Raw genomic sequence first — 144179 nt, 5'->3', positions numbered from 1 at the left:
CTTATTTTTTCACCCACTTTTCTTTCTTCTTATTTACATTCCATTTGTTCTAATAACTTCCCCTGTACATTCCTTGGCGTTACTGTCTGTTAGATCTCATTAACATTGTGTCAAAACACGAAAAAACGAGCCCTTAGGTATACACTTCTTTCCCTTATTGATTGATTGATATGTGGGGTTTAACGTCCCAAAACCACTATTTGATTATGAGAGACGCCGTAGTGGAGGGCTCCGGAAATTTAGACCACCTGGGGTTCTTTAACGTGCATCCAAATCTGAGCACACGGGACTACAACATTTCCGCCTCCACCGGAAATGCAGCCGCCGCAGCCGGGATTCGAACACCCACGCCCTGCGGGTCAGCAGCCGAGCACCTTAGCCACTAGACCACCGCGGCGGGGCTTCTTTCCCTTATATATATATATATATATATATATATATATATATATATATATATATATATATATATATATATATATATATATATATATATATATATATATATATATATATATATATATATATATATATATATATATACATATATACATATATATATATATATATATATATATATATATATATATATATATATATAAATATATATATATATATATATATATATATATATATATATATATATATATATAACCGAGTGTAACTTGCTGCCAACCTTTTCTCAATAACAAACTGAAGGATGTCCTTGTGTTGCACGCTTACCATCGTCGTCGTCGCCACTTATTAAGATGGAGCACAAGAAGAAACGGACGGTGGCGCCCTCTCTGGCTGAAATTACCAGCTAATTCCCTTCGTCGCTCGCTCCTCAAACTGCGCGAGCGTGGAGGGGAAGACTATGACAATGATGGGCGATGACGATGCCGCGAAAATTTCAAGCGAAACGCCTCGCGAGACTCTGCGCAAGTCTGCAAATCGCCGGGGCACGAAGCCGAACAAAGGAGCACGCCGCCAGGCTACTAACCGGGATTTCCACAGATTAGCCGTGGAGCCTTCAATGATTCTAAATGTTGTTGTTGTTGTTGTTCTCCTATTGTTAGTGGCGTATACCCACTGTGGGGGATTGGCCAAGAATCGAGTGGCTTTAAAATTTACTGTTCAGATTTAGAATGATGGAGGTATAACAGAAAGATTACCGATTGCCTATAGGCAAGCGTGGTGCTTAATGTAATGCATACAAATATTTACATAAACAAATTTATTCTTAGAATAGAGCAATAATCTGATTTTATACGTATATAATTATGTGAACATGTTAAGATAATGAAACTGGTTAATTAGTCAACCTATTAGTTTCATCAATATAGTCCCGGACGGCCGCGCATACTGTGCCATTACAGAAACCAGAAATGGAAGCTCCAAAAGACAAAATGACAGGCAGAGATAAGACCATACCAATGCCACGCAAAGGTACTTCTAATAGGGTTTTTCGTAATGTGTTAAACCGCCTGCAGGTCAAAAAGAAATGGTCTATCGTTTCCAGTTCATCACAGAATGCGCACAGTGGCGAAGGCGCCTGAGCAGACCTGTGTTTATAGAAATTTAGATTTGGTACCCGGCTACGCAGCCTTGTGATAGCTACTTATTGTTTTCGACTGCGGCAAAAGTCTCTTCGCCAGGGATATAATAAATGGCGATATTCTGTAGAGTTTGTTAGTGCTGAACCTTTAAAGACAAGCGTACGTCTGCGGAATCGAGCAGCAGTCACATAAGCGGATGATGGACAGAGCGGTAGAATTGGTTCGCTGATTGACGACTTAGCTAAGGAATCGGCTATTTCATTCAGAAACAAACCTTTATGTCCAGGCACCCAAACTAATCGCACTTTTCTTAAATGCGCAGGTACTAGTGCACGGAACGCCTTTGTTACGTGATTATCAGCACCAACAGAAAGTGCCGCACAAAGAGATAGGGAATCTGTTATTACGACAGCTGATGAAATTGCTGTATCTAACTTGCGTAAGGCGAGCACCACTGCCAGAAACTCAGCCACAAAAACGGGTATGAAATCGGGTAGTCGAAGGGAATAAATCCAATTTAAAATCGGGCTGAAAATACCAACCCCTGACTTTTCGTCGTATTGCGATGCGTCTGTAGCAATAATAACGTTCGTTGTAATACGGCGCAGGTGATCTTGGAGTAAACCATCCAAAATATTATGGAGAAGTAATTTGGCATTATTAGGAAAAATGTCGTCGAATTGAATTTCCACCGGGGCTGAATTATAACGACTCGGCATGATGTCGCATATACGTACGTTTAGAAGCTCCAGTAAATTTTGCACAAATATAATTTGTGACGTGTGAAATTGCGGCCATCTAGCAGCAAAAAATGATTTCGGGGTGGAAATAAAGGCTGTTTCTGAATGTCGTAATGGTGATTCATAAATTCTTAAGAATGTCTGAACAGACAGAAGGCGAATTCGACAAGAAAGCGGAGGGACCTCCGATTCGAGATATAACACATTGTTGGCGACTGTTTTGGGAAGGCCAAGGCATAAGCGCAAAGCTTCTCTTTCCAGAAGAATTAGAGGCCGCAACTTGTAAGTTGGAACTCCAGAGAAAAGCGCACAACCAAATTCCAAAATGGGACGAACGTACATGCGATATATCAATAATGTGTCTCTTCTCATACCTATGCGGTCGTTACTTAGCCTACGTAATATGCCAATGGCCCGCACACCTTTTCCGGCGATATATTCGATATGAGATCGCCAGTTAAGCGATGTGTGATAAATTACTCCAAGGTATTTAACAGATTCCACCCGTGGTATATCCTCATGATGGTAAGACAGAGATGTTCACAGGGTATTGCAGCGGGAAAACAAGGAGGGCACATTTACTCGGATTAAGTAAAAAGCTGTTGCCATCGAGCCAGCTCTCCAATATATTAAGGTAAGTCTGCAGCCGTTCATATAAGGTCTGAATGTTATCTGCCATTGCAAAAAATGCGATATCGTCTGCATAAACATAAGTTGTTATATCCTGTTTACGTGGGATGGTGCTCATTAGTAAATTAAATAGCACCGGGGAAAGCACCGAGCCTTGCGGTACTCCCCTCGTTTGGGTATGAGTAGATGATGAAAACCCATCTTTAAAACAATAAAATTTCCTCTCTGCGAGAAAATTGTGAACCCACGCTACTATGTATGATGGAAAATCAAGGTATTCTAATCGATCTATCAAAATACAGTGCTCCACGGTATCATATGCTTTAGCGATGTCTAAGGTAACTAAAGCAGCATATTTTTTATGTAGCCGAGCTAATTGAAGCCTACTTTCTAAGTCAACGTAGGCATCCAAAATTGAACAACCAGCCCTGAACCCAATTTGACAGGGACTTAGAATAGACCTCATGGTAATAAGTTCAATAATTCGTATATTGATGATTCTCTCAACCAATTTCACTAAGTTTGATGTCAGTGCGATCGGCCTTATGTTATCCAACGTGTATGCATCATTTTCATTTTTTAGCAACAATACAATTTTGGCAAGTTTCCATTCTGGAGGTATCCATGCATTCCCCAAAAAGTAATTCACTAGTTCTAGCAAAAGATTAGGCGATTCCTGGAGTAAACATTTCAACATAGAGTTCGTAATCCCATCTGGTCCGGGAGCCATCCTCGGTAAGCATAATACTGTCTGATTCAATTCAGCTAAAGAAACTTCTGGAAATTCACGCAAGTTTACCAGAACGGACTGAATAGCCAAAAAATTCGCAGTGAAGCGGCGTTCTTAACCTTGCGCTATGTCTTCTAGAGAGGTGTTCATTTCTACTGGCGTCAAGACACATGACTGCAACGTTAAAGGTGCTGGTAGTACTTTTCTTGTCTGAAGATAAGCGAACAAAGCACGCTTATTTTTTTATTTAGAAAGATAATCAAAATGTCTACTCTCGTATTCTTCTTTCGCGCGGTTCACTGTACGCTTAAATACGCCAGCAAGGAATTGATAGTCTTTCCAGTTTGTTGGGATCTGATTAAGAAGAAGTTTTTTCCAAGCGGCTTTTCGTCATCTATAATCGCGCGTACACTCATCGTTCCACCAACGAGAGGAGGATCGTTTATTGGATGGAATAGAAAATTCAGAATTTTTTCTAGATCCCTCCAGCATTGAACCTATCGTAGATGCAATCTCCTTAGTACTGGCATTTCCAAGCTTGGAAATGGCAGAACGGAGGCAGGCTTGAAATTTGCTATGGTTGATGTATGTGCGTTTTGGCTGATTTAAAGTTATTGTTGGACAAGTAATGTCAAAAACTACAGGAAGATGGTCACTGTTAGTTGCCGAATCCAGAACAGCCCATGACAAAATCTTGATTGCATTGGAGCAAAACGCTAAATCCAATACTGAGCTAGTTTGATCTCTGACAAATGTTACATGACCTTTATTCAGACAGGAGAGGTTGTGATCAATAGTCCATTCCCACAGTCGCCTACCACAAGAATCTGTCCTTATACCCCAAGACCAATGATGTGAATTAAAGTCTCCTGTGAGTACAATTTCCTTTCTACATGCTACCAAAACGCTGTCAAGATAACGCGTGCTTTGCACACCGGAGGGGAAGTAACAATTTACGATTAAAAAAAGGTGGTATCCGGGGAGACACAAGTCTAATGCTAATAATTCGCAATCCAAGTCTAACATTCTGAAAGAAATTTTCACCCTATGGCATAATTTACTTGATACAAGGATCATTAAACCACCACCACGTGATGGGCGATCTAATCGAAAAGAACGAAAACCTGCAAGATGGAAATTTTTATCTGGTGTAAGCCAAGTTTCTTGGAGAATTATAATATCAAGATTAAAATTATTGCAAAAGTAATGTAAGTCGGTAGAGGCTGAGAATATAGAACGGCAGTTCCACTGCAGTACCCTCAACTGACCTATGGTGTTGAGCGCACCACAGAGGCGCATGTCGCGCCCTTGTTAGCATCTTCACGTGAAATAGCTGATTCATTCCGTTTAGATTTGGACTTGAGATCGGTGAAGATAGGGGATCTGGTACGTTTATTAGTTCGTATATCGAGTTCCATATCTGTATCAGTACTTCTAAATTCTAAATGAAGTATTCTAAATGATCCTATTATTTTGCAAGCACGCGGGTAGTGAGCACGCACCAATAATTTGCCCAAGTGTGAAAGAATGACAGCTTACCGCGATAGTTGTGGAGTAAGAGATGCGATTCTCAAGTGAAAAGGAGATAAAAGTGAGCCCCGTGACTGTCTACATCATAGTGCGACACCTCAACAGTAGCTCACTAGGAATGGTGGTAAGGAGGAATTAAAAGGATAGGATTAAAGGTATAGAGATAGAGAGGGGAAGGAGGGAGCGTGGCGCAGGGACAGCGACACCCAGAATCAAGGAGAAGATTGAAAAGATGGACACGGTCGCAGGAGTCCGAGGACGGGGCACCACTCTGCGAGAGCTCTTGTTAGGAGATGGCGTAGGGCGAGCCAGTCAGCCAGAGCTGCGCAGTCATCGGAGGTCGCGGGGTCACAACCAGTCGGAAGGAAATACAGCGAGCGAGTTCAGTTATGGAGCAAGCATCTTGCATTAGCACACCTGAAGCACGCATTTAGTCGTCAATGTAGACTATGCTATAGTAAGGCGCTCCGCTCGCTAACGTGAAGAATGTGGCCGTTTTCGTGAAGGTTTTCCCGTTTCTTCATGGTGGCATTGCGGAAAAGTTCTCCAAAATGATAAATTTATATCCAGCTCGAAGAACTAACACGCCGACGACAGCTACTCGCATCCACACAGCTATCAAAGCAATGCTGCTCTGTTGTCTGCTAAGACTGACAACGTTGCACACCCGCCGCACCACAAGTGCATGGCGCTGTGCGCGGCTTTTCGAGCGAATTCAAACGTATAGGGTGTATTAACACGCAGGGTGGCAGAAATAGGTTCAAGTAGGGGAAGATAGAAGAACAGCTAAGGGAGGAGAAGCTGATGGCTCATAGGTTTGTAGAAACACATCTTAGGGACATGGAACAACCTCCTAGCAATCCAAACTACGCATGGGAATATTGTAATAAAACAGAAGGCAGCAGAAAGGGGGGGGGGGGGTATTGGCGCACTCATTCATAAATGTACAGACTGGCGAAGGGCCAAGTAGGAGTGCAGAGAACATTTATGGCTAAAAGAGAAAGTGGCAGGGCAGATGACGTTCCTGCGATTTGTATACGTGTGGACAGGGGCAAAAGCCGGATAGGAAGTCCAAGAAATTGGGCAGTGCATAGAAAATGACCTTGATGAACTAGGACAAGAGTGCGAGGTAATTATAATAAGAGATATGCATACTCACAGAGAATATATGAATGAATATACTGACCGAACAGGCAGAATGCTAATGAATATGTGTGAAAGGCATGATTTAATCATTTGCAACAGTACCGAGAAGCGCGAATGGCATGGGAAGCATGAGTCTACGATAGATTACGCAATGATTTCACATATATAAGATGCATGATCGACTAAGTGTGACGAACGTAGATGAATATGGGTCTAGAAGCTTAGGTCGTGATCACAAACGTATCAAGCTGAGTTTTGGAACAGGAATGAAAATGTGAAGGAGGCATTACCACATGGCAATATATTTAGGAAGGCAAATAGAAACAGTGACTAAAGAGATTGGGAAAATAATCACCGAGGATACTAAAACAGAGTGGGCTTTCACAAATCTAACTCGATTCTTTGAGTTAGAGCTTGCTAAGGTACGAGTCCAATCAACAGGGAAAAGGAGACACAAATCCAAGATCTGGTGGGATGAAGAAGTTAAGAGAGCCGCAGTAAGACGTCACGAAGCCTCCAGGGAACACAGGTATGCTAAACAGGGGGGTGAAAGGGAAGATGATGTCTAAAGAAAATGAGATAACTTTTTGAGCTGCAGAAGGGAAGCGTCCGTCTGATCAGTGAAAAGATTAGAAGAAAGGGGGCCCAATGGATGGCGGAAGTGAACAAAAAAAAAAAAATAGAAGGCAGCTGCAAAGTTTTGGAACCATCTAAATTATCTGAGTAATAAAACAAGCATGAAACATAGTTTTATAACCACAGTTCAAGGGGTAAGACTAGAAGGGGATGAGGCAATAGAATATATAAAAACAATGACAGAAAAATTTAAACACCAAGAAAGCGCTGCATGCGTCGTACCAGATGAGGATGGACCAATTAGCTGAGTGGCTTCACTGGGAAAAAGAGTGAGAAAGGGGAGAGAAGAGGGTTCATTATAGCACATCAACAGGCCCTGACGGCATCCCAATCATGCTAATAAAGAAACTAGGACCAAACTTAGCAAACATTAAGAGAGGCAGCGAGCAATGCAACAATGAATGGTGAAGCCCTAAATGAGTGGAAACTATAGGCACGATGAACATGATCCATAAAAGAAAGGGGAAGAAAGCTGACAAAGAACTACTGTCCTATAACAGTGGCATCAGTAGTTTACAAGCTGGTGATGCAGATAGTAAAGCAAGGACTGCAGACATGGGTGGAGAATGAGGGGGTGCTGGGAGAACTACAAAATGGGTTCCGTAAACGGAGGATGGAGGACAATCTGTTTTCATTGATGCAGTGTATTGAAATAGCGGAAAAAGAACACAGGCCCCTGTGGCTGGCATTTCTAGATATCAAGGGAGCTTACGAATTACAAGAAGACTTGTGGGGAATACTGGACACACTAGATGTGGTAGATGGAATAACTAATCTCCTAAAGGATATTTATAAAATGAACAAGACAGTTATAAAATGGGAAGAACTGGTATATGAACCTATAGAGATACAACGCAGGCTTCGACAGGGATGTCCCGTGTGACCTTTGTCATTTATGCTGTATCTACAGGGACTAGAAGCCAAATTAGAGGGGATTCGACTCAGCTTCAGCCTCCCTTTTGCCAAGCAAGGAAAACACGTTGAACAGTCGTTACCAGCATTGATGTATGCAGATGATATTGTTTTAATAGCCGACAAGGAAGATCTGCAGGGATTAAATCATCTGCAGTTAATGAGGGAAATATGTTAAACTTGAACTTCAGTAGGGGAAATCGGCACTTATGATTATTTATGATAACGAAGGCAGTGATCATGAGGAACAGAAAGTTGCACTAGAAATAGTGGATAAGTACAGATATTTGGGCGTATGTATACACAACGGGGCTGAGTACCTAAGGGAATATGCGTGACGACTAAGGGTAACAGGAATACAGCTGTAATGAAAAATAGGACACTGTGGAACTAAAGTAGCTATGACGTTGTGAGAAGAATTTGGAAAGTTGTCATGGTCCCGGGTTTGATGTTCGGCAATGCATTCTTGACATGAGATCAGAGGTTCAAGCAAGATTGGCAATTGAACAACGTGGCATAGGTAGACTTGCTTTGGGAGCACACGGGAATACTACAAATGGGGGTACAGGGTGACATGGGATAGACATCGTTCGAGTGCAGGGAAGCTAGCAGCAAGATAGAAGTTGAGGAGCGATTGAGAAAAATGTGAGAGGAGCGTTCGGCTAGGAAAGTTTTCAGCTACTTGTAGATAAAGAATGTTGACACTAAATGGAGGAAGCAAACTCGAAAATTGGCAAGCAAGTATTTATACAACAGCTGAATAGCAAGCCCAAAGGAAACATCGGTTAAGAAGAAGGTGAAGGAAACAGAGAGGGACATGTGGAAAATTGCAATGCTTACGAAATGATCACTGGGTACCTACCGAGCTTTTAAGCAGGAAATTGCAAAAGAAAGGATCTACTATAGTTCTGGGGGTAGTTCCCTGCTGTTCGAGGCCAGAACGGGAGTATCGCTAGACCAAGACGTACCGAGCGAAACACGAAGGCACAGACATGTTATGTAGTGCGTGTGGAGAGGAGGAGAAAACGGCTGAACATCTGCTAATGTTCTGTAAATGGCTCCACCCTATAGTGCAAGATAATGGCGTGAAATTTTTCAAAGCATCGGGGTTTAGGAACAGTGAAGACAAATTAGACTTTAAACCCCTCCATATCAATCCATCCATCCACCCATCCCGAAAAAATGGAGCGTAGAGCACATGTTTGTTGCGAGTACCACTCCTGCCAGACTCGGAATGCACAAGCGGTGCGATAGAGCACTGAATGTAAATAGAAAACTACACTGCACGAGTCTATCCAGTGACTAAAAAACACGCAACATCTAGTCATGTGACAAAAATCACGTAACTAGTCACATGACTGAACTCACGAGGTGTCATACCATCTAGTCTTGCGACTAAGATCCCGTAACTTCAATTCACGTGATTGAGGTCGCGTCTTATGAAGACTAGCCACATGACTAAAATCACATAACGTAAAGAAACTAGCCACGTGACTCAAGATAAAGTAACATGTAGCCACGTCACTCAAATCTCAGAAATCCCACTTGACTTGTCACGTGACTAAAATCTATTAACACACGTAGTTAGTCACATGGCAAAAATCACGTATGATGCCTAACGGTTACAGTTGCGTTACTGAAATCACGTAACATCAAAACGTGCACTGACATTGCAGATCATACGGGCCTCTCATTTCGCCTCCATCAAGATAGGACCACCGTGGCCGGAATGAAATTCCTACCTTCGGGTCAGCATACGAGCCGCGTGACCACTTTACCACTGATGCCATCTGTCTGGTGCTTGGGATGTGATGCTTGAAAGAGTAAAAAAAGCAGTATACGACAATGTCGTGCCCATGACCCTGTACAAGTACTTCACAATATTGTCCCTGTATAGTCACAATGAGCTTTAAGACGTTCTGTATTTCAGTCCAGCCCCTTACGGGAAGCGGACTAGACAACATAACTTATTCAAAAACCTTAGTGCGTGTGTGTAGCTTCCGCCTCCAGGGAGGAGCAGGCAAACGGTCTGTCATTTCTCTTGTTGATTTATAAAACTGAGCGCCAGGGAATACTAGTCAGACATTCTTCAATCTTGCTATGGAAAGCATGCAATTCATAATGCTTACGATCCTCAATCAAAGAGGCTGTACTTAAACGGCTGCAATTACAGTTACTCTAAGGAATCTACATCTGAGGAATGGTTTGATCACTATAGGCGGAGACGCACTCTGCAGGACAAGAAAACGTCATTTAGTAGTTAGCTCACGGTAAATGGTTGTGAGCTGAAAGCGACTACGACTACTTGAATGAATAACCTTTTTATATTGAACTCACGAATGTGCAAGCCTATACGCTTATTTCATAGCTACGGCTGTATTGAAAAACACAATGATCCGTCTCTCGGCACTGTTGAACGTTTGTCCATCAGATCTCAGTCTGGCGTTGATATTTAGGGCAGGCCAGCGTCATTCCACAGGTCCATAACGTCACTGCCTGCGGTCTTGAGCGTGATCCGCTCTTTCATCCTGGCAACCTGTTCCGGCGAGAAGTGGTTCTTCCAGTCACCCACGATGCCTTTCCTCACGAAGTCTCCTTTAACTGGCTTCTGCAACATGCTCCCCATGGTTTCCACCAACGACCTCAATCCTGCAGGCAGTGCCTCCAAAGGTACGCTGGCCAGATCCTTGGTCCAGTTACCCAGCTCCGCGTTGATCTTCTTCATGGAGTCGACGCTTATCGAAGTGAGTACCTTCTCGAGAACGTCCGGGTTCTCCCTCAGTTTGTCGCCGTACTCTTTGCCCAGAAAGTCGGCAACTTTGAGAACCCAGCCACGAGTGTCCTTCTTGAGGTCCTCGTAAGTGACGAAAAGCACGTTGCTGTCACCGCGATGCTCGTACCAGGACAAGAGGTGGTCGAAGTAGTCGCCAAAGTCAACCTTGCCTTCGACGAACATGTCGAAGAACTGGTCGAACGTGCCGTCCTCAAAGAGGTACAGCGGCATGTTCCTTGTGTGGTAGTAGAAGGACACGCAGCAGTCGTACGGGTTGCGGGTGATGTAGATGTACTTTGCCTTCTCCGAGTAAGGCTGCATGTGAAATGGCAGGTGGGTCTTGATGGCTCCCGGTCGCGGCATCGACTGCGCACCCTCGGCTCCCAGGAGCTCCAAGAACGGAGACATGCTCATAAACTCCTGGAGGTTGGCTGGGCCCACACCATTTCGGTATATGGCATACACGATGTGCTGCATCCATGTCGTGCCACATTTCGGGTAGCTGACGACGAACATGTCCCCGTCCATCGGCTTGTAAGATAACGCGGAGCGCATATTCCGATCCGTGAACGTATTGCTGATGTACAGACCTTCAAAGTCCCTATAGGCATTCCTGTACGCCGGTCCGGGCTTGCAAGCCTGTTGCACAAACACATGAATGTATAATGTTAGGTAACATCATAGTATATTAGTTTCAAACATTTGAATCACTAGAACTGTGGACAATATCATAGAATTCGCTAAAGAACTAAGTGCATTCGCTAGCATAATATAGGATTGCGGATGTTGTAGGTTGCTGGTGGACCCTGTCTTGCAAGCTTTGCTGGCAATTGCTCCACCCGCTTTCCTCATTTCTGATTGCACTGAACTTCGTTTGTAAAGCGGAGTGCGGGCATGCTCTTAGAAGGTCGCGAGCAGCGCGACGAAAGCCTGCATAAGCCGGGGGCCTCGGAACTATTCCGCATGCAGTGTTGCACCAAGTCCCTTGATTGATATGTGGGGTTTAACGTCCCCAAACCACCATATGATTATGAGAGACGCCGTAGTGGAGGGCTCCGGGAATTTAGACCACCTGGGGTTCTTTAACGTGCACCCAAATCTGAGCACACGGGCCTACAACATTTCCGCCTCCATCGGAAATGCAACCGCCGCAGTTGCACCAAGTCCCTATACCAGCGCACCACACATCAACATAATTGTCACTTATCGCCACACATTCGAGGTCTGTAGTGTTTAGAAACGTCAAGAGTGAACGCACTTTTCTGCTGTATGTGCCTCATACCAGAACAATAAATGTTGAAAAAGATTGACTGCGAACATCGTTTCACTGAAGTATCGCATGCTAAAGTAAACACTTGTGATGCATGCGACCACATGTTTGGTGCTATGTGGGGGCAGAGTTTCTGACGGCTTGCTAATTCGTTTAGTTAAGTCTTGTCGCTAGATACGAGTAGCCATTGACGGCAACGCTACAGATAATTTACAAGTTTAAAATATACTTACCGAAAGAGCTCAGGTTACAATTAGATTTTATAAACAAGAAAATATATGACTCCTTGTCTCCTGTAAGGGTAACGATAAGATCACACTTCTCGAATATGAGCAAAAGAAGAAACCTTGGTTTGGTAGACATATTAAACACTGCACAATTTTAAGAACCGCGGAAGCACAGCTGTGACTAGTGCTATGCAGCAAGTTAATAACCACCTTCTTGTATCAGAAAATGATTGCCCCTTTTTGTTGTCTACGCCTGTGGACAACATCGTTCAACATTAGCGATACCAAAATATACATAATCTACGTTCTAATTGTATCTAATTTGAAGCTATAGCGACACGACTTGCCAGGAAGATGGGGATGTCTGCGACTCTTCGACTATCGCCAGTGATGTCGTATTCAAATCGAATATAGTCACTGTTGATAAATACGTATATTTCCCGGATAGTTTAAAAATATCTTTACGCCATCTGCACCCAATTGGGTAAAAACATAATGGTTCAAGTGCAAGACAAGTTACACACAATTTTTGCATGGTGAGAGCTTATATAGCGCAAAAGACAACGTCGAAGAAGCAGAGTTCAATACCTACATGATGCTCGTCTTTATTTTAACAAATCCTGTGAACATCTTCTTATATTTTTATGATGTTTATTTCATATTATAGGGATAAGTTATAAATAGCGTAAATATGTCATATGAATGTAATAACAGTCGTTTATTGTTCAGAAAAGCAATCCACATTCGGTATGTATTTGATTTTGGTTCAATTCCATACTTCCCACACCCATACATGAAGTGTACGATAATTTTAATGCAACAAACAAGCTGTCAGCGTGCCTTCGTCACCATCGGTTTCAGACTTCTAATTTATCCAAACGCGAACATTACGCGCCAGCCAACATTGCCTTTAGCGGCAAGGTTTGCAGCGACATGATGTGATCACCACGAGCCCATACCGGTGGCCGTAAAAAAAAACAAAAAAAAAGAATGGCATCACGTTTTATTTCACGAGTACATCACAGAAAAAACGGCGGGGACAATGATCGAATGAATGAAGAAAAATTTATAGCAGAAAACGTAGTTCAAGAGAGGACTGGGTGGGTGCCTATATTTCCTGACTCCATTGGATTGCGCTGCAATTCGCGCCCGCTCCACGACTCTCGGCTGGTCATCGAGAGCTGGGCCCGACAAAGCCTCCTCCCACCCCTCCCACGTGAGCTGCGTAGTCTGTACGATGTCTCAATTAGACTTGTGCACCCAAACCATGTCAAAAATATCAATGCGGCTGCCACAGAATTTCCACATTGTACTCAGTTGTTCTCAATAATCTATAGAGCGAGAGCAATTCAGTGCAATATATTTTGGCCATTGTGCCGGGCCACTGTACGACATGGTTTGGAGCCTGCGCAGACAGGTCTCCACGGTTTTAGTAGGTCCCTTAGCGGGATGAGGCAGAGTTTGTCTTCGTATAGGCGATAAAGCTGCAGTATATCTGTGATGTAGCCAGCATTGGTGGGTGAATGCAGTGGTCTGTGCGGTCGGTAGACAGATCCTGGGGAAGGAATGCTCGGGCCGAGTTCTGTGCTATATAGCTCGTTTTCGGCTGCCCTCTGGTGGCCTGGCACCCAGGAGAGCTGTTTTTTCGTGGCTCGTGTTCGTGCCTGCTATAGGATGCTGTGAGCTGGAAGTGAAATACGGCCCCTCATGTAGTTCCGGTAGGCTATCGTTACTGGTAGGACAACTGCAGTTTTCTCTACAACAGATGCATCAGAGCATTTTAGTGATAGGTCGTCAACTATCTTACTTTGGTGAATGACTGCTATCATAGAAATTCCTCCCACGGGGTTCGCAGCGTCTACGAAGTAGACTCCCACTGCGTTTCCATAGCATTCATTCAACAATTCAGTCCGAGGTGATCTTTTTCCGTGGTGGTAGTCCGAGTTCATATTCCGGGGCAAATACCGAAGTGACAACAAAGACACACGGGAATTGGCGTTGGCTAACAACATGAGCGCTTACTTCAGGGGTAGAAATATATAGATAAGCTTCCATTAGAAAGAGAAATAACAGAAAGACAGGCAAACGGCAACGCGCTATGCATTTGCGTCTATAATGCGAAGTTAAATAGCATAGATAACCACCTTGTCGGTTAGAACGATGAACGGTGCGCTTACACACGGTCACCCCATTGAATGAATCGCATGTGAACGCTTCGTGGATTTCCCAGCGCAAAGCCCTGTCTATCTTTCTTGTCACGTTTGCACTCGCCATTTTCTCTGGTGAAGCCATGCGAACAAGCTCAAGTTGATACCCTTTGAATCAGTGAGTACTGTATGCTTGCAAAGATGCAAGCATACAGTACTCACTGTATCTGGTAGCCGACCGATATTGTTGAATTTCTCAAAGACTATTTCCCCCTGTCGGATTGTAACATCTTTTCGCTTGCGTACGTTGCCCTGTTACAGGTGATGGTGAGTGATACGAACCTCTTCAAGGGCCTTTTTGCCGGCTTCATCTTCTGTCGGGTTCCACGAGGACGGCATGGCGGGATAGATTTCGACACCGTCACCTACACCTGCGTCATTCGCCGGAGAGAAAAAAAAAGTAAGCGTGCTTTAATATACAAGGCACACTGACTATGCAAAGGCGTATACGGTATAACTCGATATGAATACACGGCGCAACGCGATCAGGTGCACACACGAGTATACATACTCCAAATAAACGTGACAAGTATGGATAACCGAATTCGTTATCGACATCACATTCTTTTACGTATACCTTACCTTATTGGCTGCAAAGATAGAGATACCAATAGCGAACACAGTCATGTGCCATGCATGAAAGCTTTCCGCATATTCTGCGCATGTACGCCGTGCGCGCGCGAGAAAGACAAAAGCGGGCGACTTCCTTCGCAAACAATGATAAGAGACCATTATCGGGCAAGCACTTTATGCGTACGTGACCTGATGCTTACGGAGCAACCATGATTACAAAAGCCACCGTAATCTGTTTCCAGGACACGTCTCGTAATCTACTTTGTATCTGAAAAAAGAATTGATCTGTGAGAGACATTAATATTAGCGATAATAGATCTTTACCCTGCGCTCTATGGATGAACGATTTCTTGCTTATCTCTAGTTGTGAAAATATCAGGGCCCTTCCTGGTAGTCAGACATGCGTATCCGGTATCAGGATAAAAACTGTTCTTTGACTGATACCTACATGGTTATCAAGGCTACCTCGGACCTTGTGCCGGCACGGATTCTTGACTTGTTTTGACTGTCCCGATTCACATTTGAAAAGTTTCTTTTCTCCTCCACGATTGATTTTCCAGCTCGCGTGATTTACGACCGCAACAATACGGACGTCTCCAGGCCTCCTCTACAATTTTCAACGATATTTAATGTCCTTCAAGCTGGCGTTTAAACAAATAAAGGAACTGTCTACCACTCGGAATTTCTTCGTTGTGGCACATACTGAGAAGACCGTTGATCACATCGGCGGCAACGAGCATGCTTTTGCCCCATAAAAAAGGAATGATAATTTTAATTGATGTTGAAAGTCGACAAAAAAAAATGACCGTTAGCATCACTTAACAGCGATGTTTATGGTCAGTCTACTGGTAGGACCAGAAATCATCGCGGGTAGACTTATTTTGCTTGAAAACAGACTTGTGTAGGTTGAAATTGTTTTACACCCTTGAGGCAGCCTTGGTTTGTGCCAGATACTGACTTTTTTTTTTGTTGTTGTTCTTTCTCACGCGTTCAAAGAGGCACTTTGTGGTACTGCCGGCGGTGGATTTGCTGCTCGCTTCGCGTTTGGCGCTCACGGGAAGACGACGAATGATGCTGTAAATGGGGACATGGGACGGACAGGCTTTGAAGTAAGGGAAGCTCAAAGCAAAACGATATTTGAAAAGAGGCTAAGGAAAATAAAGGAGAGTAGATGGGCAGGGAAGGTGTTCAGGTATCTGTGTAGGAAGAGCGTGGACGGTGGAGGAGAAGAACTATAGAAGACTCACCTGTAAATATATGGTTTGCAGTGGGGGTGATATGGCAACAAAAATTAATAAGCGAAGAAAACAGGGAGGCGGAGAGGGTTTATTGGATGACAGCAATGGAAAAGAAGTTGGCTCTCAGTAACTACCGAAAGGGCAAAAACGAAATAAGGAGGGAGATGTCACATTCACGAATTGGGGCTGAATACCTCGGTTACACTGACCGGTGCCTATAATGTTAAATGCACGATCCGTTATAAATGCCTTCTACCAGGAGAATAAAGCACCTTTGTATTCCACCTATAGGAAGTTCTACCGCCAAATCGGGAGGTCGATGATTTCCTTGGAGTCGGACATGGATTTAGAAGTTGACAATATTTCGTTTTTATAGGCGGATGCAAACAAGCCTGCAACTAATGGGTGCGCACTACGTACTGACATCAGGAGCCGGACAGCCAGGAGAACGCCATTAATAGCATGAGCGGAACTATTTCTTTTCTTGTGGAGGCGATCGGTTGCCGCGCTTCGGTCATCTGGGCGGGGCCTGTCCGCACTTGTATGGTAAGTTGTATGGTACTACCGAGTTTCCCATTTCTGAACTTTTTGAGCAAACAAGGCTTCACCACTGCCTTCAATTAGACTCGCTGTGAGCGAATTTCGAGACCTTCTGATGGCGACGAAGGCCTGTACATGCGGCACCACGCATCTGCCGGGGCACCTGACGCACCCACGCGGGAGGCAAATGAAGGCGACGCTCTTTTATCCTCCACTTAGGTGTGGCATGCAGGGCACGTGCGTTGTGGCTGGGCCGGCAGCGCATGTACAGTACCTAATGCTGCAGCGCAGTAAAATGCAAACCAGTAGCTACACACAGAAATTCGCCAAGAAAGATGCCAAGCGCAATATTTGTTCGGTCGTGCAAACGGAGAAAACTTATATCCTGCTCGAATAAGTAAGGGACGTTCCACTCCTGTTCGCAGCCCTTTCATGACCAGCACTGCATCAGTAGCCTCTGAATATAAATCAAGATTGAATGCAAATTGCCCAAATATATAGATTTCTGAGTGATAATGAAAACCAAACAAAAAAGCAAGCGTATTGCTCCAATCTTCGGACATAAACAAAAAGGTGTTTTGCAGCTTTTTCACTCTGCGTGTGATTCGCAAACGTTCCTCATAAAAATCATATTTATAAACCCTGTTATAACAATAATAAACACTATTGCAGTTGTGACTCGACGTCCTGCGACTCACTTTCATGCAGTTCTTCGGAAGCAGAGATCACTAAAACAGGCAGTTAATTATGATGAGAGACAATCCGCTGCAAAGGAGTCCTTTTTGTACAAAAAAAAAAAAAGTTGGGTTTCGCTTTTGACACTGAAATCCTGCGAATGGTTTCATAGGGCGGAGCCATCATGTCGCTCAAAATATATTAACGAAGTGAAAAACAGCGCCTAAGACAGGAGAGTGACGGAAGACTCACTTTATAGTACAGTTCGAAGCATGTTTTAGGCGTTCGGTCACACAAAACCACACAAAAACTGCAGTGAAACTTCTACGCAACTACATATGTACTCTGCTAGATCACTTCACAAGGTTACGTGCACACGTATGATTTTTCGAGCCATCAGTTGCGCTGTCAAGCACGCTTGCCACGCACACCGAAGCGCCCACGTACGTCAGCGGTGCTGTCGTGTGACGTACAAACACTGCTAACAACCCCTTTTTGACGCAAGTACACTTCTTACACGAAGCTGTTTTTCTTTTCGCCAGTGATTGTTACTCAGTTTTCGACATCTCAACCCGCAGAGTTGGACTTGGCAGCAAGCCTACAGCTTCAGACAAGAACCTATGCAAGCAAAGAACGTTTATGCAACCTCGCTGGTGAGCAGCGCAGGAATTTGGGCTTAGTTAATGCAGCTTCGCTTTCACAACAGCGAACACATACGACTACGCAAAGCTAACGACCAGCTGTATACGCAAGGCACGTGCACGTTCCGAGGATTAGGGTTGAGACTGGCATGTTTTTTAGCTTCAGCGTTGATTGCTCGCTACAGAACAGCATGAAATAAAACAGCCATTGTGTAATAACCCGTACCACTCATAACTAACCGCTTTAAATTCTAGCCGAACTTGAACTACGGCGTGATGCATCAAGCCCTGCAGCAGCTGATGACATATTCATCGTCAACAATATATACAAATGGGAAAAGTGTACAAATGATGATATGTAGAAATTATGAAGGTCAAACTCCCGAGGGGACACTAAAGTCAAATAACAGTTTACGTCAGAGTGAAAGCTCAATGTATGACAACATCTAAAACGACAATATAATCAATGGCAGTGCCCTACTTACAGATAATTTAAAGTAAAAGCACAAGAATACATGCGTTGCAGTAGTACATTCTTAAAATGATACCGATGATGTCAGACGAGCCGCCGACAATTATTCACTAATAATCGATCTAGCTGCACTAAATAAAGAACCTTCCGTGCATCAAGAGATGCAATAAATGCTGCTTGTTCGTTTCTATTTGATTCATGAAAAGAAAAAGAACCGCCGGACGTTACTATGGGAAATGACGTAATTCAAAAATTTAATTTTCGCGTCATTACATTGAACAGATCGTGTCATCTAGCGGATCGCAATTGAACCAAAGCACGTCTGCCATCTCGGAGCCAACGGCAGGAAATCGATAAATGGCCGTTGTTGCTGGTGTCTGTGCATTCCTCCATGCTGCTGTGGCTCCCGCTGCTTTCATTCCGTTTACTAGTATCGGCGACAACAAAGTACAGTCAGGCAACGTTGTGCACGGCAACAATGAAATTAGTCGGTCCACCTCTTGAGGCGGGTATTTTGAAGTGCGCTAATACAATGTGTGCCACTAAAACGTAATTTGATTTCAAGATAAGCCCTTCCTTGGTACAAAGTAACACTAAGACGTTTCTGGATCAATATTTTAACAATAAAAGTCGACTCACTAGTTTCCTTTGGTGTCCCTTTAAGCGCCAGCCCAGACAACACTGCGCATAATGACGTCGACGAAGAGGGGCACAAGATGTGCGCAATAAGCAGATAACACATTTTAAGTAGATTCTGCCGCTGAACGCCAGTCAATCGATTAAGAAGAGATAAAGAAATGACCTTCAGAAAAAATGTAACTCTGCTTTGCCGACACCGAGGAAACAGCGAACTTGGTAAAGCACTTGCGTCGACAGGCCTACGCATTTGGATGTTTTGAAAGTCTTTCAGATATGCTTTATCACGCACTGCTCTGTATCAAGCACTGTTTGTGAAGTTTTGAGGTAGTAATGATGCCACCATGGTTTACATAGCCTCAAAGTATCACGTGACAATCGTGTGCAGGCCCGTAGCTTAAACTTTTTTGTTTCTCGGGGAGGGGGCATTTGTCGAAGGCTTTGCCTTGAACAACCTGTATACCTGTTATTTATTCTCGGTGAAACACCCCCTTCACACGAAGCTGCGGAAGGTGGAGGGTTCTACGGGCCCGGTGGTGTGACCATGAAAACTCGCATTTGTTGGGCTGTTTCCCTGTTCGTTTTTAGTGGAAGTTGTGCGCAGTGGGATTTATCCAGTTTATGTGGCACATACGCGCTTATGACGATGATAGCTTTTTCCTCATAAGCCACCCAGATTTGGCATATACCCGGTTCGTTGGGGCAACTGTTGCCTTCGTATTTCGTGAATCAGTTGCGAGTGTTTACCCAATGTCTGTGGCGGATGCCCTTTTTTTTATGATACCCGCAAGCGTTACCGCCGATACTGGACATTAAAGCCTCGATTAGGAACAGCTTCATTGTTAGAAGAACATAAAGAATGGCACTGCGACATTATACGCATAATCATTGCGATCGTGTTAGCCAAATATGTAACGCTTTCCGAGTCACAATAGTAGGCACCATTACTGCTGGTTCTCAGTCAATGAACGAAGCTACAACAAAATACTTCGCTCGCACAAAAAAAAAGCAAAAAAAAGCGTGTGCGCCTTCGCACACTGGCGCCAAAGCTATAGTGTTCGTCATAATCAGTTTACTCCAAGTGCGAGAGCTCTGCTACTCGGCATCTCTCGCCCCATTGGTATGTGTATGTACCTGCGTACGGCTGAGGCCACGCGTTCGATCCCAGCCGCCTCTAGAAGGAATCGAAACGCGAAAGCGCTGACTTTCGCTAATCGCGACCCATTGATAAAAACCACTTAATCAATGAAGTCCCTCTTTTGTAACGAAGGTATATAAGTACATGTAAAAAGAGAAACAAAATGAAAAAAAAAACGCATTCAGAAGAAGCAGAGCTGGGCCTCACAATGTAGAATACACTACGTACCTCTTGCGCGTGCACACACACACACACACACACACACACACACACACACACACACACACACACACACACACACACTCACACACACACACACACACACACACAACACACACACAGTATTATATACTCTCAGTAAACAAAACTGTTCATTTCGACATGTCTTTCAGGTCTCTTCTAATTACTTTGAACGAGGATATTGTGCATATATGCAGTAGGCAGAATTATTCTCACTGCACCAGAAAAAACAATAGCAAATTAAGATAAGAGCAACTAAAACAAAACCGACAATTTAGTTACCAACGTTGTGGGCGATGCACCGGCCTCGTGTACGTGCGTGTGTGAAGCTGATTTACCAGACTGAAGCTCATCAGACAGCAGACCGGTTTCAATGCTCGCAACATGCAATCTGGGCGCAATTTTCTTCCTGGCGACGCCGTGTCCTTTCATGCCAGCAACATCAATTTGCCTCGCAGTATGTATACATACACGGCCAGTGCGCGGACTTCCTTGTAGACGTTTCCCCACCTGCGATTACATGCTCCACGCGCCACAGCGTCTATTTTTTTTTTTTAGCACGCCATAGGCACACGCTAGATACCTCGAGGTCTCGTCGCCGTTTTCTCGTAGAAAGAAATGACGCCGGCAGCAGGATACCTCCAACAACCCGAGGCGAAGATTCCGCAACGGGTCAGTGTTACGACAAACACACGCATGATCCTTTTCGCTGCTCACATATTTTCTTACCGCAAGTTCAACACTGACAGACCGCATGCGGCGATAAAGAAACCTTGTATCTGTACGGTTGAAATATAAGCAACGCGGAGGACGTCCAGGAGAGCAGGTTTAGCCCCAAGTATACCGGCATGATGGGCAAATCCTTCAAAGCCTCCGTTGCACGTACACACAGGTATTTTCGCACAAATGCGCACACGCGCGTGAGTTCACATAAGGCGAATTGCAGGTGGAAACTGCAAGTTGCACGTAAGTCGCATTACTTTTAGAAAAATGTTTGTACGCGTAGCCGTAAGTGCACCATTTAGCCATTTTGTGGAGCGTCGTTGAGCCGCTAATAAATAGTTCTAGTAATGACACGCTCACCTTTTTCTAGTAAAGGAATGTCAAGCATTGTTATTGCACACACTCGCCTGAAGCATTCACCTGTTACTCAGCGTAATATGAAGACTTGCTGCATAGAAGTACCGCTCAGAAGCGATGCGCTAATTCCAGCTACGGTTCGAGTGTACGGTGAGCCCAGTCGGCGTCGATTGTCAACGATACTTTATCACGCGCCGCAAGTAATCGGAACGCCCTACTTTCTCGACAACATCGCCTTAATGGACAGGGATTGTCCAGCAAATAACGCGTAAGCATCATTTCATCAGCCCCAAACAACACAAACGCGCGAACGATGGCTGAGAGCAGTGTTCGAACATTACTGGAAGCAGGAACAGGCCGCAACACAGGGATTAAAGACTGTGGCGTTGTCCCTTGCAGCTTTACGACCGTGCACTCGCGGTTGGCGTCAAAATATTGCCGGCCACGAAATCATGAAAATATCGGAAAATTTCTTTACTACAACTATGATACTTGAAGACGTGTAGCGTAACGGGCGATATACCGCAAGACAGTGAGCTGGTGTGCATTGTACCTTTCCTGCGAAGCAGGCCTCGCACTGTTTTGACGCCGTGCGGCACATTAACTACCGAGTAGCGAAACAGCAACAAACCTTTACGGAACTTGTTCAAGCGCTGTCACCCGGGCCTTGGGCGGCTTTGCGTCTTGCACGTAGGCGGGGCTGCGCGCAGCGTCTGCAAAACACGTACTCGAGGTGGAACACGCGCCGTTCACACTCGTGACAATCGCCCTGACGCCCCTTGGGACAACTCCGGGCGATTCGGAGCCAAGGCCAGTGGGCCTTGCCGAGACGGCCGCGTTGTTGACGCAGCCATTCAGAGGCTCCGGCGAGAAAGAAAGAGAAAGGATGTGAGCGGAGAGAAGGAAAAAGAAGACAGTCCTCTCAGTACCCTCTCCTACAGCTACTGCTTCCCGATACCGTTTTTCATCTAAGATTAAGGTACTCGGCTGCTGACCCCAAAGGTCGAGAGTTCGATTGCGGCCATGGCGGTGTCATTTCGGTGTAGGCTAAATGGTAGAGGCCCGTGTACTGGGCGCTAGAGCACTGCACGGGCAGATTTTCTCGGCCCTTACCGGTCCGAAAACTTGATGCTCCGGCTCGGTGTTTTTAAATATCGCCCGTATACCCGACCCGGGCCCGAAAGGATTGGGCCCGACCCGTTTCATTCAGTTATGCCTTGAATATAAACGATGTACTGTCCACTCTTCGTTTACTGTGAGTATACCTGTCTCACACAAGATATACTCTACTCAGTGTTTTGGAACTTCAGTGTCACGACTTTCACTAGTATACTCTGTCCACGTTAGGTTAATTACAACCGTAACACTTTTGCGAAGTAATTGCAGGGCAATATAAAATATAAATATACTCATAGCCCGCTGTCCCATGTGCGCAGTGCTTAACTCACAATTTTATTTTTGCACTTAAAGGAACGACTAGAAAATATCCTACCCCATTAAAGTGGAAAAAAATGCTGTAGACATTTATTGCTGAGTGTAAATAAATTGCATGCGAGCCGGAACTGTTGAGTATAAAAGTAACAAGTCTCTTGCAAACGCAATTTATTATGCAATGCAATAAAGAAACACGCTGTAGATACTTATGGGAAGAATACAGTATACGGTGGGCAGCTTTACATAAAATAGAACGGTCGTGTTGACTCCTCAGCTGTATTCAATGAACACTATGTTCTCGAGTAACAAAAAGGTTATTTCCCCACCCTTTTTTTCCGATTCTCCGCCACCGCAGTTCCATACATAGAAGCGAGCTACATTCGTTAGCAAGCAAGCCACCTTCCTCCCTGTTCCATGAAGATGCCGATGTTGTCGTCTTCTTGCGAAGACCTTCAATCTGTGGAAGTGTTATGCGTTTGTGGGAAAATCTCTCTGGAGCCTTTATTGGCGCTCAGTGCAGTGCCGTCTAGAACATGGCGTAAATGCAAGCAGTCTAAGAACAAATGCAGCTCAAGTGGTTGCTTGGGCGTGTTGTTACGACATATTGGAAGGAAATAGCGCGAAAAACGCGAAACCTGACAAACAAGCACACATACAGAGCGCTGACTTACAGCAAAAATTTTATTCTTCAAACCGCGCATGTATATCTATGCAGTCGAACAAAAAGAAGAAACAAAAGTGATAGTCGAAGATAAATGAAAAATGAACACCATAAAACCATTCTCATAGCACGCGCAATCAACCAGATAAAAATACAACTTCCTTTTCTTATAGAGGGCAACCGAAGGTTTATAGTCACGCATGCGTCCCCCACTCTAGCTATATCCAGGACCTCCAGTATTTCACGGGCAAGCTGGTCCCGATGACGCTTGACAACCGCACATGAATGACAATCAGAGAGACACACCCACATTTCCGGGAATGAATGTCTAGGTGGCCAGACAACGTCGAGGAAACGCTGTAAGCGTGTTTCTTGAGAGGCTCATTCAGACATCGCCTAGTTTGGCCTATGTATCGTTTGCCATAGGACGATGGCAAGGAATACCCCATGCGATGAACGCATGGTAAGAACTTATTCCGATGCTCGGTTGGGCTCGTGGTTCAATTCAATTCAGTTTATTCCGACATCACAGGAGACATTACAAAAGTCACAACAGTGATGCTGTGGGGCGAAAGCAAAAAGCCATTAAGGCTTGACGAAGGCTTTCGCACCATTTGACAACATAGCAACAGCAACAGCAGCATGAGATCATCAGTTATTATACAATATCAAAACATGTACTTCAAGGTCATGCCGATTTGCATTTTATTAACACGTTGAAAAACATTTACAGAACGGAGCAGTATAAATGGTTTATTGTAAGAAACTGTTTAAGGTTAGTGGCAGTAAGTAGCTCATCATCTGGCGACCATAGTTAGTACGTGTGTAAGGAATTTTCCAGTCATCGGTAGCTCGTGTGCTATAGGGGCAGGTATAGGGTGTCAAACGCGCTAAATCAGTAAGAAAAGAGTCGTGATTCTTTAAGGAAGTACGATATCGCTTCATTAAAATTGTATTGTATATCTCAGGCATTGGTTGTAAATTAAGGGCTTCGAAAATGGGTTTGGAATGTTCATCGCGAGGAACACCTGTAATTATGCGCACAGCCTTTTTCTGTAATCTATATATTCGGCCTAAGTTCTTTTCCGATGTGGTGCCCCATACTAGATAGCAATAGCTTAATGTAGATAAAAATAGCGAATTATATAGTAAGAGTTTAATTTTTTGTGGCAAGAGAAAACGTAAGCGCGATAAGATACCTACAGTACGAGAAAGTTTAGCATGGACAAACTCAGCCTGATCCTTCCATAGCATGTTTTCGTGGAAAAAAACTCCCAGAGTTTTCACTATCGGTTCAATCCTTATAGATTCTGAGCCAATCACTAATGATAAATCGCAGTTTACGGGCTTATTTATTGGACGAAAGAGCACAGATTTTGTTTTTGAGGTGTTTATAATTAGCGAATTTCTTATGCTCCAAATGTGCAGCAGTTTCAAGACACTATTTGCTTTGTCAACTAGTTTATGCAAATCGCAGTCTTTAAAAAATAAGCTGGTATCATCTGCATAAATAATAAATGTTGTATTGTTATCGATGTTTGTCAAGTCGTTCACATACAGATTAAAAAGCAGGGGACCCAGAATACTTCCTTGGGGCACGCCATGTGACAGTTTTTTAAAACTAGATGCGTAGCCATTTATATCTACTTTTTGCTGTCGGTATTTCAAATAGGTTTTTATGACACTTATAAAGTTCCCCCGAAAACCGTAGTGTTCTAGTTTTTTAATTAATGTAATGTGGTTGATTCTGTCAAATGCTTTTGAGAAATCTACAAAAATTCCAAGTGTATATATTTCCTTTTCAAATGCATCGAGTATGATTTCTTTTTGCATTAGTAGGGCAGTTTCTGTTGAGCGCTGCTTTGTGAAACCAAATTGAAAAGGCGTCATAATGTGGTGCTTGGTTAAGAATGACACTATTCGTTTATGTAACAACTTTTCAATTACTTTAGAAAATACAGGTAAAATAGAAATTGGTCTGTAATTGGTCATGCTATTTTTGTCACCACCTTTGAAAATAATAGAAACTTTGGCTATCTGAAGACGACTAGGAAACGTGCCCAATGAGAAGATTAAGTTAATGATGTATTCTAAAATAGGAGATATGACATGAATAACATGCTTAACTGGACGGATTTCCAGGCCGTCTACGTCACAACACCTGCTATTCTTTAGTGACATGAAATCTGCCGTAACCTCCTGTGTAGTCACTGGAAATAGAAATGCACTTTCGCCTACTTGCGAACCCATGAATCGCGCAAAATTATTGTCGTGTGAGCTCTCTCCAATAGAGGTAAAGAATTTATTGAAAGCTTCAGCAAGGTCATCACCAGTTAGAACGCGGTTGTCTACAATGAGTTTAGTCGGGTATGTGCTATCATCCGAGTGTGGGTGGAGCAACATGTTTAACTTTTTCCAGATGGCTTCGGACGTTTTGGTTTTTTCAGGGCTGAAAAGGTTGCTAAAATATTCAAGTTTGCTTTTCCTTAATAAGGAGTTTGTAGTATTTCTATGTTTTCTAAATGTCTTCAAGTCTTCTTTGTCTCTAGATATTAGAAATTTCTGGTAAAGTGCATTTTTTACTTTTATAGCTTGAAGGCATTCCGAAGTAATCCAAGGCTTTCTTGCCTTGCGTGGTCTGCGTTTTGCTTTGAGCGGAAAGCACTTGTTGTAGGCTTCACTAAAACGTTCGATGAAAACATTATACGCTGTGTCTGCATCAGTTTCACGGAAAACAGCGTCCCATTTTATCTTGGATATATATGCAGCGAACATATCAATTGTGCTAGGACATATGTACCGGAATGGGGTAGGCGGTGGCTTTGCATCCCTAAGTTGAAGCTTCTTTTGACTTAAAATTGAGTAAACAGGCAAATGGTCGCTAATATGTGTCTTAAGGACACCCGAGCAAAGAGGTGCACTTGTGCTATTTGTTATAATGACGTCGATAAGTGTGCAGGATTGGGCATGAAATCGAGTGGGGTGTTTTATAACATTTTTAAATGCGTTTGATTCCATGATATTGCAAAGTTCAAGACGTTGGGGGCTGGAAGTTAGCATATCAATGTTTAGGTCACCCCCGATAGTAAGATTGTAACCATTTTCATTGACCCACGACAGGAAAGTGTCTAAAAACGTAAAAAAGTTGCACATGTTACATTTGGGGGGGCGGTATACCACAGAAAAAATACCCGAAGAACATTTTACAGTCATAATCTCGTAATCGTCAGTAACTACAGAAAAAGCCTCGAGTATTTCACACTCAAACACATCTTTGACCAGGAGCATAACACCACCACCTAATTTATCACTGCGGTTCAAGAAATACGTGGCATAGCTAGGTATACGAAGAACGTCGGATTCATGGCGATACCAGGTTTCAGTAACCATGATGACGTCAAAGGAGAACTCAAACGATTCAAGCAGTATTGCTATCTCATCTGCCTTGTTTCTGGCTGATTGCGCATTTATATGAAGGTAGGAAATGTGGTGTTTTCTACCAGATACCAATAGGCTCAACTGGTGTGGCGTTAAGCAGTCTGCAGCCATTTTCTTTTTGCCCTGTTTTTCTTCTAGCTTTTTTTGCTAAAGGATGAAGCTCAACAAATTTAAACAATCTTTTCGAGATCGCTCTCAGTAGTTATCTGAAGCACCCTCGACTTCTCATCCTTTCGCGCAAAAATTTTGCCGCCTTTCGTCCAGGCAAATCGCCATTCGGCTTCCTTCTTGCGCGCTACAGTTTGTCCCAGTAGTTTTTTTAACTGTGAGCATAGGTGTTCATTGACGTAGACAAATGTCTTTCCTGGGAAACCAATATCAGCTGTCGTTAAGCGCAACTTTTTCGCCTTTTCCAGAACTGCGTCTCGCTTAGACCGGTTGTTGAACTGCACAACAATATGAGGGCAAGATGCATCCTTAGCAGTCACGCGATGGCAAATTTCTATGTCATCTTCTTTCACTGATTCGCCGACAGCTTCACCAATCTTCTGAACGACCCTGGTCAACCGTTCACCCTCCACGAAAGGAACATTTTTCACTTCAATATTTCGGTTTCGCGAGTACTGTTCTAGGGCGGTAGTCCTACGTTCATTGTTGAGAACGACCTGCTTCAGCTGACTGCAATCAGTCTTCAGAACATCATTTTGAGCCTTTAGCTCACCGTTTTCTTTTTCAAGCCGCGAGCACAGAGCCGAAATTTCTTCAAACTGCTTATTAAAAAAGTCTAGACTTGTTTTCACATCACGTATTTCCTTACGCAGCTCTCTCTCCAGGGCAGTCCGCATTTCGCGAAACTCTTGTTTCAACTCTTTAAAATGTTTTTCCATTTCGGCTGGCGACATCAAAAAACACTAAAAACACTATGGCAGCAGCAGCAGCAGCAGCAGCAGAAAGCAACAGAACACTAAGGAAAGAAACAACGATAGTACTGACCTGTAAAAACAATATGCAATGGTTCAGTAGGCTGTGCGCAGATCCGCTGCTGCTGCCAAAGTGTGGTTCAGTACACCCGGAGATGCTCCGAGCTGAACAGCTATCCAGGTGGCGCTCACAGCGGGGCACAACAAAAACACGACCACGATGATCACAGCCGTGCCCTGATATGATACGGGGCGATGCGTCGAGGCTATTTGAAAGGTCAGCAGTCACTCCCACGATGACCACCGTATTTCCCTTGACACGGGGCAGTGCACCGACGACATGCGCTGCGCGTTGAAAAAAGCACACGCAGCGATGAAAAGCGATGTCAACCTCCAAAGCAGCTGGGACGTTCCGTCAAGAACCCACAGCAACAGCAGTGAAGAACTTTAGTACCTGTAAAAACAATCGCTGCTGCTGCCAAAGTGTCTGGTGGTCTCCCTAGCTCCTGGGTTGATGGCCCTACACATGCTAGCCAACTTCTTCTCATGGGCAGAAAAAAAACAATATCGACGTCACATCTGCCAGCTATCCTCTTTGAGTTGTGGGCCACGCCGTGGATGCAAGGAATGACAGCGCACTTCTTATTTTGCGGTCTAGTTTCACGAGTCTGAGCGGGCAACCCTGGACTCATTTTTTTTGTTCTTTGAGTAAACATTCAGCCACAGTGGTCATCACGTGACACGGGTATCTAGCATTGGTGAGGCGTTCAATCTGCGCCTCAAAACTGGCCTGGATATTGAGGCAGCATGACTTCCGTAAAGCGCGCGTGTAGCAGGCCTTCGTTATTGCCGTTTTTACAACTTTGGTGGGCCGACTCGAACGGTAGCAAACTAGCCCGTAGAGCATGATGCCAACAAACACAGTCCTACTCAACAGTAAGATTCAAGTCCAGGAAGCAGATAGTTTCCTCATCGGGAATTTCACGAGTTAAAAGCAGAGGCGACATTCACACACGAAAAACGTTTAGAATACTTTTCACTGATACGTATACACCTGGACCAACCGTGGCAACTTCAAACATTACATGAAAATCGTCCTCGTAACGGAAGACTTTCGCAACAGTTAACTCTGCTAAGTATTTTCCTGAACTATGCGATCAAGGATAGCCAAACATAAACCATTCAATACGGGTGCCAAGCACGAGCCAATACAAAGTCCTTTTCGTTACCACTAAACTTGATTATTCTTAGGTCGACTTGTGTAGTTTGGGATAATCACGTATACCTGGAAAGAAAAGGGGTTTGTATTGGCTCATGCTTGGCACCCATATTGGGTGATTTATTTTTGACAAACCGATAAGACACATACATCAAAACTGGAGACATAAGCACCTACTCGTGTAGAAAAATGTAACGTATACAAGTTGCACGCGCTCAGCTTATCTTCCCTTGGTGTCTGCAGAGGACCAACCTGCCAGCGTCGCATATAGTTTCGCAAGCTGAATAGTTGCTTCCGTCCCTTGTAGTGATATCGTGGTTTTGATGCTCTGAAGAAAAACTACAACAACGTATACACATTGATACGATTGTTGCGTTTATTAGTATTTTTCGCAGCCTAGCCTTTAAGTTATATGTATTCCATTTTAAATTCATAATTGGTTTTTCTCTCTGCTCTCGCTCTTTCTTTCTAATTGGGCCGCACGTGTAAATTTTTCGCATTGGATTCTTTACGGTAAACCGAAAATCTACCGAGGCGATTTTCTGTTCGATGGTTCCCAAAAGATGATCCGCGTGAGCTAGCTGCTAGGTGACTTTGAGGTAGAAAATTAGACGCCTAAGCACCACCACAATGAAAACAAAAGAATTGAGCGTTCTTCGTAATTGATTTTGTAGCAATATGTATTGCCTTTATTTATGCATTAAAATATGTATCCCACGCGCAATTAGTTCGGCGTGCTCGCGCCATGCAGTTTCGCGATCAAGCTTAATCCATCGTTGCGAAAGTTCTCAGGATGGTCACGTGGCTCCGAAACCATCTACGTGGACTGCACACTCGTGTCTGAGCTTGATACCTCTACCACTCAGCAAATGATGAGATTAGCTTATTCTCAGCAACAGATAGCACCGGAGGACAGTAAAGGGCACGTTTGCGTGGTCAAATAGGATTATTGTCACGCTTCGTTCCGTATTTGTTGAAAGATAAGGCAATCGGTGAGTGGCGCGTTTTCTTTTCTTATTCCAGTCCTGCATGTTCCTTCGCAGCCTTGCGCAATTACGATTATCGGACACGCACGTAGTGTTTCGACAATGTCAGCGCTATCACATGCTCAGCGTGCGTTCGCTCAGGTATCAGTATTTACTGAGGACGAATCCCATGGTTACAAGAGGAAAGATATCATAATAATATTTTAAGTTTTACGTCCCAAAACGACGATGATTATGAGGGACGGCGTAGTGGGAGGCTCCGGAAATCTGGTCATCTCGCGTTCCTTAACGCGCTGACATCGCATAGTAGGGCACTGCATGGGCCCGGACTAACCCGAGAGCCCAGCCCGGCCCGTAGGCCGGGCTGAGGCATAGTTGGATCGGGCCCGGGCCCATGAGCTTCGAGTTCCGGTCGTTTCCGGGCTTTAGTCAGGCCCGTATCAGACCCGGGTCTCATATACAGGATGTTTCAACAAACATATTCAATATTACTTGAGAATTACAGAAAAGAGGTATCGCATGTGAGCCACCTGCGGCGTTTCATTTACTTTGGCAGAAGGCATCTTCAGATGTGTACAACTATTAATTACAGCAGTAAATAAAGAGATTCAAACAATAAAGTTTTTACGCTATTTATAAGAATTAACTTTTCATGACGACGTTTTCGAAGTGAATGGTAGGTGTGGTGTTTGGTGCGTCAGTTTCGGTTTCACTATAAGTTAGCCAGATTTCATCGCTCCGTGGTGAGTACCAGTGGCCGCCTTACCGACATTTCGAAGTGGCTATAGACAATTCGTAGGAGGAACTTCAGTTTATCCATTTGACTCGACCACCTATTTCCCCGGGTTTTAAAGTTAGTTATTTCAATTTCTATAATTACTGCCATAATTAACGTTTCTGCACATCTGAATATGCCTTCTGCCAAAGTGGACGGAACGTCGCAGAAATGACGCAGATACCTGATATCTGCGTCAGATATCAGATAATATTGGACACATTTCTTGAAGCACCCTGTATATCGATATAACGGCGTGTCTATACGCCGTTTTTTGTGGGGTTCAACATCCCAAAGCGACCCAGGTTACGTAAGATGCCGTTGTTGAAAGCTTCGGCTAATTTAGACCACCAGGAGTGCGTCAGAATGCACTGAAATTGGAAAGTACAAGGCGTCTACAATTTTGATCCGTCGGTATGCTATACGCACTTCAAGAAGCCCTTAACATACGTTTCCACTATTATATTCAGTGAAATTAAGAGGCTCTTGCATACCGCAAGGAAGTACCGTTACCAGGCGGTACTGCTGCAACAGCAACGGTACACTGCTAACGTTATGTAGTGTATATAACGTCGTAAGCGTAGGTAAATGAACCGTCTAAGGGAGTGTGGAAACCTTGAGCTTGACATGTGATGCTCGAGAAGAGCCAAAGCGCTGGTAGTAGCGTCTTCATATTAAATGACGGAATTCTGGTCTTCTGCCACTGGCTAGTCTGCCAGGAAGGTTTCCAGCTCGTCGTTCAGCGCGCCTAACTCTGTGTGAACCACCTTTAACCAGCTGTGGAGGACTTGAAGTGTCGAGAGGTCTAACTGTGTGGGCTGGATTAGCTGGTTCTTCTCATTTACAATTCCCGAACTCTGGGCTCGACGAGACGCGCGCTTGTTCCTGGCACACTACATTATGGTCTGGCGGCAGAAAGACGTCCCAGATCGGAAGCAAGAGCTCGGGGAGATAAAGACCGACTTCCCGAGTCTTCAGCATCAAAAACTAGGTGGGAAGATTTCTCTGGAGCCTTTATTTACGCTCAGCTAAGTGTCCCTCACATCATGCGTCAAGTCAAGTTCCTTGAATCTGTGGCGTACATACACACAGGGGGATTGCCCAAGCACGGGATGCGTATGATCCAAACAGTTCAAGAACAAACAAGCATCTGCCCCACTACTCTTCTTGTTCTCTTCAGTCCGTGTCGCACGCAATTTTCTACAGTCTCAAAGCACGATCGTACCCAGGGCTTACAAAACAACTGTCAATTAAAGCTTCGATGTGTACCAGCCGGTGGCTCCTCCCCGTATAGAACGCGACGTATCGGGTGACTGAAGCGCGATCCACCCTGCAGGGACCGGAAGCAGGAGATTGGGGTGCCTTGTCGTCGATGGCCGAAGGCCTTGGTGCAAAGAGGGTAGTGAAGCGTGGCTGTGGGTGCAGGCTTTCAGCTCGAGGCAGTGACAATATAAGAAAAGGAGATTTATGGTAGGAAGGAAAAAAGTGGTCACTTTGGTGGGAAAGAAAATGTGGAGGCTAAACAAGAAGCCGCATGTCCACCAGAGATTATTCAATGAGCCAAGCGATAGGCAATCTTGAAATTTTCAACAAACATGTGAGAGCAATGCATGTGGCCTCCGTCACTTCTTACCTCTGTTCGACCGCTGAAATGCGCCGTTTATGAAGGCAGCACTCTCAGCGTGCTTTTGAATGTTCTTGTTCTCCCGGTGGAATTTGAGCAAGCATCTTTATGTCGACTTGGGCTGTGTTCCAATTCTTAGACAGCACGTAGACAGTCTACGCAGACTGCTTAGAAGACAGCTCCGAGCCCATGCTGTCCGAAAATTGGAACACGTCTGGACGGCTTCTACGCGACGCTGTACCACCTCACGTCGAGAAAAGAAAGCCAAAATAAACAAACGTAACAACCGTATACATATATATTTTCTGGCTTGATTTGTGTTAAAATCTGCAAAAAATAAACGTTACTCACATTGAGCTTCTGGAGAAGCTTCTGCTTGTGTGCAGACGACCATTCCGGCAAGATTCGGTTTATCTGAGCAATTCGCTGAGTCGCCATCTTGTTTAGACAGCAAAGTAGCCTGCATCGTATTTGTCTACGGTGCGGTCTTGTCGGAGCGTCTACTTGGCCGGCCACGTGAGAATTGGAATGGGACTTAAGATGGCCGCCGTCCATTTAGCGGTATATTTAGCCGTCTACGGTGAGAAATGGGACACACGCTTACTGTCCAAAGTAGAAGACCATACGGTGGCGCCACAGTGCACTGATGAAGAAGAGGACGGCACGCACGCCGTGAGCGTCAAATCGATTCTTGCCCGGCAATGCAACGCTTTTTTCGCAGCTCTATTGCGGACGTGCACGACGAGTAGAGTTGAACCTCAGCCCGTACTAACCAACAAGACATGCCATCGAAAAAGACAACTGCCCGGCGTCAGGTTTCATCTATTTGCGCTGACGCTACAAGCCAGAATCCCTCCAATGTCCTGGAAGTCGAGAGGGACGAAGAAGTGCCGTTGGGCGAAGGCCGTTTCCAGGTGCAGGCACTAATAGTATCGATGCTGGCGGGGACTACGTTCTTGCTTCACCTGGTAAGCTTTCGACTCACTACGCGCATCATGGACCACTGGTGTCGACCGACAGAAGCTTTCGCTAATCTGAGCGTCGAAGAGTGGCGCCTAATGGCCATACCTATCGAACAGGACGGCGCCCGAAGTCGCTGCAGACGTCGTGAACCACCCGATGGCGGCAGTGCAGCGTCTTTCGTAAGCTGTGACTCCTGGGACTTTGACTATGCGCCTTACGGCAACAACATAGTCAGTGAGTGGCGGCTGGTGTGCGACCGCCGGTGGCTCATCGAACTGGCCGTGCTAACCTACATGGCCGCTTGCGTCATCGCACTCCCCGTGGTAGGAGTTGCCGCTGACCGCATTGGCCGCAAGCTCGTCATGAACATCACGCTCGTTGCGCTGCTCGTGGCTGGATTCACCACCAGCCTCGCCAACTCCTACCTGCTCTTCGTGGCACTGCGCATAGTCGTGTCTGTGTCGAGCAACTCTCTGTGGCTCGTGCAGTACTCGGTTCTCTACGAGGTCTCGACTATAGCGCGCAGAGATCGCTACTGCTTCCTCTCCATGGCGGTGGCCTCGATCGTCATGCCCCTCGTGGTCGCTGGCATGTCGACGCTGCGATTGGCCTGGGAAGCAGCCCACCTCTTTCTCATGGTGCCGACGACCATGCTTGCTTTAGCGTTCTATCCTGTGGGCGACGAGTCTTGTACCTGGCTCCTAGCCACAATGCAGCCTCGGAAAGCCGAACGTGTCGCCTTAAGTGTCGCCCGCATGAACAGCGCAGACACTGATTACTGCCGCTCTTGGTTCGCTTCCGAGGTGCGCAAGGCTGAGCGTCGAAGTAGCGAGCATCAAACCGAGCACACTGTGCTCACCATGCTCAATCCACAGCTGAGAAGACGCTTTGTGCTGCTGTGCTACGTGTGGTCCTCGTTGTCGTTCGCCTTCAATCAAGTGAACCTGAATGACATCTTCCCCATCAAGAAGACAGTCTCCTTGGCCGGTATCTTGGGAATGGTGCCGATGTACGCTGGGGCCTACGGTATGATGTCGCGGTACGGTGCGAAGCGCTCGTGCACGGTGTCGATGCTCATCTTCAGCTTCGTCGCCGTAGCCCTGACTGGCACGTACGGCAGCGAAAAGCACACGTCCAACGGGATTCTCGTCGTGATTCTCCGTATGCTGGCCAATCTGTTCGTAGTGCTCGCCTTCGTTGTGACCGCCCAGTACTACCCGGTCCGGGTGCGCTGTACGGGCATTTGCGTCGGGTTCGCACTCGGCAGGCTGACCGGATCGCTGGGAGAGATTGTGTTTCGGCTGTTTCCCAAGCACCGCCGGGATATCATGATAGCCTTCGTTGCTGTCGTAATGGCCTTGTGTTCGATGGCCGTGGAGTACCTTCCGCACAAAGTCCCCGACATTATCCTGCTACATGAATCCACTTGTCCTGTTTCCAGACGGGGCAGCACGTACGCCGCCGACGAGTTCAGGCGCTCGCTTCAGGGCTCGTTGGGTCCACTGCCAAAAGGACCCGTCAAGGCACGTTCTTCCAGGGAACGCCGTTCAAGGAGCGAGTCATTGCCCGAGCAGTTTTCGCTAAGGGCTTCCAGCATCTCCCAGTCGTCTGCTCTGCCAAAGCACTGAACTCTGTCCATGAATTTGTGTGCACATATAAAAATAATTTGCGTATAAATTTACTTGTGTAAGAGCTCTGCTAAGATGAGCTAGCCTGTCTGTATTGAAAACTCTAAAGAGAACGTTCAATCTTTAGGATAACCTGCTAGATAGCATGCGCACACGTGATGCATACGCTTTACATGTGTTATCGGCATATTCAGATTGCCGAGCTCAACGTTAAAGACGCTATTGTAAAACTGGCGTATCCAGGAGGCGGCCGGCACACTAAATCGGTGCTCCCCCCCCCCCCCAATTTTTTCACCACAGCGTACCGATTTCGAAATTACACTCTACCACACCTGCCGGCCCGCGTCCCACTTCAGAACAAACAAAAAGGTGCTCCTCCTCTCCAAGAAAAAAATGTCTGGCTACGCTCCTGATTGTTATCATGGGTGCAACAGATCGACGTCATCGGGATCACGTTTTGTCGAAGTAAGCCAACTCTGTGGCACACAGTTCACTTACTCCAGCATTGTAACAGCGACACCAACGACGGCTGGTAGTAGCGAAAGTCGACCTTTACATGGCTAGTGTTAAGGCCTGACTGCTATAGACAGTTACGGACGGTGCAGTTACGAGTAGATCACCGTAAGTTCCCAAGTGCACTTCTCGACTAAGCGATTGAGTGTGCCGCTTTTATGCCGTAGGCGATGCATGGTGGCATTACGACGAATAATGCACGAATTCTCACAGCTCTCGTTTATACTTATGTCATGCCATCTTAAGAAAAAAAATGTAGACATCATACCCAACTATGGCACAGCAAATGCATGACCAAACTTTATGATTAATATAGTGTATCTACAGTCGATAAAGTTCGGATAAAGGACGCCCTGTTCCCTATTGTCGATGAACTAGGAACGTGGAGCTTCATTCCACCTTCGTGCTCATCACGCTTCCCTGCAATGATTGAGCTAGATATCGAGTAAAGTCGTGTGTAACCTACTATCACACTTTCTATTTTTAATTGTTAAATTTGCCAATGTTACCTGTTAGTGAGCTGGAACGATGTTGTGTATTATTTAGAGCGTGTTATGTCAGGTATTCTGGATCACACATTGATCATCGGTATCGTGAGTTACCATACAGGCACTGCCGATCGGCCGGCACCTTGTACACGCCACATCATAACGCGAGATATATTCTTCGAGGGCGTGTGAGGGAAAAGTGCACTTTCGCTTTCAGGTGAAAGCAGGTTTCTGCGTCTGAAGATCAGCATTCACGATGTCATGGCATTTAATGAAATAGTTCTCAGGACTTCGCGTGTGATAACGGGACCAAGTTATTTATTTATTTATTTATTTATTTATTTATTTATGTATTTATTATTTATTTAATCATTTATTTATTTATTATTTTGGTTAAAGCTTATTATAAATCAGTGAGCTCACCATCACATTTTACCATACTTGTACACATCACGTAGCATAAATTACATCAGTCTAAATGTAATTGATTACTGTTATCAATACGTTTCAAAGGAAAGCTACAGACTGCTAAAAGCAGTCGATTGCAGTAGCACTATTTTTCTTCAAATTTAATCTGTCAAGCATTCTTTTTCTTTTTTCTGCCTACACTTACACACCCGAAAAAAAAATATGTTTATAACATGGCCTCTATTCACGTGGAGTGGCTAAGAGACATATCACACAAGGAACTTCTGGCGCGAACGAATCACAAACTAATCCCCCCGTCTTGCAAAAATTACAAATAGCGCCATCTGTCGCATAATTTTTGTCACGCCGAAGTCGATCTTTTCCAACAGAATCCGGAAGATGGCAGAAAGTTTAACATCGCTTGGGCGAAGGCGCGAGAATCCAAACAGCACGGGAAGTTACCGCTTGCCTGTATCACGCGATGGCTCCTTATTTCGAATTAGCTTTCCTTTGAATTTACGCACTTTATGCTTAGGCTACCAAATTGTCACTTGACACACATACTTAGTGGGCTCTCGCTTTTGCTCAATGGCAATGCACCAAACTCTTTTTCGCATCCATGGACGAGCTCGTGTGCCCGTCCGCAGCATCATCCGTGGAAAAGCCAGGTTGGAGTGCGTCTGGTAAATGCATAAAATTTGGCGTTTTTTATGTTCCTTTTACCTCACTTGCACGCGTCTTCTGGGTCATAGTAGCTCATCGATGACGCAGGCAGGCGCGAAGTCTTTCTCAATTACGACTAAGCGGAGTGGGAACAAGTGTCATTCCGACATTGTCAAAAATCTTCATCTCGAAGTTTTTTCGAATCAATGTCAAAACAAATTTTGGGGGTGCGCCAACGCACACAGCGAAATTGACGTAAAATGTACATTACTCTCTTTATATTCGATTCAGTCACGAATTATGATGCACTACCGGCAAACGCGTCAAATTCACATTGCATGGTTTCAATGCTCTCAGTATTAAATTCCAAGAAAGAAAATTAAAGAATGTGTAGTTTTCAGTGAGTTTCAATAATCAGGGCTAATTATGGTGTAACTAAATAGATATCGTTGTTCTACCATCACTCAGCTTTAAACATTGCGTTAAAAGGATCATCATCATCATCATCATCATCATCATCATCATCATCATCATCATCATCATCAGCCTGACTACGTCCACTGCAGGACAAAGGCTTCTCCCATGTTCCACCAGTTAACTCGGTCCTGCGCTTGCTGCTGCCAATTTATACCCACGAACTTCTTAATCTCATGTGCCCACCTAACCTTCTGTCTCCCCCTAACCCGCTTGCCTTCTCTGGGAATCCAGTCAGTTACCCTTAATGACCAGCGGTTATCCTGTCTACGCGCTACATGACCGGCCCACGTCCATTTCTTCTTCTTGATTTCAGCTATGATATCCTTAACCCCCGTTTGTTCCCTAATCCACTCTGCTCTCTTCTTGTCTCTTAAGGTTACACCTACCATTTTTCTTTCTATTGCTCGCTGCGTCGTCCTCGATTTAAGCTGAACCCTTTTTGTAAGTATATACAGATTTCTGCTCCGTAGCTAAGTACCGGCAAGATACAACTGTTACATACTTTCCTCTTGAAGGATAGCGGCAATCTACCTGTCATAATTCGAGAGTGCTTGCCAAATGTACTCTACCCCATTCTTATTCTTCTTGTTACTTCAATCTCGTGGTTCGGCTCCGCGGTTATTACCTGCCCTAAGTAGACATAGTATTTTACAACTTCCAGTGCACTATTACCTGTCTCGAAGCGCTGTTTTCTTCCGAGGTTATTGTACATTGCTTTCGTCTTCTGGAGATTAATCTTAAGACCCACCTTTCTGCTCTCCTCGTGTAACTCCGTAATCATGAGTTGCAATTCAGCCCTAAGTTACTCAGCAAGGCAATGTCATCGGCGAAGCGCTAGTTACTAAAGTACTCTCCATTAACTCTTATCCCTAACTGTTCCCATTATAGACCTCTGAAAACCTCCTGTAAGGACGCGGTAAATAGCCTTGGGGAGATTGTATTCCCCTGCCTTACACCCTTCTTGATTGGTATTCTGTTGCTTTCTTTATGAAGCACAATGGTAGCAGTTGATCCCTGTAGATTTTTTCCAGATTGTTTATATATGCTACATCAACGCCCTGATTCCGCAGTGACTGCATGACTGCTGATATTTCTACTGAATCAAACGCCTTCTCGTAATCTATGAAGGTTATGTATAGTGGTTGGTTATATTCTGAGCATTTTTCTATTACCTGATTGATAGCATGAATGTGGTCGATTGTTGAGTAGCCTGTTCGAAATCCTGCTTGTTCCTTTGGTTGATTGAATTCCATTATTTTTTTACTCTGTTAGCAATTACCTTTGTAAATAGCTTGTGTACTACAGAAAGCAAGCCGATCGGCCTGTAATTCTTCAAGTTCTTGTCATCTCCTTTCTTATGTATTAAGATGATGTTAGCGTTCTTCCAAGACTCTGGTACTCTTCCCGTCAGGAGACATCTAGTAAACAGGGTGGCTAGTTTTTTCTAACACAATCTGTCCTCCATCTTTCAGCAGATCTGACGTTACCTGATCCTCACCGGCCGCTTTGCCTCTTTGCATGCTGTCCAAAGCTTTTCCGACTTCTTCTATCATTACTGGTGGGGTGTCATCTGGGTTACTGCTAGTTCTTATAGTATTAAAGTCGTGGTTGTCCCGGCTACTGTACAGATCTCTGTAAAACTCCTCCGCCATTTTAACTATCCTATCCATATTGGTAGTTATTTTGCCTTCTTTGTCCTTTAGTGAATACATCCGGTTTTTGCCTATTTCAAGTTTCCTCTTCACTGCTTTCACGCTTCCTCAGTTTTTCAGAGCGCGTTCAATTCTCGCCATGTTGTATACCTTCATACATCGGATACCTTACGACTATTAATCAACTTCGAAAGCTTTGCCAGTTCTATTTTGTCTGTTGTACTCGAGACTTTCATGTTTTGACGCTTCTTAATGATATTCTTTGTTTCCTGGGAAAGCTTGCCAGTGTACTCTCTAACTACCCTGCCTCCAACTTCCACTGCCCACTCCGTAATGATACTCGTCAGATTATCATTCATTGTATCTACGCTAAGGTTGGTTTCCTCACTAAGAGCCGAGTACCTGTTGTGAAGTGAGCCTCTGAATTCCTGTTCTTTCCCTCTCAGTGCTAGCTCATTAATTCACTTCTTGCGTATCAGTTTCTGTCGTTCCTTCTTCAAGTCTAGGCGAATTCGAGACCATACCATTCTATGGTCACTGCATCGTACCTTGCCAACCACTTCCACATCCTGCACGATGCCTGGGTGTGAACTCATTATAAAGTCTATTTCGTTCTCAGTTTCGCCATTAGGGCTCCTCCATGTCCACTTACGGTTTCCTCGTTTTTGGTAGAAGGTATTCCAAATCCGTAAATTATTGCGTTCTGCGAATTCTACCAGTAGCCCTCCTCTGACATTTCTAGTACCGATGCCATAATCTCCTACTATGTGGTCTCCAGCCTGATTCTTCCCTACCTTTGCATTAAAGTCGCCCATCACTATAGTATACTGTGTTTTTACCTTACTCATTGCCGATTCCACGTCTTCATAAAAGCTTTCAACTGAAGCGTCATCATGGCTGGATGTAGGCGCGTAAGCCTGTACTACCTTCATCTTGTATCTTTTATTCAGTTTAATTACGATACCTACCACCCTTTCATTAATGCTATAGTATTCCTCTATGTTGCCAGCTATGTTTCTGTGAATTAGGAACCCCACCTTGGCATTGAAGTCTCCCATCAGTATAGTATACTGTGTTTTTACCTTACTCATTGCCAATTCCACGTCTTCATAGAAGCTTTCAACTGAAGCGTCATCATGGCTGGATGTAGGCGCGTAAGCCTGTACCACCTTCATCTTGTATCTCTTATTGGGTTTAATTACGATACCTACCACTCTTTCATTAATGCTATAGTATCCCTCTATGTTGCCAGCTATGTTTCTGTGAATTAGGAACCCCACTCCCAGTTCTCGTCTGTCAGCCAAGCCCCTATAGCAGAGGACGTGTCCATTCTGTAGCACCGTATAAGCCTCATCTGTCCCCCTAACCTCACTGAGCCCTATTACATCCCATTTAACACCCTCTAGCTCCTCGAGTAGTACAGCTACACTTGCCTAACTAGATAAGATTCTAGCGTTAAACGTTGCTAAGTTCAGGTTCCAATGGTGGCCTGTCTGGATCCAGAGATTCTTAGCATCCTCTGCTGCGTTGCAGCAACAAGGATGCTGAGAATGCAGATCTGACCGCCGTCGTGGTCAGTTGCTTCGCAGTTGCTGGGGACTTAGGGCCGTGGGTTAATTGGCATATGCATGTGGCAGGTAGTGGTCAGATACTGCACCAGGGTGGCCAATCCTTCTCTGGTGAGGGAGTGCGTTCCAGGCGGTGGTCACCGATGAGGCCGCACCTCAGGCCGCACCTCAGACCACGCAGGCTTTTTTTTTTCATCTGGTTAGGAACTGCGCGGCGCTGGGATTCGAGCCATGGACCTCTTGCATGCGAGCCTGATGTTCTAAACACTACGCCATCGCTGCGTAACTTAAAACAATAAACCCGTATAAATGTAGTTTTTTTTTTATTCTTCTCGAGTGACAAAAAAAAAATACTCGGGACATTAGTCCTAAAACGCGGCACGTTGAACGATCGTCGAACATGGTAATGTCAACAGCAAAGTGATCCTCTGCAGGAATACGTAGCACCATTAATTCAAATGACCACTAGTCGTCCACTCAGCAAGTCCACCCGAATTTGGCAGGTCATTTGAAGAAACACGCGGTGAGTGACGCTGCCCCTCCACGCACCGTGACTGAAGGGAATATGCGAGAGAAGCAGTGTTACGAATTGTGTCACTGCCAGTGGAAAACGAGGGAAGCGCGAGGAGAGAAAGAGGACGGCGACTTATATAGCTCCTACGATTGCCACGATCTTTGAAGTCTCTGCGTCACGTTGAGCGTGTGCCTGTGGGGATGTGAAAATTCGGAGATGACCCGAATGCTCGGGTAAGATGTCTGGTAGGAGCATTTCGCACCTCGGCGTTTGTGAACCCTGGCATATTCCACATTGTTTTTCGTCTCAGTGCCGAGGCGAAGCTTGGAGGCCGCGTAAACAGAGGCGTGGGGTTGCGACTTGCTCCACCAGGTGCCGTAGCGATCGCATCTCTTCAAAAGAAAACCGCATGCTCTTCTGATGAACTCATTCTATAATTATCAGTAATTATTCTGACAATTAGCAGACCATTGACCCATATATGCGCAAACTCAGGAAAATTACCAAAATTAATTTATTTCCCAAAATGGTTGCTGCTACGACCCCAGAAAACAGAATAAGGCTTGTAATAATACAGGAAAAATTCTTTCAAACAATGATTTTGGAGCCGCCCTGTAGGTAGGACACTTATGTTTGACACAGTCAACAAAAACATTATCCCCTATCATTGCCATACGAAAGTTACTGCGCACCCAATAACTAACGAACAATCAACGAAAATATCAGCAGCATCGAGAACAATTTGACTCTATATTACTTATTATTTTTTTCGTTGCATGGCGCTCAGCTACGTGCACGTGAAATAGCCATTTTGTGACTGCAAGCACGTGGCTATTTGTAGCCCAGCGATCACCTAGACTCGCATGTGACGAGGACAGGGCATCATAAACACACATTAGGTAGTGTTACCTTTTTACAGAAAAAAAAACAGTCAAGTTACACTCAAAATTTTCTTCATCCTACATGTAGGACACTGGGCATATATGGCTAATCATAAATAAACGATATGTATTGCATTCAAGTCTGCTTCAACCAGAGCCACTGATTTTTTTTACATTTTTTTGTTTAATTAAAGTAAGGCCGCAGCCGCATGAGGGCCCACTGCATTATGCAATCACGGTAATAAGGTCATAGCACCCTTCCCCACCAACCCAATATAAGGTCATAGCACCCTCCCAATAACCAACCTATGAACATCGCTACGACTTCCTGCGTCTGTCAGTGAGCAACTTTGATGTAGATATTTACGAGTTCGCGGAGAATGTTCAGGTCCGAAAGTCGCATTGAGTCAGTCAAGAACTTCAATAAAAGGTCCTGCAGAGAGCAGTTTAAGCCACGGGACGATCCGCAAGGGACGCCCTATAACAGCCACTAGTGTATGCGACGCCGGAGTTGGCGCTGGAACGTGATGGCGTTCCGCCAGTTCTTGGGCACTCTGGACTGCCTTTGGTTGGCGGTGAAGCTTTGAGCTCCCAAACTTTAAGCTCTTTCCGGTCGGACTCATAAGTGACAAGTCTCTGAAGTAACGCGGGAAGTTGCCAGAGCATGTGCGAGAGTGAACCATAAACTTCTGTGCAATCTGGGCTATGTGGAGTGATGTCTGTGTTGTAATGGCCGAGTCGGCCCCTTGATTTCGTTTGTAGCTCGTGAAAGGCTACCGTTTCCACACGTTGAGCTTTATATATGGCAAGAAGCACTGAATTCTGTCATTGCGATAGCGAAACATGATTTCGTGGTAGGTGAGTAATGGGTCGTTGAACTGTACTACAGTTCAACGGCCCATTCGTGAGCCGGAATCCACGGCGTACGTCTGGGCCCGATTCGAAGACCTTCTTTCCCCCCTGGTAATCTATGTGTATACGTTTATAAATTACAAGCATGCGACACGTTTGCTGAAAATTAAGATTTCTTTTTGTTCCAGTTTTGTACATTTTTATCGTAAGTTCACCGAATTGGCTTCACGCCACTCCGATATGCCACAAAAGGCTGCTGGCCCCTTGTTTAGAACACACTTTTCTTTCTAATATTCGGAAAACCGGAAGTTAGCGCTGAATAGAAGTGCTCGCAAGAGGAACAGAAGGGTCACTCATTAATATAGTGCCCCTGGAAACTTTGGCTCCTTCAAGTTGAACCATTTGTGCGTCTCGTTGATACTTCAACGTGTGCCGGTGCTTCAAACCGCGATGCAGAGAACTCATCAGCACTACGATAAGTATTAACGCGACAGCGTTGAACAGCTCGTTTCGTAGAAATTCTGGCGTTAGCGTCGTTGGATGTGAACGTAAAATCAGCACTTTGTCGAAACTCGACAAAGATGCAAATAAAATAATAAACGTATTCCCGTCCGAGTGAGTATCTCACTCACGCCGTCTGGGTGGCAAGCAAATACTCTACCACAAAGCCGCGATATCTGTTGAAGCTGCCTTGGAGAAAAACAACACACTATATGAACGTCTTGTAGTGGAAGGAGTTTCTTTAGCGCATCAAATATTGCGTGACAGAAGCTTACAATCGCACCAGCCGTGAAAAAAAAAAAAAACGCGAATTGAGCAACGAGTGGGTGACACACCCATTACAAAGCGCTCGGACATATTCAATCGGTCATCAGCAGCAGAAGCATCAACAAAGTGAACAGCTGCGTAAGTTCGCGTGTTGCCCCAGAGACGTGTAGTGGGCCCTTCGCTGATTGGCAAAAGAATTAATTATGGCGCAGTGCACACCTTATGAGTGTGTTTGTAATAGGCATTCAATGATACTTTGAAACAGCCAATGATATGCGCGCGCAGTCGTTAGCTCATTCTCTACGGCACGTTTAACGCATGCACCGAGAAACGAAGCGGCTTTGCAGTTCAGAAGGTACGTTATCGTGAGTTGCTCTTGAAGGTGAAGCTCGAGCGTCCCCCAATTTTTCACAAGTGTCTGCTGTGCAGCTTTTCTCCGCAAGACTTAGTGCTACCGCCGAAGCGGCCACGACGCGGTGCAAACCAATGTCTTGAAGAAACGTGTCGGTGGAAACACTCATGTCCGGCAGGCAGAGCCGGATACGTGATCTTTTGCTTTTCTTTCAAATGTGTCTGTTTGTGCGTCACTTGCGAGCGCCCGACAAAACAAGTTCTCCTGATATGACTCATCTTACGAAACTTTCGCGCGTGGGCAGCCGACCTGAGAAACACTCTTACTTTCGACAGCCAAGAAGTTATAAGTCGGTCTCTCTTAATTAATTTAATTGCCGTCAGAAGTATATACTACCACGCTCGAGAGTCGGTATAAAGGAAACATCGATTCGCGAAAGTTCGAACGATGTGCACCACTGTCACTAAATAAGGTCCCTACTAATGGTTTGCAGCGGGTTGCGTCACTTTCCTGTATTATACACGACTGCATCACTCGCATTGCGTAACATCTCCTGGTCGCGCTCGCCCGAATATAGCCGTTTTACAACGCCGCTTACTCATCCTCGACAGACGATGCGGGGGAAGCAGTGATGTCACACTGCAGGGCGTTGCCGAAGGTTGCGGCAACTGCAGTCTTCGACAATTTGGTTCCGGTTCCCCGCGTGGAAGTAGCCAGACTTCATCAATATGTAGACAGTAGCAACATCGCCCTGTTGCGAATCTTAAAGCGGACGTGGACATCTCGTATAAATATCTGCAATTCTTCAATTTATCATGTAGTTACTGCCCAGTTCTTGCCCCGACTCATTTTACGCTCCACTGCAGTGAGCAAAGCAATCCTGCAGAAGTGGGTAAATATATCTGGTGTTTTGTATATTTACAAGATTTTCGGACACATTTTCTCTAATGCTCAGACTGGCAGTACAATTTATATGTCCTCCTATATAGGGGGATCCATGGCCACTGGCATTCCTATCCCCCCTCACCCCCCAAAACGGCAGTGCCACAATAAATTTTGGCTGAGCTGAGCAATAAATATAACACATTTTTGTCACATCACGGCCTATGGTGTCTGCTATACGTACACACGTATGCGATATAAACGTTTGACCAGTAGAAAGTAGTTTTTATAGCCTATGGAAGGTTATACCACTTTTTCATTTTTGTTTTCAGAATCATGGTAATTATTCTGTACTATCGTTCGGCTTCGCACTCAAAGTTCCTCTTGGCATTACTACTGGCCGGTATAAGAAAGCCCGAGTGCCAGCTAATAGTTTCGCGGCCAGAAAACTAGGCAAGTATTTAGGGTCGCTAAAAAACGCTGCATGGCATGTCGCGCCAAACAGGTGCAGGTGAGATTGACGGAAATGGACACAGAGCACCGCAAAGCCCAATTCTATGCTCTAAATGATCACAAATATCTGTTCCTTTAATTGAACTTTAATTACAAACTGACACCCATAAAGTGGAAATTTCGCGACGATTTTCTGCCGCTCTGCAGCCGCGCAGTTCGGCGAGGTTCCACAACACGTTAGTTTAACTGTACACGTGCAGTCGCACAAACTACACCTTTCGAAAAATTACAATTCCCTTCGTTGCGACAAATCCGCGGGCGGCACATTCTTTAGACCAGCTCAATACGCGCTTATCTCAAAGAGCGACACGTGACGTAGACGGCACGCAGCTGTCAAGGGAGGCCTGTTAAATGGACGGGCACGCGAAAGCCGTGAACTTCATTCAATCAGAGAGCTGTGCTGTCGTGTTTCGCTGGCGGCTCAAGTTTCTGAAAGGCGAGTGATTGCGGCAAGAAAGTTTGTGCTCGGTTCCATGAAATTCCTTTCGGTTGATGTCACCCAGCGTGAGGGAAAAAAAATGCCATTGGCATCTCTTGAGGAGTGCAGTGTAGATTTGAACCATATGCTCTGTGGTTGGGCATCGAGTGACACTTACGCCAAGAACAAGTAACAGCGGGCCAAAGTGCTAAGAAGAGCTTCCCTAGCAGACCAACTTCGGGCTGTCCAGGAGGCCCGCGAGGCGGCGGAGAGCTTCGGGCTCTCTGTCCCGACGTGGGAGATGCCCTCTACATCTGGCGTCAAGCCGAGTGTCCTTCAGGACCCATTTTTGGGTAATAAAGTTTCACCACCACCACCATCTCTTATGGAAAATTATGAATCGTTGGCTCACTCAACTGATTTTTCAGCACACGACAGCTGCATTCGTATAATTTGTCAGTGGAGGAAGACGGCACTTTGCTCCTTAAATAATTGCTGTGCTTTCACGTCCCAAAACCACGATATGAAGCCGCTGGAGGACTCCGAAAATTTCGGTGCCACCTGGGGTTCTTTTGCGTGCACCTAAATTTAGGTACACGGGCCTCAAGAATTTTCGCCTCTATCGAAAGTACGACCTCCGCGGCCGGAATTCACCAAACTACTAGACCACCGTGGCACTTTGTTCTTATAAATGTACGATTCTCTGAATAACCTACACCCATCTTCATTTGGCACCCCCTCTATCATCATTTTTGTATTGATGGGAAATAAACTGAACACATTGTTTTATGAAACAATAGATATTACATAGGCGAGTATACACGCAGAGAGAGAGAGAGAGAGAGAGAGAGAGAGAGAGATGTATTCATGCAACTGTGGTCCATCGAGTGTGACAAAGGTTTACAACACAACATGGATCTCAGCTGCATATGTATACTCGTGTACCTACACGCACGTTGTACATACTGCGAATATACGTTATATCTCCTTGTTTTTGCCTTGATATCTCACCCCTATTTGTATATAGATTTAAATATTTGAATGCCCTTGTAAAAGTAACTAATATATTTAATATAATTCAATTTATTCCACTGACTGATCTGTGCTTAAACGCAGAAACTGCAGAAAGTGTCATTTTGTTAATGAACCCTTTCTACATTGATTGTTTAAACATATCAGCGCAATGCACTCTCTTATTGGAACTTTTTTGCGCCAAGTAACACGGTCTTGTGATCGCTTCTCGACCCCTGAAGAAGTTATTGATTGTGGAGAAGTCGGTAGTATTATGGCTACCAGCACTGCCAACATTTTTTTTTCTCCCGGATATGTCACTCGCGGGACTGATCACCTTCAGCCTCACGAAAGGGTGCATCTGCGCAGAAATGAAGGTGTGTCTTAAGTAGGACACTTTTTTATCAGCGAGCGCCAATTCCTGTAAGTATTGCTGCTTGTGTAAGCAAGAAGACGCCTCTTCTTTGTCTCCCTTTGGGAAATGCAAATCTCTGAAGTGGACTAGGAAACAATCAAGAGGGTGGGGTTGGTAGCGGTATTTCTCTTAGTCTTAAAAATTATAATCATTCTTGGCTCGTAAAAAGAAAAAAAAAGAAATGAAGGAGATCTTAAACTGCTTTGGAAAAAGTAGACGGCAAAATATAGAGGCAATATCTGAAAAAACGTGCCCGGAATACCGCGTCTCCCTAAGATAAGCAGCTGCGTCAAGTAAGGGTGTCAAGATGGAAGCCGCGTGGAATAGGAAACGCGAATAACGAGAATGAGTTCTTTTTTTTCAGGTTCAGGGTTCAGGGCCCCGCATACTTCAAGAAAGCAGTAAGGAAATCACCCGTCATCCGAAGTGCGAGAAAATAAATAAATAAATCGAAAGACGCGGTTACTGCGAAGAGTCGCAGAAATGTCCCAAGCTGGAAACGCGCGAGGGGGCGGGTGTCGCAGGCAAAACAAGCAAAGAGGACAGAGATCGAGAGTAAAATGAGAAATAGCAAAGAAAGAGAGAAGGACAGCTAGGGGTTTGTGCGGAGGTGAACCCGCACCGCAAAAAGCTCTCGCAAATCAGCGCGCTTGCCCTCTCCGCACCCTCCCCCTCTTTTTCTCCTCGCCCCAGCAGCGGAGAGCGAGACCTGGCTTCGGAGCAGCGGCTGCAGCCGGCATCGCTTCTCCTGCGCTTCTTCGAGCCTCCGGTTCGTACGGTGAAGATGCCGTTGCGGACGCGTCCGCGCGGACTCGTGCGGGCCATGTTGTGGTGTTTCCTCTGCGTGTTGGTGCCGGCCCCACTCGCGTGGGCCTTCAACGTGGACCTACCTTCGGCGCTCGTGCACCGGGGTCCCGAAGGATCCATGTTCGGATTTGCCGTCACCGTGCACAGGGACCGCGGATTCAACTGGTGAGTGAGAAAAAGGGATGCACCGGAACAACGACGATGGCGTTTGTGCTGCGCGTAGACTGCTTAAGTGCGCTTGCGAAAAGTGCCATATTGCTGGAATATTGTTTTTGTTAAGTATTCTTCGGACCGTGAACAATTAGTCAAAAATTCATTATTTCTAGAGAAGAAGCTTCAGACACTGTGTAAATTGTCTGCGTACGGAATTTTACGAAAACAAATCAATCGCCGATTTTCTTTTAGTTTACCGATAGAACATTCACGTCAGGTCATCGTAAAAACCTGTCAAAGGACTTTAAACACAAGTTTGCAAAAGTGATACCCTCACTGCCCTAACTTAAGCGAGTTTCTTTACTTGCTTGACAAATAGTGGTGCAGTGAAGTTACTTGACGTATTATTAAAATGGAGAAAAGTTTGTAATCCTCGAATGGGTCTTGGCAACTTTAGAGCAAAGACTCACTGCTAAAGAGCTCCGGCATGTTGTAACATGCTACCACGGCTCCTGCGTTATACGAGCTGAGCGACATTTCGACATCTGGATTAATAATAAAATTTGGGCTTTTTGCGCCCCCAATACTACCATATGATTATCAGGGACGCCGTAAAATTTGACCATACAGTGTTCCTTAAGGTGCACTGACATCTCACAGTATACATATGCCTATATCATTTCGCTACCGACGAAATGCAACGACCGCTGTTGGGATCGAACCAGCGACCTTCAGGTTAGCACCTGAGCACCGTATAGCCTCTACGACATTGTGGTGTACCCGACACCAGGAATCGGAAATAGAGTCAGTGCGCATTAGAAACCCATCGTGAGGTGCTGACAGAATAATTTCCGCTTGAAATTTGCAACTGGCTTCATTTCTCATAACTGAATGTACGAAGAGTGCAACGTAGAAGTAGTTACAACGTAACTACGGAAGCAAAAAAAAAAAAAATCAAGAACGGAAATGAGCCCTCTCTTCTATTCTTGTTTTTTTTTTTGCTTCCGTAGTTAGGCTGTAACTACTTCTAGGTTGCGCTGTTCGCACGTTGAGTTATGTCCTATCAGCTTGCCCAAATTTTTACGCTTCACAACTTCATTTCTCAGTTAGCCGTTCCATGACACTCGTGATAATTTCGAGTGGAGTATACTGACGCAGAAGCAGCCATCTCACATAACGGACTCTTCTCGAAATTGTCCTGATTTTGTTCACGCAAGAGAACGGTGACGTCACAGCAGTTGCGGCACGTAACAATACATCTGGGCCGTGCCTTGGAGGGGTCGAAATTTTGATGTAGCTTTGGGGTCCGAGAGAGAGAAGCTGTCGCCGTCACTCCCTCGCTCGGCCGCTCATTTGGCAAGAAGAACGAGACTGAGCATTTGGAAGGAGTCCCGGAAAACCGGGCGCGACGACAACGTATACTCGGCTGGAGCCCTCGCGAGCCAAGACAAATTAGGGACCACAGGGCAGTGTCACTCTCGTTCCTTTTTTAATTAACGAAGTACCGGTGTCGCGTAAGGGGAGGGCCTGAAGCACCTGTTATGTTTGTAACTTGACATGTGGTGTGACGTTAACGGGGCATGAACTGCGCTTGCCGTCTCGCTAAAAATCCAGTTCAAATATTTCCAGGTGTAACTGGAAATGTTTCTTTCGTGCCAACGACTAAGTGCGACGTACGACTGCTCTGCAGCAGATGCTAGAGGTATACTTCTCACGGGAAGCAAATGCGCGTATACGGTCAAATGCACATCGCATTCGCTGTTGAATTTAGCAGCAGAGCAAGCTACTCAGCTTGAAGAAACATTAACAAAGTGACAAAAATGTTGCGCTTGGCCCACTTGATGCATGACTGACAGTGGCAACATGTAGCGCAGCGGCATCTACTTTCGTTGTCAGAAGCAGTATCAAAGTGCGACGGCCGACGATGTCGTTGAAAGCGCGGAAGCACTTCTCTTCATGTGGCAACTTCATGCATGCCTTAAAGCACAGCACTTCCGTTACAATCAAGCAGTCGTCTTCAGTGTTCTTCTAATGATATCTACTGTATTTAGGTTAACTTATATCAGGTGGATGTGGCACTTGTATAGTTCTCCTTTCGAGTCCGCATTGTATTGAAACTGCATTCTAACAAACTCGAAGCTGTTTCACGTCGGTTTTAGAAAAAATAACGTGTAAACTAGAGTTCGTAGAATCATCCAAGCAACAGCGTGGACCCAGTATGCTTTTGCAACGCGAAACGGGAGTGAATTGTGATCTATTTTCTTTATCACAGAGGGAACACTTACGTGTCGACCTGTTATGGCTGTGTTTCAAGTGTTCTCACTGCAGAGTCCGTGAATCAGCTTTTCTTCTTCGAATAGAGAGAAGCAGAAATCAGCTAAAGCGGATGCTTGGAAGTAATGGTATGACGTGGCGTTTGTTTGCGTCCTTTTGTTTTTCTTGTGCTACGTCTTTCACATTGTTTTTGTTTCCGTCAGATATAGTAGTTCTTTTGCCTGGCGTTTTGTTTCGTTTTGTGATGTAAAGTCGAGACATCTTCATCGACAAATATACAAGCTTCCATTGCCTATAGCACACACGTACGATAAGTTCACAGAATGGGTAACATTGAAAAAAAAAAGGTGTGGCGGGCGTCTTTTTCGGGTGCTAGAGGCAAGATAACTTGTCCGCGCATCTAAGGAACCTTGTTTGCTCGGCTGAGACATCACTCGAAGGAGTTGCGGTGGGGGCTGACTTCGAAGAAGTCCTGAATGGGCTCTCGCAGCATCTGCGTCCGCGTGCAGCGCGCGTCGACGAGAGATACGAAGCGTCTGGCGGAAACCCGACTCCACCCGAAAGGTCCGGGACCCTGGCAGAGCCGGAGGGCGCGCGCGAGTACGGCGCCCCCACTCTGAAGCCAAGCTCCCTCCGTGCTCTGTCGCGCGCGAGCGCCTCCCCTGTGACTCCGCGGCTTCGTTGCATAGACGCCTATTTGTTCCATTAGGCTCATATACAAACGATGGCTTCTGTAGAATGTTTGAAGTGGGGACGCTTGAAGCAAAAATATGTAAGGAAAACGACGGATGAAAGGCATCGAGGTTAAACAGGCGGACGTTTGGTTGGCTGTTCCTCACGGAGCTGAGGGGATGCAATCATGAAATATAGAACTAAAATTCAAATGGATAGAGAGTTCACCTGCATTGTAGCCGAAACACGGTATCTGGTATCTGTGAACGCTGATTTCAAGAACGTAATCATTAACGTTTCGCTTCTGGCGATAATAAAGCCGGTAAAACGTCGTGTACAGGAAAAAAAATCACAGCATATCCACGGGGTGAATGATGATGAGTGGGGCGAAGCGTCCGTCTGTCCGTCCATCCATGCATGCGCCCATGCGTTCGAGATCGCGTTCCAGAATGCAGACGGCGCGCGGGCAACACCGACGAACGCAAGCGTCTTCAGCGCGCCCGCCGCTCTGCTTCGTCCATGCACCACCAACGATCCGCCACGTACGGCGACTATCCAGGAGACTGAGAATGGCACTCCTTCTCCGCGTACTCAGGCACAGCCCGCGCAGTAGCCAATCGGGGAGTAGTGATACAGTGCTTTCTAGAATATCGTCACTGAACTGCAATTTGTGTGTGCTTCTATGAGACAGCGCCGTCTATTATACTGTTCGGGAGATACTGCCTTCTTTCTCGTCTCTTCTTCTCTCGGTTACGTATGACAAGGTCAGACTAAGAGGAGCTTCGCCCCTAAAACGGGATCAAGGGGTATGATAAAAGGTAGCCGAACATATACGCGATATAGTATACGCGATAACGTATAATATAATGTGCAAGAATACATATTATTCAACTGATGCAGTGAGTGTTATTAGAGATCTATGTCGATGACTGGCAAATGGAACTCAGGAACTTGAGCATTACGTGACAAAGTATAATACGAGTGCTGGAATAGTACCCTCGTCCTATTGACTCACTGGGAGCACTGCAACCGTTTACGCAACGGGGAATGTGGCGAACTGGGTTACATTACATTCACATTACAATTCGCTCTAATCACTTCCCGTGCACTTTCCTGGGCATTATTGTCTGTTAGATCTCATTAATATTGTGTCAAAGCACGGGAAAAAAGAGCCCTTAAGCATACACATTATATATATATATATATATATATATATATATATATATATATATATATATATATATATATATATATATATATATATATATATATATATATATATATATATATATATATATATATATATATATATATATATATATATATATATATATATATATATATATGTGTGTGTATATGTGTGTGTGTGTGTGTGTGTGTGTGTGTGTGTGCATGTGTGTATATATATATAAGGGAAAAAAGTGTATACCTAACGGCTCGTTTTTCCGTGTTTTGACACAATATTAATGAGATCTAACAGACAGTAATGGCAAGGAATGTATAGGGGAAGTTATTAGAACAAATGGGAAGTAAATAACAAGAAAAGTGGGTGAAAAAATAACCAGCCGTGAGCAGGAAGCGATGATATATATATATATATATATATATATATATATATATATATATATATATATATATATATATATATATATATATATATCATTGTTTATACCGAATGCGTATAGTTTCAACGCGCACGTAGGACGAGCACCATGAGCCAACATTGACGCCCGCGGGCAGAACAACAAACAGTGCGGCGTCAAGCTGCGCACAACGCGTTCCCTTCATTGAACACTGTGCCGACAACCACTAAAAACAATACAGTGGGGAATCGCCGTGGGAACCTTGAATGTTGCGTCAAGCAACCACAAGTGTTTACAGGATATAAAACGTGCATCGTGGCGTCGAACTCTTGCTGTGGTCCCGTCGTACAGGAAGTGTCTTGCTTATTTCAGGCATGGAATTTGACACAACCAAACTGTTGTTTCTGGTGTTACGAAACGTCAGCATGCGGTGTCACTTGCCAGCTCTAGCGGCTTCTGCCAAGCGTCAGCGTTTTGCGTCAAACGTTCTTTTCGCGTTCTTTCTTTGAGCTGCTATACATCATGTCCTAAGCCGATAGCTCAAAGAAGGCTTCCAGCTGTGTGTTGCCGTCTTAAGAAAAATATAAAAAAAGGTTACTACACGAGCATCGATCCAGTGACAGCGCGTGTTCTCTTTCACTTTGATGCCTTGTTTACAAAAGTGGGTCTTGAGTCATGTATGCATTTCGGTGAAAGACGCGCATGTGTATGCTTTTGGTGAGTTCCACAGTGCTGCTTTTTAGCGAAATGTATGGGGTAACCATTACGAGAGAAGTAATGAGACGTGTTGTGTACGTAATACTTGCGATATATTACTGCTATTATTTGCTGGTTTCTACGGAACCTAATATTGACGTCCTCTACATATAATGAATCGCCGTAATTTCTCATTATTAGCCTGTATTACCATGAGCGATTGCAGTCTTCCTCACCTAAGAGTCGCAAGTGAACCGTATTCTGTGGCTGTTTGCATTCTGACATCATCTGGGAATGCGCGGTGATCGTTGCTACGCATGTGAGCTTATTAGTCGTACTATCTCTGGCTCCTTTTTTCTTTCCCCCTTCGCCCGCGAAGGGTAGCAAACCAGAAGTGACCTGGTGAAACTCGCTGTCTTTACTTTGTCATTCTTTCTCTCTATTTCATTTAAGTACGTGTTTTCGAAATGCGTAGAATATAGCTTCACGAAGAGCTGGTACTCAAATATAACCTTTTTCTGTTTGGTTAAGTTTATTTCAAGGTGTATAGGTATAGTATCATCGTAATAAAGGTCGTACTGTCATTTCAATATCGCGTACTAAGTTCGGAACCTATGAGAGCTAGGTCTGGGAAATCGAAGCTTACAAATGGCCCTGATTCATTTCTATGCACAGCGACCGTGAGACTACAGGGTCGACTGATTGCAACCCTGAGTTCTATCAGCAATTGGTACCACCTGGTTGGCAACGTGAAACCGTTCACTGGTCCTTGCAAAACCATAATACCATAAAAACTCAGTGGTTACAGGCGTCTTGCTATTTTACGCAAAACTTTCTTGACAGAACCCAGAGGAGCATGCGGCACAACTGGATCACATAACTGCCGTATTACCTCGCGCAACATGGCACTCGAATGATGGTCCGATGAACGGGACAGTATATGCATGGTAGATTTTTTCATGCTTCATTTCTTGTTTGTATATTTCTGAAAACTTGCACCGCTGCATACATTGCGGGGGGAATTCGGTACTGACCAAGCGAAAGTCACAGTCTCTCTCGTGCGCATTGCCTTAAAACAGCTGGAAGCCGAAGGCCAGCTTCTTTTCTTCTCACTTAATGTAATGATCCTTGATGATCACTTGATGTAATGAGCTTCTCATCTTCTCACTGATGTTACTGGCCGGATCCACTCGACAGGAGGCACTGCAAGCTTGCTTCACCTAGACAGATATTGTACCGTACAGTAACCCTAGCTTCAGCTGCCCTGGTTTCGCAGAGCAGCCGTGACCTGCCCACCTTTGAGCAAGCGAAGATGCCATATGACGGCTTCAGCATGCGACGTCGTGATGATGTACCAAATGTTGGCCATATGACGCCACAGATAAGGTGACGTCTTGTTGTGGCGTAATCAGGCGATTATTTTTTGCGTCGCCGGTGCTGACGCCGAAGGTCAAGTTTCGCGTTTGCTGATGTATCTGAGGTTTTTGCCCAAAATAACTACTAACTGACCAACATGAATAACTGCGTGTGCATTCGCTCGTGGCTCACAGCAGCCATGCGTAGGAATGGGGCGCGCGTTTTGCGTATGGCGGCCCGCGTTCAGTGTTTACCTCGTGCGCGGGATGTCTGCCAAGAACACTCGCACGCCCTGCCCCGCGCTGCTGACTGTTTAACCGCTTCTCGATGCAGCTCCCAACCAGGACAAAAACAAGAGAAAACCACTTCCGCTGTTCACTATATAAGCATCTCGCCCTGCCCGCACCAGCCCAAACGAACGACAGCCCTCCGTTCGCGACCGTGTTTTTGCTAAGCGACGAGGAGCGAGACTTACGACCTCGGAATCGGTTTATTTCCACGCAGATGTGTACGACGCCGTTGCGGTGCATGCGTCGAACGAAGTCGAGGGCTCCCGTTCATAACGACGCGCCCACGTGCTTTCAACGCTCGTTACGCGCCGTCTGCTTGAAATTGCACGTTGGTGGGAAAGAAAAATGTAATAGAAGAAAAGCTAATAGTTTGTCCGAAGAGAAAGGAACAATCAGGGTATAAACAGGAACGCCTTACGTTAGAGTCGCTCGCAACCTAATTTTTGAGCCAAGCGTGAGGCCCTACTTGTCATCACTAGCGAAACCTGTGGCAGGACATGTGAATGAACCTTTAAACTAAGCTGTTTATAGCTCACAGACACTGAAGACTCGGCACGTTGAAGTAAAAGTCTGACGCATGGGAAACTCATGCATGTTTGGTTTGCTATTTAATAATTGGCTGTAAACTGTATTAAATGTAATCAGTGATTTCAGATTGATTGGATTTTGCTTCATATAACACTATTATTGCAACAAGAGTGAACATGAGTTGAAAACACGTCCAAGAAGAGTTCACGTGAGATATCTTCGTAAGATTTGGATAGTGCTTACAGAAGTAGACGAGACAGGGCCGTACCCAGGAATTTCTGTCGGGGGTGTTTGTGTGTAGATTGGCTAAATTTCGCAACTGGTGCTCGATGTCAATGCCGGTGAATACTTTAGCACCACCGGAAAAGTTAAAGCCTGAAAATATTTTCGGGGTGTCCGAACCCCCTCAAGTTACGGCTCTGAGAGGAGATACTGTAAGTTTATCAAACGCCTTAATGACGCTGCAAAAGACGGTGCGGAAACGCAAACCCTAACACAGGCACAAAATTTTGTGCTACCGACCGCAGTCCTCCCTGGCTCGATATTCAATTGTCGATATAGAACCAGTATCAAAGTATCTTTCACATTACGCAGCTCCAAGAATCGAGCATACACTGGAAATCCGTAACGAATTAAAGTTAGCATGATCTGTGAGCCACCAACCTGTGAGCCCATCTATACTTGGCCTCTTGCTTCAGCTTTAACCATCTCCAATAATATTTCACCTTCCTTAATATGCCTGCCTAGGTGTTGTGTTGTCATCCATACATCTGGCGCAGCTTGACCTTCGTTGTCGAAGTCGCTGTGACATGCAGAATTACAGTGTACATCGGCAGTAGTGAACAATGAATCAACGATTGACCAGTTGCCTGAAGAGGATAAAAGAACAGTCGTAGTCTTTCACTCACTCCCAGGCACACTTGGCATGTTCGTCGGCAATCTCAAATCACCATACACTCAGTCCGCACAACTGGTGCAAGATGGTCAATGTACAGTACTTGCAAGCCGTCACTAGGCACAATTACTTGTCAACCTACAGTGCAACGTGATGCACTCGAGATCCGGCGTTCAGTAATATATGCAACGCAGCAGCGTTTTTGTATTTCTCCGTATCTTTTAATCCGTTAATCCCCTTCCCGCCGCGTAGGATTGCAAACCGGACGCGTGTCGTGTTACCCTTCGCGCCTTTCCTTTCTCTCTTCCTTAATATACCCGGCTCTCCTTGAACCAGATAAAATATGCTGTCAAGAAACGATTATTCTTCTTCAGGTCAACCCGTTCCACCTGCTCTCATATGAAAGTCATATATAAAGTTTGTATCCTCAAATTATGGATTGCAAAGGGTCGCGCGATCCTTTGGAACCGCCCTCTGCAATGTTTTCGTAGGAACCAAGCAATACAGCCAAAGCGACCGAGTCGCTTTTAGCAGTCGAACTTGGTTTGGGTTGTACAGCTCGTGGCTGCGGAGCACGGCAAAAGCGCAACAAAGCGGGCCCTTTGAGAAGCCCCGTTTCGGCCGGGAGGCATCCGTCTATTAAAGCTCGCGCGTGCGGACCCAAGCGCCGGCACGTGCACCCCATCTGGGCTGGCCGGTCGACCACACATCGCTCGTCGAGCTGGAGGCGCTTAGCAGGGGCGCCGACCGTTTACGACCGCGGAGCCTCGTCTCAAGGGCAGGCCGAGCCCCCGGTCCATCTGGGAGGGGACATCTGGGAGAGAGTGGCTATCGTGAACAGCTATGTACGTGGCAGCAGGACAATGGGACACGTGGCGAGAACTGTCCGTGCAGCGCCCTCCTTGACTGCTTCTGCGGGCATCTTCTTCTGAACGCGTTCGTGGAAGCGATAAAAAAAAAAATGTGAATGTCCTCAGGGCGGTCGTCTTTGAACAGCGGGAGATACATGTGGGAGTAAAGATGGGTGCTGTCGTTATAAGCGTGGCTTCGGCGTGCTTCTTCGTCCTGCTGTTTACGCGTGAGTATTCGTTACTCTGGTTGTCCGAAACACACCCACCAAGAAGACTGAAATGCATCGCCGTACGCGACTTTGGTGACGTGCTTCGAAATGAGCTTCGGCGTGAACGTGATCCTTCAATTGGCGCTCGCTTATGCGAGTCGCATGCGTTGCAGCGCGATCATCTATTTTTTTGTCGTACTGATCATTGTTCTCAGAATTTCATTCCGTGCAGACCGCAGAATTGGAACGGCCTTCCGAGATGCAACGGCGATATTGAAGACCAACTTTTCTGCAAGCAATACTAGCTAATACCGATAATTAGGAGCCTAACAACTTCTCTGTTGTATTTTTTTTTTGCTGGGTTTAGAGCTTGCTTTTACTTGTATTATTCATTTACTCACTCTCCTATGTAATGTTACGGGCCGTGATGGCATCAAAGTTTTGGGAACCCTTCAGCTTCGGCTTGAGTTGAACGCGATGCTATGTCCGCAAAACACACACATACACACACACACACACACACACACACACACACACACACACACACACACGCACACACACACACACACACGCACACGCACACGCACACGCACACGCACACACACCACACACACACACACACACACACACACACACACACACACACACACACACACACACACACACACACACACACACACACACACACTTGTTTTTTAGGTTTCAGTGGAGAACAAGCCATAAGAGAGAAAAAAGAGAGGAAATCACCTGTTTGTGTTGCTAATGCTACGTTGACGTGACGGTGACGAACGTAGGAGTCGTGCTGTTTAAGAAAAAAAACTCCTTATTGGGCGGAATAGTGTTTGCAGGAAACAAGAAGTTAAAGTACAGGCAGTACACTAACAGCGGCTATGACAATCGTCGGCCGTCGGCAACATTAACATCATGCGAAGCCTTGAGAACGTCACTTGAAACTATGGCGTTCACATGAAATGTGGTATACGTTGAAAGAAGAAGAGAGTGAGGAGATTAGCCGAGCCGTTGTTCCATAATTCGTTATTTTTATTTACATTATTTTAAAAGCACCGAGATATCACGCAACCCTGAAAAATGTAGTGCTATTCTCGCAGCTGGTCGCCGTTTTGATAAGATGTTTCGTTTCGCGCTCTTTTGTTATGCTGAAGAAAGAAAGCGACCTCGCTGCGACTTCTCGGCTCGAATAAACGTCATCACACAAGTCAGTCTTGCAAATGTCAAGAGACAAGCGAAGAGAAAAAAAAAATCACTAGTGCTTGGTGGAAGGGATGGGTGGGAGAGACAAGGGAGGAAATAGAAATGCCGAGAGAGAAAGATGAAGAGGAAGAAGGATTCTGCGTTGACGGACGAAGTGCGTGCCCGATCTCCCGCGCGCGCAGCCCCGGACAACGACCGCATACGAGCTCGATGGGCCTTCGAGGCATCCGACTCGCCCAAGAGGCACCGCTTGTTGCGTAGGTCTTGAGTCACGCCGACGAAATTGATGCCGGCTGTCACGCTGTCCAGATCTTATCAATACATTCCGAGTCAAACTTATCAGTGACAAATAAAAGGTGGCGCAAAATGCAGCCGACTTCGGAGATGGATTTGCATTCCGAATTTCGCACTGTTCCTTCGCTGGAGGAAAGAACGCTGATAACGTTGGCGGATGTCCACTGTTCTGGCCATTCAAGGAAGGAGCGTATTCCTTTCGCGGCATGCGTTTCACGTCAGCAGACAGCCAAAAAATATATTAGAACACACGAACAATAAGCAAAATGAAACCATTCGCAAGGAGAATTCAAAAATGGTATTATATCGTACGTGCACACTTGTGAGATCCATAGTTGCCATTTGATCCAAACTGGGTAATTAGCTGGGTAAAAGAGCAAGTGTTAGCCAAATGCTTTCAGTGTTCGATGCGCAGTCATTTGTGATGTCTGGTATTTTGCAAGATGTGATAAAGTTTAATGCTTAGAAAATATAAGGGCGATGTATTTAGGATATGCGAAATGCCCGCTTGCTTCAATTGTCATGGTTGCGCATATACAAAACTCCCATTGGTCTGTTTATCGGCTTAATGACTGAATGGCCCTTAACGGCCCACTCTGTTGGTAAACCAAGTGTCCCAAACCACCGATGGTGCCCTATCAGACGCGACATTCTCAGGAAGCTTTTTGTTCGACTGTAACGTCTATTTGATATTTTGCTTCACTATTTGCTTCATGCATTAGTATTCAAGTGGACATATGTCTTCATATCAGAAAATGGGCATAATGATGACAATCTGTCTCAGTGACTATCTTTTACCATTAACTTCAGTTCTTCTTGTATATAGCCTCTCCGAGACCGAGGAAGCGAGCTCGACATCCAGTCACTTTAGCCATATTTCGACAAAAATGGAAGGCGAGAGAATTCACGTACCAACTTCTCATGTGCATCTGATTTTTCCTCTGTTGTGGATTTGAAAATGCGAATCTTGATTGGGGGCATTGCTGTTGTTAAATTAATTTGGAAAACATTTAAAATTTGCGAATGGGTGTCTTAGTTATTATTTATTAGATTTCCCACAGCCTGAATGAAGCTTCCGCTTCTTCGACCGTACCTAAACAATGATCAGAAGCCGTGTGTACACAAGAAAGCGATTGTGCGAAGAAAACACTGGAGGTACCGGCGGAAGTTTTCGTTTGATCCGCAAACCAATCGAACATTCGGTATACAGCGGAAGTGTGCTTATCGAAGAGATGGTGGCTTGTTTTCCGAAGGCGTGGCTTTACAACGAGCTTTTGTTTTCACCCTTTACTATGTTGGGTGCGAAACTCTCATGTCGACTCAGATCATGACTTATGTCGCTGCGTTCGTATGTGGACCCGCCTATCTGTGGCTTCTGTAGATACCGAACCGTGCCAGACGTTTACACAGCTTTGCGTGTTGAAATGAAGACTTGCGCGACATTCCGTTTCTACTGGTACATCCAGCGAGTGTTTACGTCTGTTTGAATGTTTCATGCTGCTCTAAAGAAATAAGAAAAAAAGAAGAAAAAGGAAGCAACCATTATACAGAAAGTAACAGGCCCGGAATCTCTTGTCGCGGACCGAGAGGTCGTGGGTTCAACTCCTGTGGAACCCACGAACTCTTTTTTTTTCCTTGGTGTATGATGTGGTTCATTTTTTCAACATCATTTCTGCAACGGAAATACGTCACTGAAGTCCTGGTGGATCTCAGCATAAAACCGATTTCCTGTTAAAGGTATCTAAAGGACCACCTCAACGGGCCCCATAACAAATTCTGGTTAGACGCTGGCAGTTGTATGTTGCAAGAAGAGCATTATATGTCACCATAATATATCAATAGGTTCATTACGACCTGAGTGAGAAAAGAATATTTTGAAGCGGCGTAAAACCAGTATCAGAGGAGGTGAGTTCGAAACCCTTGCCGCTCGCCCCACGTAGCCTTCACTAGCTAAATCTCTCACGTGCGTAAGACGTTCCTGAGCAAGCCTAGCCCCCGACGCGTATCTGCAGCACGCGAGCGGCGTTGTTTCGTTGACCAGCGTTGTTTTGTGGTCAGCTGCCTGTTTCTGTGGCATGGCTCAGTTCGCCCCGCCGCGGTGGTCTAGTGGCTAAGGTACTCGGCTGCTGACCCGCAGGTCGCGGGTTCAAATCCCGGCTGCGGCGGCTGCATTTCCGATGGAGGCGGAAATGTCGTAGGCCCGTGTGCTCAGATTTGGGTGCACGTTAAAAAACCCAGGTGTTCAAAATTTCCGGAGCCCTCCACTACGGCGTCTCTCATAATCATATGGTGGTTTTGGGACGTTAAACTCCAAAAATCAATCAATGCCTCAGTGCGCGCTAGTTCGGAAAGGCTGGCTGCGATATGGCAGAGTAGATTAGCATATTCAGTGCTCGAACGCGCAGGACAACTAATTGCGTTTCTGAGGCTGGCGTCTGCTCGATTCGCTAACCGCGGGGACACGAACGCATGCGAAACCCAGGCACAATACCCCAGCACCTCGTTGCAATTCACGGGCAAAAAAAGAAAAACACACGCAGATTCTCTTTTCGTGTCTCATTATTCATCTCAAGTTTTATTCATCTTTCAAGCAACGGATTACACAGAGTACACTTGTCGTGTGAAGTAGTTTTCTCCGTGAACGTCCGTCGCACTCTTAGCGCCCCATCGCAATCATTTCCGCGAGAGGAGGCAGTAGCGTTGCGGCAGCTGCAGACAAAAACGTTTCCCAATCTGGTATATCTAAATTGTATACCCGCGGTGCTATGCAGACCATTGCCCCGGCTGTGGAAACTCGCCCACGACTTTCCATGTCTCGATCGAGTGCACTGCGAACATCTTTCCTCCCTAACCTGCTTTCCTTCACCCTTTACGTAACGAGGAGCTGGGGGATGATGCTCGCCGCGATGGACTTCCCGAGGTCCTCCCAGTTATGATGCAGCGAACTCGACTTGCCGCTGGAGTCGTCCTAGGCACCCAACACTATAGGGTTCCTCCCACGCCCCCCTTCTCCACGCCTTTATGAATAAAGACGTTGTCTCTCTCTTTTCTCCGTGCCACGTGCTACTGTTGACGACGTCAGAGCACAGTCGACTACGTAGAAGACCGACGTCACAGCACTACGGTCTATGCAGGGAGGTCTACGTCATGCCCTCATTCTCTGGGCACGCACCCGCAAAGGGAAGGGCAATCAGCGTTCATCTTGAAATTTGACCCATTCACGCGGCGCGTAGCATTGCTGATTCTGTCAAACGTGATCGCTAACATCCCATGTATTCATTGAGCACGTCACCTCAAGATTGTCAAACCTGTTGAGGGGCCCGTTAAAGTGCTATGTTTGCTTCATCGCTGTAGTGCGGTAAGCTCTGCCATCACAGAAAGCAATCTTCATTACTAGAACAGCATCAACTTGGCGTATATACCTTTATTTCCTACTATGGTAACGTGGTAAACAGTCTCTTAGATACCTCGCCATCGTAAGCGTTCAAGGATTTCAAAGTGCGATGCTCAGTTATGTGTCTCTGGGGGGGGGGGGGGGCGATTCAGATAACTATACATTCTACTGTGGTATAACTGGAAGCGGTCTCTTAGCTTTATAAGCGACAAAAAATGAGCCATGGTCATTTGTCTGCATTCAGGAAAAAAAGACGAATGATTCAGAGTATTATGTATACTCTGCTATACGGTAGAGCGTAACAAAACACAACGTGTGCGTGTTTAGAAAAAAAAAACTAGGGCGTTCCTAAGCGTCGCCTTCAAGAATTGAACGTGATAGCGATATTTTGTCCTTAGTGCTTACTTAAAACTCTTAGTGAATGAAATCTTTTCTAATTTGCCATGCGTCACTACATAGCTTTAAAGGAATAGGAGGAGTAACGTGTGTTCCTTTTGTAGGGGGTGACTTGCTTTAAACAATGAAGTCATTATGATAATCACATGTTCTTTCGCCCAATGGCGATGTACGCTTATATCACACATTATTACTGCATATTTAACCTTGTATTGCGAATCACGTATACAGGAAGCGTGTGTTTGTAAAGAATTCATGTTTTTTTTACTGCATTTCCAAACAGAAAAAATTATTTTCACCGCATTCACCAACAGATGCGTGGCTCTGGGTTGAACACCCGCTTGCCACGCAAACGACCCGGGTTTGATTCCCACTCAGACACAGAATTTTTTTATTTCTTCTATTTGCATAATTGTCACGTTTTTGGTCACGCACAAGATGATTTTCCACTCACAACAGCCGGACCTGGAGCCGGAATTTCTGCGAAGCGAGCTCTTTAGCGCTGTAGCATTAAGACAGTTATGGTTTGTAGTGTGTTATCTACATTACTGTGAAAGATTGATCACTCATACCAGTTACTTGCTTAGAAGCGCGAACTGCGCAGAACGCGTTCGACAAGAGGCGAAAGATTTAAAGTATACGTTATGCATGAGCATGGCTGCTGAAATAGCTGAACTTTTTGTTGGGTGAGTAGGTGTACGTTCCTAATTGATTTTAAAGCGCAAAAAACACACAAACACGAGAGAGGACATGTTACAGGACGCTCTGTCTCGTGTCTTCCTTCGTGTTTGCATTTTTTACCTCAAAATTAATTAGAAATAAGGACACACAGACAGGTATATTGCATACAAGTAACAGCTGTTGAAGCAAGCACAACTTCACCGGGTAAAAAAACTGACCTTGATGATATGTGGGGTTAAAAGTCCCAAAATCACCATACGATTATGAGAGACTCCGTACTGGAGGGCTCCTGAAATTTCTACTACCTGGGATTCTTTAATGTGCACCGATATCTGAGCACACGTACGGGCCCACAGCATTTTCGCCTTCATTTAAAATGCAGCCGCCGTAGCCGGGATTTGATCCCGCGACCTGCGGATCAGCAGCCGAGTACTTTAGCCATTAGACCACCACGGGAGGGGGGGGGGGCAACAACAAAATTGACCTTTCACGTATACAAACAGAAAGAAACAGATACAATTACGACTCTACAAAACTATCACGTATCACTGATGAAAAAGAGAGAGAACACACTATCCACACTATCCCATATCAATCAAGAAAAAGTGCTGCCCCTGCTCTCAAAATATGCCAGTCGCTTTTAAAATGGAAGTAGATAATATTCAATATTCCACTCTCCTGCCCAGAAAAATCATGTATGCCACCTTCTGAGGAAGGCTTGTTGGCCTTGTGTCTTTGTTGGTTCGGTAAGGCACCAGACCGTGACTATTCTAATATTCTGTAAAGCTGGGCATGCAGCTGGTTGTGATTGTTGGTATGCTACGGCTAAACAGCGCCAGCGTCACAAAATGAACAGCATGACAGAAAATAAGGGAACCTAAGGGAGGTTTATTAAACTAGTACACGAAAACACTAGTGGTATTTATACACTAATACTCCGAAATCGATTTTGTCGTGGACCTCAAGACAGATTGGGTCTTGAGGTCCGCGACAAAATTGGTGCTGGAATAAAGACAATTGTAACAGAAAGTACTACAGAAAGGACACAATGGAACTTTTCAATGGTTACCAGGCCACTGCGGAATCATCCATAACGAGCATGCCGACGCTGCAGCAAAGAACGCTCACGAAAATGGCACGATGGATCCGATTTCCCTTCCACTGTCAAAAAGCGACGCAGCAGCAAGGATTAATACGTTCGTGCACGATGTCACCAGTTCTCTGTGGAGCACGCCCGGATTTCTACACACCCGTCTTCACCGTCTGGACCCATACCTACGACTTTCCATTCCATCTGGTTTATCCAGATCTGAGACAACCGTTCTCTTTCCCATGTGGCTTGGAGTGTCATTTAAGAACGCCTTTGCTTGCCGCATCGGATGGGCAGACAGTGCTGCGTGTGATCATTGCGGTGCTGACGAAACCGTCGAACATATTTTGGGCCAGTGCCCTGAGTACAACTGTCAAAGACAGCCCCTGTCAGCAGTGGTTGCACGCCTCGACGACCAGGCTCTCCAAAAAATTAATTTTGAATACCGGAAAGATCCAGCTTCACGCCAAAAACCGATGAAGGCCCTCCTGAAGTTTCTGCGATCGACCCGCCTCATCGAGCGTTTGTGACGTTTTTAGTGTGTTTGTATCCTTTTGCTTACGTCCCGCTCTCTTTCTCTCATTTTCTTTTCCTTACTTTTCTGTCTCTCATTTCCCATTCCCCAGTGCAGGGTAGCAAACCAGACACTTGCTTTCTGGTTAGCCTCCCTGCCTTTCTTCATACCATCTCTCTCTCTGTCTCTCTCTCTCTTGAAATCGATTCACTATAACTCACACAAATTCCAGACGCATTTTTTCTCAGACTTCAGTGTAACAGTGGGTACTACTAATAAAGTATTAAAAATACGGAAAACAGCGAATTTCATTGCGCACTAGTAACAGCAGTTCAAGTTAGTACAGCTGCATCTGGTAACAAAATGCCTTCAGTGGGACGTGCAAACAAAAGATCCTATATTCACGATGTAACTTAAAGCACGACGATGCTATCACGGATCACTGAAGAAAATGAAGGGAAAAGGGAACACAAAATCTCACTAAGCTTGCACAGAGCCAGATATTTGTGAAGAAAAGCAACAAGAAACATCTCGTATGATGTGTTCAGAAGAAGCGTTTGATGATTGCTAGTACTTGGTACTGTAATATGGGAGAGCAGAAAATCGTGCCAGTCATCTACGACCACGTGCGTGCTGTGTTTAGATTAATATGCGAACACTTTAGAACACTATATGCATCGGACTATGAAAGAGTCATAGGATGTCCCGGTGCTCGTCATATTATAATTAAGATTAGAACAAATGTTGGATGTACTCTATTATGGGAGAACAGTAAGCTGCTTTAGGTAACGAATGGCAACGCGGAGTTCCACGGCGAACACTTCTATAAGAGTGTTTAGATGAAGTGTTCAACAATTTCGAGTACGATATGGGAGAGCAGTGAGACGTCCCGATGCTAAAAAGCTGCGTTTATAAAAAGCAGTTAACGATTTAGACTACTTCGTACTCTCCTATGGGAGGGCATGATGCTGTCTCTTGGTTCACACAAGGTACATCAAGACAGCAAGAGCAGCGAAGCTAAACAGGGGTTTGAAAAAACAAAGACAAAAAAAAAAACGCGAGATCCCACGTATACAGTGGGAAGCGATGATATGCGAAGCACGAATGAGGAAGGCTAATATGTCACTTTTTAACCAGAACAACGTTACGAGGTGGACGTAACTTATGCCGTACATGACTTCCATGTCATGATTATCATGTATGCACCTGGCATTTGTGTTCGTCGTCCATCCACGTCCGGTAGCACGAAATTTGGTATATCTGAAACTAGCCAAACAGCCGCAAGCGCATAATGAGCGTGGCATGTAGTCATGTTTTTACATGACACGCATGTCATAATAATAATGCCTGCCCCAGTCATATACCTTCGTCATCCATTTACGTCACGTAACACCAAATTTGGTATATGCGAAGCTAGCGGAACGATTGCAAGCGCACCACGAACGTGGCGTGTTGTCATGGCTTACATGACATGCATGTCATGATTTCTTCGTTAGGGCCTGTTATTCGCCATGCATTCATGTCATACCATACCACGTTTGCGATATGTCATGTGAACAGAACCACCGCGAAAGCAGCAAGACCATGACATGAAGTGATGACATTCACGAGATACATGTCATGATTTTCATGTTGCGACTAGTCACTTATGCTCATCATACAGTCATGTTTCACCATGCAAATTTGGGTATAGATCCCATCATCAAAACGGCCAAATGAGCTAAAAGTCGTAGACGGATAGATAGACAGAGAGACACGGTCAAAGTCGCCGTAGTGCTCCAAGAAATGCTTCGCATTTGGAAGAGGTTAACGATCATGAGTACTTGGTACTCTACTATAAAGCCGTCCCGTGGTCCTCACAATACATGAGGCCGCGTTGACAAGGATCACTCTGTCGAAGTATTACGTAGCAAGTTTAGAAAAACGGTGGAAGATAGGCTCATCATACGGAAAACATTCCAAGAATACGTCGTCATTTAGATTATCTTCATAACCACAGCAATCACGCAGGTTGCTCAACAATATGTACCGAGCTGTTTATTGTGTTCACCATTGCGATTAGTTATAATTACAACCTGTAAATATTGCAAAGTATGTCCACAGGGAAGTATTATTATTACTTTTTTGTGTGTAGTATGTCTAATATGTTTAGTCTTGGCGTTCGGCAACTAACTCCAACAGCAGATGCCCCTGCAATACAGGAAAGGCGTGCCGACGCCTTTTCGCGCAGCGAACGAAACATACAATAAGATATAAAAAAATACAATGATGGAAGATATTTCACTCTGTGAAATACCATATGTTCAAATATACTGCCGTTTAAAAGTACTCGAGTCTCGAAGTTTTTAGGTATGAAAAATAAGTTCACGTGCTCATAAAAGTGGCAATACTTAGTATGGTTACACAGCAAAATAAAACACTTGGCCATTAGACTCATGAGCTATAACACTACACAATTTTGAACACGAATCATTTATGTCACTCAATTCCTTTTAGGACAAACTTTTCAGTAGTTCAATGAAACATTTGAGTTCAGTAGTTCGATGACATATCTTTTTCCTTTTGCATACTATTTCAAAGAGTACGCCATAGACAAAGTATTTTCTTCACACTGAAGGATCTTCTGTTTAGATGTGTACCTATTCTATCAGTTATTCTGTTTTCCCTCTCCCAGTGTAGGTTAGCCAAACAGGCGCATAATTGGTTAGTATCGCCGTCTTTACCGTTCGTTTTAGGATGAAGCTCCTTAGGCCGTGGGCCGTTCCTTCCTCCGTATGTAGTGTGTAGCCACCTCTAGTTTATAACTGGCTCAATGAATAGCGTTGTGTGTATATGTCCTTGGGAATAATATAACTAAATGGCGTTGGTGGTTTTCACAGCATATCCAAGGAGTGAATGATGATGAATGGGGCGAAGAGCCCGTCCGTTCATCCGTGTGTCTAACCGGTCGTGCGTTCGTCCGTTCGCACGTCCATCCATCCATCTGTGCTTCCGTGCGTCCGCCTGTGCTTCCGTCCATTCGTCCGTGCGTCCGTCTGTCTGCCCAAGCATGCTTCCGTCCATCCATCTGCCTGCCTGTCCGTCCGTACTTCCGTTCATCCATGCGTCCGTCCGTGCGTGCTTCTGCCCATCCGCCCGTCCGCTCATGGAGGCGGAAATGTTGTAGGCCCGTGTACTCAGATTTGGGTGCACGTTAAAGAACCCCAGGTGGTCTAAATTTCCGGAGCCCTCCACTACGGCGTCTCTCATAATCAAATGGTGGTTTTGGGACGTTAAACCCCACAAATCAATCAATCAATCAATCAATCAATCAATCAATCAATCAATCAATCAATCCGCCCGTCCGCTCTTGCTTCCGTCCGTCCGTCCACGTGGACGGATGGACACACATACAGAGGCATGGGCGCACGGATGAATGGACGGATGGGCGGAAGCACGGACAGACTGACGGACGCATGGAAGGACACACGGATGGACGGATGGAAGCAAGAACAAACGGGCACAGACGAAAGCACAGACGGGCGTACAGACGGACGCACGGGCGGAAGGACGGCGCTTCACCCAGCTTATCATGTTTCATATGCTGTGATTTTTTCTCTCTCTTCCATATTAGGTGAACACACACACACACACACACACACACACACACACACACACACACACACACACACACACACACACACACACACACACACACACTCTCTCTCTCTCTCTCTCTCTCTCTTTACGCCATTACGTACCAGTTAGGCTCACGGATACGGGACATGCGATGATGCAACAGTTGCTTTTAGGAAACGACACAGCCTTCCGCGTGACAACGCTCAACGTACGTGTGTACAAAGCGCGCATCATTCCAAACACATCCGCTACGAGCGGGTCTCGGGCAACAACTTATCGACTAGAAGGACTGACAGGCCGTCACCGCTGAAGTAGTAAAGAGTCCCTTTCGTATGTCGCCATGCGTATGACGCAATTCCGAGGAATATAAACATGCTGGATCCTTCCATCGCATTTTCCTCTCAAACTTTCCGTTTCCGACCGTATACTTGCACCAAAGCTCGTCATACTATTCCTCCGTCGTTGTGTCGGAGCTCCCGTTCAAGAGAAATTTCACCCAAATTTGCGAGCTCCTCGTAAGGTGACGGTAGGCGGGTGAGTGTGCTACTTCGACCTGGGCGCTATTTTCGCTTTAATAAGAGGCGTCCATCAATCAAACGATGCGCGTGGGACGATGAGAGGTGGAAGAGGCGAGAGAAGGGGCCTCTTGTTTCGGGCGCGACACTGAGGAATAAGGGGTGAAGAAGAACCGTGTCCAAGGAGAGGATATGAGAGAGAATGAGAGAGGAAGGGGAAGCAGGTGCCGCGTCGTCCGCCGCATAGGCTGCACGGCTCTGCGGTTCAGCATCGCGGTGAAAAACGAGTCGGCAGAGCCCTTACGGAACAGGCGCGATACGCGGGAAATTCAGTGGTGTTCAAGTATAGACATGCTAATGTAAAGCGTACTTTTTTTAGGTTGAAACTCGCATAAAATTTCTAGTATTGCATAGACAAGTTTTAAATGGTTGGGCGGGCGCCGTGGAACTTTGTTAATAACAACACAATACTAACGAGGAAAGTTGGGTTATTTGGTTCAAATCAGACATGAGAAATATCTACTTGACTAAAAAAAAAACAATAACGGAACGTTTCGCGAGATCCAGACGCTCGCAGGGCACAGCCTAATGCTTTCTCTTGCGGGCTCTCCGTCATGTCCGACGCCTTTCAGGTGCTGACTGGGTACATTTCAAGTTTGTAAGTAACTATGTTTGGCTCGCTGTTTTCGTAATTACACGCTAGTTTCGCCTAATGGGGCAATGAATGCCGGGAGGTTACGAAGACATGTCCACACAGCAACATATGCACACAGCATCTGTTCCAATATATACGTCGTCAGAATTTGCGAAGTAATGCCATTCAGCATTTTTTCTCACTACACTGATTAGTGCTGACGAAAATTCAACTCACGTTTTAGAAGACATGTTTTCTCGAGGTCCTTGGTAAACTAAGCACTTCTCCAAAATGCACACGACTCCGTTGTCTGCTTGCTTCAATATAATTGTAAGGATGCACAAGCAAGTCTAAAACTACGAAGTCGAACTTGGAAGCTTTAGTGATTCGCAGGATTCGCATTGCGTCTCGGATTGCTTATCGAGCCGCGCTGCTATATGCTCGTGGTCGCGAGCTCGATTCCCAGACTCGGCGGCCTCATTGCTCTGTGGGGCGAAATGCAAGAACGCCTGAAATACTTCGATTTTGGTGCACACCAAAAAAGCCCCGCCGCGGTGGTCTAGTGGCTAAGGTACTCGGCTGCTGACCCGCAGGGCGCGGGCTCAAATCCCGGCTGCGGCGGCTGCATTTCCGATGGAGGCGGAAATGTTGAAGGCTCGTGTGCTCAGATTTGGGTGCACGTTAAAGAACCCCAGGTGGTCGAAATTTCCGGAGCCCTCCACTACGGCGTCTCTCATAATCATATAGTGGTTTTGGGACGTTAAACCCCACATATCAATCAATCAATCACTAAAAAAACAAACAACAACCTGGTGGTAAAAAATAAACCCAGAGACTCACACTACAGCGTATACCTGAACATCCACATTGTGGTTTGGGCATGTTAGGTGTCGCAAGTTTATGTGCATATCGGCTTCTTTAAAAGTTTAACGAACAGGTTCAGCTGTACGTGACAGGTCTGGATGTATGTAACAAACTTTCGCATATATTTTTGTTTTTTTTCTGTCCCCCGCTGCGTCCCGCAATATACTTCCGTTCCTCGCTATAGGAGCTGGAGACCGACAGAAGGACAACCGAACTGTCGACTGAATTAGCTGGCAAAAAACCACGCGCGAAAAACCGAGGACACAAAAGCACAGTACACATCAACACTCGTATGTGAACTGTGTTGCTGTGTCGTCATTCTTTTGCGCTGTTGTTTCCCAGCTATCTCGCCCAAATCGAAGTCCTGTCGACTAGAGGTTGCAACAAAGCGTTGCACTGTTTTGCTTACTAAGTTTTTTTGCTTTTGTTTTTGAGTTGCAAGAGCTCAGGCTCATTGTCACGCGCATTTTATGGACAGAAAGAGAGTTCACTGGAGGTGAACGAACTCCCGTGTACTTTTCCGCTGCCTGAAGTGATTTAGCACTTGGAATATGACCGCGGAGCGAGGACACGGATTTTCTCTTCGTTTGCACTTGCGGGGGCTGTCTGGTGGAACTTACTCGCACGCGTGCATCCAGGAGTAATTAGGGAAGTCGACGCTGACACTTGGCGAACTCTTCAGCCCACTCTTAATGCATACAACGCTTCTCGTACCGACGCAAGTGGTAGCTGAATACAGCGTTGCAGCAGGTGGAGGCGTACCTCTAGGGTTGTGCGGTTTTGAAGGGATGCAGATCAATCTTGAAACATTGTCGAGCTTATAAGAAAGTGTTGCCTGCATACAAATGTGTCAACATCATTGTTTATTTTTATTTTTTTTATTTGAGCATACTGCAGGCTTAATCAACCCCTGCAGGAGTGGTTACAAAGAACGAAACAAAGTACATAAAAAAGGAAGTCACAATCATGAACGGAAACGAATGGCGCGCACCTCCGCAACAAATGATTCCACAGTAATGCAATTCACCACACTATCCGGTAGCATGTTCCATTGACCAATTGCTGAGGGGAACAGTGAGTATTTGTGAATATTAATGCGGCGTCAAGGTTGTCTGATTGCCTTACTGTGGTCGATTCTGGATGAGTGAAGAAAAGGATGACGCAAATAACGTGACTTCAGAATTTTGAAATGATCATGGGACAGAAGATAAATTAAATTATATTTGGAAACTTTTCGTCGCTGTGAAAAATTTTCAAGGTTTGCCTTCGTTAATAGTTCAGAGACGCTGCACTGTCTCGAATACTCAGAGTATATGAGCCTGGCTGCTTGCTTTAAAATGAGTTCAAGTTTACCAAATACGTGTTTTCGGTATGGGCTCCAGATCAAATTAGCGTACTCTTATGAGGGTCTAACAAGTGTTTTGTAGGCATTTATTTTTACATGCGGTGGGGTGCTGCGTAGCTTCCTTCGTAAAAAAGGTAGTTTGCGTTTGGCGGTCTGAGAGATGGAGGAGATGTGAAATTCCCAATTGAGATTAGATGTGAGGATAAGGCCCAAGTATTGTACCTGATGACATTCTTCGAGGGTGGTGTTACCAAAGGTATAAATGAAATTTATTGGGTTTTTCTTGTTGATGAGTGTAATACACTTGGTTTTTGACGCGTTATTTCTCATGCCCCACGCATTTGCCCTTAAAGGCCCCTCATGGCCCCTCATTGCATACGGGTAACTAGTAACAGGGGGTCACAAGGATAAAGCGTCGCAATATCTCATGACATATAATTCAGTATTAGGCACATCACACTTTTTATTTTCATAGTATTGCTCTCTGTTTGATATCTCATTTCTATTATGTGATTTATTTGACCACTGAGATCCCCAGCGAATTCCAGTGGAAGTTCCCCGGCACCATGCATCGAGCCATTCTCACCAACTCCGGCGGTCGTTTGTCACCGTGCGTTATTGCGGGTTGCACGGATGCGAACATCCTTAATAAAGCATATATCGAAGCCCATCGACGTCCCTAACCGAGGTCGCTTCTGTGAAGAGGTTCAGCACTCCGCCGTAACTAATGCCTACATGAGGGCACCGCGAAGGGTTCACAGCGTGCGTGGTTGTGTGTGGGGCGAACTGAGAGCAGCGAAGGACGGTACACCGCGAAGAGTCTACCCACAGCCTGCTTGCACTCGGTGCCGCAGCCTCTGTCGCGCCGTTGCGGCCTCGGCCGGTCACGGAGGAAGCCCCGCGGCTCAGGGAGAGAGACCCGCGGGCGGAACTCGGCAGGCGGGTTCGTCCTGGAAATCCAAGCCGTCGGCGTGCCGCTATTTGGGGGCTCGCTGGTGGCAGCAGGCCAGGCTCTGTTTTTAGGCCGGAAGTGACTTGCCGCCGACGACGCCGCCGAAGACGCACCCGGACGCTGCGCTGCACAGCCAGCGAGGTCTGCCCTCGCGTTGAACTGCGCTGCAAATCCCCAGCTGCTGCTGAGCCGCCACACTGCCCTCCCTCTCTCCTGAGCTCTGGCTGCCGCACGTGCCACACGTGCCGCCCCCGCGTGGTCTCCAAGCCTACTCCTTCTACTCTCTCTCTCTCTTCAATGTCAGTACTCCCCCGAATCACGCGAAGAAGGAAAGTCGGGAGGCGACGAGGGAAATCAAAACCAAGGCCTACGGGACACGGGGGAAGTGGCTCCAAGGTCAGCCGGGAGTGCTGCCGCTAGCCGCATAGCCTCGCCCGAAGACGAACATCGGTGTTTTATCCACAGTTCAGTGAACGTGCACCTTGTACGTGCTAAACGATGCCCCGGAGTAACATCATGATTGCTGTATTGCGATTATCAGAAATGAAGCGGATGGTCGAAGGAGTGGTATAGATCGTAGCTTTTCGTCGAATGGGGATTGATGACGAGAAAAGGTGAGGTGGTAGTAGAACAATATGATAAACAATGCCATAAGGACTTTTAAAGCAACTGTAGTAGCACCACTGACCTCTTTTTACAAGTGTGCATATTGACTTGTTGGCGTAACGGTTTGCGTGCTGAAGAAAGAAAATCGTACATTTTTAAGTCATAAATCATGAAAATAACAGCGTGAAGTGTTCACGTTGAACGTCCTGGACAATAAAATGTGATCTGTCTGTCTGTCTGTGCCTGTCTGTCTGTCTGTGTCTGCCTGTCTACCTATCTGTCTGTGCGTGTCTGTTTGTCTGTGTCTATCTATCTATCTATCTATCTATCTATCTATCTATCTATCTATCTATCTATCTATCTATCTATCTATCTATCTATCTATCTATCTATCTATCTATCTATCTATCTATCTATCTATCTATCTATCTGTCTGTCTGCCTATCTCTCTATCTATCTATCTATCTATCTATCTATCTATCTATCTATCTATCTATCTATCTATCTATCTATCTATCTATCTATCTATCTATCTATCTATATATCTATCTATCTATCTATCTATCTATCTATCTATCTATCTATCTATCTATCTATCTATCTATCTATCTATCTATCTATCTATCTATCTATCTATCTATCTATCTTTTTTGTTTTCTCTGGAATGAAAAGTGCGGTATCAAGCAACAAGTTGAAACTATGAGAAGATAAATCGGATATGACGTTGTTCATGCGTTGCCACAACGCCTTTCTGTAACTTCGAGGAGGGCCTTAGTTTTTTTAGACGTGGCGCTTCAAGGCGCCACTCTCGATGCGGGAATGGGTAGTGTGTCTATTTACAATAGCATGAATCAGGCGACATAGACAGAAGCGTGCTTCCTGCCGCGGGGGACTCCCACGACAACGCAGTCGCTTGCCTGCCTGCCTGCCTCAGGCAGAGTTGCTAAAAGCGTCAACCGAAAGAAGAGTCTCATTTAGGGTCCCCGTTCGAAACGTGCGCTCGAAGACGGCACGCGTAGGCGTTCAGCTTGTTACCGAAACTTTGCGGAGCATCGCGTGACACGTGAAAGGGTTTTGTACACTATAGAATACGTCACTCTCGAATTAACCGCGACCTCACTTAAGGCTTAAATATTTGTCTTAGACATTTCGACGCAACAATTGACCATCGTTGGCATCGGGGTCAACGCAAGGAATGAAATCAGCATTGCGTGATGACGTCAGCATGTGACGTCATTGTGGCGTCCCTGCAACGTCATCAGATGTCATCGTCGCTTGTGGAAAGGTGGGCTGAAAACGGAGTCAGTAGAAAACTAGCTCAGAGGCAGAGAGCTTGGAATGCCTGTGATCCCGGAGGCAGTACAAAACCACGTTAAGTGCAGGAAGCTCAAGGGAAAGGAGGGGGAACTTTCAAATTGTTTTAGGGGAATGCATCAGGGACTTCGTGGGTTTTCTTGTAACCGGTCGCTAGCTAACGGCGCAGCGTGTGCTGAGCTGCCAAATCGATGACGCTGTATATGAACACGAAGCCCCGGAAATCAAAAATGGGCACCAAACGTGCGGGAACTAGAGATCGGACCTTATGGGAGCTCGTTTCCAATGTTGTTCGAGCGAATTCCCGCAGTCCTGCCCAATACGAATGCATTCGAGAAGCACCACAAATTATGCGCTGAAGAGAGAAGTTGGGCGCCATCGTATAAGTGGTTTCCGTTTGCACTCCCTGTATCACCGACAGCATTATGCAACTGACCTACCAGGAATCGTCTTATCCTTATTTGTTATGGATTTGTGGATAAGGTTGCGAATCTTGAAAACCTTAAAATACCCTCCTTTAGGACCACGGACAGAACTGGAAATGCAATTGACTATACTAGGACATAGCTGAAGAAAAAAAAAGTGGCTTTTTGCCGTCGAAGGACCCCTCTCCAGCCATTGGCGTCACCATTTCACTGTGACGTCACGGCCCGCTTTGTATCCACAGGCGGCTTTTGGACCCAATCTTCTATGAGTGAGAGCACGCCGTAAAGTAGGTCCACTCGAAGCTTTTGTCTTGAGTGAAAATAAAGCTTAATTCTTTTTCCTTGGCCAGCCATGTCACTATTTTCATGTTAGGGTCCGTCGCTTGTGTTCGCCGTGAAATCATGCCATACCATACCAATTTTGCAACATGCCATGCGAACGAAACCACCGCAAGAGCTGCATGACCATTAAATGTAAATTTAGACATTCATGACATATGTGTCATGATTTTCATGTTAGGACTAGTCAAATATGTTCTTCATGCAGTCATGTTATGCCATACGAAGTTTGGTATCGATACCATTATCGAAACGGCCAGGAGAGCTAAAAGTCGTAGGTGGCTGGATAGATAGATAGATAGATAGATAGATAGATAGATAGATAGATAGATAGATAGATAGATAGATAGATAGATAGATAGATAGATAGATAGATAGATAGGTACGCTCAAAGTCACAGAAGTTCGTTAAAAAATGCTTCGCATTTAATAAACAAACATAGGAGCGGCATCCCACCCCTTTCAAGTTCCTGCCCGACGACGCAGTGACGTGAGGTGTTTTGACAGGTACGTGCAGTACTGAGACGTGTAGGTAACGTGCTATGCGCGTCAAGACACATTATATAGTCCATTGCAATAAAATCAAACCTCAACCATAGTCAAGTTATACGCTAATAAACTCGCTAACAGCTTCAGTGTAGTACAAGAAAAACCTACATTTGTGACGTCACAATTATTATTTAGTGTAGCGCTGTGTTTTGGCACCATACTTCAAAGCTCATGCTTTTACCGTCTCTTCAATTTAATCTGTAGAACGCTGAACTAAGAGCCTAGACGTACTGTATGTCACTGTTACTTCGGGTTGTAAGAGATGTGATTTTTCAAAGGTATCAACTTTCAGCGTAGCCTGAGTATTTTTGGACCATGCGTGGGAAGAACAATCCGGGCGTTGCGAAAATTGAGGAGCCCCCGCTGATTTGAAGAACAACAACAGAAAGAAGGAAGACCTGATAACGTAACTCGCATGTTTCATCACTAGCAGTAGTGGTCCCGACTTGGCCATAAACTGCACAATAAGTGTTCTTTCCGCTCACGTGCTTTCGTCCTAGAAACAGTCCTAAAGAAAGGGATGCAAGGTGCGGCAAAAGGTTGCTACGCATACAGCGTGCCAAGTACCCGAGAAAAGGTGCATTGGTAGCTGCGTGACAGCGTGCACAGAGAGAGATAAAGAAAGCAAACAGGAACGAAAAGGATAAGACGTCAAGACACTCAAAACGCCAATAACCGGAGATAGTACTTTCGACATTATGTCGGGCTTCGGATGAAGTCACACGAGGAACCGGTAATGCTACCGACCCTTAGGAAATTGGGCAAGCCTTTCACGGCCTCGCTATGTCTATGCATTCGGGATCAGGTCCCAAGTAACTAAATTTTTTAGAGACAAGTGACGCGAACATCTAAGGGAACAAAACACTCGGAATGTGTACTTGGATGCTGCTCAAGTTGGGCGAAAAATTGTGTGCCGTTGATAAGGATGTGCGTTACTGTGGCTTCTGAGGTTCCTTTCTAAAGAAAGTATTTTTGGTGTGACGCTATAGAAGTAGATGTATGAATTTTTTTAAATTTAATTTTGATGCCATGTGGACTTTCTCATATCAGGAATTTCTCGTGCATAGGAAGCACAGACACTGACACTTAGTCACTCTTTATTTGCAGATTTTCGTCAAGTTCTCAGCACTTTTGTAGAATGCCTTTTGCTTGGAAGCGATTAGGAAAGCCTTCAATTATTTTATTTATTTATTTATTCATTTATTTGTTCTAGTGTGGGTGTATAGGTAATCAGGCTATACGCGAGGATATTAGGCAGTCGTAAATGGCGGAGTGGCTTTTATTTCGGTAGTAAACGTGCTGCTGGCTGCTGTGTGTAAAGTATCTACAGAATGCTTGGATTCTTTGACTCCTCAGTGCAAAGCCAGGCAAACAACGCTAGCAGGATGTTAGGCACTTCCTCTGTCATAAGTTAGCACCCACCGAGAGTGACATAATCGGAAGTGATCGATCGATAGAACGCCGATGACGTCACCTTTCTCTTGCATCCATCGGCCAGAGACACCACGCGAGTGTCTGACTCATGCTGCTTAAAGGGTCCACTTGACATCGCAGTACTATTCGTCTCGTGCAGCGCGGGTTCAGGCTAAAGAGACGGCGTCGTCACACCTAGCCTTAGAGCTCCGCGTGTGCCCCGCCCCGCCGCATGACAACATCGCTGGCTGGCAACGTAGCCGCGTCCCTCTATCGACGAGAACTCTGAGGTCAGCCAGCGTTACGTTTCCGGCCGTGGTTTTTGGCAGCGGCGCGGCGACCGTTATCGCCTTGTGCGCGCGGCACAGATGCAGTCACTGCGGCTTCCAGGTCCGCCTCGGGAAGACTTCCAGGCCCGTCTGGCAGCGGCGGGGCGGCGCCGCGCGAGGTGTCTGTAGGTCGACCGCGAGTGATCTCCCGCCATCTCGCGTGCGTGCAAGTCGTTGTCGGAAGTTCCGGTGACGCGCCGACCGGCTATGGCGGAAAAGAAAGCAAGAAAGAAAGCAAAAGAAAGCTTTAGTTTAAATGTGTAGTGTATGTTGTGCTTTGTCTTTTGTTTGTTATTGTGCCTGTTATACAGACGCTTGTCTCTTAGGTTTGTTGCGTCCCATGAAAGAATAAACTTATTCTAAACAGCAAACAAACCGAGGAAGAACAAAACTGCTTTTTCCTCTGCGGCATTATCTCGGCAAAGGGCGGGATATGCGATTTTGTGTGTGTGTGTGTGTGTTTCTTTCTGTCGAGACATTCGTCAGCTAGGAGGTCCAGTGGTGCGACGAGGGGGCTGTGGGGTAGGAGGGGACGTAGTTTATGGTTGCGCCAGAGGTTGCATTTACAGAAAGTACCAGACCGGACCTTCTCGAAGAGTATATAAGGCGATTTCTGAAGTGCTCCGAGTCCTTATACGAAATGTATCGGCTAGCAGAGGGAGTGTATACACACCTACCTTGGCGACGTGCGAATGTTTCTGTTTCTTTCTTAGCCAAATATTATTCCTCACGAAAGTAAAAATGGATAAATATGCTGAAATCCGTTGAAGGGTACGTGTGTGAAAGTAATGAACTAAATCCGAAGAACACCTATTAATTGGTTCTTCATAACATTCGTAATAAAAAAATAGAACGTAAGTCCTCCCAGAATGAAGAATGTACAATATCAACTCTTTTCGAACTTCTTGGCGTACAGTAAACACAATGGCACGTTCGTAATTTACGAAGATGACGGCTATCATTGCTATTTATTTTTCATCTTGCTCAGTACAGCAGTGTTGAGAACGAATGGTGTACTCTACAATGGCAGAGCAATAAGCTGTCCCAGCTTCAATAAGCAGATGCGCGCTTTAACAAAGTGCTTTACCAATCAGAGAAGTTGAGGTTTAGAAAAAAAAAGGGGTAGATCCCACGTACAGTGGGAATCGATGATACGCGAAGCACGGATGAGGAAAGTTGAACTGTCACTTTAAAATTAGCACAACGTTACGAGGCGGAGGTAAATTGTACCGTACATGACTTCCATGACATGATTGTTATATTTGGTCGTGTCATTTACCTTCTTCATCTATTCACGTCCCCTGATACCAAATTTGGTATATGTGGAACTAGCGAAACGGCCGTGAGCACGCTTTGATTGTAGGATGTAGCCATGCTTTACATGACACGCATACGGTGATTATCATGTTTGGACGTGTCATTTACCTTCGTCATCTATTCACGTCACGTGATACCAAATTCGGTATAAGTGGAGCTAGCGAAACTGCCGCGAGCACATCGTGAGCGTGGTATGTTGTCATGTTCTTACATGACACGTGTGTCATGATTATCATGTTTCACCAGTCACATACCTTTGTCGTCCATTCACGTCCCGTAATACCAAAGTTTGTGTATGTGAAGCTTGAGAAACGGCCGCGAGCACATCATGAGCATGGCATGTAGTGATGTTGTTACATGACAGACACCTGGTTATTATCATAGATAGATAGATAGATAGATAGATAGATAGATAGATAGATAGATAGATAGATAGATAGATAGATAGATAGATAGATAGATAGATAGATAGATTCGCACAAAGTTACCAAATTTCGCTAAGAAATGCTGTGCATTTAAAAGTGGGTAACGATTTATAGTACCAGGTACTCAACTGTGAGAGAGCTGAAGCTATCCCGCGTGTTTACAAAAAGTTGTTAACGATTCAGAGTTCTAGGTACTCTACTATGAGAGAGCATAAATCCGTCCCGGAGGCCTAAGCTTTTCAGAATAGATGACGTGTATTGAGAAGAAGTTGTCAACAATTAAGAGTACTAGGTACTCTACTATGGAGAGCTGTGTGCCGTCCCTGTAGCCAAAAATGATTTTGCGGGCAGCTTTGTTTAGAGAAATTTATTCTCACAGACAGTGAACATCAATTACAATCCAACAGAACATTGCGACAGAACACAACATCCACAGACACACCAAAAGTTGTTACAAAAAGATATGTTTACGTGAGACTGTGTGCAGTGTGGTCGAATAATAAACTTAGCTGGATATTCAAATTATTGGTGTGGCAATCAAAATATAGCAATACACTGCTATAGAAAAAAAGAGGTTATTGATAATTAGGTGAAAGCAAAAGCTGTGCGGTTTTTTATTTTTTTATTTTTAAGCGTCTGTGTGACCGTCCATGCGTCCATCCGCCCGTCCGTGCGTGCGCCTGTTCGTGCGTCCGTCCCTGCGTTCGTCCATGCATCCGCCCCTGCGTCCGTTCATGCGTCCATCCATGCATCTGTCTGTGTGTCCGTTTGTCCATCTATTCAACGCTGGAAGTACCACCATCTCGCATATTTTCATCATATATTCCCCATATAGAAGCACCGTCATCCAGCGGACATTCCAAGGACTAAACGAGAGGTGGCACACGCACACTTTCTTACGGCTTGCACTTCGTGTCTACTTCCTACCTTTAACCACCTCGGGTTTATGTTCTATACTAGTTCATGGTATTCGCGGCACTGCGGCCCAACGCTCGCTACTTTTCCAAACGAAGGAGGTTACGCCCAGTGAGTATAATGTATGAACCTTTTCCTGTAAGATAGTGCTCAATTAACATGCCTATGGCTGCTAATGGGAAATTGAAGACAGGAGAATTCGGCTTTTAGTTAACGCGCACGCTGCGAATTATTTATTGTTCAACAACGCACAGGAGAAATCTCTTACCGGCACCACCTTGCAGGTCAAAATGTAACACTGCTTACACACTACGACTATGACTACGACTATACGAGGGACGAACGGGTGCCGCTTTTAGGAGCTTCACCCCTAAAAAATAACTTAGGTGTGGACCCTCTACGCCCGCTGCGACGGAGGACGCGTTCTTTGAGGGTCGAAAGGACGAAAGAGGCGAACATTAGTGTTACTGTATATGTCACCGAAGGTACCTATGGTAGCATATACAGTAACTCTATAGGGAACATTATCTGAACACGTCGTTGGGCGGAGTGTCCACACCTAATCATTTTAGGAGCGAAGCTCCTCTTAGTTTAACCTTGCCATGCGGTGTCTCTCATAATATACAGCGTCTATCGTAATCATATCGCAGTTTTCGAACGTGAAATCGCACATATCGATCAATCGTGTTACCCGCACGCCGTCTGCATTTTGAAACGCGATCGGACGCATGAACGGATGCACGGACGGATCTCATCATAATTCACTCCGTGGATATGCTGTGACTTTTGTTTTACACCGTAGCCGCTAATAACGTGTTAACTATCTCTTAGAAGCGAAGCTGCTTAGGCTCGCAAGATGTCCGTTGCCGCCGTCGTCGCGGGTCTCCGTTGGAGTGAAACACAGACGTTATATATACCGTTAATAGCGCGCATGTGGTTCACAATAGACCGTGGTATGTCCGTGAATCCATCATCTCTCCTCCCATACGTTCATCTGTCCGCCCGTGCGTCCGTCCATTCGTCTGACCATCCGCCCGTCCGTGCGTCGGTGATTCCATCTGTCCGTGCATTCACCCGTTCCTTCATCTGTCCATCCATCCGTACGTGCGGGTGGGTGTATGTCCGGCCGTCCATGCGTCCATGATTCGTCCGTCTATCTGTCCCTTCTTTATACTAGTCGGCGACTTCAACGTAGACATTATGCACCTTGGGACCTGGCTTCGATCGATCATCAGCATCACTTGCTTTGTTTTGCTTGGTTCATGCAGCGCGTTCACCTGAATCCTGCGTTTTCATTATGCCGCTTCGAGTGATTTGTCGTGGAGACGTGAATGCAAACGTGATTATTTGAAGCGACGGTCATCATGTAGGTAGTTCAGTCGAGTTTTCCATTCTGACTGCAGCGCCAGACTACATAGCCTAGTGGATAAATAAAAACAACAACAACCTTGAGACGGCGTCATTGAAAATGTAAGGCGACGCGCCGCGTCTCACGCCTTGCGGGATACAAGGGGGACGCGCGCACGCGTCTATTTTCTGCGTGCCCCTAACGGCGAATGTAAGAAACTTTGAGACCGGGCAGTGTGAGCAACGCAGCTCCCTCTGGTCAGCGTGTGGTGGCACGCACGCAGCGTTCATATGTCTTACCAGCTACCATAAAGTTTCCCAATATACACTAGAGGGAACTCTGGCGCTAGTGTCTATGGGAGCTGCAATGCACCGCGCTTCAGCGAGCATAGGAATAGGGAATGATGGGTAGTACACACATTTGTCTAAACTTCGTACTTCTGGACTGCTCTTGGCTCCATGTGTGTTCGTGTGGCTTGAAGCTGTTTTCTCACGAAACAAAAATCAGCAAGAGTTCAGCGATTGTGCTTCACCACTCTATTTTTCCAAATTACCTTTCCAAATTGGGTCACGAAGTTTAAAAGGGTTGAATCTTTATTTCAAAACAAAACCGAAACACAGCAATAAACGAAGCCGCAAGTACGATTCGCCGCCCGCAAGGACGAAGACAAAGCAAATGTGTGTACTACCCATCATTCCCATGGTCGCTGAACGATCGCAGCGCCAGAGTGCCCTCTAGTTAATTTTGAGAAACTCTATGCTAGCTACCATAGCCCAAACATGCGTCTCCAGCGCCTCGTCGCTGCTCGGCTCGGCGTCGATTGCAGAGTCACTGCTCAGAAGAGGATATCGAGCCTTTTAGAGTTTCCTACCTCCCTTAGAGTTTCCTAAAGATAGGAAACTCTATGGCCATGCCGCGAATAACCGCGATTCTTCCATCAGTGTTTACATCGTCGCTTGTGGACGCTGATCGCGGCGGGGATTAGAATACAGTGCGCCCAGAGCAGACGAAATATCAGCTGAAGGTCGAGTCACTGTTTCGTGTGGCCACGTGGTGAGACGGGGCAGGACCGCGGGAGGGGACCACTTGGCAGCGCTGAAAATTGGCGGGCTTTGGTCACGTTTTGAAATCGGTTCGATACTGGTCATACTAATCAATATTACATATAATATTTGTCCCTGTGTTGCATTATTAGGAGGGAATTGTAACTATATAGGGCTCAATACCACCACGTTGACGCAAAAAAAGAAAACGCGACATGCGTTAAGTTCATGTCACTTCTCCTTCAAAACCTTCACATCTAAGCGTATTCGGCAGGTAAAACAATTTTATTTCTAAAACAGAACACCGTCCGTTTCATGGTCAATCTCCGGTGGTGGGTTTCGCGGGGACATTAAGGAACAACCGACTAATTTATTCCCCTGAGTTGGTATGGTAGAGGCCTCATCATCATCATCGTCACCGTCATCGTCTTCGTCATAGAGCGAATGTGCCACGAAAACCGGGTAAATCCAAGGGGGATTGTGGTAAATCCCGTTGCAGCTCACCACTAGTATGCTAAATATGAAGAATTTTTTTCTCAAGCTACCCGTCTCAACATTACTATCTGTGCCTTATAATAATCTATTTTTATTATTTGCAATACCGTTACATCATTACTTCCTCATCTTTAAATAGACTGCATATAAACTAATATTTAAGAATTTCTATTTAAATATACCCACTCCTTGGCCAATGCACAAGCGTGCGTGTGCGCCACTGTGCAAAGTTCTACTCTACTCTACTCAAATGGCTGCGAAGCGGCGAGCCGAAAACCCCGGATACCTACAACGAGGGAATACTACGGAACGGGAGCGTCTGCGACCCCGAATCGATGGAAGCCCTATACTCCAACGACGGCGTGCCTGATGCATGAGAGGTGCGAACGCCTGGTTTCGGCGCAAGGTTCCGTCTAGAAAGTTTGGACTGTCTGTAGTGGACTGCCTGTAGTGGCTGTCTGTATAGTGACTGTCTGTAGTTGAATCCGGACCTCTCTGCGCTGATAATCAACACGGAAACAGTATAGCACGACTTTGTTAAAAGCCAAGCAATGAAGCAACCTGAGTCACCTATAGTTAAGGCCTATAGAAACATCCTGGAAGCAATTATATCTTCGGAACCACCCATTTTCGCTGTTCATAGAGCTGCGCGGCTTGGTGGATCCATCGACAGTTTTTTTTTTCTAATATATTGCATTCCAGCGTAGCTAATACAACGATGTTGAAGCAAATAATACAGTTACACATAATGAACCTTTAACACATCAAAAAGAGTGCCACGTTTTCTTGTAGAGAATTTGATGGCTGTATATACAACTAAACACCTGTCCCTCTCTCGGCCTCTCTCTTTTTCACTTAGCATTTAACAATTTTCACGAGTGCCAGTGCGAAGTTGCTATTCATAGTCCACGCTAAACGTGGCGTCAATAAAGAAAGGACAAGTCAGAATTAGTGTGGCACACAGCCCTGTGTAATGAGGGTAACGGCTAAATCGCGCTAAATACTGCATCGGAATGCGGAAGCGAGCTGGGTCGGGCCACGACATGATGTATACCGCAGGGTGCTTAGCGGCGGGGGAACGTCAATTAGAGGGAGCCCACCCGGCGCCTCTCAAAGACTCCGACGAAGCGCGTGTAATCGCCCTCGACAAATTGAACAATTGACAAACGACCTCGATAACAACGAAATCGTCCTCACGGAGCTCACGTAGAGAGAGACAGCTATAAGACGGCAAAGCAGCGTGGCATATAGCGTATAGCATGCACGGTCGTATGGAGGTCAACTTACAATCGGCCCATCCGTTTGATCGCGGCGGCGCGCGGTTGTCAGGGCTCGTTCATTAAGGGCGGTGGCACTAGAGACCCATTCATTATGCACGCTGCTGCCCGAGCGACGTGGGCTCGTGTTGGCGTGTGCTGAATGCGCCGTCGTGAATGCGGTGGCCGTGTCCTCGAAAAAAGCCCCGGGAAATGTATATTGCCCGAAGAGGGGGAGGGTACTTCGAAACATAAAGCGTGTTGATTTAGGCACGGTTTGCCTTTGTCATCAGCATTGGGCAACGGGGTACGATGACCTAGTTATGACAACAAATATAAACCCATACAGAAGGCACCAAGGTTGAACAGAACTGGTCGCTTGTGGCCTTTTCGATGAAAAGTGCACTTCCGTCAATGAACCTTCTATTGATATTCTCTTTCCTTTACAGCTTGTTTTTCACTATTGATTTATTCATTTATCCTATTACTCTTATTTATTTATTTGTTTATTTATAAGCGTTTTGTCTATTTATCGTCTATGTATTTCGTCTATGTAATATTTTGCTCAACGACTTAAATAAATGAATAGGTAGCTGTGGTGCTATCTATTTACCGTAGCCTGTCAACATCAGCTCATTCATAATAGACCGGTACAAAGCGTCCAAGTTACGAGATACCAGCTCAAGAAAGACAATCATTTGTCATGAAGCATGATCATCACTAGTCGTTCGGACACGGTAATTGAACGCTTCCTTTTTATGATGCGTGGGAATTTAGGTAAGTTGGTAGGACATGACTGAATATACGAACAGCGCAACTTGGAAGTAGTTACAGCGTAACTAGTTCTAAGTTGCGCTGTCCATATATTCAGTTTTGTCCTTCCTCTCAATGATGATTATGAGGATTATAAGCTACGGACATTCACTATGATGATACTGAGAAGGTCGCTGCACGACGATGCATTTTAGACAAATAAGTATTACTCCAAGGTAGAGGAAAAAAGGATGCTGCAGTGTATAAGAAATCTTTAAGGGTAAAAATATTGCCAAATGACGAAGTCGGTCTAGTGCAATATATGTATATATACATATATCTATATACGTTATGTTAAGATATCTTTACCTGTCATCGTCTACGAGCGTGTCGTTATATCAGCTCTCTATGGCGCTTACAACAACCGCTTTATTCATCCCTTAACAAGGCATATAAATGCCACGACCACAACCTAATCTGCAGTGATTTGATAATCAGGTACATCACCTTTTTTGACTAAGTTTTTTTGGCGTCACTCCATATAAGTGCTGTCATCTAACACCTGGTTCAGAAAAGAAAATTTAGTTAGATCTAGGGTACCGTGTGAAGTGAACCGTTCAGGTCTGTCATGACCTTCTCTTCATAAGGTCACAAATCAACTCAAGAAGGCTGCTAGCAGGCAAGATGTCCCTTTAGTATTTTCTGCGTCCGACAAGCTTTCTAAACTTATGCCTCCGCACATGCGTTATAACGCATGTGTACGCGCAGTAGCGGTTGTGGGTGCCCAATCAGACACAGTGCCTCCCTGTCTTAGACCTACATCGGGCAGACTAGGCGCTGCATAAGTGAGTGACTCAGGCAGCATGCGCAAAAGATGTACGAACAATATTGACGATGATTAGCATATCTTGTTGCTTATTTCAACTCTGGCTGCAGAGGTACTTCCCGATTTCGCGAGACGTTGATTATCGGCAGAAGCAACAGTGAACACGCGCGACTGGACGTCGAAGCTTTCCACATAAAGGAAATGGATTGATTGATATGTGAAGTTTAACGTCCCAAAACCACCATATGATTATGAGAGACGCCGTAGTGGAGGGCTCCGGAAATTTAGACCACCTGGGGTTCTTTAACGTGCATAAAGGAAATGGAGATGGTTGTATTAGTGATGCGTCTATACCATTGTACCTTTCTAAATATGAATTCATGCGTGTACACTTTTGTTGAAAATCTTCGTTTTTACCTATGCAATACGTCTTGTTTACAGAGCGCACATAAGATCCGTGGTTGCGGCATTTATATGCGTTGTCGCGAGAAGAACGAAGCCGTCAGCGCCACCACTCACCTCTATTGCTTTTTGCCATCCGTTTTGGTGTGTGCTGAAGTTTTCATCTGAAATGCTGTGTACCAACAAGGCCCAACAGATGTTTTATACAAGCGTATTGGCGTAGCCACGAGTCAGGGGGGGGGGGGGGTTCATACACCCTCCCCGCCCTCTGAAAATTTTCTATTTCACATGTGTATACATACATTTTGCACGGACATAAAAAAGTATGGTTAACCAACACCCCCTGCCCACTTCCCTTTCCACAGAGACATTCTTGGGTATACTCTGTTGAAGCAGCAACTTGAAGCGCGAAAAAGAAAACAGACATGCTACGCCGGATGTGAAGTCATCTATTATGTTCAAAAAGCAGCCCGTCGCAAATACTGCAAAACACACGTTCCTACCTTTTCCACCTAGTCATGGCCTTTTTAGTCGATCGGTCCCGGCTCAGCAGGCGTCAGTGAAGTGGCAGCGACAGTGAAGTTGCGGTGCTTGAAATGGCAGTGCAGTTGCCCCACCAATCCTTGCAGTATACACACCCTATAACGCATTCCTACTTCGTCTCGCACGGGCTCAACGTTCGAACGATGGAAAGCTTAGCAAGTTCGAAGGGATTCATAATGCGAGACGGTGGGCGGGGATGCAAGGACATAAAAAAGAGATCAGAGAACCAGAAACGCCGACTAACAATTTGAATGGTGCCCGCCAGCGGAAAGCAAGCCCACACAAACACCTATTTGAGCGGGTTCAAGCAGAAGGCGACACCTATCAATTCATGGAGCACGCATTGGGGTCTGCGTGACAGATAACAGATCAGGCATTTGATTACTTCATTATGCCGGTTAATTGCGCATGCGCTGCCGTCAATACGCCGGGCGTCAACCAACACAAGCGTTTTTTCCGTCATACGTGGGGCAGTCATACGGACCACTGCGTTAACTAGAGATTCACGAAACTAAAGAGGTCGCTAACCGAAGGCTCACCGTCTAATCTATCTACACACTGTCAAAAGGCTGAAGACACGCCAAAATAAGACGAGTGGGCAGTTTTATACTGGCTCAAGGATGCAGAATCATGTCTACGCTAATGCCTGCAGATATCGATGACATAGTGGTATAGCGCATGCGTGAGCCAGCCGTTGATTGACTTGCACCAGGAAGAAATCAAATGATTTAACGTTATCTCTTACGCAGGCCCCCCAAGTGTTCCGGATCAATAGGAGCAGGGCTGTTGCCTGAGAATACGAAGATGAATGGGCATTATTCGTATCTACTTTCTACAACGCCGCTGAGAGCTTTTTCACTTGTCGGTCAGCGTTTGTGCCCTTGCGTCCGTTTTCACATGTTTACCGTCTTGTATTAGAAGGCCTCAGCAATATACTAAGACATAAAGAACATCGGAATTGGACGATTCGAGCAATAAACACCATGGTGCGAACAGTGAAGAAGTATTTTGGAACGACTCGGGCTATGTGATCTTTAGAATACCACCGCATTGCACTTTTGCGCAATACACGGAAGGCTAAATTTATTTTTTATTGTTATTGTTGTTGTTCATGTAATGAGCGAATTACATGCCACGCGCTTTCTGTGCTCTCATACCACAGGCTTCTGGTTGGTGCCCCGGACGCTCAGACGCCGCAGCCCAACGTGGATCGAGGCGGCGCTGTGTTCCGCTGCAGCACCGAGGCTTCCGGCAGTTGCCAGCCCGTGCCATTCGACCAGAACGGTAGATAACTGGACTGCTGTCCAGCTTTCTCTCGCACCTTCAACGTGTCAACTGTAACGTTGCCTACAGTAACAGCTTTAACAAGAACAGTTGATAACAGCCGACGTCACCGATAGCTTTGTATCATCTCAGACTGCCTTTAATTATTTCCCATCACATTATATTCTGTGAGATCACAGATAGAGAAATCGTAACTCATTTCGGGAAAGGCGAATGAATGAAGGAATGTATGAATGTGAGCAACTTTATTTAGCCCCCTTTAAAGAGAAAGGGAAATGACATAGAGAGTGAAGGAAAGAACTACTTGAAGCAGACCTCTTCCACCCTCCGAGCCCGCTCCAAGATGGCCTCGTATATTTCGGGCCTCCAGCTGCGCGAGGCAGCTTCCTACTGTTCCTCAGCCGACATTAACTGCTTCAGGAAATCGAGCAGAGGGGGTGCTTAAGGCACTCCCGCATGATGTGATTTAAGTCTGCTGTGGAAAAGGGTGCACAATTTACAAGTAGGACAAGGGTAACTGGAAGGATGAATGAGCTGGAGGTGGCAAGGGAAGGTTAAGGTGCGAGTATACAACTTTCGCCCTAGAACGTCACACTTGCGTGGGAATTCTCGCACGAGTGGCAGGAAAGTTAAACTTTCTAGTCGGTAAAACAAAAGTATTGAATATTACGAATACGCGATCATCAAGGCGCAGAAAATATTCATTTTTTTTATTGGACTTCGCGTACGTTACTTGAGCAATTGGTGCCTACCGAGCAATCAGCAAAAGAGGTTGAGCGCGATGGGAACCCCTTTCATACCTGCGGAGTTAATTTTCTTTTTCTTGTTTTCCGACCTCGCGCAGGGCCCACCGAAGTGTTAGTTGACCGGCGGCGGGAGCGCACGGACGACAAGTCCGGCCAGTGGTTCGGCGCCACGTTGCACAGCTCGGGCGATGACGGCCTCATTGTGGTGAGTGGTTGTCGCGCTTCTTCACTCCGCAATACTTGAGTCACATGTGCTGCTTGCAGACTTCATTCTACTGTCGCAGCGTGTCTAATTAGAGCAGTACCATAGCCCGAAAATTTTTCGGGAGGTGGGGGGAGCGTGAACTATACGTTCTGTATGTTCGTGCGTGAGTTTCTGTGTGCGCCTGTATATACACTCATGCATATTTCATGAAAATTTGACCCCCATACCACCCCATAATCCATCGCTACCCCATTGCTAATTAAGATGAGTCACAGACATTCGGGATACTGGGATACTTGTAGAAGCGGTAGGAAGGAGAAAGGATGATAGCTGTATCTCTACAGCCAAAGTGCGTATCTTTACAGACCGATACTGCTGCTCCACGCCGGAGTAACAGTAAATAGGAAAGAGAGAAAGAGGCAGAGACAGAAAGAGGGGTGTAGATAGATGGCAAACCAACGAAGTATGCTCGTGAAACCAAGATGGGAGTTAGCAATGCACGTTATGTTAGCTTTGAATCTATTTTTAGCGCTTCAGTGTCACCATCAAGTATGTGATGACTATTCCTATACATCAGAGATGAGATGACGTCACGATTCCTTACCGGTGCCATTATTTTTTTCTTAGTGATACTTGCGGCGATCCATCCATATTGTCACCAGGGTACGAATGAGGTGGTAACAGTACATGTCAATTGACAAGTACTGTAGATTGGGCAAGCTGCTTCACTATAATTCATTTAGAGCTCATCCTATTGCCTGTCTTCTCTTCTTCACTACCACCTGTTTTGCTTGTTGCTCAAGCTCATCTGCGCTATATCAGTTCGACAGTAGATGTTATGTAAGCACTATAATTTAGTAAAATATGTCATTACGTTACGAAACGACTCAGTTGTTGTGACAGTGTTGCGTGGCAACGAAAGCTACAAAGCCGCGCTCTTACGTAATGAATATGAACGCGAACATTATTTCGAGCATTACAGCCCCGATTTCTTCTAATATATGGGGGCAGGAACAGCAACACTTGCAACTGTAGTTCCAAGGAGTGCCGCTAATTAATCCCGCTTTTCTTTTGCAAAATATGCATAAAATGGTTGATGATACCTCGATCAAAGTTCGGTTGACAATCTTTGATCTTCCTGTTTCGGCTGCTTCTTTGTTCATTTTCTGTGTTTGCTTGTTTTCTTACTATGTCCTCGCCTCTCCTTGCAGTCCCAAAGTTATATTACTATATATATCAGTCATGCAACCAAGGTGTATGCTAAAAATAGACGGAGGCTTGAATATAGTATAAAAAATCCTTGAGCGGGGCTGTGTCCCGATATAAAAGTGTGAATATATTTTTAATTGAGAATCACTTTTAAAAGAGCACGTATAACTTTGAATAGTTATTCCTTTTTTTGTTTCTCCTTAAAAAATTAATCGAAAGAATACAGTTTTGATCGGAAATGCGTGCTTAACGCACAACGTGGAGCAACGCGCTGCTTTTTCTGTTACAGGCCTGCGCCCCTCGTTATGTGTACTTCTCAATCAACCACAGGCGGCGTGAGCCCGTGGGCACATGCTTCGTGTCGCACAGCTTCTTCAGCAACATCACGGAATTCTCGCCCTGCAAGACGTGTGAGTTATTGCTCACGTGTCATTGTACGACATAAGAGGTGCCATATCAGGTGCTAACCGAGCCGTACCATCGTTGCAGCCGCCTGGGGTTACCACAGGCAGGGATCCTGTCAAGCCGGCTTCTCTGCAGCTATCTCAAAGGTGAAGGCTTTGCTTTTTTTTAACTAACTAACTAACTAACTAACTAACTAACTAACTAACTAACTAACTAACTAACTAACTAACTAACTAACTAACTAACTAACTATTTATTCATTAACTAACTAAGCTAACTAACTACAAAACAAATTAACCTAACTAACTGACTGACTACCTAATTGATTCACTGACCAACTCACTCCCTCACTCCTACACCCACTTTATGGCTTTTAGTGGAACCAGCAGTTGCTGACATCCTTGTTTCTGTTACAAGCACTTCAGGTAGAGCATGGACTTCCGGGCTGCAGAATATCGAGAAAAAGGTGTTGAAAAAGCGGTACAAAATGGTGGTTTTGGTTCAAATTTAGAGTTATATTGGATACATGCTATACTGGAGCAAAGAATTATTTAACATAACTCATTATTGTCAACGTTCTTAATTAAATTTCTTTCAATGAGTTTACAAAAGAGCGTTAAAAAAGCAGTGTGTAGAAACAGTGTGGGGTTTAGACAGAAATGCACCTGTAAAAAAAGTCGTTTAAGCAGTGACCGTGAAAAATTATTTTTTTTAACATTAAATTTTAATGTTTCGCAGGATAAGAATCGCTTGTACATTGGAGCACCTGGAAGCTGGTACTGGCAAGGTACGTGATGCCGTTTGGTCAGAGCAAAACATATTATGAAATAGCTAATAGACGCTAAGCGTGGGGAATGGCATAAATTAACTTGGACATAGCCAAATAAAAATAAAAAGGAAACAACAAAGTAAACAAAACCACACATATATCAACTGTCAATCACCGCTGCGTCGCGTGTTCTTGAATAAAGAAAGAACTTCCATAAGGAACTGTCATTCAATAGTTCGTGTGGTGCAAACCTATACGTTGCACATTCATAGCAATTGCACACATGATCCGCTTTCTTTGAAAACTATGTTTCGGGAGGAGCATCACCGCTCACACTGACAAAGCTAATACATCCATATGTGGCTCTACAGACGTTAGAACCCTAAACGTAAACGTAAACTGAAAAGAGTAGTTCAGAAGGGTTTGCATGGAATCAGTACGTCATCGCTCAAGAGCAAATGCGATTGAAGAGCAGAAATGTTACAATGGCTGCTTCATGGACTTGTTGTAAAACACGCCAAATCATTGAACATACGAAAAGTCAAGCTACGTATAGGTGGCATACAGACAACTAGGCAGTGTATCTAGCTTCAAATACAGCACAGCGAAGTGTATGGTTGTATCCGCACTGGGAGCTATTCTCAAGTGGTGCAGTAGTTAGTGTATGAAACATTCTCGAGCATGACGATACTTTCCGCGGCCTGGCCTGCTACTTTCCGTGGGGGCAGGCCAGGTATTCATGCAGGACCTGAACAATGTGAGAACACGGCTCAACACGTCCGAGTCCCCTTCATCGGACGACGACAGCTTTCTCGGTAAGTATACGTCCACCTTTTTTTTTTCTATTTTAACGCCATAACGTTAAAGAGCTCGTTTCACAGATATTCCGGTATCCACGGCATCGGCGTGTTTGGTTGTGGGAGAAACTTTGAGGTATACGTACAAATAAATATAGGAGCCACTGAGCACCTGCACTTTGGCTTTCCTTGTAGTACAGTTTTGGTCTACACCGAAAAGTGAACGCAGGCTTGTGATTGGGAAGGTGATATTAGGGAGTTTTAGAATAACCTTGCAGGTGTCTCACACGTTGCTTTAGTTGTGGGCACCATATGTGTTTAAGAATAGCGTTTGCTCCCCCTAGGGAAAAGTCCAGGGACTTTCGCCCCAACCACGAACCCAAATGCACGGAAGCTACACACAGCACTTCGTGGGCCGCACACGCCACCCGCTATTTCGGTTTTTCGGTGGGGGGAGGGGAGGGGGGCAAACGTGAACGGCGGCTCGCGTTACGACGCATGCGCAGTGGCAGAGACCACACCGCAAGGGCTCGCGGTGCGCTATTCTAAAGCTCCCTATAATGTGCATGCGAGTGTGTCAGTGCATGCGTGCGTGTGTTCGAGTGGATATCACTAACGCGTTCAACTCTTAAAAGCGAGCCTTAAGGATAGCCAAACTGTTGTATGTTTTCGTGAGGAGATGGGCTACACCATGGAAAGAACAAGGGGAAAAGGGGAAATGTGGCGGTCGTTCCGAAATTCACAGATGGCTTGCATTGACGCACTGAAACTATACGACGTTAAAGCACTAACATATAGTAGGACACGAGGTTGGAGATGCCCCGCTCATGTTACCACTGCATCACATGCAGGTTCTTTCATAGTACGTGAGAAGAAGCGAACAACGTTCCAGCAACGTAGTTATCGCATTAAACCATGGTTAACAGTCTCGTGATTATGCTAACTCGAAGTGATCAAAGCCGCCATAATGGAGTATAATACGCGAAGAACATGCGCCCGTGACGTCACGCGAAAGCTATATTTACTTCCTAAATTCAAACCCCTACATTGGTCGCTACTCAAACGAACAGAGGTTGACGTTATACACCTGGGCCCGTGTTCGCAAGAAAGCTTCACGCTAATAATTTGGCCAAGAGATTATTTCAACAAATCGCGACGCTCAGACGTATACCACTAGCAAAGCTGGTTCTCCAATAGAAAAACGCACTTACAAAAAAGAAGCATTATCAATTCAGCTCCTTAAGTAGGCACACTTTGCGGCATGGTCAGTGACAAGGCACCATCTGTACGGTGTGTCTGCGCCTGTGTTTCTTATTAGATCAATTTGTCTACTTTTGCTAAATCTTAGCTAGGAAACAACATGCTATATAATAATTGTTGCGTTGTACGCAGGATACTCCACTGCGGCTGGCAAGTTTTCCGGTTCTAGCGACTACGATGTGGCCGTCGGCATGCCACGTGGCGAGAAACTCTCCGGGAAGGCAAGTAACACTTTTCTTTGAACTGCAGGACTAAAAAAAAAAAAGTGTGACAGTTTCGCTGAGGGAGAAGCGTTGAATGAGGCATCTCGGGGGCCGGTCATTCGTACGGGTTCAATGAAAGGAGTACACAGCTGAACAGTCGCTATATATATATATATATATATATATATATATATATATATATATATATATATATATATATATATATATATATATATATATATATATATATATATATATATATATTGTGAGACGACGTCAGGTACGAAGGAGCGACCGTTTTATTGTCAACCCAGACGCGCGAGCCAGCCACCGAACAAGCAGCGAGCCGCTACGATGATGATGATCACGGTGCTTTGTATGCGCAGGTGAAAGTGAAAATGATGAGCAACACAATCAGCGCTCACACTATTTCCCCCCTACACGAAAGCGGTCTGCAAGACGTTCATTTAGTAAGTGTATGAGCGCTGGATATAAGGTTTCAGGCGAGACACATGGACGATCTCGGTCCCGCGACGACGGCGATCAGAAGCCGAAGTAACCGGCGCGACGCGATAATTTACGGCCGATGTTCGTTCAAGCACGGTGTAAGGACCCAGGTATCTGTGAATGAATTTTTCACAGAGGCCGGGTGTGCGAACAGGTGTCCAGAGGAGCACTTCGTCGCCTGGGTAGAATGACACAACTCGACGTGTCGCATCACAACGAACTTTTCGCTGGGCCTGAATGGTAGAGGTGTTGGCGCGGGCGATTGTGCGGCAGTGGTTGACACGGGCAGCGAATTCTTCCGGAAGGGACGCAGATGGGACAGAAGGCGTGGACAAAAAGCTGGTGTCTAGAACAAAAGATGGTGCACGGCCATACACAAGAAAAAACGGGCTGTAACTTGTAGTGCGTTGTATGGCAGTGTTATAGGCAAACGTGACGAAAGGTAGTATTGTGTCCCAGTTCTTGTGATCGGGTTGGACATACATAGAGATCATGTCTGACAAAGTTCTATGAAAACGCTCAGTAAGACCATTGGTTTGCGGATGATATGCCGAGGTGGTCTTATGGATTGTGTCAGAGGCCTGTAAAACTTCAGCGAGCACACGAGAAAGAAATGTCTTGCCACGGTCACTCAGGAGAACACGAGGGGCGCCGTGGCGCAGGATAATGGCACGCAGAACAAAGTCGGCTACTTCGCTGGCAGCTCCAGTAGGAAGAGCTGCCGTCTCAGCGTAGCGAGTAAGATGGTCTACGGCAGTAACAATCCAGCGGTGACCGGCGGCGGTAAGCGGAAGGGGTCCGTATAAGTCTATGCCGACGAACTCGAAGGGAGCGGATGGGCACGGGAGAGGCTGTAGAGGGCCGGCGGGAAGAGATGTCGAACGTTTTCGGTGCTGACATGATGAACAGGAAGTGACGTACCTGGAAACACTAGTGGAGAGGCCAGGCCAGAAGCAGCGAGTCTTAATGCGATCGTAGGTTTTATGAAAACCCAAGTGGCCAGCCGTCGGGTCGTCATGAAAGGCTTCTAAGACTTGGAGTCGAAGTGAGCGAGGTATGACCGGGACCCATCGGCTACCGAGAGGATGGTAAGTTTGTCGAAGTAGCGTTCCGTCATGAAGTTTGAAACGCGTGAGTTGTCGTCGCAAGCGGCTGTTGGGAGCACGAGATGAGCCGGTGAGCCGATCGATGATTGTACGGCAGTATGTGTCTGCACGTTGGAGCGAGGTGAGGTCTGCGGATTGAAGGAAGTCATCCGGTGCAGTGGGCTCGATGGGACTAAGACTGGTCATCTGCGTGGTCTCTTGGCTGGGAGGTGCTGCGCAGCAGGTAGATGCGTCATGATTTTGCAACAGCGGACAGCGTGACAAAGCGTCGGCATCTTGGTGTTTGCGGCCCGACCGGTATGTGACACTGTAGTCATACTCCTGCAGTCGGAGCACCCAACGACCGAGGCGTCCTGACAAGTTTTTTAATGATGACAACCAACAGAGCGCATGATGATCCGTGACGATCGTGAAGCGGCGGCCATACAAATAGGGGCGAAATTTTTGCACGGACCATACGATAGCGAGACATTCCTGTTCAGTGATGCTGTAATTGCGTTCCGCTGGGGAGAGAGTACGGCTCGCGTAAGCCACGACTTGCTCTTGTGAAGCCTGGTCACGCTGCAGCAGAACAGCGCCGATTCCGTGCCCACTTGCGTCAGTGTGTAATATAGTAGGGGCTGTGGGATCAAAATGGCGAAGAACTGGCCCTGACGTGAGGCATCGCTTCAGGGTCTGGAAAGCAGCTTCACAGTCATCTGTCCAAAGAAATGATGCACTTGTGGTCAGGAGTTTGTGAAGAGGAGCCGCGATAGTGGCAAAATCACGGACAAAACGGCGGAAGTAAGAGGCTAAGCCGAGGAAGCTGCGAAGGTCTTTGAGCGTGGTGGGCTTAGGAAAGTGCAGCACAGCGGCCACTTTGTCGGGATCAGGTTCGATGCCAAGCTTGCTGACAACGTGGCCTAACACTTTGATGCTGCGGCTCGCAAACCGACACTTCTTGGTATTTAGCTGGAGACCGGCTTTGGCTAGACATGTGAGCACCTCGTCTAGACGTTCTAGGTGTTGCGAGAAGCTGGATGAAAAGATGACGATGTCATCCAGGTAACAAAGACAGGTCTTCCATTTTAGGCCACGCAGCACCGTATCGATCATCCGCTCAAATGTGGCTGGGGCATTGCAGAGCCCAAAAGGCATCACATTGAATTCGAAGAGACCATCAGGAGTAGCAAACGCTGTCTTCTCTTTATCAGACTCATGCATCGGGATCTGCCAATACCCAGATCGTAGGTCGAGACTTGAGAAATATTCTGCACCCTGTAAGGTGTCAAGTGCATCGTCAATTCGAGGCATAGGATATACATCCTTGCGCGTAATTTTGTTTAGTGCCCTGTAATCAACGCAAAATCGCACTGATCCGTCCCTTTTCTTAACTAGGACAACAGGAGAAGACCAAGGGCTTGTGGAAGGTCTGATAACGTTGCGTGCGAGCATGTCATTGACTTGTTCCTCGATGACCTTGCGTTCTGAAGACGACACGCGGTAAGGGCGACGGCGGATAATACGAGAACCGTCTGTGGCGATGTGATGAGAGGTCACCGTAGTTTGACCTAAGCCATCCGAACAAACGTCAAAACAAGTCTTGTGTTTTGTTAAAAGGGCCATTAAGTCATTAGTTTGCGTTGGAGTGAGATATGGACTCAAAGTGGCTTTAAGCGCATTAGATGAGCCTCCTGGTGGCGTACACTTAGCGACTGACGGCGGAGACGATACAGTGACGACACATACCGGTGCTATGTCGATAAGGCTGGCAACAGTGGACCCCTCTGGCAGTAGTTGTGGCTCTGTTGTCGTGTTGTAGGCGGTGAGACTGGCATGACCACGCGAAAACCGCACTAGACAACATGCGATGGCGATTCCTCGGAAAATGCAGCGCTGATCGGGGACAACCACTGCGTCACCGTCAATGGTATCGCTGGATCTAATGGTGAGGATACGTTCTTGGGCCGGGGGCAGTACAAAGTCTGCAGCTGCAACAAGGTGAGGCGACGAAAAATCGTAAGCACTAGAATTTTCAGTGTCCGTAATGCGAATAACGGGCGGACCACACGAAATGACAGCGGAAGCGGCTGACAGGAAGTCCCAGCCCAATATAATCGGATGAGCACATGAAGAAAGCACAGCCAATTGTATATGGTGACGAATTCCGTCGATCAGAACACGAACAGTGCATTGTCCAATAGGGTAAATTCTATTTTCATTAGCACCACATAACACCGGACCAACATATGGAGTTTGCACTTTTCGTAGACGATGACATAGTTCGCGATCAATGACCGAAATGGCTGCTCCAGTGTCCACGAGTGCGTCAACCGAAATGCCTTCTACACAAACAGTTAGTAAATTTGCAGGGCGCGCAGGAGGAATTGGGACAATTCGACGACAGGCAGTTTCTCCTCCAAAAACTGCAGCTGCTAGTTTTCCGAGTGGCTGTCGAGGGGCATCAGGGCAGAACGTAAAGGCGAAGTAGTACGGCGGAAGGGCGATGGTGAACGACGGCGGGGTGAGCGGGAAGAACGAGGTTCACCGTGGGACAAAGGAGGCGAAGGCGAACGTCGTGACGAGGGAATGTAGGTTCCTGGAACGTAGGGGTCAGACCTCGCAGCCCGGTCACTCTCGTACGAAGAATAACCTCGTCGTTCATCTTGCTGGCGCCGACGGCAAAAGCGGGAGATATGTCCTCTTATGCCACAGTAGTAACAGACGGGGCGCGTAGGGCGCCAGGCAGGGAAGTGTGGTTGTGGTGGTGCCTTGGCTGCCATCGCAGCCAAATGGTCGTATACGACGTCCGTAGTTACAGGTGGAGTAGGTGGAGGAGGCCGTGACACGACTTCGGCATACGTAGGCACATGTAAGGGCACAGGAGGCGGGGCACGTGCGACGCTCGTCATCGACGCCAATTCGTCCTTTATAATTTCCCGCAGGTTAGGAGGGGGTGAGCGGGCAGGTGAAGTCGGTGCGCTGGCAGGAACAAGGCTGTGAAGTTCCTCTCTCACTATGGTGCGAATTAGAGCTCGCAGCTCATGCTCGCCAGTAAGACGAGTGTCATAGGAGGCGTGTGGAAGGCGCATTGAGTAAAGTGCGTCCAGGCGCTGGCAGGTGGTAATAATGTCCTGAACTGTTGTCGGGCTCTGCATGACAAGAGCATTAAAGGCGACGGAGTTGATGCCTTTCATTACTTGCCGAATACGATCGGCCTCCGGCATGTCCTTTTGGGCGCGGCGGCAGAGGGCCAGAACGTCTTCAATGTACGATGTGTACGATTCGTCAGGCCCCTGGATGCGGGTAGCGAGCTTCTGTTTAGCTACCTCAGAGCGTCCTGTAGAAGTGCCGAATATTTGACGCAGCTGCACCGTGAATGCTGACCAATCAGGAAAGTCGCGTTCGTGGTTATGATACCACGTCTTAGCAACCTCCTTCAGATAAAAGGGTACATAGCGCAGCTTATGTGCCTCATCCCAGTAATTGCAAGCACTGGTACGGTCGTAACTGTCCAGCCATTCTTCTACGTCCTCACCGCGAAGGCCAGAAAACACTGGAGGGTCTCGTTGCGAGGTACTCACGGTGTGGTGAGGCCCAGCAGGCTGAGCGGGTGGTGCGAAGAAGGCGGTAGGGGGTGGGTCGTTTTGCGCCATCACTGTTGGCAAGCACAGCCGTCGACCTGATCGGAGCTCCAGGGGTGACCGGTAGTGCACGAGGACTTGGGAATCACAGCACGCTCCACCACTTGTGAGACGACGTCAGGTACGAAGGAGCGACCGTTTTATTGTCAACCCAGACGCGCGAGCCAGCCACCGAACAAGCAGCGAGCCGCTACGATGATGATGATCACGGTGCTTTGTATGCGCAGGTGAAAGTGAAAATGATGAGCAACACAATCAGCGCTCACAATATATATATATATATATGAGATATAACAGACAGTAATGCCAAGGAATGTACAGGGGAAGTTATTAAAACCAATGGAATGTAAATAAGAAAGAAAAGTGGATGAAAAAATTACCAACTGTGAGCAGGAATCGAACCTACGACCTTCGAATTACGCGTTCGATGCTCTAAACACTGAGCTATCACAGCGGCCCTCCCTCCATCCACTTTTTTGGGTTTATCTGTGAATTTAGAAGTAGGAGCGACAGTCAGCGCCATCTATAAGCCAAACAACGAGTGTGAAAACACTCTTATGCGCATGTTTGGCGTCACGTGGCACGTGAACTTATTATGAGCGGGCAGCTGAATAATTGTCCCTCTTATACAACCTAAACACACCAAGTCTGCCAGTACGAGACCCTCGTTCAATGAAATAAGGGAAAGAAGTGTATACCTAAAGGCTCGTTTTTCCGTGTTTTTAACACAATATTAATGAGATATAACAGAAAGTAATGCCAAGGAATGTACAGGGGAAGTTATTAAAACCAATGGAATGTAAATAAGAAGAAAGAAAAGTGGATGAAAAAATTACCAACTGTGAGCAGGAATCGAACCTACGACCTTCGAATTACGCGTTCGATGCTCTAACCACTGAGCTATCACAGCGGCCCTCCCTCCATCCACTTTTTTGGGTTTATCTGTGAATTTAGAAGTAGGAGCGACAGTCAGCGCCATCTATAAGCCAAACAACGAGTGTGAAAACCCTCTTATGCGCATGTTTGGCGTCACGTAGCACGTGAACTTATTATGAGCGGGCAGCTGAATAATTGTCCCTCTTATACAACCTAAACACACCAAGTCTGCCAGTACGAGACCCTCGTTCAATGAAATAAGGGAAAGAAGTGTATACCTTGGCATTACTGTCTGTTATATCTCATTAATATTGTGTTAAAAACACGGAAAAACGAGCCCTTAGGTATACACACTTCTTTCCCTTATATATATATATATATATATATATATATATATATATATATATATATATATATATATATATATATATATATATATATATATATATATATATATATATATATATATATATATATATATATATATATATATATATATTCCAAGGCAAGCATGTGCGTGAGGTATTCAGGTACGACCAGTCTAAACCAACGTTTTTTTGGTGAGGTGCCCTATGTGGTCACCATGTGATGATGCGTAAACGCGAAATAAAATCAGTGTTTCAGAATTGGCGTGCCCAATTTACTCATTTTCGAGAGCAGCATCGACACGTTGTTGGCGAGGTTTCCTGTCCCCAAATCTTCTTTAGAAATTACCCGCGTATGAGATATGAGAAAGGTTTTTCTTTCGATGATAACGTTTACTGACAATGTGTACCAACTAACCCACCCGCCCACTCTGAGCTACTTCCTTGACGCGGCCCTTGAGAAACTGAATTGTGCGCTTGCGGCCTCAGATGAGTTTGATACCCCTGCCCTATAGTGGTCCCATAATGACCTTGGAGACGTTAATCTTGTCAAATATGTTGGAATTCAGTTTAAAGCTAGGAATGCACATAAAACTTCACCACATCGTAAGTTTTCATACTCGATCAGCTCAGCTAACGATGCTGTATTTTCGGTAAATGGACGCAACATTGAGAATTTGAAGCTGACATCACACAGCTAAGATGACCGCTGCTTGTACGAGGGTACCGATGTTTTGGTAGCGCTTCGTTTTGTGTGAACCTTCCCGATGTGTTCCGACAAATTGTGGAACTGTCCATATACAGTACTGTTATGCTATGTCAAGACGTGGTGCATTCAAACCTTGCTTAGTATTATTGTTATTTTTTGCGTTGCGTACGGTCGTACGTGTTTACGCTCGTTACGGTGTTCGCCTAATGGCATTCCTGATTATCTCGCAGGTAGCCCTGTACGACAGCCAGCTCAGGTCTCTGCTCAACCTTACTGGAGACCAGATGGGCGCCTACTTCGGCTATGCGTTGGCCACGGTGGACCTGAACGGAGACGGGTGCGAAACACTCATTTCCATGCACGCTTGCGTACAGCTGTGTCTACACACCATCGGAACTAGTATGGCAGTGCGTGATGTGTAGTTAACCAAGAAGCACACGGTCGCAAAGTGAACGAATTCCGAGATTGCTATAGGGGAGAAAGAAGATGGTAACCAATCGCGTACACTTCATTTCAATAAGGCTTGTCCTCTAAAATCTTTAATTAATTTGTTAACAGAGATATATGTGACAGGACGTCATTACCAGTGTAGAAGTAACTAAAAGGGAAAGTCACCTTGTGATATAACGTGTTCTCGATGATATAATCTGTTATGCACTTGCAATCGCTTGTCATACTCCCTACCCCCTTCGAGAACGAGCACAGTTGTCAATGAAAGCGTTCACGGAGAAAGACTTCTACATTAGCTACTGCATAATTAGCCGTGGCTATTCACGCCGCTCACCTGTTTCACCACGTACTGTGGAAACAGGCATGAGGGGGGGCTGCTAAAATCGTTGGTGTATTGATTGTGCAAATTAGCTAGCGCTCACTAACTTCTAGAGGAGAGCGCTCTTATACATCACCACAGCTGGATACAAACTAAGTCCGGAGATGCCACGCCCATAGGGCAGCAGCGCGGCAGCCGGTCGCCTCCACGCCTAAATAATACCGCTCGCGCACTCGGCAATCTTCTCTGAAGGCGTGGCTACCAGCCGTCCGGCTCATGACGTCAATCTGGATTGCGCGCCCATTGGTGCAACCTTGTACTGTGCTGCCGATCTACAGAAAAAAACGTCGTGGACTTATGAAGTTGTATCAGACTACAAATGGCCTCCACAAGGGGCCATCTTTGAGGCTCGCAAGATGATTGTTGTCATAAAAAGGTTATTTAAAAGAAAATATTTTGTTAATTATTCAAATTAATTGGAACGCAGGCTGGACGACCTGGTGGTGGGAGCTCCCTTGTACACGGCACTCGACCTGAAGGATGGCAGCTACGAAAGGGGTCGCGTGCACGTCTACCTGCAGAAGACAGCGGTAAGGTGCTTGCGAGTCAGACTGTGTGTGTGTGTAAGGCGAAATCGCGTATTTTCGTATGAAATGCGCAATTTCTCAACACGTGTAGTGAGAGCGTGACGAGTCAACCTGGCGCTTCAAGCTCTGACCAGATCGCTCGGTGGAGTGACAAAGGCACAGCGCAGAAAGAAAAAAATAAACGTTAGTGTGTCTCCTTTCATTGAGGCGTTCTACAGGCGGACGAAGGCTGTAAAGACCAACAGCGAGCCACGCCGGATTCCACCCGAAAAGGCCGTTGTGGGACGTCTGCTACATACAAAGAAAGAAAGAAAGAAAGGAAGAAAGAAAGAAGAAGCAGTATGTTGCTTGGCCCTTTTCTCCATTGAGAAAGGGCTCCTGATCTTTTTTTTTTCTTGCATGTGATCATATTCTTCTGATCTCGAGGAGAGTGAAGACTTGTGTGAACGAACTAACGCAACACGCTTTTTGCACAGTAGCGATGGCGTCTGCAAGGCATGAAGCATCTAAACAGCGAAATTTTGAAACAGAAAGCCGTGCGCCGTTCTCAAAAAAACTCCAAGCATTTCCCCGAGGGTGAACATGGTTAAGTGCGAATACACGGGGTGATGCTATGAGGGGGTATTTATTAATTCGTACTATTATATTTATTAATCACACTATGGTGCCTTTATGGTGTAATGGTTCCTGGGAATCGCAATTTGATCACTCGGGGGAGTTTACGTTAACTCACTGGCAAATGCCAACGGATTTTAACTTTACTCCCCCTCACGACCCGCTCTCGACGGGAGACAGAGAGAAGGCGGGCGCGCGAGAGAGAGGGGTGCGCGCGCAGCTGCAGCGAGCGAGGAGAGCGGAGGAGCGAGCGAAGGGGGAGGGAATATAAGGCGCGTTACTGACACCCATATCAGCGTCGCGTCCGTGGCTTATTAGGTAGAGCGTCGCGCTGTGGCCCGCCAAGTCCTCTTTCTTTTAAAGATAGAGAGAAGACTGCGGACGCCGTCGACGGCGGTGGATGGTTTGGGGTCGCTTATAAAGTGTATTCACACTTAAAAAGGCGTGCTTCATGCTAGGGTCACGGTCACAAACCAATACCCAAACACAACTGCCAGACTTTGAATAAAGTTTATTTATTCATTCATTAGTGTTTAAAAATGGAGCGGGATGAGTGAGTGGAAGACTGATGGAATATGACACTTAGATCAACGTCGAAGAGCCCAATCGCGCGTCCCCGTGATGAATAGCGGTTATGCGTAAAAATGCAGACAAGCGGAAAGGCCGCGTAGGTGAGAAGTTATTTTTAAAAAATGGCAGCATATCCACGGAGTGAATGATGGAGAGTGGGGCGAAGTATTCATCCGTCGGTTCGTTCTTGCTTCCGTCCGTCCATGCGTCCGCCTGTGTGACCCTCCATGCGTCCATCCGCCCGTCCGTGCGTGCGTCTGTTCGTGCGTCCGTCCCTGCGTTCGTCCAAGCATGCGCCCCTGCATCCGTTCATGCGTCCATTCATGCATCTGTGTGTGTGTCCGTTCGTCCATCTATTCAACACTCCAAGTACCATCATCTCACATCTTTTCATCATATATTGTCCATATAGAAGCACCGCCATCCAGCGGACATTCCAAGGACTAAACGAGAGGTGGCACACGCACACTTTCTTACGGCTTGCGCTTCGGGTCTACTTCCCACCTTTAACGACATCGAGTTCATGGTATACACTAGTTCATTGTATTCATGGCACTGCGGCTCAACGCTCGCTAAACTTTTCTAAAACTAAGGAGGTTACACCCAGCGAGTATAACGTAGCAACCCTTTCTTGTCAGATTGTGCTCAATGTCCATGCCAATGGCTGCTAATGGAGATCGCAGCGTGCGCGTTAACTAAAAACCGAATGCTCCTGTCTCTCATTCCACATTAGCGGCCATTGGCATGCACATTGAGCACTATCTTTTATTGTACAACAACGCAAAGAAGAAATCTCTCACCGGCACCACCCTGGAGGTCAAAATGTTATATTTGTTACACACTACAACGGCTACGAGGGACGAACGGGTGCCGTTATAAGGAGCTTCGCCCCTAAAATATCAACCACATCTCGCAAGCGTTGTCACACGATCTACGTGGAATACACCCGACTTTGTCCACACCTACCAAGTGCGGCCTGGACTTGTGCATGCCTCCAAATCCAAGTTACATCTGGACTACCCTGATAAGTGACAACTGCTCTGCCTGCGACTTGAAGTGTCTTTTAGAGACGTCTTTGCTTGCCGTATCGGAATGGCAGACACCGCTGCTTTGTGACCTTTGCGGCAGCGTATAAATTATTGAACGCACCCTGTGTGAATGTCCTCTCAGTAGCTCCCAGAGAAAGTGCATCGTAGGAGTGTTTGAATGACATTACGAACAGCTGCTTTCCGAGCAACCCAACTCAGAATTCCGGAAAGCTCGTACTTCGCACCAGAAAGCATTGATCTAATTCGCAGCTGAATCGTCCGCAGGCGCGTCTGTTGCGGGTGTCTTGTTGAGCCATTACCACACTCCCTCGTGCGTGTGTTTCTATACTGATGCCCTTCCCTTTCTCTATCTATCTGGTCTTTCCTTACCTTTTTTGTCTCCCCTTAACCTTATTCCAATGTGGAGTAGCCAACCAGATATCCGTTCTCCGGTTAACCTCCCAGCCTTTACGGTATGCATTTCTCTCAAACGATAAGTTGATGGTCATGAGGCACCATCTACGGGGAGTGTATTACCCAAAGAATTCCGGTTCGTCATTGGTATAGTTAAAGGAAATTAAACCATGCTAGTATTCTGTCAGGAGCAGAGACTTCACAGCCAAACACAGCCATTCTGCGTCCACTAGCGTCTGTAAGCTCCGTTCCTTCCATCTCTTTTCCGGTGTGTACCGGAGCCATGTTTCGAGGCGCATTTCTGTTGGTACGGTACGTTCGGCATTGAATGAAAAACCAAAACCGTTTGCTGTTGTCAATGGCGTTGATGACATTGCGTGTTGCGTATGGGGCATTTGTGCAAGTGACCTTGACTCTCACTCGAAGCAAGGCTTCCTCGAGAACGGAGCACGGCTTTCTGTTTCAAATTTTCACTGTTTAGACGCTTCATACGTTGCAGACGCCATCGCAACTGTGTAAAAAGCATGCTGCGTTATATAGTTCGTTCGCAAAAGTCTTCGCTGTTCTCAAGATCAGGAGAAAATCATCAGACAAAAAAAAAAAAAAGAATCGGGAGCCCTTCCTCAATTGGGTAAATGGGAATCGGCAATCAACTTTCCTTCTTTCTTCATTTTTCTTTCTTTCTTTCTTTCTTTCTTTCTTTCTTTCTTTCTTTCTTTCTTTCTTTCCTTCTTTCTTTCTTTCTTTCTTTCTTTATTTCTTTATATGTAGCAGCCATCCCCGCAACACTCTTCTCGGGCGGATTCTGGTGTGGAGTCTTTCTTGTTCTTCACAGCATTTGTCCGCCTGTAGAAGGGCCCATCGAAAGGGCCACCCTGTGATCGTAGAAACCCGGTTTAGGAATTCAGTTTTCTTGAAGCTGGAATTATCCGGAAACGTGAGATTCCCGATACCGACCTTGTCCAGCAGATCGCTTTTAGTCCGCCACACGAAATACTGCAGTGAAGCGTTCACAGAAAGTCCACCACTTTCCCTTTCGTTTTTGCGTCCTCGGGAAAATGTACTCATGTGGTTCGTTGCAGTTCACATTGGGCCAACATGAGAAAATGACCAAGGCAGTGGCTTTCAGAATTGGGGGAGCCGAGTTCTAATCGTCGCGAAAGAAAATTTGTTCGTTTTTATCATTTATCTGGCGCGTGTGTGACAGCTCTGGGGAGAGGGGTTTTTCGAAACTTACACAGGTAAGTCAGCACAAGCTCCAAGAAAATAACTGTTTCTTCTCAAGTAAAGCCAAATGCCTTAATATACGTACTGGTATGGTACACTTCGCGCTTTCAAGACGAATGTGGCGTTTCGGAAGAGTGCGGTAAAAACTAAGGACGACGGCGTTCGGTACAGTATCGAGTCGTAGATTGAGCACACGTGAAATTGATTTAGCATTATGGCACGATAGAGCACGTGAGGATGTAGCCAGCGAAAGCTGGCCAGTGCACCGATGACAACTGCAACCAGCTCCCGCTCGAAGATAACTGGACCCAACCCCATCTACGGCTGCACTAAAGCGAAGTGTCCGTTTTCAAGTGTGTCCGGGGCCCAGCAACATGCCCAGCAAACCGGGGCCTACAGTAACTATAGGAGGCGCCACCTACACCAATGCTTCTATAAACGTTGGCCTACACCGTGGTCTACACCAAGCGCCATTAAGATATACCTCGACGTCCAGCAGCTCCTTCTACCACGAACAATATCCGAGACCACCGCTGGAAGCAAGTGGTGCGACGTTCCGTCGACATAGCGAACACGTCCCCAGAAATGGCCGGTGATACTCTGCTCTTTTTTAAAGTACTGTTTTTATAATAATTACAACTTAAGACTGTACTCACCTAATCTCGCACTGTTCGTGTCACTTTCTGCTGAGAGGAGTCCTGTATTGTGTTTGGATGCTGCTGCTAGATTAGCGCTTGTATAAATTAGACAAAACGATGAAGACATTTCTGGTCAACAACGTCGTACAGATATTGACCAGATAACTGTATGCATATGTCTGATATCTGCACGTATTCCTATACGCAGAAAAACCTGGAGCGTGCTACGTTTCTGGATGGGGATCAAACAAAAGGACGTTTCGGCATGTCTCTTTGCTCTCTGGGTGATATCGACCGCGATGGCTATCAAGGTGAGTGTTTATAAAGCTTTTATTTGCACTGGTCTATGCTCCAAACAAAAAAAACATTAAACAAAAAACTCACTCTAAAATAGATTATGCAACTTCACTTATAGAAACTGAAATCAGGTTTTTTTTATTTCGCGCTATATTGTTTAAAATTCTAACGAGAAGTAACTGTAGCTGAAGATGGCGAAATGTGCTGAATGTAATATGTAATTGCCTGTTTATGTTATCGTGACGAACTGTTCAGATAAACAAAAGCATCATAAGGAGTTACTATAGATATGCTTTCTTATCCTGGTGCATTCATTTGCACACTTGATGATATCCTCGTTTAACGACTTCAATGCGCCCTAATGAAGCATATTCTTTCCCTGTCTAAAAAAAAAGAAGAACAAAACTTTATTTGCGAAAAAGACGTTGCTGCCGCTAAATCAGGGCAACGTCGCGTTGTCGGGCCCCTATTTCAAGGCACCGCTGGCTGTCGCCGTTCTTTCAGCCCTTGTAGATGAGTACTCGCGCTCTAAACTTCGTCGGCTGACTCTAACTGGAAAGCGAATCCTTCACCGCGCGGTAACTATAGCAGGGCGGCTGGGGCGCGCGCGCTGGAGTCTTGAAACTGTCACCAACGAGTCGAGTCGCTCCTTTTCAAGGATCCTAGCTGTGCGCGCGGCCCAGCCGCCCTGCTATAGTTACCACGCAGCAAAGAATTCGCTTTCCAATTAGAATCACCCGACTTAGATTAGAGCTCGAGTAATCAACTACATTTGCGATTTTTCACTGCGTGGTAACTATAGCAGGGCGGCTGGACCACGCTCGCGCAGGAGCCTTGAAATTTACGCCCTTCTGACTAGCCTAGCCTCCGCTAGTCCTCAAGGGCCGTACTGGACCTGTCCAAGTTTGAAAAGAAATCTTTTGCGCTTGTTAAACCACTAGATGTTGGTATGATATATTATCTCTGTTTTGGTATTAAAAAAAACACTTGGCCCTTGTCTGGGCCATCAGTTTCTTCTCCCCAACGAACACTTTGATTGTTGCAGTGAGACATGAATATTTTAACACTGAAAAAACTTGGAACCATTTGCACGGTTTAAAATGAACCCACTCATCCGTTTTAAATGCTTACAAGCCTTTTATTATTACTAACTCTTACAGAGAAAAAATTTAAAAGTATCGTATCGTGCTTGTGCTCCTGTGGCTATATTTATTTCTTATTTATCTATTCTTTACTGCAATTTAAAAAAAAACAGCTATTACTGTTCACATGCTGCCACTGGTTTTTTATTCCCAGTGAATGGTGCGTTTTGACGTTGTGACGACATTGCTGAGTCTAGAAATAATCTTAAATGCGCTTACTGATGTTTTCTGGTAAACTTCGTACTCTCGTTTATGCGCAGACACTCTAGTGTGGTTTCTAGAATGCTGCAATCCACTGAGACTAGTCAGAGCTCGAAAAGAGCTGACTCACCTATAAAGTGTCATAAAATACCTGTTCGTAGGTGTGTTTGCCCATCTTAAAACTCGGGACAACACACACTTTACTTATTGTTCTTGATTTACCTCAATGCGCTCGCTGGGCGTTATGCTGTAATACTTGTATGGCCGAACAGTCGCCGATGCAGTTTCGCTCTCAGAGCATATGAGAGCCGTTATCAATAAGTGTCAATTGGCGATATGCTCGCATAACGTGCTTAAAAACACATTTTAAGTTTAACTCTGCTTACGCCCAGCCCGCGCCGATGTAATGATTGATTTGTGGGGTTTAACGTCCCAAAACCACGATATGATTATGAGAGACGCCGTAGTGGAGGGCTCCGGAAATTTTGACCACCTGGGGTTCTTTAACGTGCACCCAAATCTGAGCACACGGGCCTACAACATTTCCGCCTCCATCGGAAATGCAGCCGCCGCAGCCGGGATTCGAACCCGCGCCCTGCGGGTCAGCAGCCGAGTACCTTAGCCACTAGACCACCGCGGCGGGGCCCGCGCAGATGTAGCGTCCCGAGGCAGTGCAGGGAACTGCGTAGATTTCACGTTTTCGGCGAGCGCGTCTTGCCGAGACGCTGTAAACTTGGCTGCAAAACGACGGCGAAACCAAAGCGCTCCTTCACGCTCCGCTCAGTTGACATCTTAAAGCCAGATATGCGCCCCGCCGTGGTGGTCTAGCGGCTAACGAACTGTGCTGCTGAACCGTGGGTCGCGGGATCAAATCCAGGCTGCGGAAGCTGCATTTTCGATGGAGGCGAATATGCTGTAGGCACGTGTGCTCAGCTTTGAGTGCATGTTAAAGAACACCAGATGTTCAAATTTTTTTTCGGAGCCCTCCACCACGGTGCTTTCTAGCCACCCTTCTGGGACGCTGATGGCGACATCTCCCGTTTCTAACCATGGCCCACAATAACCAAGCACCCTATTTTGACAGTGAAACTGCCGAGGATTTCACCAAAAAAAAAAAAAAACGATCGGTCCTTAACCGTTACGTATACGTCAATATATCCGCTGCCCTGATCCTAGTCTACTCCAAGAAATGAACAACGTCCCTACCACACTTTTCGGTTATCAAACATTCCACACAGCTCACCCACCTCGCCGGGTTTCCACCCTAATACGGCGTCGCATCCCCGTTATTGAACATGATCTTTGTAGCCCTCACATCGAACATCTGTTCCTCAAATTAATTTCCAACCGTAAACGGAAAGAATGCATTTTTCTTTTAAACATTTACAATAGCCCCAAGAACAAAGCAAAGTGTCAATTCCTCACTCTCTTTAAGAAGGCCCTCCATGTTGCTGGAACGCACTATCTCCTTATCGGCGGCGACTGCAACCTTTCCCATACTGGTTAGGGCTGCGTTGGCACGGAAGCTGCAGCTCGCAACCTCTGGCAAGGTTACCATGACTCAGGCCTCACGCTTATCGCAGATCCATCTTTCCTCACACGCCTTGGTACCTCCACTACCCGGGACTCTACTCCAGACCTCACATTTACCTACCATGTCAGCAATGCACACTGGACTAACACCCAACAAGACCTTGGGAGTGACTATTACCTCATCGCTATATCTTTACCTCATCTCGTTGCTGCCCCTGCCCCCCCCCCCCCCCCCAATGAGTTCACTATTACCGACTGGGATGCATTTTGTAAAATACGCAGCGGCGCCACCTCAGCGGAGCGCATCGCGGATATTGACACCTGGACGCAAACGCTACGCACTGACGTCCACACGGCCACTCGGGTGATAACCACAGGTGCCCCGGTTGAACGCATAGATAGCCACCTAGCCCACCTTTTGGAGGCTAAGGCCTCTAGGTAGCTCGGGGGAAGGAGCAGCGCCTAAACCGTCGCCTCAGATGCAAGATCTCTAAACTCAACGCAGCCATAGAGGAGCACTGTCAAACTCTCAGCTGGCAACAATGGACTAAGTTGTGTACGCGATGAACGGGCAACTTCACCGCCCATCCTCGCGGAAACTCTTGAAACACCTACTCAACACTACCAACACCTGCACTTCCCAACAAGATCGGCTGCAGAATTTCCTTTATACGGAGACCCTTGAGCAAGGACAGCAAAATATGCTTGACTATCTCTGCACGAGGTACATCTCCAGGGGACAAGTCAGTCCACACAGCAATTACACCTGTAACCACAACCCCACACTAGACGCAGAATTGAGAAAATCCGAAATACATGCTGCCCTCTGTAAGCTAAACGGTCACTCTGCTCCAGGCCCCGACGGGGTCACAAACAAAACCCTTCGCAATCTAGATAACGAATCCGTGTCCCATCTGACTGACTACATCAACGATTGCTGGGGCAATGGCTCCTTTCCGCCTGCTTGGAAAACTGCGAAAGTCATCTTAATTCAAAAGACCGGCAAACCATCTAGCCTCAACAACCTAAGACCCATTTCTCTCAATTCATGCGTGGGCAAGGTTATGAAACATGCCTTCTTGGCACGTGTCAACACTTACATCGAAGACAACTCTATCTATCCCAACACCATTACTGGATTTCAACCTCGCTTGTCAGCACAAGACGCTATGCTGCAACTTAAGCACCAAGTTCTAAACGACCGTTCCCGTAAGACCAAAGCTATTCTCGGATTCAACCTTAGTCAATCTTTTGACAACATTTCCCATGCTGCTATTCTTGAACAAGTTTGCCTCCTCCACCTGGGAAAGCGAGCCTACAATTACATCCGTGACTTCCTCTCCAACTGCACAGCCACCTTTTCGGTCGGGGATTTACGATCAGCCTTGATTCCTCTTGGCAGTGTAGGCACTCCGCAAAGGTTAGTCATCTTTCCCATGCTCTTTAACTTGGTCATGCTTGGCCTTGCACAGCAATACAACCGGTCGACAACATCCACTATACATCTAGGCCGACGACATCCTCATCTGGGCGCGCCAAGATAGTGATAGTCAAGTGGAGACAGCCCTGCAGACAGCGATTGACACGGTTGAGGCCTTTCGCCAAAGAACCGGACTGCTTTGTTCACCGGCTAAATCTTCTTTACAAGCCTTTTGTCCTGTGTCACATCACCTACGTTGCTGCTTATCTTAACTGGCAACGTGCAGAACAAAACAAACTCAATACCCTCACACAAGGGGTCTACAAGCAGGCACTTGGCCTCCCGGACTACACCAGCACTGAACTTTTCAATCAACTGGGAGTTCACAACACCCTTGCATAACTCGTCGAAGCCCAATAACGCAGTCAGCTTGAACGAATCACACTCACTGAAACAGGACGTTCTATCATCTCCACGCTTGGCTTCACGTATCATCAGCAACAGGGCCCCAAACAATCAACTCTGCATAACATCCACAGCTGGATCCACGCCAATCCCACCCCTAGAAACATGCATCCTCAGTACAACAGAACCCGGCGCCAAGCTTGCGCTGGAGCCATCACAAAAGCTCTTGCCCACGCACCTGACGGCACGTTTGTTGACGCAGCTCAGTATCCTCGAGGCACACGTTTTGTAGCTGTCACCACACGCAATGGAGTCCTACATTATGCATACAGCGTCACTACTCCCTCTGCCGAGATGGCTAAAGAGGTGGCCATCGCCCTGGCCACTCTAGATCCCACCTGTGACACCATCGTGTGCGACTCTCGCTCAGTTGTCACTAACTACAGCAAAGGCCGCATTTCTCCTCAAGCGCTTCGCATCCTTTGCCAGACACTACACTCCAAAGACAACGTGATCACCCAGACAACGTGATCACCCCGCCCACGCTGGCCCAGTCCACCCCGCCTCCCCAACCTCAACGAGGTAACCCACTCCCTTGCGCGAGGCCTTGTCAACCGCGCTGGAGCTACTGGAGACGAGATGGACACCAGGGACAACCTGACTACCTACAACAATCTCGTTAAGAACTTTTACCTTAGACACCGAGCCTTTCCCCCACATCACCCCAAGTTCAACCGAGCCAGCACTTTGCGTCTACTTCAAACAAACACGTATCCCTTACCTGCCCGCCTACACCTCATATTCCCGGACGTGTACACAACCTTTCACGGCTGATGCTGGGGCACTCCCCCGGCCACACTTCCGCATATGCTGTGGGAGTGCCCGGCACAGTACAGACACACTAACACCACGACCTTTTCGTCGAAGCTCCATGAGTCTCTGCGGAGCCCCGCTCTTGACGCCAAACCTGGGCAACCCAGCACGCCAGTGGGGCGGCGTCGAGGCAAGCCCTTGACGTCCCCTTATGGGAGGCCTAGGCCCGACCATCTAAACCTGCTGGTTTCTTATAATAAAGTTTATTCCTCCTCCTCCTCCTCCATCACGGCGTCTCTCATAATCATATGGTGGTTTTGGGGCATTAAACCCCACATATCAATCGAAGCCAGGGATACGTGCTGCCATGGCCGCTGGGTAAAATTTTATCTAACGGGCGTGCTTCACCGTTCCGCAACTCGAGCGATCATTCTACGCACGTGCTGTGCAGTTCATTCTACGCGTTTCTATGCAAATCGCGTCATGCGTGCTACAGTTCTGTTTCGGCGTGCATGTGTAAATCGCTAACAGACGCAGGTGTTACCGGAGCGGATCGCAAGCGCTCAGATAAGAATGTTTAATGTGCGGAACTTGTTAATTTAACTAATATGTGGGGTTTTACGTCCCGAAATCATGATACGAATACGAGAGACGTCGTAATGGAGGGCTCCAGAAATTTTGACCATCTGGTGTTCTGACATCGCAAAGTACACCGGTCTCCACCATTTCGCCTCCACGCGACCGCCGCGGCTGATATCGAACCCTAGACCTTCGGGTCAGCAGCCGAGCACCCCTAGCCATCGATCCACAGAGGCGGAGGGGTGTGAAATATATTGACTGACTATATAGCAAGAGAGAGAGGGAGAGAAACAACTTTATTTACTATATGGCCACATATTTTTTACAACGAACGTGTTTCATGCCATGGTCCACCGTGGCTCAACTGATGTTATTCCCTAACGGATACGACATTGGAAAGTATACACTAACAAACGGCGAACAAAAAACTCGAAGAAAAATTAAGGCAGCTTCTTAGTAGTGGTTCGAAGTCTGAAGGAAATGCGGAGCTGGGCAGCCATCTTTTTTCCCCTTTTCTATATTTCGCTATCTTTCATCTGTCTTTCTGTATTTTTTTGTCCTTGTATCTTAGGTTAACAGTGCATTCTGGCTTCAAATAAGAGAAGAAACAAAGTAGATATTTCGAAAAAAAAGATATGAGACGAGAAAGTAAGCCTGTCCGCAAACTCCGCTTTTTTTTAATTCAGTTTCGAAGTTTTTAGAAACACGCCAGCGGTTTTATATCATTTCTGGCCGACGTCTGTTGGGACTTGGGCACAAGAATGGAGGTTGTAAGTTCTCTGGTTGAGCGTTCAGCTAAGGTGGTGAACAAAACGCGTCATTGACATTTCGTAAAGGGTGTAGATAAACAGATGGCAAATCTTACTGTTGCAGACTTCGCCGTGGGAGCCCCATACGCTGGAACAGACTCGCGGGGCGCAGTGTACATATTCCTGGGCAATCCTCGTGGCAGGCCATCCGGACCTTCGCAGGTGATTATGGCCGAGGAGGTCACGTGGGACCTCAACACGTTTGGCTTCTCTCTTTCTGGAGGACTCGATCTGGACGGCAACGAGTATCCTGGTAAGCTGGCTTATCAGCGAGTATAATAATGAGCAACCTTACCAAAGAGTATCCTGAGCTGGAAGCTTAGCAAAGAGTATGCTGATAAGGAAGCTTAGCAAATCTATTCCGGTGAGCAAGCTTAGCAAAGAGTATTCTGGTAAGCAGGCTCAGCAATGAGTATCCTAATGAACAAGCATAGCGAAGAGTATCCTGGCGAGCAACCTTAGCGAAAAGTATGCTGGTAAGCAAGCTTAGCAACAAGTATCATGGTAAGCAAGATTAGCAATGAGTATCCTTCTGACGAATAGTATCCTGGTAAGCAACCTTAGTCAAAAGTATGCTGGTAAGCAAGCTTAGCAACGAGTAGCATGGCAAGCAAGCTTAGCAACGAGTATCTTGGCGACCAAGCTTAGCAACGAGTGTAAATGTACTCTTTGCTGGGCTAGTCGGTTCATGTTTCTGTACAAGCCACAAGGTATGGCTGTTTTACGCGACGAAATAACGAAGAAAGTGTTCAAAAGGACCGCAAACTTTCAATAAATAGTTTTCGCTCCCCTTGAACCCTGCACACGTTATGTTGTGGCGTAAAACAGGCACATCTTTGTGGTTTGTACGGCAGAACTGAGCCAGTTTGGCAGCGACTATACTGGTAAGCAAGCTTAGCAACGAGTATCTTGGCAAGCAGGCTTAAACGAGTATACCTTTGAGCTTAGCATCTAGTATCCTGGTAAAGAAGGTTATCAACTGGTATCCTGGTAAACAAGCTGCAACGAGTACCCTGGTCAACAAGCTCACCAACAACTGTGCCTGTGAGCAAGCTTAGCCAACTTTGGCGTGACATCAAAGTAGCGTTTTTAGAGGAGGTCTAAACAACTTCGAGTTCAAAGGCGAGAAAGCGGTTTCTTTCTCGCCTTTACTACCTTGCCTGTAGACACTATATCACTTTCACCACTTATTTCTTCATAAAACACGCGTAAAATTTCAGCACCAAGCGTAGAGCCTATCCGTACTGCGCACTTTCCTACTACACTCTGTTATCTGCGCTTGCGCATATGTCGAAAAAGAACAAAACAAAAATAAAGTCGGTTGATCGCGTGCGATAGCCATGGGATACAAGGCTGCACGGTCGTGCGAGTACGTGGCGAAGGATAGTAAGATAAGATTCACGACCGATAACCCTCGTCTTTGTGCCACACTAGAGTGTATTTTTTTCTCAGCATCGTGTGAATGGACTGCTGACGCCACGAATTGTGCCGACTGTATGGCATACTCCTGGCGATTAAAACTCGCTCATTGCTCAAAATTATTTTTTGCGGTTGTTTAGGGACCCTTAACTTGCGCGCGGAAGGGCATTTTGACTTTTGAGGGCCTACGCGGTGGTCTACGCTCTCGTCAAGTTCCATGTATCTTTCACGTAGACCCCCACGTGTGCTGGATTGATAGGTTCGCCTATTACCTGGGCATGCGCAGATGGGTTTTCATGACTTCTTTCCTTTCCGCTGTTGCGCACCGTTGCAGTTGTTATGATGTCCTCACTTCTCTCTTGTATCGGCGTTTGCAGGCCCAGTTTCTTGGAACGAAGGCGGGGATGTTAACCGGCTTAAAGCAGCCGCTTCTCGCTGTGGTTGGATTGGTAGATAGCACCTAACTTGCAGTGTTCATAAGGGACTACATGAACTTTGTCCGCTATCATGTTGACCTTTGCAGTAGGGTATTTGTCGTCACGTATACAGCTAAAGTTTTGTATATGTTGTTAGTTAAATACAAACAGGGCAGAGGCTCAATTGAGGATGCAAGCTTGAAGACATGAATAAATTCTTGAGCAGGGAAGACAGCGTTTCGACAAGTGACTTGTCTTCTTCAAGGCAGCCAATGGCAACAGTTGCTGCCCTGAAGAAAGCAAGTACCCTTGCCGAAACGTCGTCTCCGAAGACGCTTTTTGCTGAAGGATTTCTTCATCCCTTTTCTCTGAGTGGGAGAATTGCAATGACTGCTCGTTTTCTCGACTCCTGCAGATCTCTTGGTTGGAGCGTACGATTCCGATGCTGCGGTGTATCTCCGGTAAGAAAAAAAATAATGAACCTACGTTGCCTTTTTATGTATCAATATATTTTTCCTTTAATTTTTGTAAATAGTGACGCGATTGCTTATATTTCATTTACAACTGTATCCCTGTGCAGTTACTGATAATGTCGCGCTATCTTCTCCCATAGCGCCGCGTCGATCCGTTTATCCATGAACTTTTTTCATACATATACCCATTAATAAAACTTTGCCATCGAGAGACGTTGGCAGTGGTTACATGTTGGCGAGCCTGTGCATCCCGTAAAGGGGACTGCATCGACGTGGTTAATAAATTTCAGTGCAGACAGACAACTTCGTTTACAGATATTGTTTGCGCTCTTAATATCGTGATAACCCCCCCCCCCCCGCAGTTCATGCGAAAGAGAAGCATCTATAGGCCCGCCCTAATGAGAGCATTAGCTATGTCTTCAGAAATTAATACATATTAAGACTGCCACGGCAATCTGCAAGAAGATAGACATAGATACGTCATTGATGAAGCATCATAAGAAAAATAATTTTCTCGCAAAAATATAGAAAACACAATCACAGTCTCTGTCAATAATATCCCTATAAGCACACTAGAGGGAATCCTGGCTCTACTGTTTATGGCAGCTTTGTTGTGCTTCAGCGAGCATGCAAATGATGAGTAGTACATAAATTCGCCCTAGTCTTCGTACTTTCACCTCCATTTGCCTTCGCGTGGCTTGAAACTGCTTGATCACGAGCAAACGTTGAGCGAATGCTCAGTAGTTGCACTTCGCCACCTCAACATTTTAGGCTAACCAATTCAAATCAGCTCAGAAAGTTCCCAAACGTCTGTTCTTTTATTCGAAACAAAATAAAAAAAGAACAACAATAAACAGAACCATAAGTGCATTCGAAGCCCACGAGCGCGAAGACTAGGCGAATTTGTGCACTACCCATAATTCCCACGGTCGCCGAACGATCACAGCGGCAGAGTCCCCTCTAGTTAATTTTAGGAAACTGAATGCTATCAATATCATGACTCGCCAACCAGCTAATTAAAATACACAGTAAATAAATGCATAAGGCTCCGAAGCCGCGGTTTACAGAAGCCGAACTTTGTTGCAAACTTGCAATCACTGGACTCAAGCAAGTATGTCTGACTTGGCACTGGTTATCGCGAACTTTTGAGAGTCGCTCATAAGAATGACGGAACAAATGTCAGTTCAGCTCATCTATGACCACTACTCAAAGAGAGCTTCTCCCTCTCTTTTTCTGCAGGAGCCGACCCGTGGTGGACCTGGAGGCGACACTCAAGATCGACGGGGACAACCTTGATCTGGAGGACACGACGTGTACACTGAGGGATGGAACCAGGGTGCCATGGTGGGTGAGCTAAACACTGCCCCGAGTCACCGAATGCGACCTTGTGTACAGAGCGGAATGTATCGTCATGCTGTCAGTTGTACTCATGCTCTACTAAAGCGGTGGGTAACCTTTTGAGGCGAAGGGCCAAGTTGAATGACACCAACACAGCCGGGTCCGGACGACTAAGTGGGCTAGGGGAGTGGGATTTACAGGCAAAACGTAAAAAATTACAATAATTGGCGAAATTAGATTAGACATCTCGTTAATTTTCAGCTCATATGTCGCAGAGTTGCGATGAAACATAGGTTGTAAGGAAAGAACACATTTTAGGCCGAAACAGTTATGTCCCCATGTCGGCTTTCAGGTAGGAAGCGTCAACAGAAGGGGAAGGGCGGGAGGGTGTTGACGTTGTGCCATGGTCCGCATAATAAAGCTCGGAGGTTGGCATGTGACCTGCGGGTCGTAGGTTGCTGGCCGTGGCTATAGTACAACAAAAGTTGCTAAATGTAAAGACATGGGGAGGTGGGGCAGTGCCAAGTGGAAGCAATATTCCATCATTCATTTTAAACCATATTTTAAGTCAAAACTGCCATGTCAGCCTTCAGATAGGAAGTGACAAAGGGGAGGGGGTATGATGTGCTGGAGGCCACTTAATGTTGCCCTGTGGGCCTCAGATTGCGGACCACTGCACTAATACATTAAGGTGCGTGAACTTATTCTAATCCGCCATCACTAAATGCCACGCAGCCTGTATTGTGTTTTGAGAACGAAGGAACGAATGAAAGATTGCTCACGAAGTATTATGAGAAACTACATTTTATTATTGAACAATCTTGTGCTTAATGTTACTGGTAAGCACGCGGGTTTGAATTTCATGCATTATTATGCTTGAATTCAAACCCGGTAAGGTCGATATAGAAGGAGTCCCCATATGTGGCTTCTCATCGATGTCTCCTTATGTGAGCTTGTCATTGTTACGTTTGGCGAAGCTGGCCTCCAGCCCAACACAGGAAATATGTTGCCGCCGAAGAAAAAGCTTTAATACGGCAGGCTAGCCGAAAAGAAGTACAATATAATGCGCACACGCCGTGGTAACCCAGCGTCTTGGACCACCTCCAAATAAATGTTTGAGCACAGTTGACTCGCGTTGACTCGCAGGGAGCCGGCGTGCTTCGAAACCGCCTATTTCTGCGTCCCGTCTTTTTGTGCTCTGCTTTTATTTCGAAGCTCTAGCTACACGTACGCGTTACAGCGCGTCAGCCTGCGGCGTGTCGACTTCCTATGCACGCCCTCCTTTTTTACAGGAAAAGCGCGCGCACAGAGAGGGGGCACGCCGCACGCTGACGCGTTGTAACGCGTTCGTGTGGTTAGGGCATTCTTATCCGAATGGCTTGGTCCAGCTTCGGTAATGGATGAAAACAAATCCGGACGTACGACCGCAATGACATACACCTAACTTATTCGTGCTTACAAGGTACGGCCACCATTACTATTATACAATATTTGTTCACGCTTCGGCGACAGCTTTGCTGCGGAGCAGTTTATTCAAATATTAACCAGTTTGCCAACAGCGTGTGCCCCTGTGCGTGTGTGGTTTGCTTTCAATGTGACGCGAAAGAGGTAGAAGTTGCTTTCATGATGAAATCCTACGAAAGTGGACCAAACGCATCTTGTGCCGTACCTAGTCACTTCCTGTTAACCAATGACAGGTGCAGGAATCATGTGGAAGTGAATGATGTGCAGAGGCCCCGCCGCGGTGGTCTAGTGGCTAAGGTACTCGGCTGCTGACCCGCAAATCGTGGGATCGAATCCCGGCTGCGGCGGCTGCATTTCCGATGGAGGTGGAAATGTTGTAGGCCCGTGTGCTCAGATTTGGCTGCACGTTAAAAACCCTAGGTGGTCAAAATTTCCGGAGCCCTCCACTATACGGCGTCTCTTATAATCATATGGTGGTTTTGGTACGTTAAACCCCACATATCAATCAATCAATCAATCAATCAATCAATCAATGTGCAGAGGAGCGTACTTCATAATTATGAAAAGTGTCTGATCCCTGCATGCCCGTTCTCTTTTCTTCTTTCACGTTGCAGTTTCGTCATGACTGTATGTTTGCGGTACACTGGCTTGGGAGCGGCGCCTTCTATATGTGAGTAAACTAGCGCTGATAAGATTGTGGTGCGTTAATGACACCGTAAATTGAAACTATACGTAACCTGAGCCTCGCGACAGCCTCAGTGGCAAGCAACTCTTCAACTTCGTACAGGACAGTGATAAGAGACCTTTTGTCTTTGAAAAACACCTGAAGCGCTGTGTGCTATATTCTTCGTGTTAGACGGTGATATTATTGTATTACTTGATCCTCTCTGGTAGTTTTCGCCCCGAGAGCGTTTCAATGGGGCTGCACACTTTCACAGTCATTGTCGGCAGCGTTTATAACGTTAAGTCTACCGTGGCAGCGAGCACCCCTGCTACTACTCCAAGTCTTTCCTGTTCTTCACCGAAAAAAAAAGAAAGACAACAAAGAAAATGAGCGTTGAGGTTGTCAACTAAAGAAAACAAAAAGCTCAGCCGAACGGAGCCATCGGCCATACCATGCTGAATGCGCCGGTTCTCGTCAGTCGAACGGAACGCCCGTTAGTTTTCTGTGATTGATTTAAAAAAAAAGATTGCACAACAGCAAATTTACGTTATTATCTGTCATGACCGGCGGCTTGTAGTAATCTTGTATGAGTACTGCGTTACAAGAAGCAGACGAATTGAAGAAAGTAAACAGGCCGGGTAAGGACGGGTATTCTTACTGACTTGTATATTTTCTCGTCTTGTTTGGACTGCAGCCGTGCACTCATAATAAATCATTTCTAAGCAGTGTAGTGGTCATATCTCTTCTAAGAACCTATTAGTATGATAATGCGCATTCTCATCTCACCTGTAAGTGTACGATATCACGCAGTGGTCTCTTACGAGCTGGCACTGGATACGGAACGGAAGGGACCCGCGCGCGCTTTCCTGCTCGAGCAGCAAAACAGCTTGGTACGCAACAGGACCGTCCGGCTCGCCAAGGATCAGCAGTACTGCAACTCGGAGAACGCTTATGTCTTGGCAAGTGTTTTCTTGACATTGCTTTTTTTTCCCTACAACGGAGTTGTAGAGGTCACACCTACTTAATTTCGCAACGTCCATCTGCGCACGAAAAATTTCCAGCGCCTCCTAGGGAGTTGTGGTGTATAATAAATCTTTCATGTGAAACACCCGGTGCTATCTGTGTAGTGGTGGGAGAAACTAATGTAATATAGCGGCAAAAAAAAAAAAAACCTTGGTGCTCGTTTAGAGCCTGTTTCTTCCGTCAGTCAAGTCGATTCGTTGCGTTGGCGCGGTCGCGTGGGGCATCTATGGGTCGAACACGCATTGGGACAACGCCCGAGGAGCGGTGTGCTTATGAATAACGTCTACAAGAGCAGATACAGCAGTGTAGCTGTAACATCTGCCGTTTACCCACACTCAGGGTGAAATGGTATCAAATTTTGTTATTTTCGCAGCACCTGCATCTCGACTGTTTTTGTTTGTTTTTAAAGAAAGCACTTGGGAACTTCTTCCGCACCAAAACTCTCGCCCTGCTGTCCATCAAACAACGTTCTAAAAACAGTGCCACGAATGGCTTGAATTCTTGCGGGACGGCTTTTCAGTAGTTTAGAGGTTTCTCTTCGCTCACCCGAATGTGCTATCGCAACTGTTAAACCAATCTAAAGCTACCACGTATGATGTTCTGCATCTATAGGTCTACTTTACGTACACTTCATGAGTCATACCTAAGGCACGGACAAGCACGTCTCATTTTTCTTATACATGATTTTTCAATTAGAAAAAAGCAAGACCAAAATGAAACTAAAGGGCGTAAGATGCTAAAAAAACGAAACAGGAAGTATTGATGAGGCTATCCATCCTCAACAGAGTTCACAATCGGGGCTTTTTTGTTTCTAATAATGATATAACTCGCACATTTTTCCTGTTTGTGGACTGAATATTTTTCACCGCATCCGTAATAAGACAGAAAGGTGGTGAGTAGCGTAGAGCGCTCTAGGAAGTTATTTTATGGCATTGTGATATATATTTTTGCTCCATGGTTTCTTTCAGAAAACCATCCGAGACAAGTTGACGCCCATCACAATGCGGCTGCGCACTGAGCTCATCCAGACAGTGTCGACTCAGTCACTCCTCCTGCCTGTTCTAAATGGCAGCAGGCCGGCCAACGTCACCAAGGATGTGAGTACGCTGCATTCGCATTCTTGTACATATGAGCCAGTGTATTTAGCTTCATCGACGCCACTCAGTTTTTTTTACTTTCTGAAATACTGACAATTTATTTGGAATTCATGTCGGCTCTCCACTGTACACGTCCTTCACGCAGCGTTGGTCATTTAGCCATCGCACTCCACACCCAAGCACGAAGTCGAATTATTGGACCGGACGCGCCTTGAACGTACACGACTGTTCACCCCGTCGTTCTGCTCGCACATGATTGGTCAAATATTTCAAGTTGTAAGGAGGCCATACGCCCTTCACTTGCGTATTTCATGGGTTGAATACGTAACTGATGTGCCGGCGAGCGACTAATTGAATCTTGTATACGGTTCCTTCCTGCCGCTGAGGCTGGAACTGCAGTAGATATACCTGGCGCACTCCGTTACAGAACACCACGATGCTGCTGCTGAAAAGCTCCTGACGGAATCGGTTTCCAGGATATATAATCGATTGTACGTGGGTGCGTCACTGTCAATTAGGCTCTTGCTATCACTGACAGCTCATGGGCTCACTACAGCTGGCTCGGAGATGGTCGTGCCCACTGAACCACGATCCGCTGTATTAGACTTAGAGCACGAGGCTCGTTTTACTTTATAGAGCTTTCAACTGGTACTATTCCGATTTTCCGCAGTAATTCTAAATACGGGCACTAAACGTGCTCACTCACCATATGATTTGGCTGGGCCAATTTAACGTGGGCTGCATTTTAAACTATGCGGTCACCTGGAACTCTGCAGTCTAGATCTCACGAATTTATACTCCTGGCCGTCGAGAGGGTTCGTGACACCGCCGAGAATCATCCGGCGCCGACGTGGGTTGACCCACCAACTTGGCTTGAGAGGTCCTTTTGCCTCTTCTAATCTTGTCCCTCAGGACTCTAATAAAGTTATTTGTGAGATCACGGACTGTGATCCGTTTCTAAATCAGTCGTCATAGTAGAAGAGATTACCATTGCCTTAAGTATAAGGGAAGGCATGGAGCGCAACGCTCCGCTGACAATTATCACACGTTCTCAGGCCGCATGTAGGAATCGTCAGAAAGGATAAAAAAAATTGACTCCAAGGCACACCGGATACTTACCCAAAGTAGCAGAGAACTAGACATCAGATATACCCAGGCAATAACTTAGACCCAGGGACACGAGGGTGTTACCGAGAACCTCTACGCAGATCGGCTCGAGGTTTTACTAGTTTCTGAGCTGCCGATGGCAACACTGTGGAGGACACGAAATCCATCGATCCCAGTTACAAAGTGATTCTACAATATTACAGGGAATCACGGAGACTCTACCCAGAACCACACAAAACCCTTTTGGTCGTGGATTCTATGGCGTTACGTTGGCTTTGAACGAATACATACATAAACGTCCACACAATACATACGGTACTACCCCATAGCCTACGAAGACATATGCCCACGGCGTGGAAGCACACCGACGCCCTACCACATCACGTGGGAATGCAAGGCTCACACCGAGGAGCAGGAAGATGATAACAGCAGATTGAGGCGGGAGGAAATGCTGTCCAACCCTGCCATCAGGCACCAACTGAGGCTAGTGAGGAGGGCCAGAGCCAGTGGTGCCTTGGACTAGGGGCCCGACCACGCTACATTGCCCTGTTTTAGCGGTAACGCAGTCTTTTGCACATCTGTGTTTGAGTTGCTAAAACACTGGGATTTGGTGGTGGGACATCCGTGAATCCTGACATAGGATCACCGGCGGAATTGTGGGATAGTGCCCCAATTGGCCTGTCCCGTCAGGCTAGGGCCGGAATCCAGCACAGCTGTGCCTGGTTTACCACCTCTGAGCCGGGTCGGGTGAGGTGGGAGCTGTGAGAGTTTGACCCTCGTAGCTGATGGCGATTGGGAGGTGAGGGTTCCCCCACAATTTTGCTTCTTTTTTTTTTCTTGTCTACTAGTTTACTTGTATGCCGACCGAGACTTGCGAACGTGGTAACATATGCGAGCCTGGCTTCAATTATGATAATTACAGGGGCACGAGCGGAATCCCTTTCCCATTGATGCATTTCAGCCCAGTGATTTTATGGCTGCCTTGATAAGCAATTTTTCGTTGCGAATTTTGGCGAGGTCGAAGTCTGAATGCGGCTTTTTATGTTCATTTCATGTGTCACTGTTTACGCATGTTTGTATTTCCTGGTTCTTTTGTTTGTTTGTTTTCTCTTTTGCTGTAATGCACCTTCCTGCTTGGGCCAAAATATTGGCCTGCCGTTTTTTTTTTCTAAACAAAAATAACCAAAATCAAGGCAATTGCGGGACCTTCGCTCTGCTCACCTTTATGTGTGTTCTTGCAGGTGCAAATTCGGAAGAACTGTGGTGGTGACGGTGTGTGTGTTCCAGACTTGAAGCTCAGGGTTACACCGTAAGTTTGATAAGCTTGATAATCAGTGAACTTCAACAGAAGAGCCAAAACTTACAGCCTATTACTTACGCTTGATGAACGTCATGGAATAATTAACTAATGAAGCTCTAGAATAATCTTCCCCGAACAACAACATTAGCATTTACAGACAGTTATATAGCCATCCAAATTTACAGACATATATAAACCTCCCAAATGTATCCGGAATTTAAAAAAAAACAGCTAAAAAACTTTTAAAGGTGAAACTGAAGCTAAGTGCTCCAGAATCTGCATTGTGTTCTCAAAATTGTTTCGACGGATGTAGAAACATGGAAGAGTTCCTGATCGGCAGCACGGGCAACGTGGAACTCTCGATGGCCATTGACAACCGCGGTGAAGATGCGTTTGAGACAATGATGTTCCTCACAATTCCTCCGGACCTCAACTACGTCAAGGTCGAGAAAGGGAAATTGGTGAGTATAGTTCACTATACAATACCACGGTTTCTCTACACTGCCGTAGGGATCTCTCCGACCTGTGTAGCACAACCCACAGCCTCTTAGATTTCCTAGATTTTCCTTGCCTGCCGGATGAGCGCAAAACGCCTGTCATCCATGGCGGCGTCACTTACGTATGGTAAATTATATTTACGTTTACGCCTTTTTGAAAACTTTTCTACGTTATTTTCGTTGCATATAAGCTCCAAAAGTGTAAAAACTAATTTGATGACACCCCTACTTAAGTGGCGCCACCACCATAGTTCTGACGATGGTCGCTTCCCAAGTGACCACCGATAATCCGGCAGGCAAGGGAAATCTAGGGGGCTGTGCACAACCATAGAGTTTCTCACAATCATACCCAGAGGAAAATCTGGCGCTAGTGAGCTGCTGGATGCAAGAGAATGACGGGATACGTGAGCTTCGAACTTGACTCGAATTTTTGTACCTCGAAGACGCGTCTGACTTCACGGCAAAATAATTGATTTATTACTAAAAGAGCACGCGATAAGCTATTGCTTTTTTTTTTCGTTCCACAGAAACGTGTTGTATTTAACACTAGAACCTTCTACGTTGATGTACAATTTTGCGAAGCGTAAGAAGTAATTAACGGCCGCTAAATTTGGCAAGCAGACGACAAAGCGAGCGTTCTTTCCACGACGTTTATGTCGTCTGTTTCTTTCCTTCGCCGTTTGGTTGTGCCGTCAACGTGAGTGGACTTTTATTTTAGAATATATTAGGCATGAATAAGATCCGCTTATAAATGGTTTGATTTAGAGAAGCCTTATTTACGCAGTCGTATTCGCTTTTGAGCCGAAGCCTCGCTTAACACCAGCCAACACAAGCATCGCAGACACATATACCGCCATTCCCAGTGCTCCAACATTGCCCCTTAAAAAATTGGCATAGACGGTGACTCCACACTTCACTCTAGGTATTTGTGAGAAACTCTATGGGCACAACATTACACCAAAACGGAGAAGAGGACACTTTACACACTCGGTTACTAAGCGAACGATACGCTGGTTAGCGGAATGTGCATTGACGCATTATATGTAGAACAAGCCATGCGACAAAGCGGAGCAAGATGCAAGCAAGTCCACTGCGGTGTTGTAGTGCTACTGCGCTCTGCTGCTGACTCTAAGGTCGAGGGTTTGGTCCCCGCCCCTGCGGACGTCACATTTTGATGGAGGCGAAATGCAAGAGGCCCACGTACTGTATGACGTCAGGACACGTTAAACACGACAATGTGGTAAAATTTCCGGAGTCCTTCACTACCGCATGCTTTAATATTATATCGTGGCTTTGGGACGTGGAAGCCCAACATTTATTCTTGTTATTGAGGCTTTCAGCAGATTACGACTGTTGGCATATGTTGACTCGTTGCCACGGTGGCTTGTCAGTCCGGGGCTTTGACCTTATACGGGAATAGGAAATTAGTCCAGCTGTAAATGATAGCTTTGTTCGTATTTATAAGTACTTCATGGGTCCACACACACCGGCTCACGTAGGTACTCATGGTAGAATAGAGGCGACAAGTGCGCTAATCCCAACAATACTCACGTGCCATAATGGCGAAACGATGTTGCCTCATAATGCCGGTCATAAGTGTCTCCATCCGTACAAGAAGCTGGCGGCCCTGAGATATTTAGTCTATTTAGCATCGTGTACGTTCACATCGTCTGGTTTACACAGAAGTAAGTGAGCGCAAGTTCTGTGTATTCTCTCACCCTCGTTTACATAGCGCTGCTGTTTTCTTACACGCAGCAGAACTAGGGTACTTGGCTCGAGTGTGGGGCAAAAATAGCAAGCAGCAAAAAGAGGCGTTTTCGCAAAATTTGCATCTTCATTCTGTCTGACGTTCCTTTATGTATGCATAGAAATCATAACTGTGGTCTCACGCATTTATAAATAAAAATGCACGCAGAAAAATTTTTGTAAAGCAGGCTTCACCTTGGAAAGCATCTTTCAATAGGAAAGCATGTCGGCCCAAGCGAGCTGCCCATTCAACACTCGCACAGGTACTATGATAAGCAACTCGGAAGCACGACGTTCGAGCTCTCGTTCTTAAATTGTGGACCGACAAGAGAAGAGGAGTCGTATACACAGCTTTTAACTTCACCGAAATTAGGAGAGAAGGTGTGAAGAAAGCACCAGGTTGCGTTTATTAGCGTTCAACGACGCCTTCATATGTTAGCGAATATAGAATGCTCGTCAATTCATTCAGTTGCTGCGCCACACGTTGAGACGTGCACTATCAAAAGCATTCGAGAAAGTTGTGGATCTGGATTACGACTCGCGGTGATGCACAATGGCGTCACCATTAATGTTTGAAGCGATAAAAACGTGCGCAACTGCTGCTCTTTGAAATGTGTATTATTGTACTTAATTTTCTATGACGTAGTCAACCTTTTATTGTAAGTGTTGTGCTTGATGCCTCGAAGAAGAAACTCTATTTTAATGTAACGGTCTGCATGGCTCATAACTTGGGTGGTATCCCCCAGTAGGATTCCTATGCCATTCGCGATTACAAGTTCAGGCATAAATCTTGCTTGTGGTCTTAAAGAACACTACGTTTACATTTTTCCTTCCAAGGACCCGGTGACTTGTGGCGGTGCACAGAAACTGGCATCGGGGGAGAGCCAGCTGGCGTGTGACGTGCAGAACCCTCTTGCCGCGGGCAAGAAGGCGCGCTTCAAGGTGATCCTCGCCCCCGCCAGGCTCGTGCCCACCGCGTCTGAACTGAACATCACCGTGAGAGTGAACAGGTACACATCACTACGCTAGTATGAAAATCAACAATAGATTTCTTTGAATACTTTAGCATTAGGAGATGCGCTAGCTGCAGCAAAAACTTAGTTTGTGTGGATACCTACTACATACGGCCAACTGAAGACTAATGCTGACTGTTGTGCTTGTGTGTTCTGTGAGGAATGTAGATGAGCACGCCTGTTCTGTCTGCGCGCGCTTGTGACAGTGTGTGTCCGTAAGAAAGAGATGCTTATTATTGAAAGGCACGCATTTCTATCTGTATGTGACCACTGGCGCGTTAATTGACCAGGGTTCAATTTTCTGCAGGGAAGTTTATAAAAAGAAAATGAGATAAAGGTAAAACGGAGCGAGTAAATCTATTGACAATATTAATAAATCAGGTCATAGACAAACTCAGTCTGTTCTATGCTGCAAAGAAGACCACTTCGGATGATTTTTGGCAAAAATCAATTGTAACAATAAATGCGCATAACGTCGGGCTGCGTCGGGCTGGCATTGGATAAAATGTACTTTGTGGCTTATCCTCCAGGCTCATTTACCCGTTAGGAACTTGCTCGTTTTTTTCTGTTCGCAGCACCAACCCCGAGGTACAGGCGGCTTCCAAAGACAACGTCCTCGTTGTTCAGCTCCCAGTGACCGTGAAAGTCAACATGACTGCTAGAGGGTGAGAACACACGCACTTGGAGGCATTGTGTTTCAGGGAACAAGAAATAGTGACAGCTGACGATCAGAGCACACAATACGGGGACCCTTAATATCATGGTTATTACTAGTACATGAAGTGTATTCGGGAGTTGGGACTTATGATGTGACAGGAAATACAGGTAATCTAAGTGGTACAGTCCGAGGAATACCAATTGAAACTGTGAATCCGAGGTGTAGGGAACGGCTTATACAAGAGAAGAATTGACGATCACCGAGAGGCACTTTTAGCATGCGATCACTTATGCCGATGGTTAAAAAAAAAAGAAAAGGGTTGGATGGCAAAAAAGGAAAGAGAAAAAAAAACAATACATGCAGCTACCTAAAGCTTACTTTGTTGCAATGCTCAAATGCTCAACAGCGAAGCGCTTATTCTCACGCGTTCATATTAACGTTTCAAACAGCTATCAAAGGTCGTCGTCAGTTTTATGTGCTAGGTGCAGCTATTCGCAAGCTTTTTACACACTACATTGTGTTTTATGCAGTTTAAAATGCTTTATTTTTGTTTGCCAGGTTGTACGTGTTCTCAGCGCCCCCCCCCCCCCAAAAAAAAAAAAAACGCTCCACGTGGTTTCCGCAGCGAAGTATTGCCAGATGGGTGTGTCTAAATTCCGGAGGCGTTATACGTAAACACTTCACGTGTGCTCAATGCCCACCGCGCAAACGTAATCATGCAGAAAACTTAATTCGTACTGTTACACACGCTGTACTTGGGTACATCTTTGAAGGAACCGCAATGCTTGAAACACCGACAACAAACGCGAGACACCAAATCGCTTAGTTTTGCGCTTCCTGAGAAGATGGATCTGCACCAACTAGCCCGATTTACCTGTTTATTAAGTACTTGTGTACTCGCACGCCTTCTGATCAGAAAAGCAAAGACGCCTAGCGGTCTCTCCAAACTCGGCAATATTCAGTGCTGTTCCTACCTAAAAGATACATTCGTGGATTTGATGCCACTCGAACGAAACCACGCGAAAATTATCATACTCACATTAGGCTTCCTTTTATAAAGAAAAAAATAATACTTTTTCGCAGAATCGCACCTACTTCCACTTCTTTCAGGCCCGAAAAGGGGTGTAACACGGGCAGCAAAGGTGAATATCCAAATGCACCAGCTAATTACTCTTCTAAACACCTTACGCGAGCTCTTTTACTTGACATGTACACCATATTTGCTGTAGAAATCAAGAGCGGTACTTTTAAAATATTTCGTTTTTTCACAAACAACACACAGACGACATTCTGGGAAGTTCAGAAGGCACCCACAATGCCAAAGAAATTTCCTGTCCGGAATATAGGAATTCACTGTTCTCAATGCAATAAACCAGCACGATTTTTTTTTCGAATACACTCGCCAAAATGACGTTTGGCGCGGATAGACAAAATTCAAGCACGAAACGCGCGTGCGTTTATGTATTTTGCTGGCCTAACTTCTTGCAGAGCTTCCACAGCACCTGAACTATAAAGCGTAGTGTAGGAATCACCTAGAAGATGAGCTGGAAAAAGCTTCACTTTTTCTCTTCCGTGTTTTTTTTTTCAAACTTACTGAAAGGTACGTCAGCACTATATTCTACAAAACTGGCGAAACTGGAGTCACCAAAGACTTCCGCAAAACATCGATGCTGTCTCTCTTTTGAGTCAAAGTTATTTCGCTATTTGCCCGACGTCTTCTCAGGATTGTTTCTGCGCAGGACTTCGTTCCCTCCTGAAGTGTACCTCAACGTGTCTCTCATAGAGGATAAGGAAGTGCAGACCTCGGACGACATCGGACCACCGGTTAAGCACGTGTACGAGGTAGGTACAACCTTGCACCCTGCTTGCGTTTAGCTTTGCTCGATCAGGAAAGACATTTTAATGATCAGCAGGAGTCCACTTGAGAATACCTTAACCATAACTCGCGCATAATGAGAAGAGACCGGTGAACTTCGAGATGGTAGAGCTGTGCGGGGTATATCTGCGAGATTATCATCTCACGAAAAGCCTGTGGCTTTTGGTCATTAATTGCCTCTAGTTTATCACGTGTATTTCATGTCACTTCTCGCTCCATATTTCGCGCTGGCGAAATCAAACGTTTGTAGGACGTCCGCGCCCGTAGACTGTGGTATTTTTTCCGTTCATGGGCTGCTATAAATAACTACGACATCAGTGGAATACGGATTATGACGTATGAAGCGCAATGACGCAATGCATCAATACGACTGGACATATCCTTAGAGCGTCCTCAAACCCCTCCGAGATCAAAAATGAGAGGGCAGTTTCTTTATCGCCTTGGTTACTTTTCCTACATGCGCCATGTTCTTCTCGCAACTTATATCTTCAAGGGGTCCTGCAACACCTTTTGAGCGTGGCCAGAAAACGTGGCCAATCGGTAGTCAAGGCTCCCGAAAACACGCAAAAACAGCTACTGTAGCGCAGCACAGGGCCTGGAATTTACAAAAAATTAAAAAAGTCTGCTAAAATTTCTCTTCACTGGACAAATAACTTCAAATACTCGAAAATTATAGCGTGAGAGGGCCAAGTATTGCGCCACTGGCTGATTTGATCATGGCACACGCGGAAGTTACTGGAGCCACCGCGGGAGGCCGCGACGTGCCCATGCGCGCTCGTGTGGCTGTATACTGAAAAGTCGCACGTTCGAAGAAAAAAAAAAGTGCGTGTGGCGCACTTTTTTTTTCACAATAAGGCGCGTGTGGCGTAACTTGTTCCCCAGTTCCATCCCTCCCTGCTTACAGTTTCCACACCGTGGTTGTTAGCGCTTTTATTGGGACGAGAGAAGAGAAAGCAGTTGCAGCGTGCGACGATTTTTTGTAACTCTGCTCGTATACTGGCATACTGAAAATTTTTGCGGTGGCCCATTGATCAGGCAATAACATATTAGTGAAATTCCATTTCTACCCATCACCTTTGGGAAAATGTTGCTGGGTTCCTTTTACGAAACACGAAGACAATGTCAGCATTGAGGGTTGAGCCAGTCAGGATATCGCGCTTTTCGGCTACACGCTCTTATGTCCGCTTGCGCGGTCAAAAACGCACAAAATGAAGTGAAATTAGTTTATCACGCATTACAGCCATACGATGGCCTTGGCAAAGGATGGTAAGGAAATTCACTATCGATATTTCTCGTAAATGAACCAATCAAGAGCTTGTACCCTAATGACGTCATCTGATTCACTCTACTGACGTCATAAAGTGTATACCTAGAAGATGGGAAACGTCAGAAGAGAATAACGCGCTCGTTCTTATTGTCAGAGATTGTTTAGGGGCTCTTAATGTGCCCAGAAAAGTGATGACCTCCCGGTACGTACAGTCGCGCTCAAAGCGAGTTGCAACATGCTGGCTGTGGTTAAAGGGACTGCAAGCCTGAAAAATGACACCGACAAACCTTAAATTGGTTCCAAAGGTGCCACTAACTAAAAGAGTTTAAATAACCCATTATTTTTATGTATATATGTGCAGTGTTGGCACCATTGGAGTACAGACAGCATGTTACCCTTATTGAGCGCGTCTGTACTTCACGCTGTCCGGCCTTTGAACGTCGCAGTGATCAAATGACTTGCGTAATAATATTAATAATGCTTTACGATGCAAGCGTTGCTCTGCTGGCTGCCAAAGCGGTGGTGGATGAGCTGGAAGCGCAACGCGAATGGTTTCAAGCAATCCGGTGATTGCACAAATGCGTCCCTGCAGCTCATCAACCGTGGCCCCAGCGTGGTCCAAGAGGCTGACGTGTACCTGGTGTGGCCCACGCACAACGTGCACGACCAGCCGCTGCTGTACCTGCTCGAGCCCCCCACGGTCCAGGGTCCCGGAAGCACGGCGAAACGGAGATCGTGTGACGTCGTCTCGCCCGCTGGACCAAATGAAGCCGTCGACCCTAAGCGCCTAGCGGTATGCACTTTTCGTCTTTTTTCTCGGTGTACGCGCAGTGTATCTTATATGCATTCAATTGATTTGTCATGATGTTTTTGTATGAGTATATGTTGTACGGGTGGCGCTTGCGCGCGATAATGGATGCCAGTGGCTGCTCTCATCACGCGCACTGGAAACACCCAACCAGCAGAGCTGACTTGGCTTGACTGAAAGAAGAGTTAACGCTTTAAAACTGACTGCTTGAAACCTCGATGTACCTCCTGAGGGTTACGATCGATTCTGCTCTCTGAGTAAGATATCCTATAATCCTATACGACTCTTTTTTTTTGGAGTCCTGGCTAACCATGTCAATATGACTCTTTAAGAAGTCACGAAATCTCCATTAGGAGATCATCGTACTCTCGTGGGATAATAGTGAAACTCCCCAAAACGTTAACATGTAACTTTAAGGAAAGTCATATGCTTGGCATGTCAGGACAAGAGTAAATTTCCTTTCAGGAGCGGAGCTGCTTAAACTTTGCGTTGCGCCGCGTAGTGCGAACACAAATAATCCTCCTTAACCGGCACCTGCTCGCTCCGTCCTCCTCTTTCTCTTCTGGGGCGGAATGCGAGGACTGTGATCGGCGAGTCTGTTACGTGGCTAAAAAATGACATAAAGTCACGTATACCAACTAATCACATGACTAAAATCACGTAAAGCAGCATAAAAACTACCCACATGACTTGTTATCGCCACAAACCATGTATATAGCGGCTGGTCGCGGGACTAAAATATTAGCATCCTGCAACACCAAGTAAAATGAAATGTTTCCGCCAGAACCGCGTAACCAGTGGATGATCCAGAGGGGGGCGGTAGGGTGATTCCCCCCCCCCCCCAAAGCCTGTGCCATCACCCCTCTCCCTCTCCAGTCCTTGCTGTCTACTTCCTATAACTGATTATGACGAATGAGTGGGGCCACTGTGAGCATAAATTAGCAGTATTTACCCTATCATAGAGGTTTTTGTGCTAGTAAAAACAAAAATATAATGACCCCTCCCCCCCTCTCGAGTGTTAGTTCAAGCGACCGCTTCCCCTAAACTGAGTGACTGGATCCATCCCTGTGCGTAACACATGCATAGTCTGAGGAACCCACGAAAATCGGAGAATATCCACGCATAAGCATATTTAGCACTCCTAGAAAAAACATTGCATTCATAGCGAAAGGTTAGTATGATTGGCAAAAACTTTTAAAAAGCTAGGTCGAACAGTAGCTCCGCTGTTGATTCCAGCCTCGCGTCAATAGTGTAAGCTGCGAATACTGCCGCCACTTCCTCGACGAAGAGCACTTTAAGAACGCAATTTTCATCTGATGGACGTCAGAAGATAAGATATGTGTGTTTTAATTTATTAGCTAAATATGCTTATTAGCCTAATTATTGTAGTTACGTGACCACTGACCACTGAAAATTGTACGTAGTGCAGGGGTAATTCAATATAAGTTCTGAATTATATATATATATATATATATATATATATATATATATATATATATATATATATATATATATACTAGAAAAGGGTAGAGAAGAGAAGCAGAGGAAGACGAGGAGTCTTGGCACGATCACAGTGTGCTGCCGCAAACGACCATCGTTCACCTCCTGTAAATAAAACCATCTTATCACAGCTCGCTGTTACAATATATATATATATATATATATATATATATATATATATATATATATATATATATATATATATATATATATATATATATATATTCTGATATACTTTGTAGCTCAAAAATTTTCTCACGATTTTATTAGAAAATAGAAAACAGTGTTTCAGGAGTGCATTAACCCTCATGTACAAAAAGAAAAAAAATAATAAAGCAAATGACGCGTTCTGACGTCTCCTGGTCTGCTCACTCACGCCAAACTAGTTAGCTTTCTTCTTTGTTTATTTTTATTAATCAATTGTTTCAAATCAGAAATGAGCGATAAAGCCCCGCGCAGCGAGCTCGCATCATTACATGTGAGTTTTTCAGTTTTTTTTTTTTCAAAGAACGCAACTGCTGCACGAGATCATTGTCAAGTGCGCATCGCGTGGCTATGACGATAGGGATGTGCGTCATGTGCTGCTCAACCATCCAAACTATAGTAGACTGAATATTCTAGTTCACTATCGTACAAACTCATCCTACCTAAGCAGTCACTCAACAGGAACTCTTCTATGTGTACTACGAGCGAATGCTCTCATCAGTGAAAATACTGGGCTCATAGCCATCACGAATAAATTAGAAAGCAATGATAGTACTTGTACCTTTTTTTTCTTTTTTTTTTTCGAAGACACTAATACTTGTGGCGATTGAGACCTGAGGAAACTACATCGAAAGTGTGCGACTCGCTTAAATGCATGCTTCGTTAAAGTGAGAGCTTGTGAACTCGCCAAACGCAGGACTGTATAGTTGTATACATTCTTTCCTGGTTTCTTGTTTTTTTTTTCACTTACCTTTTTTGTAATTTTTATCTTCGCAACCAAGGGAAAGTAGTAGAGATCTTCAAGAAATGGCGTCAATTGCATCATTTACTTTAAATTTTAATATAAAACAGGCCTAAGCAAACATAGCCATCATTGAAATGGTGCAATTGAAATAACTCACAGTCGCGCTGTTTTATACTTCCAGGGATCATCCAGAAGGCCCCGGGACATATCGGCGCCCAGAGTGCGTGTCCACCGTGACATCAGGGAGTACGAACTTGAATCTGAATTGGTAAGCAAAAAAAAAAAAACAATAAATTACTTATTGATTAATGAATAATCAGCAGTATCAGAAGTTACGTAGAGAGAGTGAAAAGAAAAAGTAAGAAATGACAAAAAAAGGCTGATAATGAACGAAAAGAACAAGGTTCATCTGACATTTCTGCAGGGCTGCCGCGCTCCGAGTAGGTCCGAAAAAAAGGCATGACGCTTGCTCTGCCTTCGAGTTACATTCCTCGTCGAGCAGCGCCTCACTTGCACTGCAGTCTATATGAGGACTACCCATGTAAAGTGAGGTGAGACAGCTGTAACTGAAGTGTAGCTAGTGAGGTAAGGTTATGTAAAATATCCGTAGCCATGTACAAAGGAAGGCAGAAGGCCGAAAATAAGATAAAGAATGGTGCTCGGAACAAAACTAGTTCTGAAAAATAATTTTTTTCAACGAGTTGGCACTACTGACTGACTCATTCGCCTCGGTGGTACAGTGATTACCGGGCTGTACCGAAGGTCGCGGGTTCGACATCAGCAGAGACAGTCGCATTTCGATGCAGGCAAAATGCTACAGGGGTCTGTGTATACTGCATGATGTCAGTGCACATTAAACGACACCAGATGGTCCGAGTTTCGAGACCCCTGTACTACTTTACTAGGGCCACTACGGCGTGCCTTATAATCATATCGTCGTTTGGCACGTAAAACCAAAGGTATTATAACCATCGGTTGACACACGCTCTGGTCCATAGCCAAATGTCATATACCAGTAAACACTAGCACAGGCCCATACGTATGACAGACATGGACGCGACACTTCGCCTTCATTCAAAGCAACGTGGACTCTTTTGCTGCAGTACTAGAACTGCCTTCTTTCATATTTTGAGTGAAACGTGTCGTAACGGGATAAATACAATCCGTTAGAACAAAGAACCAATCAGGAGCTGAGCCCGCGTTGCTTATTTGCGGCGTCGAGTGTCGACGACAGCGCGGTGACATGCATGCGGGAACGGAAAGAAGACACGCGAGCGGAAAGACTTGGATATCGCAGCGCTCGCGTGACTCTGCCGTTGAAAGCGAATGCCAGCAGCTATCGCACATGTACATGTGTAGAGGTACACGTTCGGCATAGCAACAACGGGACCTTAACTTCACTTTTCCCTGCCGATATCAGCGACTCGCTCTTCGCGTTCGATAGCGAGATCTCAACTGTATGGTAGGTTACCTAATTCAAACAAATGCTGATTATAAATCTCTAAAATCTTCTATTCGTCACTGTGCTTGCCACATACTTTGCAGGTGGCTTGTGATATGTGAAGAAGCAGCTGGATTACGTCATATATAATGCCTTATATAATTATATAATAGATTACGGCTTGTAATGTCGTTGAAAGACGATAGCGTTGCGTGTGGAGAGAGTGAACAAAACATCTATTTGAAGTTTCGCACAAGAACATCGGTTAATGGTATTCTGAAGGCACTGCGTTAGAGTGCCTCGAGCGTGCAGCAGAGGCGAACGAACACATCAAGTCATGTCACACGTGAGACATGAGCGCCATCTGGCAGTTTTTTTTTTTTTTGAAAAACGATGCGCACGCCTCCGAGACGCGTGTGCGCGCCTGTCTCAGAGGTGATAAGGTGTAGAACGCAAAGCAACAGGTAGGTGCCACCACCGTCTCGTCTTAGCAGAGCTTTGGAAACACTCGCCCTTTTGGGCAAGCGTTGCATGGTCAGCGCAGCGTGATAAGCACTACGGTCCTTAAAATTGCTTATGTATGCCTTTTCCAGTAAAAGATGCACATGCAAGGTATACACGTGTTGTTATGGTGCCCCAGGCATGCGCAATAATTGCTTCTTAATTGACAATTGCACAAGTATGAACGCTGAACCTTGTGCAACATTGGTGGGCGATGGGGTCGGCCGTGTCAAGTACCCGATGCCGGTAACAGTGGACAAACACACAAATGTACAGACAGACAGACCGAAATGTTTGTGTCGAAGGTCCCCAAGAAAGACTATCGTCTTTAACATTCCCTCCTATGCCACTGTCTCCCGGCGCGCAGGGCTGCGGCGAGCTCCCGCGGTGCGCCGTGTTCCGCTGTCCCCTGGGCGGCGTCCTGTCGGCGGGCGACCGCGCCGTGGTCAGCGCCGAGTCCCGCCTGTGGCAGCGCACGGCGGCCGCCATGGGCCAGGAGCGGCTACGCGTCTCCTCGAAGCTGGTGGCGCGTGTGGCCTCCCTCCAGTACGGCCTGCCGCCGGACAACGTGCCCCTCACGCAGCACTTCGTACGTCCTGCGTCGCTCTCTTTTCTTTCTTTCCCTCCCTTTAGACGATTGCCTTAGCATGCGGGCATATCGAGACAAGCGGGGACGTAATCATTCTGCAATCCTGCTGTGCTTAGGAGCATTATGGGCATTATTTCTTTGTCGTTTGTCAACTCACGTAGAAGGGTGTAGGAAAAAAGGTCCTCGGATTACACGATCCCGGAATGTACAAGTACGTTTCTTGAATAAACGTCCCCGGAAGAAAAGTCCTCAGGTGAAAGCCGAGAAACGAATCAAGTGCGAACAGACTCGACAAAAAACTGGCAATCCTTATTTGAAACTTCGTGAATTTTCGGCCCAAGTGTGTACGAAAAGTAATAAGTTTAAAACCGAGTTTTTTGTCTTGTGCACATATATGACCACCCTGGCACAGCTTTGTGCCTCCTTTGTTCGATTTCATTGCCTCCATTCTGCAAACAAGTGCCGTTAAGTCAACCGCAGCTGCTGACCCGCAGGACACGAGATCGAACCCCGGCTGCGGTGGATGCATTTCCAATGGAGGCGGAAATGTTGTAGGCCCGTGCGCTCGGATTTGGGTGCACATTAAAGCACCCCAGGTGGTCGAAATTTCCGGAGCCTTCCACTACGGCGTCTCTCATAATCATATGGTGGTTTTGGGACGTTAAACCCCACATATAAATAAATCAATTAAGTCAACCGTAGGGCAAGTATCGAATGATCTCCACAAAGCGTACACTTACCCTGGGAGTGCTGGTGCAACGAAACTGCTGCTTCCGGATGTAATGCATGTGCACTGAACTGCCACCCCCTTTGAGGTCTCTTGAGGCACGTGAATAGCTAGATAACATGTACCTGACATGCGCATTGTACGTGACATTGCACCTGACATTACACTTAGACAGATAAGTTGGGACAGTTTTGTCCTTGCGGTGCTTCGTCAGTAATCTTTCAGTAAACTGCAAACTTCGCGCACGTCTTTTTTTTTTTTTCTTTAAGAAATAAAGAACTTGCGACTGGAAGGTGCAACGTTCGACAGTGTCTGTGCGTGGACGTTTTTCCGACAACGCAAATGGGGAGATTTTTTCCAGGGACGTTTTTTCCGGGGACATTTGTTTCCGGAACCCCACGTAAGAACACAATGTTTGGGATGGACGTGTATAAAGAATGGAGATAGTTTAATTTATACAGAATGGGAGAAACCAAATTGTCCAGGATTAAAGAAGGGTAATATGTTTCAAAAACCCAAATTCAGTGCCTATAGGAATGCGAATAGCATTTTCGCCGCAATCATTGACTAGATCATGAAAGACCTATTCCGTCCTTCGCGATTGTTGGCTTCAAGTAAGTCCCTCAATCGCATTTCGCAGGTCTCCACGGAGGTGGTGGTGGAAGGTATCGACACGCCAGGCCGGGGTCCCGCCTGGTGGATCATACTGTTGGCCGTGCTCGGAGGCCTGCTGCTGCTAGGCCTGCTCGCGCTGCTCCTGTGGAAGGTGCGCCACCTCTATTCACACACTAAAGCCCAGAACGAATGACTAACGGGCTCACTGAGAAAGCTGGGGCATATATTAACAGAGGAGATCCAAACAAGGCACGTTTTCAGGAAATATGGAAGCTTGTATAGTTGGAAAAGTCTTGAACACGGTATATGGCAGGGGCTATAGCGTATCGACGTACTACACTTGTCGTCTTCAAGGCTGCAAGTGTGACAACCTTGAAGAAGACGAGAATACTTGTCGAAAGTTGTGCTCCAGTGACTTCCCGTGCTCAGGAATTTTTCATCTAAACAAGCTATAGTGGCAGTGTTAAAGCTTTAGAGAAAACAAAAGAAGGCAGTGAGCGTTTGTTTTTACACTACAATGTACCGCTGTATCGTGTCCAATCCTGGTATATAAGATTTTCTTGGAAACTGCACGTTTCGGCTCTACATGCAAGACATTCAGTGAATCACTGTTTAGGCACACTGAAACTTTCTATTCGATACTGACTTCGCAGGAAAACAATTACTCTGTAAACCCCCGTTCAACATATAGGCGGCCGGCTGTATACACAGGCATCATCGCATCGGTGCACAAAGTTCTTGCCACGCTGCCTACATATGCAGGAAACATAGGAGGGCTTCAGCGCAATGGTTTAAAAAGCCTGCGAAAATGTGAACAGCTGTGTCTAAGGCGACATCTTGCGACAGACATTTCTTCTATTTAACTTTTATTTAACTGAAGTGCGTAGGTCACTTTTGCATCCTACTCACCCTATTGATACGTCGGCTGAAGCGCATTCATAATGACGAATGTAGGATAAGAAGGAACACACCATAAGCGATGATTACGTCGGCTGAAGCGCATTCATATAATGACGAATGTAGAATAGGTAGGAACACACCATAAGCGATGATTACGTCGGCTGAAGCGCATTCATATAATGAGGAATGTAGGATAGGTAGGAACACACCACAAGCGATGATTACGTCGGCTGAAGCGCATTCATAATGACGAATGTAGGATAGTAGGAACACATCATAAGCGATGATTGATAACGCCATCATCGCACCGAATTGCATGGGCGACCGCTAGTGAAAGACTCGATATTTTTTGTCTTCATTCATCAACGAAGAACAACAGTCCATGCCACGTTTTCAACGAATGGAAGTTGATCCCAATCTGCAAAACAATCTGGAGATTTCGAATTCGTTCTCGCATTTTCTCGTTCGCCTGGATAGTTGTCCGTGAAAAATGGCAAATTACGCGAGTACGAGATATCAGACATGTCGACCAATATTAGAGACAGTGTATAACTACTCTGCAAAATTGTACTTTTCTCCACTCTGTAAGACTACAGGTTTTGCAGAGAGACAATTCTCCGATGTCATGACGTGATTACCCATCTAGCATAGTCAGCGCCGCATGCTTGTGTAGTTTTCGCAATGTTGCGGATTATGTTATGATGAACACATGCACGAGTGACATATAAACACCAGCGTGCGCATTTCTGGTTGCTGGCTCGTTCGAATGATGATACCGTGATAGAGCCGTTATTTAAGCGTGCATGTAACACAGGAGTTGCATACACGCAACTTCTGTGTTGTCACGTATACGGAAACGTACACGGTAAAGCCTTCCGTATACGTGTTTCCACGTATACGGAAGGGTATACCTTATTTACACGGTTTTAAGTTGACGGAAATGTAGGTCGACCGCCTGAAACCGCACGGCAAAATAAAAAAAGAAAGGACACAGCGAGTGTATTTAATAAAGGAAACCTATTTACGATGTGGCTGAAAAAATAACCTGAAATTTTGATGTTTAAAGGTGGCTTCACGTGATTGTTTTAAAGATATGCCAAAAAGTTAACTTCGCAACAATATGAGGGGATCATTTTGAGAAAATTTTCCGAGAATATTTGCTTAGGGCTGGCGGTTGTACACGAGACAATAAGGTATATATTACGGGTCGAGTCGAAACGTAAACATAATATCTCGACCCTGCCACAGTGCGCGTGATTTCTCATTTCTTTCGATTTCAATCGTCAGTCGAGCCATCAACTTGGGATTTCAAATTTCGATCTGAAATACGAAGTTCGACTGTGGGTCGACCTGCAATCGTGTAAATACGGTAACCTTGTGCTAAGTCATTCAAGATTACATGCAGAAAACAGCACTGTGAGGCGGGACCATGGAGACGAAAGAACACAAATCACTACGCAGTGAATTTGTGTGCTTGCGTTTGGTCCCGCTCATAGAGCTGTTTCCCGCATGCAGTCTTATAGGTTACGTCGATGCTGTATGTGATAACCTCTCGTCTCACGAGGTTTCGCTTATTCTCAATGCAGTTGGGCTTCTTCAAGAGGAAAAGGCCGCAGGACCAGGAACCCCTGAACCCGCCGGAGAAAAATGGCTACCGTTTGGCACAGGGTGACGAAGCTCTGTGAAGTGGAGGCGACAATCAACGTCGTGTTCGGGCCGCAACTAATGCATGGGGTACGACGGGAAGTCTGGTCCGGGGCTGGCCGTGCTACCTTCGTCAGCTGAAGAAGTTGGCCTGCTGACCTGAAACAGGGGCATTGCGTGCCAAGTCTGTCATCATCCTGTACCTGGAGTTGCTTCGAGGCGCCTGTGAATCCATGAAGAAATTCGATGACCTAAGACAATGGGCGAATGCTAGTTTCATATTAATACGGATTGACAAACCGCTGTAGCACTTCTCTACATGCACTGAAAGGATTGGAAAACCAAGACAATGTGTTTGAACAGAAGTATAGTTCTGGAAGGCGTTGGCGCTTTGATGCTGAAATATTTATCTCTTAGGAGTTGCATGCTGAAGCAAGTCAGAGTAAGTCAGTGTCTGTTAAGTATGACATAAAGCCAGGCTTAAATTTGTAGCATTGATTTTACATTTGAGTACGTTATTATCAGTGCCAAGTGTGAACGGAACAAGGAACGCTCTACCGCCTTCGACGGGAAATCACGGGACGTGCTTCGGCGTTCTGTACAAGCAATCTGAGCAATAGATTCTGGCTAACATTCCTTCGATTACCTCCGAAGGCGGCATCAAGTTTTTATCCATTGCAAAGGAACAGTTACTTCATATTTAAGTCTCTGTACGAGTAGACATTTGACTTACTACAACTTTAATTTATGCTATTTATGTTGCCGAATTTTCGAAGGAAAAAAAATGAAGTGATTCCTCGTTCCCTGGAGATATTTGTGGCACAAGAGCTTCTTGCCAGTGTGAGGAAATCTCACTTGCACAGTTTGGAGCCATGCTATAATACCGAGGAAATTGTTCTTCAAATCGTCAGCGTTTTATCTATCAAAACTCACAATCCTTCAAGCTAGATATTATTAATTGTCAAAGTTCTGTGGCACAGGTATTGATACTCAGTAAAGAACAGAAGATTCAACGTTGGTACTCCTCTCTAGGACGCGTCTTTTTCAATTGTGTTTGTTATTTGCCTTTATTTGTCACATCATGTCTTGTGATTCGCTCACGATACTTTTCATACTCATTTCGGGTCATGCCCATTTCAACCTGAAGCTTCAAAACAGGGCTCGAAATTACGATGGCCCACTTGGCCGATCGAAGCAAGCGCAATTAGCGATGGTACACGGTTTGTCCGAGTGTACAGCCAAGCGGGTTTATGGACGTACCAGTGAGTTGCATTTATTCATCATTACACCGAGTGAATGAGACTGCTTCTCGGGAAGTTTTGCCAGCGTCGGCGGAACAAGTGCACCGGGCCCTCTTAAGCACGCCGGGCCTTGGCAGCAGATCTCATGAATCGTGTTGTGCGCGCTTTCTATTTATTTGCGCTGAGCATTTTCGACGGGGAATGGTCTTCCCGCACGAATACGGCCCGGCTGACACTGCCGTTGTGGCTTTAAATAAAAACGGTTTTGTTCGTTTTTTTGGTCTTGTTGTCTCATCCTAATCGTCTCACCTTATTTCACGTGCCTGTCTGCGGTGGTGCAGTGGTTTTGGTGCCCGGCTGCTGACCCGAAAGTCTTGGGGTTAGATGCCGGCCGTGGAGGTCACACTTTGAAGGCGTGGAGGTCACACTTTGAAGGAAGCAGATTGGCCGAGGCCTGCGTACTGTGCAGTGTCAGCGCACGTTAAAGAACACCAGATAGTCAAAATTTCCGGAAGCATATAATACGGCGTCCTTTATAATAATATTGTTACGCCACGTATGTGCCGGACGAAGAAGGAAAAAGAAGCAAGGGGTGTGGAAGAAGAAGATCATCATCATCTGCCTGCGCCGATACGGCTCGTCCCTCGAACCGTGTATCAATAAACCCCCAGACGCCTACTGAGGTCGTAACAATATCGTGGTTACGCAAAGCCCCACATAATATGATATTTCGCGCACCTTCCGAAACGATTGAAAAATGAACACTATATATGTATACACATTTCAACTGTGTGTCCGTTAATTTCATGATCTGTAATCGCAGTATTTGTTGCAGTATAATATCATTATGAAAGCTAACTTGAATACAGGATGTGCATAATGCTTAGTGCTCTGGCGACACTGGACGCGCCCGTATATTATGTTGGGCACCGTCGCGGAAGCGTCTCCTAAGAAGAGGCCGCGGAAAGGATGAGCTGCTGTCGTTGGCGGAGCTTCAGGACAGAGAAAATACGCTTTTTTTTTTCATCATAGAACGGTCAGTGAATCTCACTGTGCTGTCACAAATTGACGAGAACGCATTAT

General features: G+C 45.8%; 3 protein-coding genes and 1 non-coding gene across 6 annotated transcripts; 2 read left to right on the top strand and 2 right to left on the bottom strand.

Annotated features, from left to right (window-relative positions):
• Positions 1-10164: 10164 nt before the first annotated feature.
• Positions 10165-22402, bottom strand: LOC119178807 (sulfotransferase 1C2). Of its 3 annotated transcripts, none has more exons than XM_037430062.2 (3): positions 22201-22402; positions 14619-14707; positions 10165-11271 (listed from the first exon to the last, which is right to left on the bottom strand). In XM_037430062.2, the coding sequence occupies exons 2-3, from the start codon at positions 14673-14675 to the stop codon at positions 10312-10314; spliced, it is 1017 nt and encodes a 338-aa protein (XP_037285959.2). In that variant the 5' UTR covers positions 14676-14707; positions 22201-22402; the 3' UTR covers positions 10165-10311. The 3 variants fall into 3 exon arrangements, with proteins under 3 accessions (XP_037285959.2, XP_037285963.2, XP_037285960.2); XM_037430066.2 differs by lacking the exon at positions 22201-22402 and adding an exon at positions 22123-22147; XM_037430063.2 differs by lacking the exon at positions 22201-22402 and adding an exon at positions 14919-15046.
• Positions 22403-33389: 10987 nt separating this feature from the next.
• Positions 33390-35217, top strand: LOC142785189 (solute carrier family 22 member 6-like). Its single transcript, XM_075883648.1, has one exon. The coding sequence runs from the start codon at positions 33409-33411 to the stop codon at positions 35215-35217; it is 1809 nt and encodes a 602-aa protein (XP_075739763.1). The 5' UTR covers positions 33390-33408.
• A 13078-nt stretch (positions 35218-48295) lies between these two features.
• On the top strand, positions 48296-143371 carry LOC142785118 (integrin alpha-PS2-like). Its single transcript, XM_075883555.1, has 27 exons — positions 48296-48564; positions 88875-88996; positions 89841-89947; positions 91446-91566; positions 91646-91707; positions 92300-92348; positions 93059-93145; positions 94520-94608; positions 102007-102113; positions 103033-103135; positions 107833-107935; positions 114888-115076; positions 117074-117119; positions 118371-118475; positions 120548-120603; positions 121408-121556; positions 122589-122717; positions 125066-125133; positions 125438-125585; positions 128205-128377; positions 128956-129045; positions 130778-130880; positions 132774-132974; positions 135620-135706; positions 137748-137969; positions 139337-139462; positions 141798-143371. Exons 1-27 carry the CDS (start codon positions 48377-48379, stop codon positions 141894-141896), a joined length of 3129 nt encoding a protein of 1042 aa, XP_075739670.1. The 5' UTR covers positions 48296-48376; the 3' UTR covers positions 141897-143371.
• Positions 100664-100736, bottom strand: TRNAT-CGU (transfer RNA threonine (anticodon CGU)). The gene has a single exon. It is a non-coding gene; the product is annotated as a tRNA-Thr (tRNA).
• Positions 143372-144179: the final 808 nt, after the last annotated feature.

The sequence above is a fragment of the Rhipicephalus microplus genome, unplaced genomic scaffold (genome assembly GCF_043290135.1).
Source record: "Rhipicephalus microplus isolate Deutch F79 unplaced genomic scaffold, USDA_Rmic scaffold_18, whole genome shotgun sequence".
In the NCBI taxonomy this organism is placed as follows: domain Eukaryota; kingdom Metazoa; phylum Arthropoda; class Arachnida; order Ixodida; family Ixodidae; genus Rhipicephalus; species Rhipicephalus microplus.
Note: the sequence above shows the minus strand (reverse complement) of the source record. Positions and strands in the feature narration are given on the sequence as shown.

What these genes read in the sequence shown, in the direction of transcription:
- LOC119178807 (XM_037430062.2), bottom strand. Translation starts at nt 14,675, where the DNA reads ATGCCGTCCTCGTGGAACCCGACAGAAGATGAAGCCGGCAAAAAGGCC. An exon ending in GCAAAAAGGCCCTTGAAGAG is followed by an intron (nt 11,272 to 14,618) that starts GTTCGTATCACT and finishes TTTGTGCAACAG; the next exon opens with GCTTGCAAGCCCGGACCGGC.
- LOC142785189 (XM_075883648.1), top strand. Translation starts at nt 33,409, where the DNA reads ATGCCATCGAAAAAGACAACTGCCCGGCGTCAGGTTTCATCTATTTGC.
- LOC142785118 (XM_075883555.1), top strand. Translation starts at nt 48,377, where the DNA reads ATGCCGTTGCGGACGCGTCCGCGCGGACTCGTGCGGGCCATGTTGTGG. An exon ending in GCGATGACGGCCTCATTGTG is followed by an intron (nt 89,948 to 91,445) that starts GTGAGTGGTTGT and finishes TTTCTGTTACAG; the next exon opens with GCCTGCGCCCCTCGTTATGT. An exon ending in TGGAAGCTGGTACTGGCAAG is followed by an intron (nt 92,349 to 93,058) that starts GTACGTGATGCC and finishes CCGTGGGGGCAG; the next exon opens with GCCAGGTATTCATGCAGGAC.